The sequence below is a fragment of the Lepidochelys kempii genome, chromosome 13 (assembly GCF_965140285.1).
Source record: "Lepidochelys kempii isolate rLepKem1 chromosome 13, rLepKem1.hap1, whole genome shotgun sequence".
Lineage (NCBI taxonomy): Eukaryota > Metazoa > Chordata > Testudines > Cheloniidae > Lepidochelys > Lepidochelys kempii.
In genome coordinates this window covers 36778835-36915685 of record NC_136392.1, presented here as the reverse complement: position 1 = coordinate 36915685, position 136851 = coordinate 36778835, and the positions used below count along the sequence as shown (strand labels likewise).

Genomic DNA, 136851 nt, shown 5'->3' with positions numbered 1-136851 from the left:
GTACATGCTCAACACCCTGGTCCCAGCCCTGGGTTTCCTGGCCCACCTCCGGACATCGATTCTGGAGTTCTTCTGGTCAGGACTGCACTGGGTCTCTGCAAGGGTCTCCATCTACCCCTGGAGGAGGGAGGGCAGGGCCTGAAGTGTCTACGCGCTCAGGTCCATGTCTTCTGCCTCCAGGCCCTGCAGAGGCTCCTTTATGGTGCAGGTAGTCCGGCGTGGAGCATATTGGCGCACACCTTCCTGCGCCGCCTCCGAGGGCTCCGATATGACCGGCAGCTCCTTTATCTCCATCCGAGGAGTCTTCTGCGAGACCTCTCCGGGCTGCCGGTCTTCTACCAGGACCTCCTCCGGGCCTGGAAACTGTTCGCAACGACCAGGTCCGTGGCGGCCTCCGTGGGGGAAGATCTCCTCGCGGAGCCCCTGCTACACAACCCCCAGCTCCGTGTGCAGGCGGCGGAGTCCCCCTCGGTGCATCAGAGGTTGGTCCTGGCAGAAGTCACCAGAGTCGGAGACCTCCTGGACTACAACCGGGGAGATTGGCTGGATCCCCTTACGCTCGCTCAGCACATGGGGCTTTCCTTGCCTCGTACTCCCCAGTGCGTACTTCAGGAGGTGAGGGCCGCTTTGCCTCCCGCTGCTCGGGTTTGCCTCAACCGGGTCCTAAGAGAGGGTGGGCCCTGCCCACCCTCCACCCCAGGCCCTCTGGACCTTTTCATCAGGCCCTTGGCCCATGGACCCAACCGACCCCCGCCCCTTCACCTTGAGCCAGCTGCAAGATCTGCAGCCGGTCCGCTTCCACACCGCTCCAAGAGAACATCTATATATGCTCGTGCTCCACACCCTTCATGTCCTCACCCTCACACCCCGCCCTGTCACAAAGTGGCGGGACCTCCTGTCACCTCTAGAGGGTGAGGAGCCCCGGTGGGCCAGCCTACACTCCACCCTGTTCCTGAGGCCTGCCAGGGATATCAGTTGGCGGCTCCTTCACGGGGCCGTGAGCACGGGCGTGTACTTGGCGCAGTTTACCCCTATCCCAGATACCTGCACTTTTTGCAGCGTGAGGGAAACCCTGGTGCACATTTACTTGGAGTGCGCCAGGCTGCAGCCCCTATTTCAGCTCCTCTTAGACATCTTGTTAAGATTTTGGTTGCCCTTTTCCCCTCACCTTTTTATTTATGCACTCTCTATCCATGGCCCCACAAAGTCAAGGGACCTCCTGGTCAACCTCCTCCTGGCCCTGGCTAAAGTGGCCATCTATAAAACCAGGGTGAGGAGGTTGGCCAATGGAGTCTCCTGTGACTGTGGGGCCTATTTCCAATCCTCTGTCCATTGCCATATCCTGGCAGAGTTCCTCTGGGTGGCGTCCACTGACTCCCTTGATGCCTTCGAGGAGCAGTGGGCGCTGTCAGGGGTTCTCTGCTCGGTGTCCCCATCTGGTTCCCTTTGTTTGGCCCTTTGGCTGCACACCTGTCCCTGTTTCATTAGTTGTCCCCCGTAATTATTTGGTTCCAGGTCCTGTGGACCCCACTCTTAGGCTGGGGGTGGGGGGATCCTTTAGCAGTGGTCAGGATCTGCCTGTCCACTTCCTGGATCCCAATAGGGCTACTCTGCTGTACCCAATGGCCTGGGTCTATCACACTATGTCATAATCCTATCATAATATCACTATGAAGAATATGAGGTGCAGTGTCACACCCATGACTAGCCTTTCAGGTACAACGATGAAGAAGCTAGACAGTGCTGATGGCTCATAATGGACCATGGAAGAGCTGAGCCTTCCTGTGAATGTTTCAGCCAGCCGCTAAGTAATGTCTGCTATGACTCAGCAAGGCATGCAAGGGCATGTGACCAGACCATGATACAGAACTCCATTTTGGTACCTGTATTTTTCCACAAACTGGGCTGGGCACTCAGCTTGCAACAAAGGGTTCCCACCGCATAAGGAGACTACATAAGGTGGGAAGTGACATCATGATTTGTCTTCACTCCTCCACAACTCAACACCTGAAAGAGTCTCTGAAAGACAAAGGACTTGGAAGAGGGGAGGGGAACCCTGTCTGCACAGTAATTGCAGTCTGTGCCTTAAGAATCTGCAAGCCGGCTTGTGTCATCAGTCAGGATGAGAGGATTTGAATGATCAATTTATCTATCTAGTATGTTAGGCTTGGTTTACAATTTTGTTTATTTGCTAAGTAATCTGCTTTGATCTGTTTGCTATCCCTTATAATCCCTTCAAATCGATTTTTCTGTAGAGAATATTTTTTTATATATATTTTCTTAACCAGTGTGTTTTGAGTGAAGTGTCTGGGAAAATCTCTGCTTGGTTAACACAGGCTTGTTGTGCATCTTTCCCACGTCAAGGGGAAAGCAAGCTATATTAGTGAGCTTGCATTCTACAGATCACTGTGCAGTGCAAGATGGTATAAGATTGGGTTTATACTCCAGCAAGGGTGCAAGGCTGGGGAGCTGAGAAATCGGCTGGTGTCTTCTTTCTGTCTTTGAGTGGCTTAGCTAGAGCACTCAGGTAGCTCAGCTGGGTATGTGGCACCGCCTGCTGTCATGGTGGATGATCATAGAATCATGCAACAGACCTCAGGAGGTCACCTAGTCCAACCCCCTGCTCAAAGTAGGACCAACCCCAACTACAGGACCTGGAGAGGCTGGCTGAATATCCAGCGGAGAAGTGTGAATGAGGCCTGCCCAGCTGGGGGGTTAGGAAGCACAGCAGTTCCCAGATCGCACCCCAGAGGTGACAACCTGTCACACCCCCATCTATGATAGCATCATTTACCACAGACCCCTTGATGAATGTGGGAAAATAAAGTGTTTGATTCTCAACGTGCCCTGAGCCAGCCAGTCCCCACACCATGTAGAGATGAAACCTGGTTCTGAGATCACACGGAGGGGGGGAATTATAGAGATATTGATAGAGGCCTGTGTGTATGAGTGTGATGTTACACTCTATATTCTTTATAGAAATATGCTTATGATATGAATATGGAATAACTAAGATATATTTTATGCAAGATGGGTTTTGTGAGATATCATTGGAAAGGTTATGACTTACTGAATGTGATTATCCAATTTGTATGCATATATCATTTGTGTATCTGGAGTTAGGAATTTTGACTATGTTACCATTACAACTGTGTTTTCACCTGGTGAATGCCCACGACACAGTAGGCAAACAGCCTGGATGGGCCACTAAGGAAAACAATAGAACTTTGAAAATGCTAATCTCACTCCTTCTTGAGAAGTTTCCTGGGATGCTGCTTTGACACTGCAGGGGCAGGTGATTAGGTCACCTGGTACTGGACACCATCTTGACTGGCTAGTACTTTTCCACTGAAGGAGGGGGGATCAAACAGGGAAATAAGATTCCTGCCACATGTAAATCCTGTTTAAGTCTGGAGGGTGAGTTAATCAAGGTCATGAGTTCTTCATTGAATCCCTGCCCAGGATGACCGCTGGAAATACCTGGAACTGATCTGGGGAAGAAGGACTGGGACCCAGACTGAGACAGGGGTCTGGCCTGTGAAGAGAAATACCTGGGACTTTAAGATGCAAGCAAAAAGCAGTTTGTGTTCAAGGAACTCTGCAACATGCCTAAAGCAACATTTAGCGTGAGAAATTACTATTTGTAACCAGCTTCTTTAGTGTCTTCAGCGTAATTTGCATGTTTGTTTATTTTGATCAGTAATCTACTTTGATCTGTTTGCTATCCCTTATAATCACTTAAAATCTGTCCTTTGTAGTTAATAAACTTGTTTTTATTTTCTATAAACCAGTTTGTGCCATTCATATCTGGGGAGGGGGGGCAAAAAGCTGTGCATATCTCCCTCCACTTTGAGGGGGGGTGATTTTTATGAGCTTGTGTTGTACAGATCACTCTATACAGTGCAAGAGAATACAATTTTGGGTTTACACCCCAAAGGAGGTGTGAACGTTAATGCTGGGCAAATCCCTGAGCTGAATCGTCCCACTCAGAGCTGATTTCAGTCTCTGTGTCTACAGCTGGGTATGGCCCTACCTGTGTGTGTGTTAGAGAAGGTTTGAGGGCCTGGCACAGCAAGGATAGAGTGAGTAAGCCCAGGCTGGTGGAAAGGGTGGGCTCAGTAGGACCCCAATATATCAGGTGTCATCCCAGATGTGAGGGGGAGCAACACGCCACAATGGGGATAGGTGGACGGAGGTGTGGAGCGAGACAGATATGGATATGGATGCATAGGTAGATGGGGATTGGGATAGATAGATGGATGGGGAAGGGGAAAGACAGCTGGAAGGGACAGATAGATAGATGCGGATGGATAGATATATGGATGGGGATGGATAGGTGTAGATAGACAGATTAGATTAGATGAGATAGAGATGGATGTCTGGTGATGGGGATAGATAGATGGATGAGGATTGGCAGTACTGGGTTTACTATGGTGCCACTGATGCCATGGGGCCGGGCCCAGGCTCCAAAGGGGCCCCGGCCCGCTCTGCTTGGGCTGCAGCTCAAGGACCCGCCAGCCCTTCTCCGCCCCCCACCTCTGTCCTGCCCCCAATGGCAGCCAAGCTCCGCCCTCCTCGGCCTCTTCTCTGCCTCCTCCCCAAGCGTGCCACATTCCCGCTCCTCTCCCTCCCTCCCAGCACTTACCCCACCGCCTAACAACTGTTTGCTGGCACTCCAGGAGGGAGGGGAAGGAGCGGGGTTGCAACGCACTCAGGAGAGGAGACGGAGAAGAGGCAGGGGCAGTGGGTGGAATCGGGACAGGAAGGAAGAAAAGGCGGGGTCCTCACACTCCCCCTACACATACCCTCCCCCCCGCCATGAGCTGCTCAGGGAAGGGGCTAGTCTGCGGAGCTGGGAGCATCCTCACTACCCCAGCCCACACCCCCAGCCCTCTGCCCTGACTCCTGCACCCCCACACATCCCCAGCCCCCTGACACCCCATGCCCTGACTCCTGCACCCCCCACCCCCAGCACCAAACGGGTGCTCCTGCACACCCCCCACACACACACACATTCCCACCTGCACCCCTTGCACCAAACAGGAGCTGCTCCAGGTAAGAGCTCCACATCCCAACCTCCTACCCCAACCCTGAGCCCCCTCCTGCATCCTAACTCCTGGCCAGACCCTGAACCCTAACTGCCTCCCAGACCCTGAACCCCCAGACCTGACTCCTGCACCCCCACACACATCCCCTCCTGCACACCTCGCAACAAATGGGAGCTGCTCCAGGTAAGTGCTCCATCCCCCAACCTCCTGCCCCAGCCCTGAGCCCCCTCCCGCACCTGAGCCCCCTCCCAGACCCTGCACCCCCAGCCCTGAGCCCCCTCCAGCACCCTAGCTCCCTCCCAGACCCTGCACCCCCAGCTCTGAGCCCCCTCCCGCACCCTAAGTCCTGGCCAGACCCCACACCCCAACTTTTTTACATTTTTTTATAAAGTGCTCTAATCCAAAGCGATTTACACTCATTAGCAAACAGTGCAAATAATATTCGGAAAGATCATTAAGTGGTCCGCCGAGCCCCCCAGCGATTTTCAAGTGGTCTGTGGAAAAAGAAGTTAGACGACAACAACAATCAAGGTCCCTCACTTTATTGTCATTTACTTGCTATTCCTTAGAGGAGGAGGATGAAGAAAACAAGAATGAGAAATGGGGGTTGGGGGGAGAGAAGAACGAATGATCTTTTTCTTGACTGGGTCCCACGGAGGGGCCCCAAAAATGAAGCTGAGCACAGGGCCCAACTAACTCTAAATCTGCAACTGGGGCTGACCCCTCCCGTACAGCTCCCCATGCCACAGCCAGGGGCTGACCTCCACCTCCCCGAGCTCCGCATGCCACTGCCAGGGGCTGGGGCTGGCCCCTAACCCCTCCAAGCTCCATTCTACCTGGGGCTGGGGCTGACCCCCCAAGCCCTGCTGCCTGACATCTCACGTCGCCACTCCCACCCCCCACACACACATTCCTCCATGCCCCACTAGGGTGGTGCACTGGACATTTTTGGTAAACTGGGCATATGTTCATTTGCTCTCCCAACTGATCGGCGGGGGTGAGGGGAACCTCAGGGTCACCCACACGCTCATCTAAATGCAGGGCTCAGGCCTCTCAGTTTCCAACCACAGCCAACTACACGGGCTGGGGGGAAGGACAAGCCGTGCGTCAGCCGGGGATCCTGCACAGCTAGCTGAATGCTACCTAGTGGGTCCCTGCATAGCTGGATGGATGATGCACAGCTGGAAAAGATGCTGGAGGACACATGTCTAGCAGGATCCAGGGCTGCTCTGGGTGCTGGCTCACAGCTGCGCACATCTGGGGCTCTTACTTACCTGGGCCCATCATTGCTCAGCTCCCTGCGCGTGTCTCTGTGCTGGGGGCTGTGGGTGACAATGAGAGATCTCAGTGGTGGGTAGGAACGTGGCCCTTTGAGCCTTCTCAGGGTGGCCCAGCCGCGAACAGGGTGGGGGTGGGCAGAGCAGACCTGAGCTCCGATCACAGCGACCGCAGTGGGAGGGTTTCTGAGAAGCCCCCTAGTGAGTCTGTGACCAAGTCAACAGGATGTGGCACCTGTGTGATGATGTACAGCTGGGAGCTATGACTGTGCAGCACCAGAGAGGAAATCACACAGCACAGATAGGGACAGAACCCAGGAGTCCTGGCTCCCAGCCCCCCCCCCACTCCTTTAACCACTGGACACCACTCCCCTCCCAGAACCAGGGATAGAACCTAGGAGTCCTGGCTCCCAGTGCCCTGTGACCCACAGGCCCATTGGTGCCAATCAGCAAAGTGTTCGCTGTACTTCATAAGCCACTCCTGTCTCAGACCTGACAAACTCACTACACCTCAGATCCTGCTTCCTGGTATTTAGCCCAGAAGGGTAGTGTGTGAGGACTCTTCTGAAAGCTGGTAACTTATCAGGCTTCATGCTCACTGCAAGCCGTGTGTACGGGTACTAGTTCAGGGATAATGTCTCTCTCCTGATACCTACGGCTAATGGGCTTCGAGTGACCATCCAGGGAATCTCGTGGCCTGGGGACAGCCCCTTCACACTGGAGGGAGCTGGCAGCCCTCCCTGGCTAGCTGGTGATGGACTACACGGTGTGATGCTGGCAGGCCCAGGCAACTGTGTGGGGAGGGATAGCTCAGTGGTTTGAGCATTGGCCTGCTAAACCCAGGGTTGTGAGTTCAATCCTTGACAGGGTCATTTGGGATCTGGGGCAAAAATTAGGGATTGGTCCTGCTTTGAGCAGGGGGTTGGACTAGATGACCTCCTGAGATCTCTTCTAACCCTGATATTCTATGATACTAAGAACTAACAAACTCGTAGCTGGAGAACAGATGGTTCACCTGTGTGTTAGTTTCACTCAAAAGAGGGAGGAGTCTTACAAGGATGTATTTAGTGTTTAGAGTCTATGAAATGCTTGTACCTTGTTGCCTGCATCAATCTTGCGTGCAATATCTGTGTTCTAGGCTATAAGGAAACAAGAATGTTTTGCTTGAAAACATTGAAAGTGTTTGCTCTGAACTTGGGAACCCCACCCCCCTTTCTGGCATCCACCCAGAAGGACTATCAAAATCAGATGGCCGTCCCAGACCATTACAATACAAAAAATTGGTTAATATCCCTCTGGCCGCTGGGAAATGTGACATGCAAGGAAGTGCTGTGGGCTTGGAAGCTGAATGACGTAAATAAAAGGAAGCCATAAGGCAACTTTCTGTCTTTTGGGCTGTTTGATGTCTGAGTGGGCTACAGACCCCAAACTGGCACCAGAGCTCCCCAGGGGTTGCCCTGAGAGACACTTTGAACTGACAGACCACTACAGCTCTGGCACTCTGCGGATTTAGATGGTAACTCATTGGGCTTACTCTGAACTCTGGGGTACAGATGTGGGGGCCCACATGAAAGATCCCCTAATCTTATTTCTACCAGCTTAGGTCAAAAACTTCCCCACGCACAAATCCTTTTCTTGTCCTTGGATGGTACTGCTGCCACCACCAAGTGATTTAGACAAAGATTCAGGGAAAGGACCACTTGGAGTTCCTATTTCCCAAAAATATCCCCCCAAGTCCCTTCACCCCCTTTCCTGGGGAGGCTTGAGAATAATATACTAACCAATTACCTTTAATAAAAAGACAGACCAGACCCTTTATTTTTAGGACACTAAAATCAATCAGGTTCTTAAAAGAAGAACTTTATTATAAAGAAAAAAGTAAAAGAAGCACCTCTGTAAAATCAGGATGGAAGGTAATTTTACAGGGTGATAAAAAGATTAAAAACTCAGAGGATTCCCCTCTAGGCTCAACTTCAAAGTTACAAAAACAGGAATAAACCTCCCTCTTAGCATAGGGAAAATTCATAAGCTAAAAGAAAAGATTATCAAACGCATTTCCTTGCTTACTTACAATTTTTGTAATCTTAGATGCTCATTTCAGCTATGTTTATAGGAGATGTTTTTTCCTGCCCTGGTCTCTCTCTGTCTGAGAGAGAGAACAAACAAAGAGAGCACAAACAAAACCTCTCCCCTCCCATCACAGATCTGAAAGTATCTTCTTTCCTTATTGGTCCTTTTGGTCAGGTACCAACCAGGTTATTTGAGCTTCTTAACCCCTTATAGGTAAAATGATTCTGTACTTCTGCCTGTACCTCTGGCTAGGAGGGATTTTAAGATACTGCATACCTAAAGGTTGTTACCCTTCCCTTTATATTTATGACAGGTGTGTATACGTTTGCCTGCTTTAACCTGGAAATAACTGTTATTCCTTTTTCCTAGTTCATAAACCTTTATATAATCCATTAAGAACATAAGAATGGCCATACTGGGTCAGATGTGTGGTCCATCCAGCCCAGTATCCTGTCTTCAGACAGTGGCCAGTGCCAGGTGCCCCAAGCGGGACTGGACAAATCATCAAGTGATCCATCCCCTGTCACCCATTCCCAGCTTCTGGCAAACAGAGGCCGGGGACACCATCCCTGCCCATCCTGGCTAACAGCCATTGATGGACCAATCCTCCAGGAACTTATCTAGTTCTTTTTTTTTGAATCCTGTTATAGTCTTGGCCTTTAAACATCCTCTGGCAAGGAGTTCCACAGGTTGACTGTGCGTTGTGTGAAGAAATACTTCCTTTTGTTTGTTTTAAACCTGCTGCCTATTCATTTCATTTGGTGGCCCCTAATTCTTGTGTTATGAGCAGGAGTAAATAACACGTCCTGATTCACTGTCTCCACACCCATCATGATTTCACAAACCTCTGTCCTGTCCCCCCTTAGCTGTCTCTTTTCCAAGCTGAAAAGTCCCAGTCTTATTAATCTCTCCTCATACGGAAGCTGTTCCATCCCCCTCATCATCTTTTTTTTTTTGCCCTTCTCTGAACCTTTTCCAATTCCAATAGATCTTTTTTGAGATGGGGCAACCACATCTGCACGCAGGATTCCAGATGTGAGCACACCATGGATTACAGGATTGGCTGTAGGCGTTGTCTTTGGTGTAAGATCTAGGTACCAATTGATCCGGAGTACGGCTATGTCTCCACTCCCACTTTTGTCAGTATAATTTATGCCGCTCAGGGGTGTGAAAAAAACCACCCCCCAGAGCGACATGAGTTACACCGACAGAAGCGCCAGTGTGGACAGCGCTATGTCGACAGGAGAGCTTCTCCTGAAAACATAGATACCACTGCTCGTTGGGGGTGGTTTAATTATGCCGACAGGAGAGCTCTCTCCCATTGGCATCAAGCGGCTACATGAGTCTACATGTCTACATCGGTACAGCTGTGTCGCTGTAAACTCGCTAGTGTAGACATGGCCTAAGTGACTGGCGTGACGCTGTATAGAATCTGGGGGACACTTGAGGATATTATGAATATTAATATTGTAAAATTGCAATGAGTTGTGCCAGATAGGCCATGTAAGGTATCTGCAAAAATGTTATAATTGCCAGATATAATAATCTCATCTATGAGTTTGTATCACCTTTGTATTATGAGTTATAGAGATGTAGGTATGTCTGTATTTCAAACTTGTGCTATGACACCCCCAGGCAATGTAGCATCAGCACTGCCTAGCCTGCTGGATGGCCCATTAAGGACCATCAGCTACACAACTGACCCATTGAGAGAAGGCAGATAGGCCTTGTGACTCAGCAAGGCCTGCAGGGACATGCCCATGGATAGAACTCTAAGGCTTCCCGCATGGCAAAAGGCTATTAAAGGCATCTGCGTCTTCTCTTTTTTGTCTTCAGTCCCGCTTCTTACCTCTGGAGGAACTTTGCTACAAACTGAAGCTCTGAACAAAGGACTGAATGACCCATCCCAGCTGTGGATGTGTTCCAGATAGACTTTCAAGCCAGCAAACTCACCAATACTGCTAGGAACCTGATATATGGGCTTTGAAGTCTCTATATGTTTCTGACTGTTTTACCATTTAACATGTCTTTTCTTGTTCTTTTTTTTTTCTTTATAATAAATCCTTAGTTTTAGATACGAAAGGATTGGCTGGCAGTGTGGTATTTTGGGTAAGATGCAAACCTATACTAACCTGATGACGTGACTGGTCCTTTGGGGTCGTATTTTTGTATATGTGAGCCTCTTCATTGTCTCCTGTATCCAGGGGATGAAGATGGAGACACTTGTGTACACCCCAGGGGGGATCCCATCCTCGGATCCCCAAGAGACGGTGCCCTGGGCTGTTTCCCACACATCGGGGGCCCCAGAGTCGCTCTGTGAAATGGAATAAACCACAGATGGGGAACAGCCCAGTGAGTCGTTTCTTGCTGATGGGCAGTCATGGGCAGTGATACCGCACAAACCCCTTTCCCCCGCCCGCCCCGGCAGCTGGCTTCAGTGTCAGCCCCTGATGTCCCCCCAAGTCTCCGATTGGCCCTCCCACAGCCCAGCTGGTTTCAATGCCCCACCCACTCCCCTGTCCTGCGGCTCTCTGCCTCCCCCTGAGAAAAGACAAGTTATTTTCCCATTCATTTGTACAGCACTGGGTGCAGCAGGGCCTGATCTCTTCCTTGCATTGATCTAAGAAAGCAGACGCCCCACCCGGAACAAGGTTTGCCCCAACCCCCAACAATAACATTGGACCATCTCCTCCCCAGGTGCTTTCAAATGAATGGGGATGGGGAGACCACATCTCCCAGGCACCCCTGACAGTCTCAGCCTGAAGACAATCAACTCCCCCCATCCCATAGTTAGCCAATGCGAACCCCTGAGCACAGCACTGGGAGATCAAGGGAAGAAGAGATCCCCTGGGGTTTAGTTGACAGGCACCTGTCACCATCAATGATGGGCAAAGATCATGCTTTAGAAGGCTACAGGGCACCAGCTATGCAACATCTGGAGCCCAGCACAACTAGCCCTCATGTTTCCAATATTTGGTGCCTCAGTTGCTGGAAGCCATTTCCCTCTAGGGAGGGCAGGCTTCGATCTGGCCCAAGGTCAGGGGGCTGGCTGGTTCAGGGATGGGGAGCTGGGACATGGGTCTTTCCTCTCAAGGTCACCCCGGACCTCCTGTCACAGTCCCTTTTTGCCCTTCCCCAGATCTTCTTAAATGGTCTGTGGCTAACACTGATCAGTATCAGTGCCGGGTGAGACAACACGCCCCGATCCCCTGTAATAGCCTGTACCTTTATGTTCAACCCTTTACAGGATTGTGATAAATTTCATACAAAATATGCCTTGTGAGGTATCGTTTGAAAAGTCTCTCATCACATGTTCCTGCAATCTTACAGGGTGAATTGGCTTCAAGTCAGGATCCTTTCCCCAGTCCAATGCTACTTCCTTTATACTTTCGGTGTTGTGAGAGCCGTGGGTAGAGAGAAAGAAAGAGATCGTTTGGGGTGTCTGCTCCACCTTCTTGTAGCTCTTTCTCTTCTTTGAGAATTATCTCCAGCTGAAGTTTACGAGACATAAAGTCTGTATGGAAAGGAACCCCAAGCTGTTTCATTGTCTAGATGTAGATTTGTTTGCCAACACCCTCTTTCCTGCCCAAGAATGGCCACTTAACCAGGTGATGGTCCGTTTGATTTTGTTGACACCTGGCTGAGGCATCACCTAGCCTTTTGTCTCTGGAGAACTGGTTTGTGGCTGCTCCCCAGATTTGGAGTATGTCGTAGTAAAACCATACAGTAGAATCTTATAACTTTATATGCCACATATATTTTACCCAGACAATAATGATTTTTTGAATGATACCAGACAAGGCATACTTTGTACAAAAGTTATCACAGTCCCGTAAGAGGGGTGAACCTTGGGGTACAGAGTGTCACAGGCCCCTAGATACCACCCACTGAGTCCCCATCCCTAAGACTTCCCCATTTATCCCAAAGCCCCAGGGGCCCCTGATTTCATCTGTACTCATCAGCTTGAGCCCCGTGGGGCAGGAGAAAGGCCATGGGGAGCAGGAGCAAGATCTGTAGCTGCATGTTCAGAGTCAGTGCAGGGAGCGGTGGCAGGAAACCTCAGGGTCACCCACACACTCATCCAAATGCAGAGCTCAAGAGTCTCAGTCTCCAACCACAGCCTGTGTGGTTGGCTGTGGGGAAGGACAGAGCGTGCAACAGCCCAGCAGCTGGGGATCCTGGAAACTGCATGGCTGGGTTGCTGGAGAGCTGGATGTATGTTGCCCAACTGGAGCACTGCCCAGCTCGATGGATGCTGCCTAGCTGGGGAGGCTACAAAGCTGGCTCCCTGGACTTCTGCATGGAAAAGACCCTGCTGGGGATATGTCTAGGAGGATCCAGGACTACTCTGGATGGAGGCTCACATCAGTGCTTCTTCATAGAATATCAGGGTTGGAAGGGACCTCAGGAGGTCATCTAGTCCAACCCCCTGCTCAAAGCAGAACCAATCCCCAATTTTTGCCCCAGATCCCTAAATGACCCTGTCAAGGATTTAACTCACAACCCTGGGTTTAGCAGGCCAATGCTCAAACCACTGAGCTATCCCTCCCCCCTCTTGGCACATCTGGGACTCTTTCTCATCTGCCCCATCCTCACTCAGCTCTCTGCCCATGTCTCTGTGCTGGGAGCCTGGGGTGAAACTGATTGATCTCAGTGGTGGGGAACATGGCCCTTTGATCTTTCTCATGGTGGCCCAGCCATGAGCAAGGTGGGGCTGCACAGACCAGCCATCGGCCTCGATCATAGCAACAATGGCAAGAGGGCTTCTTGATGGGCATTTCTACACTACAATCTTAAGTTAACATTCAAAAACCAAAAATTGTTAGGTCCATTTGCAGCCACAGTAGTTATTCCTGTGGCTGATGTCAGCACTACCTTCCAGAGCCTGGGATAGAACCCAAGGGTCCTGGTTCCCAGGCCCCCCCACCGCTCCTACCTAGATACTCCATTCATCTCCGAGTTGGGGAGAGAAACCAGGAGTCCTGTCTCTCAGCCCCCTGTGACCCAGAGGCCCCATTTGGTGCCAACCAATGAAGTGTTCACTGTCCTTCACAAGCCACTCAGGTCTCACACCCGACAAACTCACTACACCTAAGACATCATTTCCCTGGGGCTAACCCACATCATAGCAAGGATCTTTGAAAGTATAAAAGAGGGGAAGTGACGTCATCACTTGGCCTCTCTCCCCCTGCCCTCCCATCTCAACACCTAGAATCATGTCAGGAAGACAAAGGCTTTGAGCAGGGGAAATTTGGTCCCAGGCTGGAAAAGAGTCCAGTTTGTGTATTGATGATCTGTAACCTGCTTGTACCATCTGTCAGAGTGAGAAAAGCTGTTTGATTCAAATCCTGCTTAGTCTAAAAGTTTAGGATATAGAAGGCATATTTACCTATTTATTTCTTCTCTAACCTTTATGTCTCCCACTTATAATCACTTCAAATCGACCTTTCTGTAGTTAATCAGTCTGCCTTGTATTTTACTTAAAACAGGGTGTTTTGATAGAGGTGCTTGGGAAATCTCAGCTTAGTTTACAAAGGATAGTGTGTGTCCTCTCCACATCGAGGGAGAGGCAAACTGGGCAACGAGCTTACACTGGCCAGGCTTCTGACCAGTGCAAGATGGTACAGTTCTGGGGTGCAAGGCTGGGGAGCTGGGATGAATTAGCCAGAGCCTCCATATTGATGGTTCATGAGTGGCTGAGAGAGTATTCATGTCACTCAGTTGGGTATGTCCTGGTCTGTGGATGGCTGTGTAAGTGCAGGGCCTGCCAGAGCCTTGTAGTTTGACATCAGGATCACAGTGTCAGAGGCAGCCCAGGCTGTTGTGTTTGGAGGGGTCAGAGGTCCCGCAGGCCAGGTTGCACCCCAGAGACCCCATCACAGCGGTGCATTGAGCAGGGTGAAATGCACAGCTTGTTGTCCTGAGTGAGATTTGTACTTCATACACTGGTGTGGAGATTTTTAAGTGAGACTTTAAGTGTGCATGTCGAGAAAAGTCAAAGAGAAGGTTACTGGTTTATTATTTTCTGTTTACTTATTTTGGGGAAAGGAAATAGGGACAGGAAAAGCAGAAAGATGGGCAAAAGTGATGCAGTTGCAAAGTTGGAGCTGTACAGACTGCAGGTGGCAGAAAAAGAGAAAGAACATCCCCAAATCTTGGAGCTAAGGGAACTGGAAATAGGGGCTCAGAAGCAAGCTGAGGAGTTTGGACATCAGCAAGCCCTAGAGCTAAAAACCCAGGAAGCTGAGGAAAGAGAGAGCAAAGGCACCAACTGGCTCTGGCAGACCACTTTTCAGAGTAGCAGCCGTGTTAGTCTGTATTCGCAAAAAGAAAAGGAGGACTTGTGGCACCTTAGAGACTAACCAATTTATTTGAGCATAAGCTTTCGTGAACTACAGCTCACTTTATCAGATGCATTCAGTGGAAAGTACAGTGGGGAGATCTATATAGACAGAGAACATGAAACAATGGGTGTCACCATACACACTGTAAGGAGAGTGATCACTTAAGGTGAGCTATTACCAGCAGGAGAGCAGTGCGGGGGGCAGGAAGGGGGGAAACCTTTTGTAGTGATAATCAAGGTGGGCCATTTCCAGCAGTTGACAAGAACGTCTGAGGAACAGTGGAGGGTGGAGGGGGGGAATAAACATGGGGAAATAGTTTTACTTTGTGTAATGACCCATCCACTCCCAGTCTCTATTCAAGCCTAAATTAATTGTATCCAGTTTGCAAATTAATTCCAATTCAGCAGTCTCTCCTTGGAGTCTGTTTTTGAAGTTTTTTTGTTGAAGAATTGCCACTTTTAGGTCTGTAATCGAGTGACCAAAGAGATTGAAGTGTTCTCCGACTGGTTTTTGAATGTTATAATTCTTGACGTCTGATGCCCCTCTGCCATGTACATTGGTCAAACTGGACAGTCTCTTACGTAACAGAATAAATGGACACAAATCAGACTTACATGCTGGAGGCTGGGTGTGAGCAGACCGGGAGTGGTGGGTCTCAGAGTGAAGCAGTGTGAATGACACCCTAGGTTGCAGAACTGAGGGAACACACTGTCCAACAGTCCAGATTGTAGCCTGGGGAATGTCACAGTCCCATCCCCCACAGCAGTGGGGTCCTCCCTGGCCTGAGCTCTGGGGTTGTCTCCCGTGGGATAGCAGGCCCAGGAGGTACCAGCTTTTCCCGCAGGCAGTCGGAGTCTGTCCCAGCCGCTCCGGCCGCTCTGCCCTGGTCCGTTATTAACCCCTCTGGGCTCAAAGCCTGTCCCGCACAGCCAGGGCTCCACACGCCGAGCGGTGCCAGCATCGACTCAATCCCTGTCACAGGAGCAGGTTGAGGCTGGGGGTCAGGCTGGCCGTTGGTGTCAACTCCCCTGCCATAGGCACCCTCCAGGTTGTTTATTCTCCTCCCCCACTGAATTGCCACCTGCTCCATCCTCTCCCCTGCTTGCCTCTTGGGGATCTTATCTGTGGGGTCCATCTCCCCGTTGTGCTCCCGCTGAGCTAGGCTGGGGGCCTCTGGCCACGAAGCAGCATGTTGGCAAGAGGAATTGCCAGAGGGCAGCTCTGCTCTAGGGCGAGGAAGAAACGGAGCAGACCCTGCACAACGAAGGGCTCAATGCCAACCCAGGGCACTAGGAAACTGGGGGTGACGTCTGGTGCAGAAGGGAGTTGGGTGAAGGGTAGACTAGGCCTGGGGGGAATCGTGGGAAGGCATTGGAGAAGCACCAGCCCTGAGTGATCCAGCCTGTGTTTTCTCTCCAAAGTGGGTGAGTTAGAGCCTGAGATCAAGCAAAACCTGGGTCCTAGCTGACAACCCCAGTCAGGACACTTGGCCCTGGTCCAAAGCACCTCCAGGGGTTTGTGTGTGGACTGTAGCCACTTAGGGCTCAGCCTGGGTGAGCTCTGCAGTGAAGACAGACCTGATCTATCGATCTATCCATCCCCACACACCGCGTCTATCTATCTATCTATCTATCCATCCCCATACACCGCGTCTATCTATCTATCCATCCCCATACACCGCGTCTATCTATCTATCCATCCCCACACACCGCGTCTATCTATCTATCTATCTATCCATCCCCACACACCGCGTCTATCTATCTATCCATCCCCATACACCGCGTCTATCTATCTATCCATCCCCACACACCGCGTCTATCTATCTATCTATCTATCTATCCATCCCCATACACCCCCCTATCTATCTATCTATCCAACCTCTCTCTCTCTCTCTCTCCTATTTGTCTTCTGATTTAGCAAGGTGCATAATCAGGTGTCTGACTTTAAGCACTTGTATATTCTGATTGGATGCAAAGGGGCTACTCACATGGGCTGCAATGTCGGAATGTGCTCAGTGCCTGGCTGAATTGGGGCCCTTCTCCCCACGCGTCCCCTTTAACTGTAGTTTCACAGCCCACAGCCCCCACTCCCAAACCCGCACTCAGAGGCAGCCCACCTCTCACGGTCAGTGAAACACTCAGGAGTCCAGACACCAACAGCAGCTGCTGCAAAAAGCCATTTAGTGTATCACAAGGTGTACCTGTGACCCACAGGGCAGGGAACGTTGCACATTTTCCTCAGCGCTTTACAGAGACTATCCAGGGTCCAAGCAGAACGGAACGTGGTATGTGGTCTCCCTGGGGGTGGAAGCTCCAGTCTGGCCCCAGGGTGGGGGACTGGCTGGCTCAGAGGGGTGGGGAATGGGACCCGGGGCCTTTCCCCATTACAGGGCGCCGTCTCTGATCTGGCCACAAGGACTATGTTGATCATAAATCAATGAATAGCTCGGCCCAGACTAAGAGGGAAGTCTGATCACATGTTTGCAGGAGCAGGTTGGGTAGCAGAAGGCTGTGGCTGGCCAGGGGCTCTGTGTTGCTAGATTCCTCTCATGGTGTCAGTGATCCAGGGCATGAAGTGGGAAATCCGTGTGTACACAGCAGGAGGCGCGATGCTGTTCCTGATGCACTTGGAGACGATGCCCTCAGCCCGTCCATGGCACACGAGCGGGCCTCCAGAATCGCCCTGCCCCAGAATAAACAGGGAGATGAGTTTTAAAGCACTGATCAGGACTCCAGGACATCACTGTTTGGGCCATTAAAGCCGGAGCATCTTCAAAAAAGAAATGAATTAGCACTGAGAAGCCCAAGATGGGGGATTCATAGAATCTAAGACCAGAAGCACCATTGTGATTATCTAGTCTGACCTCCTGTGTGATGCTGTATAAAAATAAAGATGATTAGTTACAATAATTCAGTCACTATGGTTACAAAATTGCAATCAATCTTGTACAAAGCATGTCTTGTAAAGTATCCTTGTAAAGGTTATAATCTGTTAAGTGTGATTATCCTGTTTAAATCCATGTATCATCGTTGTATCTGAAGTTATGAATATTGGCTAGGTCTATCTCAAATATGTTTTGCTCTTGGGTGACCCCCACCAGGCAGATTTACATCAGGACTAGCCAGCCATGTGTTGATGGCCCATTAAGGATATCAAGGGACCTCTTCAGAGGACTCCTGAAAGAGCATATGGGTAATGGAGGCCCAGTGACCCAGCAAGGCATGGAAGGACATGGGATAAGGACTCGTGATATAAGACTCCATCTTTTGCCAGTAACTTTCCATGCACTTGTGCTGAAAGTATAAAAGTGGAGATGGTGACATCACTTCTTTGTCTTCATCCCTGCTTCACTTCTCTGGACTGTGATTTCTAACAAGGAAGATTTGAACAATGGACTGAATGACCCCACAACCTGTCTGGGTGACCCACAGAAACTTTTTGCAAGCTAGCCAATTTATCATCACTACTATGAACCTGATCTACAGACTCTGAAAATCACTTGTAATGTATATGATTCTTTTAACCATTTAATAACAGTCTTGTCTCTTTTATTTCTATAATAAAACCTTTAGTTTTTAGTTACTAAAGGTTTGGCTACAAGCATGATTTTGAGGTAGGAGCGGAACTATAGCTTGACCTGGTGAAGTGGCTGATCCTCTGGGATTAGAAGATCCCTATATATGATGAATCTGGTTTTCTGTAACCTCTCAGCATAAAGACCAGTTGCCTGGGTGGTAAGCCAAGGGCTGGACACGTGTTTTGGCTTCTTGTTAATCAGTGTGGTGAGAGAGAAGCTCACTTTTGTTACTGGCCTGGTGAAATTGAATTATAGAATAAGCCATCAGTTTTGGGTTGTGTCTGCCCTGGTTTTTGTACCAGACTGTCCTGAATTTGGCACTCTCAGCTGTGACCCACACTAGGCTGGCATGACACAGGCCATTGGATGGTCCTGAATTAATTCCTGGTTAAACTAGAGCAGATCATTTAAAAAAACATCCAGGCTTGATGTTAAAATTGCCAGTGATGGAGACTTTATCATCATAGCCGACGCCAGCTGGTGGGACCCAACAGCTCTGCAGTGCTAGCTGGGGCAGCTCATGCCTTTCGCTCTGGATGTCCCTGGATCAATCCCAGATGTGTCACTCAAGATGTGTTGTGTAAACGGGGAGTAGGTGGTGGGGATTGATCTGAAGCCTCCGAAGTGGCCGGGGCTGAGGATGGGACACGGGAGGTGATAGAGAGGGTTCTCCCTTTCAGGAGCTTGCTCACACGGCCAGGGTCTGAGTGATCAACGCGTTCTGGGCTGGGAAGGAATCTTTCCCCCAGGTCAGAGTGCTGGGGACCTTGCAGGGCGCAGGGGGGTTCACCTTCCTCTGGGGCATGGGTCACCCATTGCAACAATCTGGGCACATCTCTCCTAATCCATTTCCTGCCACTGTGGGGCCTCGGGCATTGGTGGCCCCTCAGTCCCTCCTGTTCTCTGCCTGTCGCCACCACAGGTTTGTCTCCAGTGGGCAGTGCTTAATTTGTGCCCGGGCTGAGCCCCAGCATCGCCAGACTTGACCGTCCATATCCCTGGCGCCTCTGGGCCTTCTGCATCAGGTACGAATGTAAAAAATTGCTTGAGTCCTGGCACCTAATTGCTTAAGTCCTGACACCTCTTTGATTACAAGTTAAGCCCTGCCTGTGGGCCGTGATGCCTTGGTCACATTTTGGCTGTTGGTTTTAGTGTGCGGATGCTGGGCAGGGTTGGTGGCCTGCGATCTGCAGATTTTCAGACTGGATGATCTGGTCTGGTCTGGCCTCAACTCTGCCATGCCATGACTCCGAGGAGGGGCTCGTCTAGGATTTGAAAGATTGAAAGAGCCAGCTTGGGGCTGTCACTGACTGTAGTGCTCAGGAATTGGGTGATGTTCCTGTCAACAGCGTGGGAGCCCTCCAGTGGGGCTCACACTGTCCTATGTCTCCTACATTACCGGAACCCGAGCAGAGCAGCCGTGGGCTGGGAGCCAGGTCTCATGGGTTGTGTGTTGTTAATGAATGTCATTATTTGGACCCTGCCACCCTGTGTCATTCTTTCCACATTCCCATGGCGTGTGAATCAGGCAGGGAGGGGCCGAGGGATACCCCTGGCCAATGCGTGACAATAAGGAGGTGAAGGTGTCAGTGTACGACCTGGGTGGAAGGCTCTGCAGTAGGATAGGCATGTTACAAGGGTCTAGTCATTTAGGGCTAGACAATCAATAGGGCTGAGTTCCCACTGCACTTGCCAGGCCCCTGTGAGCCCTGGCTGACCCCACAATGCGGCTGAGGAAGGACAACCAGCAGCAGGAGCCCAAGCCAATCAGCCACTTACCAGATAAATTGACTTCTGGTCATCAGGGTCCCCTGCGCACAGCATGCTGGAGGGGTAATAGTAACGGTACCGCTTGTAACAGGTCTCATCGCTTATCACCAACAGGTTCACTTCCTGAAGGGTGTTGGGTGTATCAGTCAGGCTAGTCCTCCCCCAGCCAGCCACGCTGCACATGGTCCCCGGCCTCACTCTGCGATGAGCAGAAGTCAAATCAATCAGTCCCACCTCTTCAGTCAGACGCGCCTTGTGTTGCAGCTGTTGGGGCAAAGAGGGGAGGGGAATGAAACAGCCCATGAAGTGCAGTCAGAGTGTCTGTGTGTGTGTGTCAGATGGAGACAACTCAGAAACTCAAGACTCAAGGGGCAGGGGGATGGGATGGGCGTGGAACCTGCAGCAGTAGGAGGTCCTTGGGGGCAGGGGGATGAGAGGGGGAAGCTACCTGCAGCAGTGTGTGGTCACTGGGGGTGGGGTGATGGGAGGGGGACTATGTTCCCTGTAAGTTGCACGCCTGCACGGCCATGCAGGAGGCCACCAAGGGCCACACAGGTGTGTACATTGCACTCACGGGTGTGGGGTGAGGTGGGGGTGGTGATGGGGGAGCTTGGGGCATGCGGGGCCGCAGCAATTCCCCCAGCACCAGGGCTGCGGTGCGGCAGGGAGAGACGCCTCTCCGCCCTGCCCACTTGGGGGGTGAGGGCTCTGAGGTGGGGCCAGGGATGAGAGGTTTGGGGTGCAGGCTGCCCCAGGGCTGCCACAGGGAGAGAGGACTCCCGCAGCCCTGGAGCTGCTGCAGCTGGGAGAGATGCTCTCCCCCAGCCCAGGTGCTTCTTCAGGGAGAGAGGGCTGGGGGGAATCCTCTCTCTCCGCTGCAGCCCTGGGGCAGCCTGCACCCCAAACCCCTCATCCCTGGCCCCACCTCAGAGCCCTCATCCCCCAAGCCTCAACCCACTGCCCCAGCCCTGAGCCCCCTCCCACACTCCGAACCCCTCGGCCCCACGCCCACCACACATTCCCTCCATATTGGTGCACATAACAATATTTATTCTGCACATGGATGGTAATAATTAGTGAGAACGTTGGATGGGGCCAGTATCGGCAGCAGTGTGAGGTCACTGGGGTGGGGTGATGGGATGGGGCCAGTATCGGCAGCAGTGTGAGGTCACTGGGGGCGGGGTGATGGGATGGGGACGGTACCGGCAGCAGTGTGAGCTCACTGGGGTGGGGTGATGGGATGGGGGCCGGTATCGGCAGCAGTGTGAGGTCACTGGGGTGGGGTGATGGGATGGGGCCGGTACCTGCAGCAGTGTGAGGTCACTGGGGTGGGGTGATGGGATGGGGGCCGTACCTGCAGCAGTGTGAGGTCACTGGGGCGGGGTGATGGGATGGGGACGGTACCTGCAGCAGTGTGAGGTCACTGGGGGCGGGGTGATGGGATGGGGCCAGTACCTGCAGCAGTGTGAGGTCACTGGGGTGGGGTGATGGGATGGGGACGGTACCTGCAGCAGTGTGAGGTCACTGGGGTGGGGTGATGGGATGGGGGCCGTACCTGCAGCAGTGTGAGGTCACTGGGGGCGGGGTGATGGGATGGGGCCAGTACCTGCAGCAGTGTGAGGTCACTGGGGTGGGGTGATGGGATGGGGCCAGTATCGGCAGCAGTGTGAGGTCACTGGGGGCGGGGTGATGGGATGGGGCCAGTATCGGCAGCAGTGTGAGGTCACTGGGGTGGGGTGATGGGATGGGGGCCGTACCTGAAGCAGTGTGAGGTCACTGGGGCGGGGTGATGGGATGGGGGCCGTACCTGCAGCAGTGTGAGGTCACTGGGGTGGGGTGATGGGATGGGGGCCGTACCTGCAGCAGTGTGAGGTCACTGGGGTGGGGTGATGGGATGGGGACGGTAACTGCAGCAGTGTGAGGTCACTGGGGCGGGGGGATGGGATGGGGACGGTACCTGCAGCAGTGTGAGGTCACTGGGGGCGGGGTGATGGGATGGGGCCAGTACCTGCAGCAGTGTGAGGTCACAGGGGTGGGGTGATGGGATGGGGACGGTACCTGCAGCAGTGTGAGGTCACTGGGGTGGGGTGATGGGATGGGGGCCGTATCTGCAGCAGTGTGAGGTCACTGGGGGTGGGGTGATGGGATGGGGACGGTACCTGCAGCAGTGTGAGGTCACTGGGGTGGGGTGATGGGATGGGGGCCGTATCTGCAGCAGTGTGAGGTCACTGGGGCGGGGTGATGGGATGGGGGCCGTACCTGCAGCAGTGTGAGGTCACTGGGGGCGGGGTGATGGGATGGGGCCAGTACCTGCAGCAGTGTGAGGTCACTGGGGTGGGGTGATGGGATGGGGCCAGTATCGGCAGCAGTGTGAGGTCACTGGGGGCGGGGTGATGGGATGGGGCCAGTATCGGCAGCAGTGTGAGGTCACTGGGGTGGGGTGATGGGAAGGGGGCCGTACCTGCAGCAGTGTGAGGTCACTGGGGCGGGGTGATGGGATGGGGGCCGTACCTGCAGCAGTGTGAGGTCACTGGGGTGGGGTGATGGGATGGGGACGGTACCTGCAGCAGTGTGAGGTCACTGGGGCGGGGTGATGGGATGGGGACGGTACCTGCAGCAGTGTGAGGTCACTGGGGGCGGGGTGATGGGATGGGGCCAGTACCTGCAGCAGTGTGAGGTCACTGGGGTGGGGTGATGGGATGGGGACGGTACCTGCAGCAGTGTGAGGTCACTGGGGTGGGGTGATGGGATGGGGGCCGTACCTGCAGCAGTGTGAGGTCACTGGGGGCGGGGTGATGGGATGGGGCCACTACCTGCAGCAGTGTGAGGTCACTGGGGTGGGGTGATGGGATGGGGCCAGTATCGGCAGCAGTGTGAGGTCACTGGGGGCGGGGTGATGGGATGGGGCCAGTATCGGCAGCAGTGTGAGGTCACTGGGGTGGGGTGATGGGATGGGGGCCGTACCTGCAGCAGTGTGAGGTCACTGGGGCGGGGTGATGGGATGGGGGCCGTACCTGCAGCAGTGTGAGGTCACTGGGGTGGGGTGATGGGATGGGGGCCGTACCTGCAGCAGTGTGAGGTCACTGGGGTGGGGTGATGGGATGGGGGCCGTACCTGCAGCAGTGTGAGATCACTGGGGTGGGGTGATGGGATGGGGACAGTACCTGCAGCAGTGTGAGGTCACTGGGGCGGGGGGATGGGATGGGGACGGTACCTGCAGCAGTGTGAGGTCACTGGGGGCGGGGTGATGGGATGGGGCCAGTACCTGCAGCAGTGTGAGGTCACTGGGGTGGGGTGATGGGATGGGGACGGTACCTGCAGCAGTGTGAGGTCACTGGGGTGGGGTGATGGGATGGGGGCCGTACCTGCAGCAGTGTGAGGTCACTGGGGGCGGGGTGATGGGATGGGGGCCGTACCTGCAGCAGTATGAGGTCACTGGGGGCGGGGTGATGGGATGGGGCCAGTACCTGCAGCAGTGTGAGGTCACTGGGGTGGGGTGATGGGATGGGGCCAGTATCGGCAGCAGTGTGAGGTCACTGGGGGCGGGGTGATGGGATGGGGCCAGTATCGGCAGCAGTGTGAGGTCACTGGGGTGGGGTGATGGGATGGGGGCCGTACCTGCAGCAGTGTGAGGTCACTGGGGCGGGGTGATGGGATGGGGGCCGTACCTGAAGCAGTGTGAGCTCACTGGGGTGGGGTGATGGGATGGGGGCCGGTATCGGCAGCAGTGTGAGGTCACTGGGGTGGGGTGATGGGATGGGGCCGGTACCTGCAGCAGTGTGAGGTCACTGGGGTGGGGTGATGGGATGGGGGCCGTACCTGCAGCAGTGTGAGGTCACTGGGGCGGGGTGATGGGATGGGGACGGTACCTGCAGCAGTGTGAGGTCACTGGGGGCGGGGTGATGGGATGGGGCCAGTACCTGCAGCAGTGTGAGGTCACTGGGGTGGGGTGATGGGATGGGGACGGTACCTGCAGCAGTGTGAGGTCACTGGGGTGGGGTGATGGGATGGGGGCCGTACCTGCAGCAGTGTGAGGTCACTGGGGGCGGGGTGATGGGATGGGGCCAGTACCTGCAGCAGTGTGAGGTCACTGGGGTGGGGTGATGGGATGGGGCCAGTATCGGCAGCAGTGTGAGGTCACTGGGGGCGGGGTGATGGGATGGGGCCAGTATCGGCAGCAGTGTGAGGTCACTGGGGTGGGGTGATGGGATGGGGGCCGTACCTGAAGCAGTGTGAGGTCACTGGGGCGGGGTGATGGGATGGGGGCCGTACCTGCAGCAGTGTGAGGTCACTGGGGTGGGGTGATGGGATGGGGGCCGTACCTGCAGCAGTGTGAGGTCACTGGGGTGGGGTGATGGGATGGGGACGGTAACTGCAGCAGTGTGAGGTCACTGGGGCGGGGGGATGGGATGGGGACGGTACCTGCAGCAGTGTGAGGTCACTGGGGGCGGGGTGATGGGATGGGGCCAGTACCTGCAGCAGTGTGAGGTCACAGGGGTGGGGTGATGGGATGGGGACGGTACCTGCAGCAGTGTGAGGTCACTGGGGTGGGGTGATGGGATGGGGGCCGTATCTGCAGCAGTGTGAGGTCACTGGGGGTGGGGTGATGGGATGGGGACGGTACCTGCAGCAGTGTGAGGTCACTGGGGTGGGGTGATGGGATGGGGGCCGTATCTGCAGCAGTGTGAGGTCACTGGGGCGGGGTGATGGGATGGGGGCCGTACCTGCAGCAGTGTGAGGTCACTGGGGTGGGGTGATGGGATGGGGACGGTACCTGCAGCAGTGTGAGGTCACTGGGGCGGGGTGATGGGATGGGGCCAGTATCGGCAGCAGTGTGAGGTCACTGGGGGCGGGGTGATGGGATGGGGCCAGTATCGGCAGCAGTGTGAGGTCACTGGGGTGGGGTGATGGGAAGGGGGCCGTACCTGCAGCAGTGTGAGGTCACTGGGGCGGGGTGATGGGATGGGGGCCGTACCTGCAGCAGTGTGAGGTCACTGGGGTGGGGTGATGGGATGGGGACGGTACCTGCAGCAGTGTGAGGTCACTGGGGCGGGGTGATGGGATGGGGACGGTACCTGCAGCAGTGTGAGGTCACTGGGGGCGGGGTGATGGGATGGGGCCAGTACCTGCAGCAGTGTGAGGTCACTGGGGTGGGGTGATGGGATGGGGACGGTACCTGCAGCAGTGTGAGGTCACTGGGGTGGGGTGATGGGATGGGGGCCGTACCTGCAGCAGTGTGAGGTCACTGGGGGCGGGGTGATGGGATGGGGCCAGTACCTGCAGCAGTGTGAGGTCACTGGGGTGGGGTGATGGGATGGGGCCAGTATCGGCAGCAGTGTGAGGTCACTGGGGGCGGGGTGATGGGATGGGGCCAGTATCGGCAGCAGTGTGAGGTCACTGGGGTGGGGTGATGGGATGGGGGCCGTACCTGCAGCAGTGTGAGGTCACTGGGGCGGGGTGATGGGATGGGGGCCGTACCTGCAGCAGTGTGAGGTCACTGGGGTGGGGTGATGGGATGGGGGCCGTACCTGCAGCAGTGTGAGGTCACTGGGGTGGGGTGATGGGATGGGGGCCGTACCTGCAGCAGTGTGAGATCACTGGGGTGGGGTGATGGGATGGGGACAGTACCTGCAGCAGTGTGAGGTCACTGGGGCGGGGGGATGGGATGGGGACGGTACCTGCAGCAGTGTGAGGTCACTGGGGGCGGGGTGATGGGATGGGGCCAGTACCTGCAGCAGTGTGAGGTCACTGGGGTGGGGTGATGGGATGGGGACGGTACCTGCAGCAGTGTGAGGTCACTGGGGTGGGGTGATGGGATGGGGGCCGTACCTGCAGCAGTGTGAGGTCACTGGGGGCGGGGTGATGGGATGGGGGCCGTACCTGCAGCAGTATGAGGTCACTGGGGGCGGGGTGATGGGATGGGGCCAGTACCTGCAGCAGTGTGAGGTCACTGGGGTGGGGTGATGGGATGGGGCCAGTATCGGCAGCAGTGTGAGGTCACTGGGGGCGGGGTGATGGGATGGGGCCAGTATCGGCAGCAGTGTGAGGTCACTGGGGTGGGGTGATGGGATGGGGGCCGTACCTGCAGCAGTGTGAGGTCACTGGGGCGGGGTGATGGGATGGGGGCCGTACCTGAAGCAGTGTGAGGTCACTGGGGTGGGGTGATGGGATGGGGGCCGTACCTGCAGCAGTGTGAGGTCACTGGGGTGGGGTGATGGGATGGGGCCAGTATCGGCAGCAGTGTGAGGTCACTGGGGCGGGGTGATGGGATGGGGACGGTACCTGCAGCAGTGTGAGGTCACTGGGGTGGGGTGATGGGATGGGGGCCGTACCTGCAGCAGTGTGAGGTCACTGGGGGCGGGGTGATGGGATGGGGGCCGTACCTGCAGCAGTGTGAGGTCACTGGGGGCGGGGTGATGGGATGGGGCCAGTACCTGCAGCAGTGTGAGGTCACTGGGGTGGGGTGATGGGATGGGGCCAGTATCGGCAGCAGTGTGAGGTCACTGGGGGCGGGGTGATGGGATGGGGCCAGTATCGGCAGCAGTGTGAGGTCACTGGGGTGGGGTGATGGGATGGGGGTCGTACCTGCAGCAGTGTGAGGTCACTGGGGCGGGGTGATGGGATGGGGGCCGTACCTGCAGCAGTGTGAGGTCACTGGGGTGGGGTGATGGGATGGGGGCCGTACCTGCAGCAGTGTGAGGTCACTGGGGTGGGGTGATGGGATGGGGGCCGTACCTGCAGCAGTGTGAGGTCACTGGGGTGGGGTGATGGGATGGGGACGATACCTGCAGCAGTGTGAGGTCACTGGGGTGGGGTGATGGGATGGGGACGGTACCTGCAGCAGTGTGAGGTCACTGGGGTGGGGTGATGGGATGGGGGCCGTACCTGCAGCAGTGTGAGGTCACTGGGGTGGGGTGATGGGATGGGGCCAGTATCGGCAGCAGTGTGAGGTCACTGGGGGCGGGGTGATGGGATGGGGCCAGTACCTGCAGCAGTGTGAGGTCACTGGGGTGGGGTGATGGGATGGGGACGGTACCTGCAGCAGTGTGAGGTCACTGGGGCGGGGTGATGGGATGGGGACGGTACCTGCAGCAGTGTGAGGTCACTGGGGGCGGGGTGATGGGATGGGGCCAGTACCTGCAGCAGTGTGAGGTCACTGGGGTGGGGTGATGGGATGGGGACGGTACCTGCAGCAGTGTGAGGTCACTGGGGTGGGATGATGGGATGGGGGCCGTACCTGCAGCAGTGTGAGGTCACTGGGGGCGGGGTGATGGGATGGGGCCAGTACCTGCAGCAGTGTGAGGTCACTGGGGTGGGGTGATGGGATGGGGCCAGTATCGGCAGCAGTGTGAGGTCACTGGGGGCGGGGTGATGGGATGGGGCCAGTATCGGCAGCAGTGTGAGGTCACTGGGGTGGGGTGATGGGATGGGGGCCGTACCTGCAGCAGTGTGAGGTAACTGGGGCGGGGTGATGGGATGGGGGCCGTACCTGCAGCAGTGTGAGGTCACTGGGGTGGGGTGATGGGATGGGGGCCGTACCTGCAGCAGTGTGAGGTCACTGGGGTGGGGTGATGGGATGGGGGCCGTACCTGCAGCAGTGTGAGATCACTGGGGTGGGGTGATGGGATGGGGACGGTACCTGCAGCAGTGTGAGGTCACTGGGGCGGGGGGATGGGATGGGGACGGTACCTGCAGCAGTGTGAGGTCACTGGGGGCGGGGTGATGGGATGGGGCCAGTACCTGCAGCAGTGTGAGGTCACTGGGGTGGGGTGATGGGATGGGGACGGTACCTGCAGCAGTGTGAGGTCACTGGGGTGGGGTGATGGGATGGGGGCCGTATCTGCAGCAGTGTGAGGTCACTGGGGGCGGGGTGATGGGATGGGGGCCGTACCTGCAGCAGTGTGAGGTCACTGGGGGCGGGGTGATGGGATGGGGCCAGTACCTGCAGCACTGTGAGGTCACTGGGGTGGGGTGATGGGATGGGGCCAGTATCGGCAGCAGTGTGAGGTCACTGGGGGCGGGGTGATGGGATGGGGCCAGTATCGGCAGCAGTGTGAGGTCACTGGGGTGGGGTGATGGGATGGGGGCCGTACCTGCAGCAGTGTGAGGTCACTGGGGCGGGGTGATGGGATGGGGGCCGTACCTGCAGCAGTGTGAGGTCACTGGGGTGGGGTGATGGGATGGGGACGGTACCTGCAGCAGTGTGAGGTCACTGGGGCGGGGTGATGGGATGGGGACGGTACCTGCAGCAGTGTGAGGTCACTGGGGGCGGGGTGATGGGATGGGGCCAGTACCTGCAGCAGTGTGAGGTCACTGGGGTGGGGTGATGGGATGGGGACGGTACCTGCAGCAGTGTGAGGTCACTGGGGTGGGGTGATGGGATGGGGGCCGTACCTGCAGCAGTGTGAGGTCACTGGGGGCGGGGTGATGGGATGGGGCCAGTACCTGCAGCAGTGTGAGGTCACTGGGGTGGGGTGATGGGATGGGGCGAGTATCGGCAGCAGTGTGAGGTCACTGGGGGCGGGGTGATGGGATGGGGCCAGTATCGGCAGCAGTGTGAGGTCACTGGGGTGGGGTGATGGGATGGGGGCCGTACCTGCAGCAGTGTGAGGTCACTGGGGTGGGGTGATGGGATGGGGGCCGTACCTGCAGCAGTGTGAGATCACTGGGGTGGGGTGATGGGATGGGGACAGTACCTGCAGCAGTGTGAGGTCACTGGGGGCGGGGTGATGGGATGGGGCCAGTACCTGCAGCAGTGTGAGGTCACTGGGGTGGGGTGATGGGATGGGGACGGTACCTGCAGCAGTGTGAGGTCACTGGGGTGGGGTGATGGGATGGGGGCCGTACCTGCAGCAGTGTGAGGTCACTGGGGGCGGGGTGATGGGATGGGGGCCGTACCTGCAGCAGTGTGAGGTCACTGGGGGCGGGGTGATGGGATGGGGCCAGTACCTGCAGCAGTGTGAGGTCACTGGGGTGGGGTGATGGGATGGGGCCAGTATCGGCAGCAGTGTGAGGTCACTGGGGGCGGGGTGATGGGATGGGGCCAGTATCGGCAGCAGTGTGAGGTCACTGGGGCGGGGTGATGGGATGGGGGCCGTACCTGCAGCAGTGTGAGGTCACTGGGGTGGGGTGATGGGATGGGGGCCGTACCTGCAGCAGTGTGAGGTCACTGGGGTGGGGTGATGGGATGGGGCCAGTATCGGCAGCAGTGTGAGGTCACTGGGGCGGGGTGATGGGATGGGGACGGTACCTGCAGCAGTGTGAGGTCACTGGGGTGGGGTGATGGGATGGGGGCCGTACCTGCAGCAGTGTGAGGTCACTGGGGGCGGGGTGATGGGATGGGGGCCGTACCTGCAGCAGTGTGAGGTCACTGGGGGCGGGGTGATGGGATGGGGCCAGTACCTGCAGCAGTGTGAGGTCACTGGGGTGGGGTGATGGGATGGGGCCAGTATCGGCAGCAGTGTGAGGTCACTGGGGGCGGGGTGATGGGATGGGGCCAGTATCGGCAGCAGTGTGAGGTCACTGGGGCGGGGTGATGGGATGGGGGCCGTACCTGCAGCAGTGTAAGGTCACTGGGGCGGGGTGATGGGATGGGGGCCGTACCTGCAGCAGTGTGAGGTCACTGGGGTGGGGTGATGGGATGGGGGCCGTACCTGCAGCAGTGTGAGGTCACTGTGGTGGGGTGATGGGATGGGGGCCGTACCTGCAGCAGTGTGAGGTCACTGGGGTGGGGTGATGGGATGGGGACGGTACCTGCACCAGTGTGAGGTCACTGGGGTGGGGTGATGGGATGGGGCCGGTATCGGCAGCAGTGTGAGGTCACTGGGGTGGGGTGATGGGATGGGGACGGTACCTGCAGCAGTGTGAGGTCACTGGGGTGGGGTGATGGGATGGGGGCCGTACCTGCAGCAGTGTGAGGTCACTGGGGTGGGGTGATGGGATGGGGCCAGTATCGGCAGCAGTGTGAGGTCACTGGGGTGGGGTGATGGGATGGGGACGGTACCTGCAGCAGTGTGAGGTCACTGGGGGCGGGGTGATGGGATGGGGCCAGTACCTGCAGCAGTGTGAGGTCACTGGGGTGGGGTGATGGGATGGGGACGGTACCTGCAGCAGTGTGAGGTCACAGGGGTGGGGTGATGGGATGGGGGCCGTACCTGCAGCAGTGTGAGGTCACTGGGGGCGGGGTGATGGGATGGGGCCAGTACCTGCAGCAGTGTGAGGTCACTGGGGTGGGGTGATGGGATGGGGCCAGTATCGGCAGCAGTGTGAGGTCACTGGGGGCGGGGTGATGGGATGGGGCCAGTATCGGCAGCAGTGTGAGGTCACTGGGGTGGGGTGATGGGATGGGGGCCGTACCTGCAGCAGTGTGAGGTCACTGGGGCGGGGTGATGGGATGGGGGCCGTACCTGCAGCAGTGTGAGGTCACTGGGGTGGGGTGATGGGATGGGGGCCGTACCTGCAGCAGTGTGAGGTCACTGGGGTGGGGTGATGGGATGGGGGCCGTACCGGCAGCAGTGTGAGGTCACTGGGGCGGGGGGATGGGATGGGGACGGTACCTGCAGCAGTGTGAGATCACTGGGGTGGGGTGATGGGATGGGGACGGTACCTGCAGCAGTGTGAGGTCACTGGGGCGGGGGGATGGGATGGGGACGGTACCTGCAGCAGTGTGAGGTCACTGGGGGCGGGGTGATGGGATGGGGCCAGTACCTGCAGCAGTGTGAGGTCACTGGGGTGGGGTGATGGGATGGGGACGGTACCTGCAGCAGTGTGAGGTCACTGGGGTGGGGTGATGGGATGGGGGCCGTACCTGCAGCAGTGTGAGGTCACTGGGGGCGGGGTGATGGGATGGGGGCCGTACCTGCAGCAGTGTGAGGTCACTGGGGGCGGGGTGATGGGATGGGGCCAGTACCTGCAGCAGTGTGAGGTCACTGGGGTGGGGTGATGGGATGGGGCCAGTATCGGCAGCAGTGTGAGGTCACTGGGGGCGGGGTGATGGGATGGGGCCAGTATCGGCAGCAGTGTGAGGTCACTGGGGCGGGGTGATGGGATGGGGGCCGTACCTGCAGCAGTGTGAGGTCACTGGGGTGGGGTGATGGGATGGGGGCCGTACCTGCAGCAGTGTGAGGTCACTGGGGTGGGGTGATGGGATGGGGCCAGTATCGGCAGCAGTGTGAGGTCACTGGGGCGGGGTGATGGGATGGGGACGGTACCTGCAGCAGTGTGAGGTCACTGGGGTGGGGTGATGGGATGGGGGCCGTACCTGCAGCAGTGTGAGGTCACTGGGGGCGGGGTGATGTGATGGGGGCCGTACCTGCAGCAGTGTGAGGTCACTGGGGGCGGGGTGATGGGATGGGGCCAGTACCTGCAGCAGTGTGAGGTCACTGGGGTGGGGTGATGGGATGGGGCCAGTATCGGCAGCAGTGTGAGGTCACTGGGGGCGGGGTGATGGGATGGGGCCAGTATCGGCAGCAGTGTGAGGTCACTGGGGCGGGGTGATGGGATGGGGGCCGTACCTGCAGCAGTGTAAGGTCACTGGGGCGGGGTGATGGGATGGGGGCCGTACCTGCAGCAGTGTGAGGTCACTGGGGTGGGGTGATGGGATGGGGGCCGTACCTGCAGCAGTGTGAGGTCACTGGGGTGGGGTGATGGGATGGGGGCCGTACCTGCAGCAGTGTGAGGTCACTGGGGTGGGGTGATGGGATGGGGACGGTACCTGCACCAGTGTGAGGTCACTGGGGTGGGGTGATGGGATGGGGCCGGTATCGGCAGCAGTGTGAGGTCACTGGGGTGGGGTGATGGGATGGGGACGGTACCTGCAGCAGTGTGAGGTCACTGGGGTGGGGTGATGGGATGGGGGCCGTACCTGCAGCAGTGTGAGGTCACTGGGGTGGGGTGATGGGATGGGGCCAGTATCGGCAGCAGTGTGAGGTCAGTGGGGTGGGGTGATGGGATGGGGACGGTACCTGCAGCAGTGTGAGGTCACTGGGGGCGGGGTGATGGGATGGGGCCAGTACCTGCAGCAGTGTGAGGTCACTGGGGTGGGGTTATGGGATGGGGACGGTACCTGCAGCAGTGTGAGGTCACAGGGGTGGGGTGATGGGATGGGGGCCGTACCTGCAGCAGTGTGAGGTCACTGGGGGCGGGGTGATGGGATGGGGCCAGTACCTGCAGCAGTGTGAGGTCACTGGGGTGGGGTGATGGGATGGGGCCAGTATCGGCAGCAGTGTGAGGTCACTGGGGGCGGGGTGATGGGATGGGGGCCGTACCTGCAGCAGTGTGAGGTCACTGGGGTGGGGTGATGGGATGGGGCCAGTATCGGCAGCAGTGTGAGGTCACTGGGGGCGGGGTGATGGGATGGGGGCCGTACCTGCAGCAGTGTGAGGTCACTGGGGGCGGGGTGATGGGATGGGGCCAGTACCTGCAGCAGTGTGAGGTCACTGGGGTGGGGTGATGGGATGGGGCCAGTATCGGCAGCAGTGTGAGGTCACTGGGGTGGGGTGATGGGATGGGGGCCGTACCTGCAGCAGTGTGAGGTCACTGGGGCGGGGTGATGGGATGGGGGCCGTACCTGCAGCAGTGTGAGGTCACTGGGGTGGGGTGATGGGATGGGGGCCGTACCTGCAGCAGTGTGAGGTCACTGGGGTGGGGTGATGGGATGGGGGCCGTACCGGCAGCAGTGTGAGGTCACTGGGGCGGGGGGATGGGATGGGGACGGTACCTGCAGCAGTGTGAGATCACTGGGGTGGGGTGATGGGATGGGGACGGTACCTGCAGCAGTGTGAGGTCACTGGGGCGGGGGGATGGGATGGGGACGGTACCTGCAGCAGTGTGAGGTCACTGGGGGCGGGGTGATGGGATGGGGCCAGTACCTGCAGCAGTGTGAGGTCACTGGGGTGGGGTGATGGGATGGGGACGGTACCTGCAGCAGTGTGAGGTCACTGGGGTGGGGTGATGGGATGGGGGCCGTATCTGCAGCAGTGTGAGGTCACTGGGGGCGGGGTGATGGGATGGGGGCCGTACCTGCAGCAGTGTGAGGTCACTGGGGGCGGGGTGATGGGATGGGGCCAGTACCTGCAGCAGTGTGAGGTCACTGGGGTGGGGTGATGGGATGGGGCCAGTATCGGCAGCAGTGTGAGGTCACTGGGGGCGGGGTGATGGGATGGGGCCAGTATCGGCAGCAGTGTGAGGTCACTGGGGTGGGGTGATGGGATGGGGGCCGTACCTGCAGCAGTGTGAGGTCACTGGGGCGGGGTGATGGGATGGGGGCCGTACCTGCAGCAGTGTGAGGTCACTGGGGTGGGGTGATCGGATGGGGACGGTACCTGCAGCAGTGTGAGGTCACTGGGGCGGGGTGATGGGATGGGGGCCGTACCTGCAGCAGTGTGAGATCACTGGGGTGGGGTGATGGGATGGGGACGGTACCTGCAGCAGTGTGAGGTCACTGGGGTGGGGTGATGGGATGGGGGCCGTACCTGCAGCAGTGTGAGGTCACTGGGGGCGGGGTGATGCGATGGGGCCAGTACCTGCAGCAGTGTGAGGTCACTGGGGTGGGGTGATGGGATGGGGCCAGTATCGGCAGCAGTGTGAGGTCACTGGGGTGGGGTGATGGGATGGGGGCCGTACCTGCAGCAGTGTGAGGTCACTGGGGCGGGGTGATGGGATGGGGGCCGTACCTGCAGCAGTGTGAGGTCACTGGGGTGGGGTGATGGGATGGGGGCCGTACCTGCAGCAGTGTGAGGTCACTGGGGTGGGGTGATGGGATGGGGGCCGTACCTGCAGCAGTGTGAGATCACTGGGGTGGGGTGATGAGATGGGGACAGTACCTGCAGCAGTGTGAGGTCACTGGGGCGGGGGGATGGGATGGGGACGGTACCTGCAGCAGTGTGAGGTCACTGGGGGCGGGGTGATGGGATGGGGCCAGTACCTGCAGCAGTGTGAGGTCACTGGGGTGGGGTGATGGGATGGGGACGGTACCTGCAGCAGTGTGAGGTCACTGGGGTGGGGTGATGGGATGGGGGCCGTACCTGCAGCAGTGTGAGGTCACTGGGGGCGGGGTGATGGGATGGGGGCCGTACCTGCAGCAGTGTGAGGTCACTGGGGGCGGGGTGATGGGATGGGGCCAGTACCTGCAGCAGTGTGAGGTCACTGGGGCGGGGTGATGGGATGGGGCCAGTATCGGCAGCAGTGTGAGGTCACTGGGGGCGGGGTGATGGGATGGGGCCAGTATCGGCAGCAGTGTGAGGTCACTGGGGCGGGGTGATGGGATGGGGGCCGTACCTGCAGCAGTGTGAGGTCACTGGGGTGGGGTGATGGGATGGGGGCCGTACCTGCAGCAGTGTGAGGTCACTGGGGGCGGGGTGATGGGATGGGGCCAGTATCGGCAGCAGTGTGAGGTCACTGGGGGCGGGGTGATGGGATGGGGCCAGTACCTGCAGCAGTGTGAGGTCACTGGGGTGGGGTGATGGGATGGGGCCAGTATCGGCAGCAGTGTGAGGTCACTGGGGGCGGGGTGATGGGATGGGGCCAGTATCGGCAGCAGTGTGAGGTCACTGGGGCGGGGTGATGGGATGGGGGCCGTACCTGCAGCAGTGTGAGGTCACTGGGGCGGGGTGATGGGATGGGGGCCGTACCTGCAGCAGTGTGAGGTCACTGGGGTGGGGTGATGGGATGGGGGCCGTACCTGCAGCAGTGTGAGGTCACTGGGGTGGGGTGATGGGATGGGGGCCGTACCTGCAGCAGTGTGAGGTCACTGGGGGCGGGGTGATGGGATGGGGACGGTACCTGCAGCAGTGTGAGGTCACTGGGGCGGGGTGATGGGATGGGGACGGTACCTGCAGCAGTGTGTGGTCACTGGGGCGGGGTGATGGGATGGGGACAGTATCGGCACCAGTGTGAGGTCACTGGGGTGGGGTGATGGGATGGGGCCAGTATCGGCAGCAGTGTGAGGTCACTGGGAGCGGGGTGATGGGATGGGGCCAGTACCTGCAGCAGTGTGAGGTCACTGGGGTGGGGTGATGGGATGGGGACGGTACCTGCAGCAGTGTGAGGTCACTGGGGGCGGGGTGATGGGATGGGGACGGTACCTGCAGCAGTGTGAGGTCACTGGGGTGGGGTGATGGGATGGGGGCCGTACCTGCAGCAGTGTGAGGTCACTGGGGGCGGGGTGATGGGATGGGGGCCGTACCTGCAGCAGTGTGAGGTCACTGGGGGCGGGGTGATGGGATGGGGCCAGTACCTGCAGCAGTGTGAGGTCACTGGGGTGGGGTGATGGGATGGGGCCAGTATCGGCAGCAGTGTGAGGTCACTGGGGGCGGGGTGATGGGATGGGGCCAGTATCGGCAGCAGTGTGAGGTCACTGGGGTGGGGTGATGGGATGGGGGCCGTACCTGCAGCAGTGTGAGGTCACTGGGGCGGGGTGATGGGATGGGGGCCGTACCTGCAGCAGTGTGAGGTCACTGGGGTGGGGTGATGGGATGGGGGCCGTACCTGCAGCAGTGTGAGGTCACTGGGGTGGGGTGATGGGATGGGGGCCGTACCTGCAGCAGTGTGAGGTCACTGGGGTGGGGTGATGGGATGGGGACGGTACCTGCAGCAGTGTAAGGTCACTGGGGTGGGGTGATGGGATGGGGCCGGTATCGGCAGCAGTGTGAGGTCACTGGGGTGGGGTGATGGGATGGGGACGGTACCTGCAGCAGTGTGAGGTCACTGGGGTGGGGTGATGGGATGGGGGCCGTACCTGCAGCAGTGTGAGGTCACTGGGGTGGGGTGATGGGATGGGGCCAGTATCGGCAGCAGTGTGAGGTCACTGGGGGCGGGGTGATGGGATGGGGCCAGTACCTGCAGCAGTGTGAGGTCACTGGGGTGGGGTGATGGCATGGGGACGGTACCTGCAGCAGTGTGAGGTCACTGGGGTGGGGTGATGGGATGGGGACGGTACCTGCAGCAGTGTGAGGTCACTGGGGGCGGGGTGATGGGATGGGGACGGTACCTGCAGCAGTGTGAGGTCACTGGGGTGGGGTGATGGGATGGGGGCCGTACCTGCAGCAGTGTGAGGTCACTGGGGCGGGGTGATGGGATGGGGACGGTACCTGCAGCAGTGTGAGGTCACTGGGGTGGGGTGATGGGATGGGGGCCGTACCTGCAGCAGTGTGAGGTCACTGGGGCGGGGTGATGGGATGGGGACGGTACCTGCAGCAGTGTGAGGTCACTGGGGGCGGGGTGATGGGATGGGGACGGTACCTGCAGCAGTGTGAGGTCACTGGGGTGGGGTGATGGGATGGGGGCCGTACCTGCAGCAGTGTGAGGTCACTGGGGCGGGGTGATGGGATGGGGACGGTACCTGCAGCAGTGTGAGGTCACTGGGGTGGGGTGATGGGATGGGGGCCGTACCTGCAGCAGTGTGAGGTCACTGGGGTGGGGTGATGGGATGGGGGCCGTACCTGCAGCAGTGTGAGGTCACTGTGGTGGGGTGATGGGATGGGGGCCGTACCTGCAGCAGTGTGAGGTCACTGGGGCGGGGTGATGGGATGGGGCCAGTATCGGCAGCAGTGTGAGGTCACTGGGGCGGGGTGATGGGATGGGGACGGTACCTGCAGCAGTGTGAGGTCACAGGGGGCGGGGTGATCGGATGGGGACGGTACCTGCAGCAGTGTGAGGTCACTGGGGTGGGGTGATGGGATGGGGACGGTACCGGCAGCAGTGTGAGGTCACTGGGGCGGGGTGATGGGATGGGGGCCGTACCTGCAGCAGTGTGAGGTCACTGGGGGCGGGGTGATGGGATGGGGCCAGTACCTGCAGCAGTGTGAGGTCACTGGGGTGGGGTGATGGGATGGGGCCAGTATCGGCAGCAGTGTGAGGTCACTGGGGGCGGGGTGATGGGATGGGGCCAGTATCGGCAGCAGTGTGAGGTCACTGGGGCGGGGTGATGGGATGGGGGCCGTACCTGCAGCAGTGTGAGGTCACTGGGGCGGGGTGATGGGATGGGGGCCGTACCTGCAGCAGTGTGAGGTCACTGGGGTGGGGTGATGGGATGGGGGCCGTAACTGCAGCAGTGTGAGGTCACTGGGGTGGGGTGATGGGATGGGGGCCGTACCTGCAGCAGTGTGAGGTCACTGGGGGCGGGGTGATGGGATGGGGACGGTACCTGCAGCAGTGTGAGGTCACTGGGGCGGGGTGATGGGATGGGGACGGTACCTGCAGCAGTGTGTGGTCACTGGGGCGGGGTGATGGGATGGGGCCAGTATCGGCACCAGTGTGAGGTCACTGGGGTGGGGTGATGGGATGGGGCCAGTATCGGCAGCAGTGTGAGGTCACTGGGAGCGGGGTGATGGGATGGGGCCAGTACCTGCAGCAGTGTGAGGTCACTGGGGTGGGGTGATGGGATGGGGACGGTACCTGCAGCAGTGTGAGGTCACTGGGGGCGGGGTGATGGGATGGGGACGGTACCTGCAGCAGTGTGAGGTCACTGGGGTGGGGTGATGGGATGGGGGCCGTACCTGCAGCAGTGTGAGGTCACTGGGGGCGGGGTGATGGGATGGGGGCCGTACCTGCAGCAGTGTGAGGTCACTGGGGGCGGGGTGATGGGATGGGGCCAGTACCTGCAGCAGTGTGAGGTCACTGGGGTGGGGTGATGGGATGGGGCCAGTATCGGCAGCAGTGTGAGGTCACTGGGGGCGGGGTGATGGGATGGGGCCAGTATCGGCAGCAGTGTGAGGTCACTGGGGTGGGGTGATGGGATGGGGGCCGTACCTGCAGCAGTGTGAGGTCACTGGGGCGGGGTGATGGGATGGGGGCCGTACCTGCAGCAGTGTGAGGTCACTGGGGTGGGGTGATGGGATGGGGGCCGTACCTGCAGCAGTGTGAGGTCACTGGGGTGGGGTGATGGGATGGGGGCCGTACCTGCAGCAGTGTGAGGTCACTGGGGTGGGGTGATGGGATGGGGACGGTACCTGCAGCAGTGTAAGGTCACTGGGGTGGGGTGATGGGATGGGGCCGGTATCGGCAGCAGTGTGAGGTCACTGGGGTGGGGTGATGGGATGGGGACGGTACCTGCAGCAGTGTGAGGTCACTGGGGTGGGGTGATGGGATGGGGGCCGTACCTGCAGCAGTGTGAGGTCACTGGGGTGGGGTGATGGGATGGGGCCAGTATCGGCAGCAGTGTGAGGTCACTGGGGGCGGGGTGATGGGATGGGGCCAGTACCTGCAGCAGTGTGAGGTCACTGGGGTGGGGTGATGGCATGGGGACGGTACCTGCAGCAGTGTGAGGTCACTGGGGTGGGGTGATGGGATGGGGACGGTACCTGCAGCAGTGTGAGGTCACTGGGGGCGGGGTGATGGGATGGGGACGGTACCTGCAGCAGTGTGAGGTCACTGGGGTGGGGTGATGGGATGGGGGCCGTACCTGCAGCAGTGTGAGGTCACTGGGGCGGGGTGATGGGATGGGGACGGTACCTGCAGCAGTGTGAGGTCACTGGGGTGGGGTGATGGGATGGGGGCCGTACCTGCAGCAGTGTGAGGTCACTGGGGCGGGGTGATGGGATGGGGACGGTACCTGCAGCAGTGTGAGGTCACTGGGGGCGGGGTGATGGGATGGGGACGGTACCTGCAGCAGTGTGAGGTCACTGGGGTGGGGTGATGGGATGGGGGCCGTACCTGCAGCAGTGTGAGGTCACTGGGGCGGGGTGATGGGATGGGGACGGTACCTGCAGCAGTGTGAGGTCACTGGGGTGGGGTGATGGGATGGGGGCCGTACCTGCAGCAGTGTGAGGTCACTGGGGTGGGGTGATGGGATGGGGGCCGTACCTGCAGCAGTGTGAGGTCACTGTGGTGGGGTGATGGGATGGGGGCCGTACCTGCAGCAGTGTGAGGTCACTGGGGCGGGGTGATGGGATGGGGCCAGTATCGGCAGCAGTGTGAGGTCACTGGGGGCGGGGTGATGGGATGGGGCCAGTATCGGCAGCAGTGTGAGGTCACTGGGGTGGGGTGATGGGATGGGGGCCGTACCTGCAGCAGTGTGAGGTCACTGGGGCGGGGTGATGGGATGGGGGCCGTACCTGCAGCAGTGTGAGGTCACTGGGGTGGGGTGATGGGATGGGGGCCGTACCTGCAGCAGTGTGAGGTCACTGGGGTGGGGTGATGGGATGGGGGCCGTACCTGCAGCAGTGTGAGGTCACTGGGGTGGGGTGATGGGATGGGGACGGTACCTGCAGCAGTGTAAGGTCACTGGGGTGGGGTGATGGGATGGGGCCGGTATCGGCAGCAGTGTGAGGTCACTGGGGTGGGGTGATGGGATGGGGACGGTACCTGCAGCAGTGTGAGGTCACTGGGGTGGGGTGATGGGATGGGGGCCGTACCTGCAGCAGTGTGAGGTCACTGGGGTGGGGTGATGGGATGGGGCCAGTATCGGCAGCAGTGTGAGGTCACTGGGGGCGGGGTGATGGGATGGGGCCAGTACCTGCAGCAGTGTGAGGTCACTGGGGTGGGGTGATGGCATGGGGACGGTACCTGCAGCAGTGTGAGGTCACTGGGGTGGGGTGATGGGATGGGGACGGTACCTGCAGCAGTGTGAGGTCACTGGGGGCGGGGTGATGGGATGGGGACGGTACCTGCAGCAGTGTGAGGTCACTGGGGTGGGGTGATGGGATGGGGGCCGTACCTGCAGCAGTGTGAGGTCACTGGGGCGGGGTGATGGGATGGGGACGGTACCTGCAGCAGTGTGAGGTCACTGGGGTGGGGTGATGGGATGGGGGCCGTACCTGCAGCAGTGTGAGGTCACTGGGGCGGGGTGATGGGATGGGGACGGTACCTGCAGCAGTGTGAGGTCACTGGGGGCGGGGTGATGGGATGGGGACGGTACCTGCAGCAGTGTGAGGTCACTGGGGTGGGGTGATGGGATGGGGGCCGTACCTGCAGCAGTGTGAGGTCACTGGGGCGGGGTGATGGGATGGGGACGGTACCTGCAGCAGTGTGAGGTCACTGGGGTGGGGTGATGGGATGGGGGCCGTACCTGCAGCAGTGTGAGGTCACTGGGGTGGGGTGATGGGATGGGGGCCGTACCTGCAGCAGTGTGAGGTCACTGTGGTGGGGTGATGGGATGGGGGCCGTACCTGCAGCAGTGTGAGGTCACTGGGGCGGGGTGATGGGATGGGGCCAGTATCGGCAGCAGTGTGAGGTCACTGGGGCGGGGTGATGGGATGGGGACGGTACCTGCAGCAGTGTGAGGTCACAGGGGGCGGGGTGATCGGATGGGGACGGTACCTGCAGCAGTGTGAGGTCACTGGGGTGGGGTGATGGGATGGGGACGGTACCGGCAGCAGTGTGAGGTCACTGGGGCGGGGTGATGGGATGGGGGCCGTACCTGCAGCAGTGTGAGGTCACTGGGGGCGGGGTGATGGGATGGGGCCAGTACCTGCAGCAGTGTGAGGTCACTGGGGTGGGGTGATGGGATGGGGCCAGTATCGGCAGCAGTGTGAGGTCACTGGGGGCGGGGTGATGGGATGGGGCCAGTATCGGCAGCAGTGTGAGGTCACTGGGGCGGGGTGATGGGATGGGGGCCGTACCTGCAGCAGTGTGAGGTCACTGGGGCGGGGTGATGGGATGGGGGCCGTACCTGCAGCAGTGTGAGGTCACTGGGGTGGGGTGATGGGATGGGGGCCGTAACTGCAGCAGTGTGAGGTCACTGGGGTGGGGTGATGGGATGGGGGCCGTACCTGCAGCAGTGTGAGGTCACTGGGGGCGGGGTGATGGGATGGGGACGGTACCTGCAGCAGTGTGAGGTCACTGGGGCGGGGTGATGGGATGGGGACGGTACCTGCAGCAGTGTGTGGTCACTGGGGCGGGGTGATGGGATGGGGCCAGTATCGGCACCAGTGTGAGGTCACTGGGGTGGGGTGATGGGATGGGGCCAGTATCGGCAGCAGTGTGAGGTCACTGGGAGCGGGGTGATGGGATGGGGCCAGTACCTGCAGCAGTGTGAGGTCACTGGGGTGGGGTGATGGGATGGGGACGGTACCTGCAGCAGTGTGAGGTCACTGGGGGCGGGGTGATGGGATGGGGACGGTACCTGCAGCAGTGTGAGGTCACTGGGGTGGGGTGATGGGATGGGGGCCGTACCTGCAGCAGTGTGAGGTCACTGGGGGCGGGGTGATGGGATGGGGGCCGTACCTGCAGCAGTGTGAGGTCACTGGGGGCGGGGTGATGGGATGGGGCCAGTACCTGCAGCAGTGTGAGGTCACTGGGGTGGGGTGATGGGATGGGGCCAGTATCGGCAGCAGTGTGAGGTCACTGGGGGCGGGGTGATGGGATGGGGCCAGTATCGGCAGCAGTGTGAGGTCACTGGGGTGGGGTGATGGGATGGGGGCCGTACCTGCAGCAGTGTGAGGTCACTGGGGCGGGGTGATGGGATGGGGGCCGTACCTGCAGCAGTGTGAGGTCACTGGGGTGGGGTGATGGGATGGGGGCCGTACCTGCAGCAGTGTGAGGTCACTGGGGTGGGGTGATGGGATGGGGGCCGTACCTGCAGCAGTGTGAGGTCACTGGGGTGGGGTGATGGGATGGGGACGGTACCTGCAGCAGTGTAAGGTCACTGGGGTGGGGTGATGGGATGGGGCCGGTATCGGCAGCAGTGTGAGGTCACTGGGGTGGGGTGATGGGATGGGGACGGTACCTGCAGCAGTGTGAGGTCACTGGGGTGGGGTGATGGGATGGGGGCCGTACCTGCAGCAGTGTGAGGTCACTGGGGTGGGGTGATGGGATGGGGCCAGTATCGGCAGCAGTGTGAGGTCACTGGGGGCGGGGTGATGGGATGGGGCCAGTACCTGCAGCAGTGTGAGGTCACTGGGGTGGGGTGATGGCATGGGGACGGTACCTGCAGCAGTGTGAGGTCACTGGGGTGGGGTGATGGGATGGGGACGGTACCTGCAGCAGTGTGAGGTCACTGGGGGCGGGGTGATGGGATGGGGACGGTACCTGCAGCAGTGTGAGGTCACTGGGGTGGGGTGATGGGATGGGGGCCGTACCTGCAGCAGTGTGAGGTCACTGGGGCGGGGTGATGGGATGGGGACGGTACCTGCAGCAGTGTGAGGTCACTGGGGTGGGGTGATGGGATGGGGGCCGTACCTGCAGCAGTGTGAGGTCACTGGGGCGGGGTGATGGGATGGGGACGGTACCTGCAGCAGTGTGAGGTCACTGGGGGCGGGGTGATGGGATGGGGACGGTACCTGCAGCAGTGTGAGGTCACTGGGGTGGGGTGATGGGATGGGGGCCGTACCTGCAGCAGTGTGAGGTCACTGGGGCGGGGTGATGGGATGGGGACGGTACCTGCAGCAGTGTGAGGTCACTGGGGTGGGGTGATGGGATGGGGGCCGTACCTGCAGCAGTGTGAGGTCACTGGGGTGGGGTGATGGGATGGGGGCCGTACCTGCAGCAGTGTGAGGTCACTGTGGTGGGGTGATGGGATGGGGGCCGTACCTGCAGCAGTGTGAGGTCACTGGGGCGGGGTGATGGGATGGGGCCAGTATCGGCAGCAGTGTGAGGTCACTGGGGCGGGGTGATGGGATGGGGACGGTACCTGCAGCAGTGTGAGGTCACAGGGGGCGGGGTGATGGGATGGGGACGGTACCTGCAGCAGTGTGAGGTCACTGGGGTGGGGTGATGGGATGGGGACGGTACCGGCAGCAGTGTGAGGTCACTGGGGCGGGGTGATGGGATGGGGGCCGTACCTGCAGCAGTGTGAGGTCACTGGGGTGGGGTGATGGGATGGGGGCCGTACCTGCAGCAGTGTGAGGTCACTGGGGTGGGGTGATGGGATGGGGGCCGTACCGGCAGCAGTGTGAGGTCACTGGGGCGGGGTGATGGGATGGGGACGGTACCGGCAGCAGTGTGAGGTCACTGGGGCGGGGTGATGGGATGGGGGCCGTACCGGCAGCAGTGTGAGGTCACTGGGGCGGGGTGATGGGATGGGGGCCGTACCTGCAGCAGTGTGAGGTCACTGGGGCGGGGTGATGGGATGGGGACGGTACCGGCAGCAGTGTGAGGTCACTGGGGCGGGGTGATGGGATGGGGACGGTACCGGCAGCAGTGTGAGGTCACTGGGGCGGGGTGATGGGATGGGGGCCGTACCGGCAGCAGTGTGAGGTCACTGGGGCGGGGTGATGGGATGGGGACGGTACCGGCAGCAGTGTGAGGTCACTGGGGCGGGGTGATGGGATGGGGGCCGTACCGGCAGCAGTGTGAGGTCACTGGGGCGGGGTGATGGGATGGGGGCCGTACCTGCAGCAGTGTGAGGTCACTGGGGTGGGGTGATGGGATGGGGGCCGTACCTGCAGCAGTGTGAGGTCACTGGGGTGGGGTGATGGGATGGGGGCCGTACCTGCAGCAGTGTGAGGTCACTGGGGGTGGGGTGATGGGATGGGGACGGTACCGGCAGCAGTGTGAGGTCACTGGGGTGGGGTGATGGGATGGGGGCCGTACCGGCAGCAGTGTGAGGTCACTGGGGTGGGGTGATGGGATGGGGGCCGTACCTGCAGCAGTGTGAGGTCACTGGGGTGGGGTGATGGGATGGGGGCCGTACCTGCAGCAGTGTGAGGTCACTGGGGTGGGGTGATGGGATGGGGGCGGTACCGGCAGCAGTGTGAGGTCACTGGGGCGGGGTGATGGGATGGGGACGGTACCGGCAGCAGTGTGAGGTCACTGGGGCGGGGTGATGGGATGGGGGCCGTACCTGCAGCAGTGTGAGGTCACTGGGGGCGGGGTGATGGGATGGGGGCCGTACCTGCAGCAGTGTGAGGTCACTGGGGGCGGGGTGATGGGATGGGGCCAGTATCGGCAGCAGTGTGAGGTCACTGGGGCGGGGTGATGGGATGGGGACGGTACCGGCAGCAGTGTGAGGTCACTGGGGGCGGGGTGATGGGATGGGGACGGTACCGGCAGCAGTGTGAGGTCACTGGGGGCGGGGTGATGGGATGGGGACGGTACCTGCAGCAGTGTGAGGTCACTGGGGGCGGGGTGATGGGATGGGGACGGTATCGGCAGCAGTGTGAGGTCACTGGGGGCGGGGTGATGGGATGGGGACGGTACCGGCAGCAGTGTGAGGTCACTGGGGCGGGGTGATGGGATGGGGGCCGTACCGGCAGCAGTGTGAGGTCACTGGGGCGGGGTGATGGGATGGGGGCCGTACCTGCAGCAGTGTGAGGTCACTGGGGCGGGGTGATGGGATGGGGACGGTACCTGCAGCAGTGTGAGGTCACTGGGGCGGGGTGATGGGATGGGGACGGTACCGGCAGCAGTGTGAGGTCACTGGGGCGGGGTGATGGGATGGGGGCCGTACCGGCAGCAGTGTGAGGTCACTGGGGCGGGGTGATGGGATGGGGGCCGTACCTGCAGCAGTGTGAGGTCACTGGGGGCGGGGTGATGGGATGGGGACGGTACCGGCAGCAGTGTGAGGTCACTGGGGCGGGGTGATGGGATGGGGGCCGTACCGGCAGCAGTGTGAGGTCACTGGGGCGGGGTGATGGGATGGGGACGGTACCGGCAGCAGTGTGAGGTCACTGGGGTGGGGTGATGGGATGGGGGCCGTACCGGCAGCAGTGTGAGATCACTGGGGTGGGGTGATGGGATGGGGGCCGTACCTGCAGCAGTGTGAGGTCACTGGGGGCGGGGTGATGGGATGGGGGCCGTACCTGCAGCAGTGTGAGGTCACTGGGGGCGGGGTGATGGGATGGGGACGGTATCGGCAGCAGTGTGAGGTCACTGGGGCGGGGTGATGGGATGGGGGCCGTACCGGCAGCAGTGTGAGGTCACTGGGGCGGGGTGATGGGATGGGGACGGTACCGGCAGCAGTGTGAGGTCACTCGGGTGGGGTGATGGGATGGGGCCGGTATCGGCAGCAGTGTGAGGTCACTGGGGCGGGGTGATGGGATGGGGACGGTACCTGCAGCAGTGTGAGGTCACTGGGGCGGGGTGATGGGATGGGGGCCGTACCTGCAGCAGTGTGAGGTCACTGGGGTGGGGTGATGGGATGGGGCCGGTATCGGCAGCAGTGTGAGGTCACTGGGGCGGGGTGATGGGATGGGGACGGTACCGGCAGCAGTGTGAGGTCACTGGGGCGGGGTGATGGGATGGGGCCGGTATCGGCAGCAGTGTGAGGTCACTGGGGCGGGGTGATGGGATGGGGGCCGGTATCAGCAGCAGTGTGAGGTCACTGGGGCGGGGTGATGGGATGGGGACGGTACCGGCAGCAGTGTGAGGTCACTGGGGCGGGGTGATGGGATGGGGGCCGTACCGGCAGCAGTGTGAGGTCACTGGGGCGGGGTGATGGGATGGGGACGGTACCGGCAGCAGTGTGAGGTCACTGGGGTGGGGTGATGGGATGGGGCCGGTATCGGCAGCAGTGTGAGGTCACTGGGGCGGGGTGATGGGATGGGGACGGTACCTGCAGCAGTGTGAGGTCACCAGGGGTGGGGTGATGGGATGGGGACGGTACCTGCAGCAGTGTGAGGTCACTGGGGGCGGGGTGATGGGATGGGGACGGTATCGGCAGCAGTGTGAGGTCACTGGGGCGGGGTGATGGGATGGGGGCCGTACCGGCAGCAGTGTGAGGTCACTGGGGCGGGGTGATGGGATGGGGACGGTACCGGCAGCAGTGTGAGGTCACTGGGGCGGGGTGATGGGATGGGGACGGTACCTGCAGCAGTGTGAGGTCACTGGGGCGGGGTGATGGGATGGGGGCCGTACCGGCAGCAGTGTGAGGTCACTGGGGCGGGGTGATGGGATGGGGGCCGTACCTGCAGCAGTGTGAGGTCACTGGGGTGGGGTGATGGGATGGGGGCCGTACCTGCAGCAGCATGATGTCATTGCTAATGGTGTCTCTGTTGTATCGCGGGTGCAGGATCTGGCGCCTCACAGGTATTTTCTGTTGGCTCCGTTCCCGTTGTCTAATGTTATGGGCTCCCAGTGTGGCAGTGATCTCGCTGTAAAACCCAGGAGCAATCCATGGGGCGTTAAGGGCAGGAGCGTATGTCAGGGGCAGACGGGCACATGAGGGCTGACTCATGAACAGTGACATGGAGGGGACGGGGCAGCCTGGGGCTGTCAGGCTGAGGTCCTGGGCTCAGCTTCTGCCAGCAAAAATGTACACACCACTGTACACATTGCCAGCTCTGATCCGGCTCCGTTGCTGGGGATTGGCCGGTTTGGAGGCGCGTGTGTGCAGGGGGACTGGAGCAAGGGGCGTTTCCCTTCTAGTGGGCACTGGTTGCAGCATAAACACTTGCCCAGTGGCATTGGGGTCCCAGCCTCTGCCTCCACCAGTCCCTTGTGCTGTTCCCTTGAGCTGCTTCACTCCTTATTGTTCTCCCCGCCCCTGGGTCTCAGCTCCCATCCAGCATGATCCACACAGGGGTCTATGCCCAGCTCCCCCTAGCTCAGAGCCCTGCAGAGCTGTCCTGGGGCTGTGAGCCCCTCCCTGCCCTGATCTGGGCAATGGGCCAGACCCCAGTTGGTGTCAATGGCCAGAGCCCCATTGATTTACCCAGCACTGGAGCTGGACCATGGTTTGCCGAGGCCCCGAGAAACACACTGACGCCTCCTGAGCAGATCAGACCCCTGGGCTCTGCTGTGCCAGCCTGTCCTACTAACTGCTCCTTCCCTGCAACCTACTATGGTGCAGAGCTCCCAGCTCCCCCATCACCTGCTAGCGCCCGACCTGCCCCGACATCCCCAGCAGAGAGTTGCTTACTCTCCCTTGCAGTGAGCGGCCGTCAGCACGAAGTTTGTCTTCACCAGGAACCCTCCGCAGCGATAGCTCTTGTCTCCGCGTCGTATTTCCAGATTGGCCATGTAGGGCCTGGAGTGGGGCTGGGCTTCCTGTCCCCCAATGATCTCACCTGTGGAGGGGAGACCAGGTTCATACAAAGAATCCCATCGTCTCCTTGGGCTGGGCTGGGACTGAGCTCCCCATCCCAAAGGGGAATCCCCACAGCCTCAACCCACCCCCTATGATGATCTCCCTGGGGGATCCCTGTGCCTGGGACTCTGCCCCTCAGCTCTCCCCCAGACTGGACAGCCCATGGGACTGGGAGGTAAATCGAAAGATCTGTCCTCGCTGGGTGGAGAATCAGTGCCAAATGCACAGGGAGTGGGTCAGTAATTGCACTGCCTTGAGTTAATGGCATTCAGGGCCAAGGTCACCCCAAATTAGGCCAGGCAAGCCCCAAAAGGGCACTGACAATCTTACTGGCTAAATTTCCTTCAGTCAGGTTCCATCCCCCAGTCTAATGCTGCTCCCTTTGCACTTCCAGTGTTGTCAATGCTGTGGGTAAAGAGACAGGGAGAGATCGTTTTGGGCATCTGCTCACCCTTCTTATAGCTGTTTCTTCTCTACAAGAACCATCACCAGCTGAGGTTCATGATACAGAAAGTGTGTGAACAGGAACCCCAAGCTGTTTCTTTGTCACAATGTAATTTTTTCGCCCATGTCCTCTTTCCTGCTCAAGAATGGCCACTTAATCAGGTGATAGTCCAATTGATTACATTGACACCTGGCTGAGGCATTCGCTAGTCTTTTGTCTCTGGCGAACTGGTCTGTGGCTGCTTCCCAGACTTGGAACATATCTTAGTAAAACCATACAGTAGAATATTATAACTTTAGCTGCCACACATATTTTACCAGGACAGTAATGATCAGCAAAGTATGAATTTTAGACGATACCTCACAAGGCATGCTTTGTATAAAATTTATCATAGTCCTGTAAAAGAGGTGAACATATGGGTATAGATTGTCACAGGCCCCTAGATAGCACCCACTGAATCCAATCCCTGAGACCCCCCATTCACCCCAAAATCCCAGGGGCCCCTGATCCCAGCCTTACTCACCAGCCCAAGCCCCGGGGGGCAGGAGAAAGGCCATGGGGAGCAGGAGCAAGATCTGTACCTTCATATTTGGAGTCAGTGCAGGGACAGTGCATCTGCCTCAGGCCTGGGGGCTTTATAGACTCAGCAGGGGGGAGATCTTGGGGGCAGGAAACCTCAGGGTCGTCCACACACTCATCTAAATGCAGGGCTCAGGCATCTCAGTTTCTAACCACAGCCATCCACGTGGGGTGAGGGGAAGTACATGCCCTGTGTCAGCCAGGAAGCCTGCACAGCTGGATGGATGCTGCCTGTCTGGGTCTTTCCACAGCTCAATGGATGATGGACCACTGAATGGAGAGGATCCCGGGGGACACAAGGGAGCTGACAGGAGCAGGCCTTGAACCTGGTTCCTAAATCGCCTAGGCTCCCTGCATTGATGCTCATGGGATGGGCACTGCCTGAGCGGAGCGATGGCTGGGGAAGGCTCAGCCTGGGGGGGGCTGCAGCCCTTCTGCAAAGCAGGTCCTATGTCTGGGCCTCTCCAAAGGACCAAAGCGGTGCAGATCCGGCCAGTGCAGCGATTCCTGGAGCGGCTGAGGGCTGCAGCCTCTTCATTGTCTCCTGTATCCAGGGGATGAAGATGGAGACACTTGTGTACACCCCAGGGGGGATCCCATCCTCGGATCCCCAAGAGACAGTGCCCTGGGCTGTTTCCCACACATCGGGGGCCCCAGAGTCGCTCTGTGAAATGGAATAAACCACAGATGGGGAACAGCCCAGGGAGTCGTTTCTTGCTGATGGGCAGCTCATGGGCAGTGATACCGCACAACCCCCTTCCCCCCCCCCCCGCCCCGGCAGCTGGCTTCAGTGTCAGCCCCTGATGTCCCCCCAGTCTCCGATTGGCCCTCCCACAGCCCAGCTGGTTTCAATGCCCCACCCACTCCCCTGTCCTGCGGCTCTCTGCCTCCCCCTGAGAAAAGACAAGTTATTTTCCCATTCATTTGTACAGCACTGGGTGCAGCAGGGCCTGATCTCCGATAGCCACTCATAGGCCTGACTGCAACCCCAACAGCCTCATTAATAATAATGATTTATCAAGGATGCTTGAAGCCAGGAGCACATTTACCTTTGCACAGTTTTTGTTTGTCTTCGGATCCCCCCCGCCACATCATCGTGGAGGCGTCATAGTATTGATATGTGTCATTACGTTTCCTCAGACACTTGGCATCCTTCATCACCACCGCATCTACCCCCTGGAGCATGGCCGGGGTCAATTCACTCTCTGTGCTCTTGCTGCCCCAGCCAGCGACGCTGCACTAAGTCCCTGGCTTTACAAGCTCTTTGGCCCGGGGCAGGGCGATGGTACCCACCCCTATACTGAGCTTCACTGTCTTGGCCAGCTGAGAGACAAGATCAACATGAAGGACACAGAGACACAAGGACACAGAGACACACCCCTAACCCCAGCAAAACACATAACTATGGGGTCTGTGGGGGGCAGGGTGATGGGATGGGGACGGTACCTGCGGCAGTGTGAGGTCACTGGGGGCGGGGTGATGGCATGGAGGCAGTAAAGACAGTAGTGTGGGGTCACGGGGGGGTGGGGGGATGAGATGGGGCGGTCCCTGCAGCAGCATGATGTCATTGTTTAGGGTGGTCTTGTTGTATTTTGGGTGCGGGATCTTTCCACACACAGGGATCTTTTGTCGTTTTATGTCCAATACTTGTTTTATGTTATGGGCTCTTCGGGACACAGTGATCTTGCTGTAAAAGCCAAGCGCAATGCATGAGTTGTAGGGGCAGGAGCATACGTGAGGTGAGGGATGAGCACATGTGGGTCTGACTCATGGACAGTGATATCGGAGACAGGGCAGACTGGGGCTCTCAGGCCAAGATCTCGGACTCTGCTTCTGTGGTGAAAAACTTACTCCGGTGGGCACAGGGCCTTTCCCCAGTGGCACTGGGGTCTCATCAGGTGTCTCCACCAGCACAAGGGCTGAGCTTCTTCACTCCTTGTTGTGCTCCTACCGGGCCCTTGGGTCTCAGCTCCCCTCTGGCCCAGTGACCCTTTCCCAGCTAGATCCACACAGGGGGTCTATGCCCTGCTCCCCCGAGCCCAGAGCCCTGCAGAGCTGCCTGGGGCTGTGAGCCCCTCCCTGCCCCAGTCTGGGCAATGGGCCAGACTCCAGCTGGTGTCACTGGCCGTAGTTCCATTGATTTACCCAGCATTGGATCTGGACCATGGTTTGCAGAGGCCCCTACCATAGGCACCAACTTCTCCTGGCGCTGGTGGGTGCTCGAACCCCCACAGCCCTCTGCCCTGCTCCCATTCCAACCCCTTCCCCAAAGTCCTCGCCCCAACTCCACCCCTCCCGGCCCCTATTGGACTCCTTCCTCAAATCCCCACCACGGCCCCGCCTCTTCCCTGTCTCCTCCCCTGAGCACACTGCGTTCCTGCTCCTCCCCCTCCCTCCCACAGCTTGTTATGCCGCGAAACAGCTGTTTGGCAGTGGCAAGCGCTGGGAGGCGAAGCGGGAATGCATTGAACTCAGGGGAGGAGGCAGAGGCAGAGGTGAGGTGAGTTGGGACGGAGGGGGGCAGGGCAGGGAGCTTGGCTGCTGGTGGGTGCAGAGAACCCACCAATTTTTCCCCAGGGGTGCTCCAGCCCTGAAGCGCCCACAGAGTCGGTGCCTATGGCCCCTACAGACAAGCTGACGCCGCCTGAGCAGACCAGACTGCTGGGCTCTGCTCTCCCAGACTTACCTACTAACTGTTCCTTCCCTGCAACCTACGATGGCATCAGAGCTCCCGGCTCCCCCATTACCTGCTAACCCTGACCTGCCCCGACATCCCCTGCTCAGAGGCGCTTACTCTCCATTGCAGTGAGCAGCTGTCAGCACAAAGTTCTCTGACACCAGGAACCCTCCGCAGCTGTAATGCTTGTTTCCGCGTTGTATATCCAGCCAGGCCATGAAGGGTCTGGAGTGGGGCTGGGCTTCCTGGCCTCCGATGATCTCACCTCGGGGGAAACCAGACTGACACAAAGAGTCCCCATTGTCTCCTTGGGCTGGGCTGGGACTGAGCTCCCCATCCTGAAGGGGAGTCCCCCAACCTCATCCCACCCCCTGTGATGCTCTCCCTGGGGGATCCCTGTTCCTGGAACACTGTCCCCTCCTCAGCTCTCCCCCAGACTGCGGATGTGGTTCACCCTGCCCCCTCCCTACTACAGGTGTAAAAAACACCCCTGGGCTTCTCTGCACTAAGATACCCAGACCCACAAATTTCAAGGCCTGGAGGGACCATGGTGACCTCCCAGCCTGACCTCCTTGGGCACCCCAAAGTCAGAACCCACCCAGCGACTCCTGCCTCCACCACAGCCCCAAGTCCCCTGGCTCCCTGGTCAAAGTTTGCACCTTAACACATCGCTGTTATTTGCTTTAGGGTGGCACCTAGACTGAGATCAGGGCTCCCCATTGTGCTGAGCATTGCTCAGACCCCAAATCCCTGCCCTCAAAGACAGGTTTCAGAGTAACAGCCGTGTTAGTCTGTATTCGCAAAAAGAAAAGGAGGACTTGTGGCACCTTAGAGACTAACCAATTTATTTGAGCATGAGCTTTCGTGAGCTACAGCTCACTTCATCGGATGCATTCAGTGAGCTGTAGCTCACGAAAGCTTATGCTCAAATAAATTGGTTAGTCTCTAAGGTGCCACAAGTATTCCTTTTCTTTTTGCCCTCAAAGAGTGTCCAGTTCAAACAAACACAGGCAGAATCATTCTCACGGTACAGACGGGGAAACTGAAGCACAGTGAGATTGTTCCTACCCCTGTTTAAGGGGATTGGGTGCTCAGTATCCATCCGTCCTCCATGAAATTCCCAGCCCTGGGGACTGGCCCATGAAATCCACAGGGAGCCTGGGCTGAGCTAGGCACTTGCTGGTGACACTGGGCACTACTCTAGGTAACTCGGGAGGGTGGAAGACCACGAGTGTCAATGAAGCCCCCTTGCTCCAGACAAACTGAAGCCCCTCTGCTCCTTGGACTTTCTGTGACCCTGCACAACTCTGAGGAAGCTAGCACACAAACAGGCAGGTTTGCACACGGCTCGCTAGCCAAGGCCAGCTTCGGCCTGGGAAACATCTAGATAAGGCAGAAATGTTTAGCAAAAACTAGTAACAAATAGACCCAAATAAGGCAAGGCTCGGGCAATGCTACTGAGGAAAAACACAACTGGCTGCTTTAGCTGATTGGCTATGGTATTGTACAGGGCAACAGGTAATTGGTTGTATAAGCTTGTGTAGTGAAATAGGAAAAGGTATAAATTGTATACTGTAATCTGCATTTGGGGCTGCAGGATTTGAGACAGTTCAGTCTCCCTGCAGCCTATCTGAAGCTTCAGATAAATCTCTCTGCTTCTCCACCCTGTTGTGGTCATTGGCGCGACGCATACCAGGCAACGAACCCAGCTGTTGCTTGCCTCGGGCACTCTGTGCCGGCAACAAACTGGTCCCAGATTTCTTGGGTCCCAGCCCTGAGCCTTAGCCCCACAGCCGGCCTCCCTGTCTGAGGCATGGATTGGCAGAGGGGTCCCACAGGAGCTGGTGGGGGCTGGGACACCCAACCCCTCAGGGTGCTCTGAGAGCCCCAGCCTCACTCACTCCCTGTCAGTGGAGGTGCCGTCCCCCTGGGGGATTCACATACACAGAGAAGGGAGCATTAGTGGTCCAGCCATCCTCCATCTCACCTTCCCCAGGGGCCAGTCCTGAATTCTCCAGCCAACCCCCACGAAGGTCTTGGATTCCATTTGGTGGCCCCTACTGTAGCTACCTGCAGGATCCAGATAGCGGGTGGGTCCAGCACTGGCAGGATGAGGAGATGGGTCTAGAACAGTGGTGGGCAAACTTTTTGGCCTGAGGGCCACATCGGGGTGCGAAACGGTATGGAGGGCCGGGTAGGGAAGGCTGTGCCCCCCAGACAGCCTGGCCCTGCCCCCTATCCTCCCCCTCCCACTTCCCGCCCCCTGACTGCCCCCCTCAGAACTCCCAACCCATCCAACACCCCCTGCTCCTTGCCCCCGGACCGCCTCCTCCCAGGACCCCACACCTGAAACGGCCCCCCCGGGATCCCACCCCCTATTCAACCCCCCCAACTCCCTGTCCCCTGACTGACCCCCAGCCCCATCCACCCCCGCCCCCCTGACAGGCCCCCCAGGACTCCCACGCCCTATCCAACCCCCCCTGTTCCCCGACCCCTGACTGCCCCAGAACCTCCCCCCCATCCAACCGCCCTCTGCTCCCTGACTGCCCCCCGGGACCTCCACCCCAACTGCTCCCTGTCCCCTGACTGCCCCCCGGGACCCCCTACCCAACCCCCCCACTGCCACGCGCACGTGTGCACCACCACCGCTCCCTTACCATGCCGTTCAAAGTGGCGGGAGCTCGCAGCCCTGCTGCCCACGCGGCGGCGTAACTGCGGGGGAGGGGAGACAGCGGGGGAAGGGCCGGGGACTAGCTTCCCTGGCCAGGAGCTCAGGGGCCGGGCCGGAGGGTTCCGCGGGCCGGATGTGGCCTGCAGGCCATAGTCTGCCCACCTCTGGTCTAGAACCTAGTGCTGTTGTTCTAGAATGGATGGGCATGGGTGTGCATCAATCTAGAACTGAACTGTTGTATCCTTGCGGGCAGCAGTTTTAGGAAGAGATCACTTGAGACACAGAGAGCTGTAAACCTGAAAAGCAGCCATTTATTGCCACATACTGAGCTGACCATCCAGTCAAAACTGGCTGGGCTATCCCTAATAATCTGACGCAGGTGCCATAGCAACAACAAGATTCTGTTACCATGACAATCAAATACACAACATAAACTACTTGTATATGTAGATGAGGATCGATCTAGACTGGAATTGTTTGATCAAGACTGTTGGGGACACTGGGGCATGGCCACTAGGTAACTCGAGGGGATGGAAGACCACGAGTGTCGATGAAGCCCCCTCGCACTAGGCCCAGGTGTCCTTGGCCCCCCTCCTGGCTGGAGGCACTCGCAGCAGCTCTGCGTACTAGGCCCAAGTGTCCTTGGCCCCCCCCCCCCGCCTGGAGGCACACACAGCAGCTCTGCGTGCTAGGCCCAGGTGTCCTTGGCCCCCCCTCCTGGCTGGAGGCACACACAGCAGCTCTGCGTACTAGGCCCAGGTGTCCTTGGCCCCCCCTCCTGGCTGGAGGCACACACAGCAGCTCTGCGTACTAGGCCCAAGTGTCCTTGGCCCCCCCTCCTGGAGGCACTCGCAGCAGCTCTGCGTACTAGGCCCAAGTGTCCTTGGCCCCCCCGCCTGGAGGCACTCGCAGCAGCTCTGCGTACTAGGCCCAAGTGTCCTTGGCCCCCCCGCCTGGAGGCACTCGCAGCAGCTCTGCGTACTAGGCCCAAGTGTCCTTGGCCCCCCCGCCTGGAGGCACTCGCAGCAGCTCTGCGTACTAGGCCCAAGTGTCCTTGGCCCCCCCGCCTGGAGGCACTCGCAGCAGCTCTGCGTACTAGGCCCAAGTGTCCTTGGCCCCCCCGCCTGGAGGCACTCGCAGCAGCTCTGCGTACTAGGCCCAAGTGTCCTTGGCCCCCCCGCCTGGAGGCACTCGCAGCAGCTCTGCGTACTAGGCCCAAGTGTCCTTGGCCCCCCCTCCTGGAGGCACTCGCAGCAGCTCTGCGTGCTAGGCCCAAGTGTCCTTGGCCCCCCCGCCTGGAGGCACTCGCAGCAGCTCTGCGTACTAGGCCCAAGTGTCCTTGGCCCCCCCGCCTGGAGGCACTCGCAGCAGCTCTGCGTACTAGGCCCAAGTGTCCTTGGCCCCCCCGCCTGGAGGCACTCGCAGCAGCTCTGCGTACTAGGCCCAGGTGTCCTTGGCCCCCCCTCCTGGCTGGAGGCACACACAGCAGCTCTGCGTGCTAGGCCCAAGTGTCCTTGGCCCCCCCGCCTGGAGGCACTCGCAGCAGTTATGCTGAGAATCTGCAACAATATGTTGCAGAGTCAGACTGCCTGAAACTAAGCAAGGCCAAACAGGGGAGATATGGAAGAACAATGCTGAATAAAGCAGCTTTATGTATAGTTTAACAAATGATACAGAGAACAAGGGCACTAGCTGGTAACTGGATTGGCTGGCTCTATGGATACTTAGGGCAGCTTGCTATTGAATAAGTATGCTAAAAAAAGGATGTATAAAAGCCTGTGTAACTTCCTGCTCTGTGTGCAGGATTTGAGATTCTAATCTCCCTGTACCTTTTTGAAGTTTCAAATAAACTTTTCTACTTCTCCACTCCGTTGTGATTATTGAGTGAAGCATACCAGGTAACGAACCCCTGCTGTTGTTTTGCCTCTCGGCACTGGGGCTGGCAACAGGATGAATCCTGAATGGACCGAAATGGATCCAGCAACATATTTGTGCATCTGCTTTGCTCAAGCAGGGACCTCAAATACTTCGGGAATGGCTCTAGATAGGCAATGGTGGGTCTGTATGGGGATGAGTGGATCCCATCCCTCATCTGTCAGACATGCCAAGTCCATGAGCAGCATCCCAAGGAAAGTGGTGGAATTGCTGAGCTGGGACTCCATCAGCAGAGATGCTTAGGGAGAGCGATATAACTGATACCAATCAATATGGTTCCATGGACAGCAGGCCTTGTTAAATGAAGATGATGTCGTTCTTGGACAACATTACAAGGCTGGTTGATAGAGGCTACCATGCTAAGGGAAGAGAAAGATTTGGACTCCTGGAAGACATTTGCCAAAGTGCCGCATGACTTTCTCCTTGAGACACGGTAACATCAACATGTTTTAATCCAGGTGAAATGGGTTAGAAACTGGTTTGCTGACTGCGTGCAAAATGCAATGTTGAATGGGGAATTAAAGGGGGTTTCCAGGGGATCCCACCAGGACCTGTTCTTGGCCCTGGGCTCTAAATCAGTTCATGCTTTTATTTCTGGCAGGTGCCCCAGTTCAATCCCTGGTGTATCAGCGAAGAAAACAGCCATCGCAGTCCAGCTCCTATAGCCACATTGCCAGCACTTCTTTTACTCTCTGCTTCGCCAACTCACCACTTCTCGCCCCTCCTGTCTCTCGCACGTGGAGAACAGCTGTCCCACCTAGCAAAGCCCCAGCCCCAGCCTTTGCTAGTGCACCCAGGGATGTCAATGGACCCACGTGGTTTGGCATCTACTCCAGCTTTTCCACATGCCTGTGTGTTGGATGCAATGGCTGTGGGTTCCCCACATGGCTAAAATGACTTCCTTGCATTGATCTAAGAAAGCAGACGCCCCGCCCGGAACAAGGTTTGCCCCAACCCCCAACAATAACATTGGACCATCTCCTCCCCAGGCGCTGGACCCCTGCTTTCAAATGAATGGGGATGGGGAGACCACATCTCCCAGGCACCCCTGACAGTCTCAGCCTGAAGACAATCAACTCCCCCCATCCCATAGTTAGCCAATGCGAACCCCTGAGCACAGCACTGGGAGATCAAGGGAAGAAGAGATCCCCTGGGGTTTAGTTGACAGGCACCTGTCACCATCAATGATGGGCAAAGATCATGCTTTAGAAGGCTACAGGGCACCAGCTATGCAACATCTGGAGCCCAGCACAACTAGCCCTCATGTTTCCAATATTTGGTGCCTCAGTTGCTGGAAGCCATTTCCCTCTAGGGAGGGCAGGCTTCGATCTGGCCCAAGGTCAGAGGGCTGGCTGGTTCAGGGATGGGGAGCTGGGACATGGGTCTTTCCTCTCAAGGTCACCCCGGACCTCCTGTCACAGTCCCTTTTTGCCCTTCCCCAGATCTTCTTAAATGGTCTGTGGCTAACACTGATCAGTATCAGTGCCGGGTGAGACAACACGCCCCGATCCCCTGTAATAGCCTGTACCTTTATGTTCAACCCTTTACAGGATTGTGATAAATTTCATACAAAATATGCCTTGTGAGGTATCGTTTGAAAAGTCTCTCATCACATGTTCCTGCAATCTTACAGGGTGAATTGGCTTCAAGTCAGGATCCTTTCCCCAGTCCAATGCTACTTCCTTTATACTTTCGGTGTTGTGAGAGCCGTGGGTAGAGAGAAAGAAAGAGATCGTTTGGGGTGTCTGCTCCACCTTCTTGTAGCTCTTTCTCTTCTTTGAGAATTATCTCCAGCTGAAGTTTACGAGACATAAAGTCTGTATGGAAAGGAACCCCAAGCTGTTTCATTGTCTAGATGTAGATTTGTTTGCCAACACCCTCTTTCCTGCCCAAGAATGGCCACTTAACCAGGTGATGGTCCGTTTGATTTTGTTGACACCTGGCTGAGGCATCACCTAGCCTTTTGTCTCTGGGAGAACTGGTTTGTGGCTGCTCCCCAGATTTGGAGTATGTCGTAGTAAAACCATACAGTAGAATCTTATAACTTTATATGCCACATATATTTTACCCAGACAATAATGATTTTTTGAATGATACCAGACAAGGCATACTTTGTACAAAAGTTATCACAGTCCCGTAAGAGGGGTGAACCTTGGGGTACAGAGTGTCACAGGCCCCTAGATACCACCCACTGAGTCCCCATCCCTAAGACTTCCCCATTTATCCCAAAGCCCCAGGGGCCCCTGATTTCATCTGTACTCATCAGCTTGAGCCCCGTGGGGCAGGAGAAAGGCCATGGGGAGCAGGAGCAAGATCTGTAGCTGCATGTTCAGAGTCAGTGCAGGGAGCGGTGGCAGGAAACCTCAGGGTCACCCACACACTCATCCAAATGCAGAGCTCAAGAGTCTCAGTCTCCAACCACAGCCTGTGTGGTTGGCTGTGGGGAAGGACAGAGCGTGCAACAGCCCAGCAGCTGGGGATCCTGGAAACTGCATGGCTGAGTTGCTGGAGAGCTGGATGTATGTTGCCCAACTGGAGCACTGCCCAGCTCGATGGATGCTGCCTAGCTGGGGAGGCTACAAAGCTGGCTCCCTGGACTTCTGCATGGAAAAGACCCTGCTGGGGATATGTCTAGGAGGATCCAGGACTACTCTGGATGGAGGCTCACATCAGTGCTTCTTCATAGAATATCAGGGTTGGAAGGGACCTCAGGAGGTCATCTAGTCCAACCCCCTGCTCAAAGCAGAACCAATCCCCAATTTTTGCCCCAGATCCCTAAATGACCCTGTCAAGGATTGAACTCACAACCCTGGGTTTAGCAGGCCAATGCTCAAACCACTGAGCTATCCCTCCCCCCTCTTGGCACATCTGGGACTCTTTCTCATCTGCCCCATCCTCACTCAGCTCTCTGCCCATGTCTCTGTGCTGGGAGCCTGGGGTGAAACTGATTGATCTCAGTGGTGGGGAACATGGCCCTTTGATCTTTCTCATGGTGGCCCAGCCATGAGCAAGGTGGGGCTGCACAGACCAGCCATCGGCCTCGATCATAGCAACAATGGCAAGAGGGCTTCTTGATGGGCATTTCTACACTACAATCTTAAGTTAACATTCAAAAACCAAAAATTGTTAGGTCCATTTGCAGCCACAGTAGTTATTCCTGTGGCTGATGTCAGCACTACCTTCCAGAGCCTGGGATAGAACCCAAGGGTCCTGGTTCCCAGGCCCCCCCACCGCTCCTACCTAGATACTCCATTCATCTCCGAGTTGGGGAGAGAAACCAGGAGTCCTGTCTCTCAGCCCCCTGTGACCCAGAGGCCCCATTTGGTGCCAACCAATGAAGTGTTCACTGTCCTTCACAAGCCACTCAGGTCTCACACCCGACAAACTCACTACACCTAAGACATCATTTCTCTGGGGCTAACCCACATCATAGCAAGGATCTTTGAAAGTATAAAAGAGGGGAAGTGACGTCATCACTTGGCCTCTCTCCCCCTGCCCTCCCATCTCAACACCTAGAATCATGTCAGGAAGACAAAGGCTTTGAGCAGGGGAAATTTGGTCCCAGGCTGGAAAAGAGTCCAGTTTGTGTATTGATGATCTGTAACCTGCTTGTACCATCTGTCAGAGTGAGAAAAGCTGTTTGATTCAAATCCTGCTTAGTCTAAAAGTTTAGGATATAGAAGGCATATTTACCTATTTATTTCTTCTCTAACCTTTATGTCTCCCACTTATAATCACTTCAAATCGACCTTTCTGTAGTTAATCAGTCTGCCTTGTATTTTACTTAAAACAGGGTGTTTTGATAGAGGTGCTTGGGAAATCTCAGCTTAGTTTACAAAGGATAGTGTGTGTCCTCTCCACATCGAGGGAGAGGCAAACTGGGCAACGAGCTTACACTGGCCAGGCTTCTGACCAGTGCAAGATGGTACAGTTCTGGGGTGCAAGGCTGGGGAGCTGGGATGAATTAGCCAGAGCCTCCATATTGATGGTTCATGAGTGGCTGAGAGAGTATTCATGTCACTCAGTTGGGTATGTCCTGGTCTGTGGATGGCTGTGTAAGTGCAGGGCCTGCCAGAGCCTTGTAGTTTGACATCAGGATCACAGTGTCAGAGGCAGCCCAGGCTGTTGTGTTTGGAGGGGTCAGAGGTCCCGCAGGCCAGGTTGCACCCCAGAGACCCCATCACAGCGGTGCATTGAGCAGGGTGAAATGCACAGCTTGTTGTCCTGAGTGAGATTTGTACTTCATACACTGGTGTGGAGATTTTTAAGTGAGACTTTAAGTGTGCATGCCGAGAAAAGTCAAAGAGAAGGTTACTGGTTTATTATTTTCTGTTTACTTATTTTGGGGAAAGGAAATAGGGACAGGAAAAGCAGAAAGATGGGCAAAAGTGATGCAGTTGCAAAGTTGGAGCTGTACAGACTGCAGGTGGCAGAAAAAGAGAAAGAACATCCCCAAATCTTGGAGCTAAGGGAACTGGAAATAGGGGCTCAGAAGCAAGCTGAGGAGTTTGGACATCAGCAAGCCCTAGAGCTAAAAACCCAGGAAGCTGAGGAAAGAGAGAGCAAAGGCACCAACTGGCTCTGGCAGACCACTTTTCAGAGTAGCAGCCGTGTTAGTCTGTATTTGCAAAAAGAAAAGGAGGACTTGTGGCACCTTAGAGACTAACCAATTTATTTGAGCATAAGCTTTCGTGAACTACAGCTCACTTTATCGGATGCATTCAGTGGAAAGTACAGTGGGGAGATCTATATAGACAGAGAACATGAAACAATGGGTGTCACCATACACACTGTAAGGAGAGTGATCACTTAAGGTGAGCTATTACCAGCAGGAGAGCAGTGCGGGGGGCAGGAAGGGGGGAAACCTTTTGTAGTGATAATCAAGGTGGGCCATTTCCAGCAGTTGACAAGAACGTCTGAGGAACAGTGGAGGGGGGGAATAAACATGGGGAAATAGTTTTACTTTGTGTAATGACCCATCCACTCCCAGTCTCTATTCAAGCCTAAGTTAATTGTATCCAGTTTGCAAATTAATTCCAATTCAGCAGTCTCTCCTTGGAGTCTGTTTTTGAAGTTTTTTTGTTGAAGAATTGCCACTTTTAGGTCTGTAATCGAGTGACCAAAGAGATTGAAGTGTTCTCCGACTGGTTTTTGAATGTTATAATTCTTGACGTCTGATGCCCCTCTGCCATGTACATTGGTCAAACTGGACAGTCTCTTACGTAACAGAATAAATGGACACAAATCAGACTTACATGCTGGAGGCTGGGTGTGAGCAGACCGGGAGTGGTGGGTCTCAGAGTGAAGCAGTGTGAATGACACCCTAGGTTGCAGAACTGAGGGAACACACTGTCCAACAGTCCAGATTGTAGCCTGGGGAATGTCACAGTCCCATCCCCCACAGCAGTGGGGTCCTCCCTGGCCTGAGCTCTGGGGTTGTCTCCCGTGGGATAGCAGGCCCAGGAGGTACCAGCTTTTCCCGCAGGCAGTCGGAGTCTGTCCCAGCCGCTCCGGCCGCTTTGCCCTGGTCCGTTATTAACCCCTCTGGGCTCAAAGCCTGTCCCGCACAGCCAGGGCTCCACACGCCGAGCGGTGCCAGCATCGACTCAATCCCTGTCACAGGAGCAGGTTGAGGCTGGGGGTCAGGCTGGCCGTTGGTGTCAACTCCCCTGCCATAGGCACCCTCCAGGTTGTTTATTCTCCTCCCCCACTGAATTGCCACCTGCTCCATCCTCTCCCCTGCTTGCCTCTTGGGGATCTTATCTGTGGGGTCCATCTCCCCGTTGTGCTCCCGCTGAGCTAGGCTGGGGGCCTCTGGCCACGAAGCAGCATGTTGGCAAGAGGAATTGCCAGAGGGCAGCTCTGCTCTAGGGCGAGGAAGAAACGGAGCAGACCCTGCACAACGAAGGGCTCAATGCCAACCCAGGGCACTAGGAAACTGGGGGTGACGTCTGGTGCAGAAGGGAGTTGGGTGAAGGGTAGACTAGGCCTGGGGGGAATCGTGGGAAGGCATTGGAGAAGCACCAGCCCTGAGTGATCCAGCCTGTGTTTTCTCTCCAAAGTGGGTGAGTTAGAGCCTGAGATCAAGCAAAACCTGGGTCCTAGCTGACAACCCCAGTCAGGACACTTGGCCCTGGTCCAAAGCACCTCCAGGGGTTTGTGTGTGGACTGTAGCCACTTAGGGCTCAGCCTGGGTGAGCTCTGCAGTGAAGACAGACCTGATCTATCGATCTATCCATCCCCACACACCGCGTCTATCTATCTATCTATCTATCTATCCATCCCCACACACCGCGTCTATCTATCTATCCATCCCCATACACCGCGTCTATCTATCTATCCATCCCCACACACCGCGTCTATCTATCTATCTATCTATCCATCCCCACACACCGCGTCTATCTATCTATCCATCCCCATACACCGCGTCTATCTATCTATCCATCCCCACACACCGCGTCTATCTATCTATCTATCTATCCATCCCCATACACCCCCCTATCTATCTATCTATCCAACCTCTCTCTCTCTCTCCTATTTGTCTTCTGATTTAGCAAGGTGCATAATCAGGTGTCTGACTTTAAGCACTTGTATATTCTGATTGGATGCAAAGGGGCTACTCACATGGGCTGCAATGTCGGAATGTGCTCAGTGCCTGGCTGAATTGGGGCCCTTCTCCCCACGCGTCCCCTTTAACTGTAGTTTCACAGCCCACAGCCCCCACTCCCAAACCCGCACTCAGAGGCAGCCCACCTCTCACGGTCAGTGAAACACTCAGGAGTCCAGACACCAACAGCAGCTGCTGCAAAAAGCCATTTAGTGTATCACAAGGTGTACCTGTGGCCCACAGGGCAGGGAACGTTGCACATTTTCCTCAGCGCTTTACAGAGACTATCCAGGGTCCAAGCAGAACGGAACGTGGTATGTGGTCTCCCTGGGGGTGGAAGCTCCAGTCTGGCCCCAGGGTGGGGGACTGGCTGGCTCAGAGGGGTGGGGAATGGGACCCGGGGCCTTTCCCCATTACAGGGCGCCGTCTCTGATCTGGCCACAAGGACTGTGTTGATCATAAATCAATGAATAGCTCGGCCCAGACTAAGAGGGAAGTCTGATCACATGTTTGCAGGAGCAGGTTGGGTAGCAGAAGGCTGTGGCTGGCCAGGGGCTCTGTGTTGCTAGATTCCTCTCATGGTGTCAGTGATCCAGGGCATGAAGTGGGAAATCCGTGTGTACACAGCAGGAGGCGCGATGCTGTTCCTGATGCACTTGGAGACGATGCCCTCAGCCCGTCCACGGCACACGAGCGGGCCTCCAGAATCGCCCTGCCCCAGAATAAACAGGGAGATGAGTTTTAAAGCACTGATCAGGACTCCAGGACATCACTGTTTGGGCCATTAAAGCCGGAGCATCTTCAAAAAAGAAATGAATTAGCACTGAGAAGCCCAAGATGGGGGATTCATAGAATCTAAGACCAGAAGCACCATTGTGATTATCTAGTCTGACCTCCTGTGTGATGCTGTATAAAAATAAAGATGATTAGTTACAATAATTCAGTCACTATGGTTACAAAATTGCAATCAATCTTGTACAAAGCATGTCTTGTAAAGTATCCTTCTAAAGGTTATAATCTGTTAAGTGTGATTATCCTGTTTAAATCCATGTATCATCGTTGTATCTGAAGTTATGAATATTGGCTAGGTCTATCTCAAATATGTTTTGCTCTTGGGTGACCCCCACCAGGCAGATTTACGTCAGGACTAGCCAGCCATGTGTTGATGGCCCATTAAGGATATCAAGGGACCTCTTCAGAGGACTCCTGAAAGAGCATATGGGTAATGGAGGCCCAGTGACCCAGCAAGGCATGGAAGGACATGGGATAAGGACTCGTGATATAAGACTCCATCTTTTGCCAGTAACTTTCCATGCACTTGGGCTGAAAGTATAAAAGTGGAGATGGTGACATCACTTCTTTGTCTTCATCCCTGCTTCACTTCTCTGGACTGTGATTTCTAACAAGGAAGATTTGAACAATGGACTGAATGACCCCACAACCTGTCTGGGTGACCCACAGAAACTTTTTGCAAGCTAGCCAATTTATCATCACTACTATGAACCTGATCTACAGACTCTGAAAATCACTTGTAATGTATATGATTCTTTTAACCATTTAATAACAGTCTTGTCTCTTTTATTTCTATAATAAAACCTTTAGTTTTTAGTTACTAAAGGTTTGGCTACAAGCATGATTTTGAGGTAGGAGCGGAACTATAGCTTGACCTGGTGAAGTGGCTGATCCTCTGGGATTAGAAGATCCCTATATATGATGAATCTGGTTTTCTGTAACCTCTCAGCATAAAGACCAGTTGCCTGGGTGGTAAGCCAAGGGCTGGACACGTGTTTTGGCTTCTTGTTAATCAGTGTGGTGAGAGAGAAGCTCACTTTTGTTACTGGCCTGGTGAAATTGAATTATAGAATAAGCCATCAGTTTTGGGTTGTGTCTGCCCTGGTTTTTGTACCAGACTGTCCTGAATTTGGCACTCTCAGCTGTGACCCACACTAGGCTGGCATGACACAGGCCATTGGATGGTCCTGAATTAATTCCTGGTTAAACTAGAGCAGATCATTTAAAAAACCATCCAGGCTTGATGTTAAAATTGCCAGTGATGGAGACTTTATCATCATAGCCGACGCCAGCTGGTGGGACCCAACAGCTCTGCAGTGCTAGCTGGGGCAGCTCATGCCTTTCGCTCTGGATGTCCCTGGATCAATCCCAGATGTGTCACTCAAGATGTGTTGTGTAAACGGGGAGTAGGTGGTGGGGATTGATCTGAAGCCTCCGAAGTGGCCGGGGCTGAGGATGGGACACGGGAGGTGATAGAGAGGGTTCTCCCTTTCAGGAGCTTGCTCACACGGCCAGGGTCTGAGTGATCAACGCGTTCTGGGCTGGGAAGGAATCTTTCCCCCAGGTCAGAGTGCTGGGGACCTTGCAGGGCGCAGGGGGGTTCACCTTCCTCTGGGGCATGGGTCACCCATTGCAACAATCTGGGCACATCTCTCCTAATCCATTTCCTGCCACTGTGGGGCCTCGGGCATTGGTGGCCCCTCAGTCCCTCCTGTTCTCTGCCTGTCGCCACCACAGGTTTGTCTCCAGTGGGCAGTGCTTAATTTGTGCCCGGGCTGAGCCCCAGCATCGCCAGACTTGACCGTCCATATCCCTGGCGCCTCTGGGCCTTCTGCATCAGGTACGAATGTAAAAAATTGCTTGAGTCCTGGCACCTAATTGCTTAAGTCCTGACACCTCTATGATTACAAGTTAAGCCCTGCCCGTGGGCCGTGATGCCTTGGTCACATTTTGGCTGTTGGTTTTAGTGTGCGGATGCTGGGCAGGGTTGGTGGCCTGCGATCTGCAGATTTTCAGACTGGATGATCTGGTCTGGTCTGGCCTCAACTCTGCCATGCCATGACTCCGAGGAGGGGCTCGTCTAGGATTTGAAAGATTGAAAGAGCCAGCTTGGGGCTGTCACTGACTGTAGTGCTCAGGAATTGGGTGATGTTCCTGTCAACAGCGTGGGAGCCCTCCAGTGGGGCTCACACTGTCCTATGTCTCCTACATTACCGGAACCCGAGCAGAGCAGCCGTGGGCTGGGAGCCAGGTCTCATGGGTTGTGTGTTGTTAATGAATGTCATTATTTGGACCCTGCCACCCTGTGTCATTCTTTCCACATTCCCATGGCGTGTGAATCAGGCAGGGAGGGGCCGAGGGATACCCCTGGCCAATGCGTGACAATAAGGAGGTGAAGGTGTCAGTGTACGACCTGGGTGGAAGGCTCTGCAGTAGGATAGGCATGTTACAAGGGTCTAGTCATTTAGGGCTAGACAATCAATAGGGCTGAGTTCCCACTGCACTTGCCAGGCCCCTGTGAGCCCTGGCTGACCCCACAATGCGGCTGAGGAAGGACAACCAGCAGCAGCAGCCCAAGCCAATCAGCCACTTACCAGATAAATTGACTTCTGGTCATCAGGGTCCCCTGCGCACAGCATGCTGGAGGGGTAATAGTAACGGTACCGCTTGTAACAGGTCTCATCGCTTATCACCAACAGGTTCACTTCCTGAAGGGTGTTGGGTGTATCAGTCAGGCTAGTCCTCCCCCAGCCAGCCACGCTGCACATGGTCCCCGGCCTCACTCTGCGATGAGCAGAAGTCAAATCAATCAGTCCCACCTCTTCAGTCAGACGCGCCTTGTGTTGCAGCTGTTGGGGCAAAGAGGGGAGGGGAATGAAACAGCCCATGAAGTGCAGTCAGAGTGTCTGTGTGTGTGTGTCAGATGGAGACAACTCAGAAACTCAAGACTCAAGGGGCAGGGGGATGGGATGGGCGTGGAACCTGCAGCAGTAGGAGGTCCTTGGGGGCAGGGGGATGAGAGGGGGAAGCTACCTGCAGCAGTGTGTGGTCACTGGGGGCGGGGTGATGGGAGGGGGACTATGTTCCCTGTAAGTTGCACGCCTGCACGGCCATGCAGGAGGCCACCAAGGGCCACACAGGTGTGTACATTGCACTCACGGGTGTGGGGTGAGGTGGGGGTGGTGATGGGGGAGCTTGGGGCATGCGGGGCCGCAGCAATTCCCCCAGCACCAGGGCTGCGGTGCGGCAGGGAGAGACGCCTCTCCGCCCTGCCCACTTGGGGGGTGAGGGCTCTGAGGTGGGGCCAGGGATGAGAGGTTTGGGGTGCAGGCTGCCCCAGGGCTGCCACAGGGAGAGAGGACTCCCGCAGCCCTGGAGCTGCTGCAGCTGGGAGAGATGCTCTCCCCCAGCCCAGGTGCTTCTTCAGGGAGAGAGGGCTGGGGGGAGTCCTCTCTCTCCGCTGCAGCCCTGGGGCAGCCTGCACCCCAAACCCCTCATCCCTGGCCCCACCTCAGAGCCCTCATCCCCCAAGCCTCAACCCACTGCCCCAGCCCTGAGCCCCCTCCCACACTCCGAACCCCTCGGCCCCACGCCCACCACACATTCCCTCCATATTGGTGCACATAACAATATTTATTCTGCACATGGATGGTAATAATTAGTGAGAACGTTGGATGGGGCCAGTATCGGCAGCAGTGTGAGGTCACTGGGGCGGGGTGATGGGATGGGGATGGTACCTGCAGCAGTGTGAGGTCACTGGGGTGGGGTGATGGGATGGGGCCAGTATCGGCAGCAGTGTGAGGTCACTGGGGGCGGGGTGATGGGATGGGGACGGTACCGGCAGCAGTGTGAGGTCACTGGGGTGGGGTGATGGGATGGGGGCCAGTATCGGCAGCAGTGTGAGGTCACTGGGGTGGGGTGATGGGATGGGGCCGGTATCGGCAGCAGTGTGAGGTCACTGGGGTGGGGTGATGGGATGGGGACGGTACCTGCAGCAGTGTGAGGTCACTGGGGTGGGGTGATGGGATGGGGCCAGTATCGGCAGCAGTGTGAGGTCACTGGGGTGGGGTGATGGGATGGGGCCGGTATCGGCAGCAGTGTGAGGTCACTGGGGTGGGGTGATGGGATGGGGACGGTACCTGCAGCAGTGTGAGGTCACTGGGGTGGGGTGATGGGATGGGGACGGTATCGGCAGCAGTGTGAGGTCACTGGGGCGGGGTGATGGGATGGGGGCCGTACCTGCAGCAGTGTGAGGTCACTGGGGTGGGGTGATGGGATGGGGACGGTACCGGCAGCAGTGTGAGGTCACTGGGGGCGGGGTGATGGGATGGGGGCCGTACCTGCAGCAGTGTGAGGTCACTGGGGCGGGGTGATGGGATGGGGGCCGTACCTGCAGCAGTGTGAGGTCACTGGGGCGGGGTGATGGGATGGGGACGGTACCGGCAGCAGTGTGAGGTCACTGGGGTGGGGTGATGGGATGGGGCCAGTATCGGCAGCAGTGTGAGGTCACTGGGGCGGGGTGATGGGATGGGGGCCAGTATCGGCAGCAGTGTGAGGTCACTGGGGCGGGGTGATGGGATGGGGACGGTACCTGCAGCAGTGTGAGGTCACTGGGGCGGGGTGATGGGATGGGGCCAGTATCGGCAGCAGTGTGAGGTCACTGGGGCGGGGTGATGGGATGGGGGCCGTACCTGCAGCAGTGTGAGGTCACTGGGGGCGGGGTGATGGGATGGGGGCCGTACCTGCAGCAGTGTGAGGTCACTGGGGGCGGGGTGATGGGATGGGGCCAGTATCGGCAGCAGTGTGAGGTCACTGGGGCGGGGTGATGGGATGGGGACGGTACCGGCAGCAGTGTGAGGTCACTGGGGGCGGGGTGATGGGATGGGGACGGTACCGGCAGCAGTGTGAGGTCACTGGGGGCGGGGTGATGGGATGGGGACGGTACCTGCAGCAGTGTGAGGTCACTGGGGGCGGGGTGATGGGATGGGGACGGTACCGGCAGCAGTGTGAGGTCACTGGGGGCGGGGTGATGGGATGGGGACGGTACCGGCAGCAGTGTGAGGACACTGGGGCGGGGTGATGGGATGGGGGCCGTACCTGCAGCAGTGTGAGGTCACTGGGGCGGGGTGATGGGATGGGGGCCGTACCTGCAGCAGTGTGAGGTCACTGGGGCGGGGTGATGGGATGGGGACGGTACCTGCAGCAGTGTGAGGTCACTGGGGCGGGGTGATGGGATGGGGGCCGTACCTGCAGCAGTGTGAGGTCACTGGGGCGGGGTGATGGGATGGGGGCCGTACCGGCAGCAGTGTGAGGTCACTGGGGTGGGGTGATGGGATGGGGACGGTACCTGCAGCAGTGTGAGGTCACTGGGGTGGGGTGATGGGATGGGGACGGTACCGGCAGCAGTGTGAGGTCACTGGGGCGGGGTGATGGGATGGGGGCCGTACCAGCAGCAGTGTGAGGTCACTGGGGCGGGGTGATGGGATGGGGGCCGTACCTGCAGCAGTGTGAGGTCACTGGGGCGGGGTGATGGGATGGGGACGGTATCGGCAGCAGTGTGAGGTCACTGGGGTGGGGTGATGGGATGGGGACGGTACCGGCAGCAGTGTGAGGTCACTGGGGTGGGGTGATGGGATGGGGACGGTATCGGCAGCAGTGTGAGGTCATTGGGGTGGGGTGATGGGATGGGGCCAGTACCTGCAGCAGTGTGAGGTCACTGGGGTGGGGTGATGGGATGGGGACGGTACCGGCAGCAGTGTGAGGTCACTGGGGCGGGGTGATGGGATGGGGCCAGTATCGGCAGCAGTGTGAGGTCACTGGGGCGGGGTGATGGGATGGGGACGGTACCGGCAGCAGTGTGAGGTCACTGGGGCGGGGTGATGGGATGGGGACGGTACCGGCAGCAGTGTGAGGTCACTGGGGGCGGGGTGATGGGATGGGGACGGTACCGGCAGCAGTGTGAGGTCACTGGGGCGGGGTGATGGGATGGGGACGGTACCTGCAGCAGTGTGAGGTCACTGGGGTGGGGTGATGGGATGGGGGCCGTACCTGCAGCAGTGTGAGGTCACTGGGGCGGGGTGATGGGATGGGGGCCGTACCTGCAGCAGTGTGAGGTCACTGGGGCGGGGTGATGGGATGGGGACGGTACCTGCAGCAGTGTGAGGTCACTGGGGTGGGGTGATGGGATGGGGCCGTACCTGCAGCAGTGTGAGGTCACTGGGGCGGGGTGATGGGATGGGGGCCGTACCGGCAGCAGTGTGAGGTCACTGGGGCGGGGTGATGGGATGGGGACGGTACCGGCAGCAGTGTGAGGTCACTGGGGTGGGGTGATGGGATGGGGGCCGTACCTGCAGCAGCATGATGTCATTGCTAATGGTGTCTCTGTTGTATCGTGGGTGCAGGATCTGGCGCCTCACAGGTATTTTCTGTTGGCTCCGTTCCCGTTGTCTAATGTTATGGGCTCCCAGTGTGGCAGTGATCTCGCTGTAAAACCCAGGAGCAATCCATGGGGCGTTAAGGGCAGGAGCGTATGTCAGGGGCAGACGGGCACATGAGGGCTGACTCATGAACAGTGACATGGAGGGGACGGGGCAGCCTGGGGCTGTCAGGCTGAGGTCCTGGGCTCAGCTTCTGCCAGCAAAAATGTACACACCACTGTACACATTGCCAGCTCTGATCCGGCTCCGTTGCTGGGGATTGGCCGGTTTGGAGGCGCGTGTGTGCAGGGGGACTGGAGCAAGGGGCGTTTCCCTTCTAGTGGGCACTGGTTGCAGCATAAACACTTGCCCAGTGGCATTGGGGTCCCAGCCTCTGCCTCCACCAGTCCCTTGTGCTGTTCCCTTGAGCTGCTTCACTCCTTATTGTTCTCCCCGCCCCTGGGTCTCAGCTCCCATCCAGCATGATCCACACAGGGGTCTATGCCCAGCTCCCCCTAGCTCAGAGCCCTGCAGAGCTGTCCTGGGGCTGTGAGCCCCTCCCTGCCCTGATCTGGGCAATGGGCCAGACCCCAGTTGGTGTCAATGGCCATAGCCCCATTGATTTACCCAGCACTGGAGCTGGACCATGGTTTGCCGAGGCCCCGAGAAACACACTGACGCCTCCTGAGCAGATCAGACCCCTGGGCTCTGCTGTGCCAGCCTGTCCTACTAACTGCTCCTTCCCTGCAACCTACTATGGTGCAGAGCTCCCAGCTCCCCCATCACCTGCTAGCGCCCGACCTGCCCCGACATCCCCAGCAGAGAGTTGCTTACTCTCCCTTGCAGTGAGCGGCCGTCAGCACGAAGTTTGTCTTCACCAGGAACCCTCCGCAGCGATAGCTCTTGTCTCCGCGTCGTATTTCCAGATTGGCCATGTAGGGCCTGGAGTGGGGCTGGGCTTCCTGTCCCCCAATGATCTCACCTGTGGAGGGGAGACCAGGTTCATACAAAGAACCCCATCGTCTCCTTGGGCCGGGCTGGGACTGAGCTTCCCATCCTGAAGAGGAATCCCCACAGCCTCAACCCACCCCCTATGATGCTCTCCCTGGGGGATCCCTGTGCCTGGGACTCTGCCCCTCAGCTCTCCCCTAGACTGGACACCCCATGGGACTGGGAGGTAAATCGAAAGATCTGTCCTCGCTGGGTGGAGAATCAGTGCCAAATGCACAGGGAGTGGGTCAGTAATTGCACTGCCTTGAGTTAATGGCATTCAGGGCCAAGGTCACCCCAAATTAGGCCAGGCAAGCCCCAAAAGGGCACTGACAATCTTACTGGCTAAATTTCCTTCAGTCAGGTTCCATCCCCCAGTCTAATGCTGCTCCCTTTGCACTTCCAGTGTTGTCAATGCCGTGGGTAAAGAGACAGGGAGAGATCGTTTTGGGCATCTCCTCACCCTTCTTATAGCTGTTTCTCCTCTACAAGAACCATCACCAGCTGAGGTTCATGATACAGAAAGTGTGTGAACAGGAACCCCAAGCTGTTTCTTTGTCACAATGTAATTTTTTCGCCCATGTCCTCTTTCCTGCTCAAGAATGGCCACTTAATCAGGTGATAGTCCAATTGATTACATTGACACCTGGCTGAGGCATTTGCTAGTCTTTTGTCTCTGGCGAACTGGTCTGTGGCTGCTCCCCAGACTTGGAACATATCTTAGTAAAACCATACAGTAGAATATTATAACTTTAGCTGCCACACATATTTTACCAGGACAGTAATGATCAGCAAAGTATGAATTTTAGACGATACCTCACAAGGCATGCTTTGTATAAAATTTATCATAGTCCTGTTGTAAAAGAGGTGAACATATGGGTATAGATTGTCACAGGCCCCTAGATAGCACCCACTGAACCCAATCCCTGAGACCCCCCATTTCACCCCAAAATCCCAGGGGCCCCTGATCCCAGCCGTACTCACCAGCCCAAGCCCCGGGGGGCAGGAGAAAGGCCATGGGAAGCAGGAGCAAGATCTGTACCTTCATATTTGGAGTCAGTGCAGGGACAGGTTTCAGGTTGCATCCGATGAAGTGAGCTGTAGCTCACAAAAGCTTATGCTCAAATAAATTGGTTAGTCTCTAAGGTGCCACAAGTACTCCTTTTCTTAGTGCAGGGACAGTGCATCTGCCTCAGGCCTGGGGGCTTTATAGACTCAGCAGGGGGGAGATCTTGGGGGCAGAAAACCTGAGGGTCACCCACACACTCATCTAAATGTAGGGCTCAGGCATCTCAGTTTCTAACCACAGCCAACCACGTGGGGTGAGGGGAAGTACACGCCCTGTGTCAGCCAGGAAGCCTGCATAGCTGGATGGATGCTGCCTGTCTGGGTCTCTCCACAGCTCAATGGATGATGGACCACTGAATGGAGAGGACCCCGGTGGACATACGTCTAGAAGGATCCAGGGGTTTTCTGGTTGCCAGCTCACAGCCGTGCACATCTGTTGGCTCTTACTCACCTGGGCCCATCATTGCTCAGTTCCCTGCCCATGTCTCTGTGGTGCAGTCAGTGGGTGACAGAGACAGATCTCAGTGGTGGGTAGGAACGTGGCCCTTTGATCTTTCTCAGGGTGGCCCAGCCGAGAACAGGGTGGGGCTGGGCAGAGCAGCCGTGAGCTCCGATCACAGCGACTGCGGCAGGAGGGTTCCTGAGAAGCCCCCTGGTGAGACTTTGACCAAGTGAATGGGATGTGGCAGCCTGTGTGATGATGTACAGCTGGGAGCTATGACTGTGCAGCACCAGAGGGGAAATGACACAGCACAGATAGGGATAGAACCCAGGAGTCCTGGCTCCCAGCCCCCTCTGCTCTAACCCACTCCCCTCCCAGACCCCACTCCCCTCCCAGAACCAGGGATAGAACCTAGGAGTCCTGGCTCCCAGCTCCCCTTGCTGTAACCACTAGACCCCACTCCCCTCCCAGAGCCCTAAGATAGAGGCAGTAATCACTGCAGATTAGAAACCATGTCGCAGGTTTAAAAGGCCCCATGTCCAGTTCCCCACCCCACTAAGCCAGCCAGTCCCCAACTGTGGGGCTGGATCAGAGCCGGCACCTCCAAAAGGGGAAAGGCCCCACATCCAATTTCCCATCCCTTGATCCAGCCAGTCCCCCTCCCATTGGTGTCAACCAACGACGTGTTCATTGTCCTTCACAAGCCAGTCCTGTCTCAGACCTGACAAACTCACTACACCTCACACACCTATTCCCTGGTGTTTAGCCCTGAAGGGTAGTGTGTCAGGACTCTACTGAAAGCTGGTAGCTTGTCAAGCTTCATGCTCGCTGTGAGTCGTGCGTACAGGTACTAATTCAGGGATAGTGTTTCTATCCTGACACCTATGGCTCATGGGCTTGGAGTGACCATCCAGGAAATCTCATGGTTGGGGGATAGCTCGTTCACACAGGAGATAGCTGGCAGATCTCCCTGGTTAGCTGGTGATGGACTACACGGTGTGATGCTGGCAGGCCCAGGCAGCTGGCATTAACTAAGAACTAACAAACTCGTAGCTGGAGACCAGACGGTTCACCTGTGTGTTAATTTCACTCAAAAGAGGGAGGAGTCTTACAAGAACATATTCAGTGTTTACAGTCTATGAAATGCTTGTACCTTGCTGCCTTCATCAATCTCACGTGCAATGTCTGTGTTCCAGGCTATAAGGAAACATGAACGTTTTGCTTTATAACATTGAAAGTGTTTGCTCTGAACTTGGGAACCCAGGCATGGAAATCCTCTGCCCCCCCTTCCGGCATCCATCCAGACAGACCATCAAAATGAGATGGGCCGTCCCAGACCATTACAATACAAAAAATTAGTTAATAGCCCTCTGGCCGCTGGGAAATGTGATGTGCAAGGAAGTGCTGTGGGCTTGGAAGCTGAATGACGTAAATAAAAGGAAGCCTCAAGGCAATTTTCTGTCTTTTGGGCTGTTTGACATCTGAGTGGGCTACAGACCCCAAACTGGCACCAGAGCTCCCCAGGGGTTGCCCTGAGAGAGTGACAGACCACTACAGCTCTGGCACTCTGCGGATTTAGATGGTAACTCATTGGGGTGTTTATGTTTGCCTGCTTTAACCTGGAAATAACTCTGTTATTTCTTTTTCCTAGTACATAAACCTTATATAATTCATTAAGAACATGAGAACGGCCAGATTGGGTCAGACCAAAAGTCCATCTTCCGACAGTGGCCAAGGCCAGGTGCCCCAGAGGGAATGAACAGAACAGGGAATCATCAAGTGATCCATCCCCTGTCACCCATTCCCAGCTTCTGGCAAGCAGAGACTAGGGCCATCATCCCTGCCCATCCTGGCTAATAGCTATTGATGGACCTATCCTCCATGAATTTATCTAGTTCTTTTCTGAACCCTGTTATAGTCTTGGACTTCACAACATCCTCTGGCAAAGAGTTCCACAGGTTGACTGTGCGTTGTGTGAAGAAATACTTCCTTTTGTTTGTTTTAAACATGCTGCCTACTAATTTCATTTGGTGACCCCTAGTTCTTGTGTTATGAGAAGGATTAAATAACACTTCCTTATTTACTTTCTCCACACCAGTCATGATTTTATAGAGCATTATTAAATCCATCTTCTCCAACCCATCCTAATCCAAGTCTCCAATACTGCAACCAGTAGAGGTAAGCCAGGCAAGGCGGATCAGTTTCTCTTTTGTTTTATGTGAATTTTCCCTGTGTTAAGAGGGAGGTTTATTCCTGTTTTCTGTAACTTTAAGGTTTTGCCCAGAGGGGGATCCTCTGTGTTTTGAATCTGAATACCCTGTAAAGTATTTTCCCTCCTGATTTTACAGGGATAATTTTTACCTTTCTTTTTTTTTTATAAAACCCTTTTTTTAAGAACCTGACTGATTTTTCCACTGTTCCAAGATCCAGGGATTTGGGTCTTTGATGATTTTGTAACCAATTGGTTAGGATATTATTCTCAAGCCTCCCCTGGAAAGGAGGTGTGTAGGGCTTGGGGGGATATTTTGTGGGAAAACGTTTCCAAGTGGTCTCTTTCCCTGTTCTTTGTTTAAAATGCTTGGTGGTGGCAGCATACTGTTCAAGGACAAGGCAAAGGTCGTACCTTGGCGAAGTTTTGAACCTAAGCTGGTAAGAATAAGCTTAGGGGGTCTTTCATGTGCGTCCACACATCTGTACCCTAGAGTTCAGAGAGGGGAAGGAACCCTGATAGGAGTATTGAGAAAATGTCATCAAAGAAGATTCAGTGGGAGTTTTTCAGATCTGGATGAAATTCTTTGTAGGAGTTTAAATTGTAACTCCCCCCATGCCCCCAAAAAGAAAGGAATAAAACTTCCATGACATTTTTTCCCCTTGATTTTCGGTCAAGTCGAGCAGTTTGTAGAACGGATCAGAAATTTCCCATCTTTTTGACCAAAGAGTACACTTCCAAGTGGGGAGGGAAGGGTTTTGCAAACGTTTGAGGCAATCACCAAAAAAATGAAATGAAAAAATCTTTAACCACCAGAACAAACCTCCAGGTGTTGATACTTTCAAACACAGATCGGCAGACTTTCTAGAAAATACTTTACAGAATCACAGAGAGGCAAGGCGGGTGAGGTGGGATCTTTTATTGGACCAGCCTGTCTCATCCACCTTGTCTCTCTAGTATCCTGGGACCTCGCGATTCGTTTCTAAAGCTAAAACCTACAATGTCTGACAGGGCCTGTTTACGGTTTTAAAATAATGTGCACCAGGAAACACCAAGAAGACACTATTTATTGATTGGCTTTACCATGAGCCCATCACCATAGTGGCTGGGCTCGAGACACACCTCCAAGGAGATAAATCCATACAGCTAAGTGAGGATTGTAATGCTCCTTTTATAGCTGGGAAACTGAGGCAGAGAGCAAAGAAGGTGCTTGCCTAAGGTTAATCCTGCAGCTTTCTCATTGTTTTCTTGATCCAGGGGATGTACGCTGAGACCCTGGTGAACACCCTGGGGGGGGACCCATCAACTTTGCCAAAAGAGACGATGCCCTGGGCCGTCCCGTCACAGACCAGGGGGCCCCCGGAGTCGCCCTGTGAAATAAACGCCAGGTGTTGAAGCTGGTTTCAGCTGCCCTTCCCATGGGTGCATGCCCCTTGGTACAGCTCACGGTCTCAGCGTCGCCCCGTGCTGGGCCAAACTGGGAGGATGCGGGCAGGGCAGGTGGGATATTTACCTTAAAGGACGATTTATTGAATTCCTTGGGGTCGCCCACGCAGAGCATGGAGTTGGGGATGAAATGGGAGTAGCGCATACACCTGTTTGCCTCCAGCACCATCAAGTTGACCTCCTGCAGCGTGCTTGGCAGGGAAACCCCCCTGGCCCGGGTATTCCCCCAGCCCGCTACGTTGCAGATGTCTCTTGGCATCACCTCTTCACCATCCTCGGGCAGGGGGACGAGCTGCACGGCCGCCGTCAGCTTCGCTTTGCTCTTCAGCTGCAAGGAGAGCGGGCAAGGGAAAGGGTGGCAGCAAGGCCTAGCGGATAAAGCACTGGGCTGGGACTCAGGAGACCTGAGGTCTGCTTCTGGCTCTTCCAATGCTCTTGGGCAAATCACAGCCTCACTCTGTGCCTCAGTTTCCCCGCCAACCATTTATCTATTTATAGTGTGAGCTCTTTGAGGCAGAGCTGTGGTTCACTGTATCTGTGCAGCGCCCGGCACAGTGGGGGCCCTGATCTCGGTCGGGGTCTGTGCAGCGCCCGGCACAATGGGGCCCTGAATTTGATTGAAATGCCACCATAATACAAATAACTTCTGAAACCACATTTTTTGAAGGATTTTGGTTTTGGGACTGTGTGTATGTGAGAAAGACGCCGCTCCCTTCTGCAGGAGGGGACGAGATCCCTGCCCAGTATATGTCTGGAGAGGAGAATGATCAATTTACAGGGGGAAAAACAATTTTTCATACCATTCAGAATTTTTCATATTTTTTTAAAAAATCAGATGCAAAATGAAAATTTTCAGTTAAAAAACCCCATTTTGAAGTTCAGAGATTCTTTCCCCACTTTCAGTCGCTTTGACCTTTTTTCTTGCAGTGAAAAGCAAAACAAGAAACAAAAAAAAGGAACCAAGTGTGGGAATGTGTTGCGGGGGAGACCCCACGTTTCCCACATTTGCCTAGCATAGAGGAGGAAAGAAAACATGTCTATTATTTTTTAATTCTTCCTAATTTTTTGCCAGTGGGGAAAAATAAATAAGGAAGAGAAAACAAATTTCTCTGTCACTCCCTCGCACTTTTTCATCTTTTATCTCTAACTGAGTATTGGAGTCAGGGGAATAAAAACTGGTGAAAAGTGGAAAATTCCTCCACTGTTTCAAAACATCATTTAAAAAAAACAACAGAAAAAAACCCCACATTTCTTCAGCAATTTTCTCATTTTGCTATATTTTTTTACAGGCACGGTTAGGCAAAAGCTACGTTTCTTCAGGAAGGTTCCAGTTTGGGGCAAACCCCCCATTTTTGACCAAAAAACAAACAAAAGAAGTCATGTTGAGTCAAGATTTGAATACTCTGAATATGGGGTCATTATTATTATGCTTTATTAGGTGTATTATGGTAGCACATAGGGCCCCAGTTATGACCCATAACCCCACTGTGCAAGGTGCTGTACATTATTTATTAGAACAGGGAGTCCAGTGGCACCTTAAAGACTAACAGATTTATTTGGGCATGAGCTTTCAGACGCAAGAAGTGGGTTTTTTACCCAAGAACGCTTATGCCCAAATAAATCTGTTAGTCTTTAAGGTGTCACCGGACTCCCTGTTGTTTTTGTGGGTACAGACTGACACGGCTAACCCCAGTCACGACCCATGACCACATTGTGCCAAGCACTGCGCAAACACAGATTGAAGCGACAGTCCATGCCTCAAAGAGCTGACTCTATAAGCCAAGAGCCACCAGGAGGAGACAGACAGACTAACAGGGATGTAACAGGAGAAAATCAGTCATTGGTACCTTGAGTAACATGAGGTCGTTCTCCTGTGTCTTGTTGTTGTATTTCGGGTGGGGAATTTTCCGTCGGACAGCCAGGCGTTGCTGGCTCCGCTCCCGCTTGGTCACATCATGAGCTCCCAGATACACCATGATTTTTCTGGGAATGCAGAGAGTCATGGCTGGGAATGGGGTAGGCTTGGGCGGTCCTAGATCCCACTGGCCTCCCCCACCCAAAACTCATCCATGCTGCCCCAACCTTCTGGGGTGTTAAAATAGGAACCAGAGGCAGAGATTTTCAAAGCCACTGAAAGCAGCTGCAGTGAAACAGTTATGTACAGAGAGAGGAATTGTTGTCAGTAGGGTTCAGAATTAATGTCTCCATGGAGCTGAATGAGGGTGGAGCTATTATTGTCAAGTCATGCATGAGGAGTTACCCTATGGCAGTGTGGTCTATTGGGTAGAGTGCAGGAGGGGGACTCAGGAGACCTGGGTTCTATTCACAGGCTTGCTGGATGACCTTGGACAAATCACTGCCCCTCTTTGTGCCTCAGTTTCCCCATCTGTAGAATGGGGATTTGTACATTCCAAGGCCACAAGGCACCACTGTGATCATCTAGTCCGATCTCCTTCTCTTGGTTAAGATAAACAGATTGAGCTCCTTGAGTCTCTCACTCTAAGGCAGGTTTTCCAATCCTTTAACCATTCTTGTGGCTCTTTTCTGACCTCTTTCCCAATTGTCAACATCTTTCCTGAATTGTGGGGTGCCAGAACTGGACACAGGATCCCAGCAGCGGTCGCACCGGGGCCAAATCCGGGGTAGAATAACTCCTCTACTCCTACTTGAAATTCCCCTTTTTTATATATCCCCAGGATAATGATTCCAACCCCTTTTGTCAAGTGCTTTGAGATCTCCAGATGAGAAGAGCTAGATATTATAATTAACCTCACATCGGCTGAGATTTGCAAAGCTGTCAAGGGCTTTTAGACCCCCACATTTAATTTTAATGGGAATTGGCCATGCACGTCCATTAGGCACCTTTGAAAATCTCATCTCATCTCTTCGAAAAGCAAAATTCATTCAATCGGTGTTCTGCAAATCAGGAAACAGCAGGATCAAGCAAACTGTGCCATTTATAAAAAGACTTAACCATCTAGCCCCAGCAGCTGCAAAGATATCCTTAAGTCCCCCACTTTATTAACACTTCCTGGTCCTCTCTAGGACTGGGAGGACAAAGAACTCTGTGACTGAGATTTGGGGATTTGGACCCTTCTGGTTTGGTGTAATGGGAATGGGTTTTTCAGTTCCCCTAGGTGACTTTAAAACGCTAGCCCATGAGCTTGATTTACGCCCACAGAGACTGCCTGGAATGATAGCCCTGCCTCTGTTCATCTTGGCCAGGCCGTTAACTCTGAACCCTACTGGTGACAAATTAAATATCAGCATTTAATTCCACTTTAGTGGACACCCAGGCAATGTAAACATTCCCACCTACCCCCATGGGCAGTAAGCCACAGCTGACCCCTCTTTGGGGATTCCCCAGGAGGCAACAACTTTGAAACTGAGAGTCAAGAAGCAGGCACTTACCCGAGGTCACAGTGCGCAGCTGTCAGCACAAAGTCCTTTTGAATCAGGAATCCTCCACACCTTTTGTGCCCATGCTTCGTGCTGATGTTGAGGAAGGCCATGTAAGGTTTGGAGTGGGACCGGGCTTCCTTTCCACCAGTGATCCATCCTGGTGGAGATATCCCCACACCAGGATATGATTAATGTCAGCCTCTGGGCAGGTTAGCTTGACTCACAAACAACATGTGGACACGTGTCCATGTGGACACGGGCCCTGCATCTCCCCCTGTGGCTATGCAACTTTATCAATGGCACCAACTTTGCCCCAGCCTTCTTCAACCCATAGCATCCCAGCTGGGTCCTAGGGTGAGCACAACGCCCAAGGAAGAAGTGTCTGACTCTGGGGAGGACCCAGGATGTGCAAACAGCCACAACAGCACTGAACACAACAGCACTGAATGGAGGGTCCTGATTCCCTCCGTACTCACCAGCCAGAGCCCCGGGGGGCAGGAAAAAAGCCGTGGGGAGCAGGAGCAGAAGCTGCATTATCAGAGCCATCCGGGGAAGGGGACAGCGCATCTGCCTCAGCCCTTGGTGATTTATAGACCCAGCAGGAAACCTGCAGGTCACATATACGTGCTCATCTGAATGGCAGGTTCAGACTCTGTTCAACCACAGCCGACCACACAGGCTGAGGGGAAGGACAGGCTGTGTGTCAGCCCAGCAGCTGGGTCCCTGCACAACTGGATGGATGATGGACAGAGAAGACCCTGGTGGAGGGATGTGTGCAGCAGAATCCAGGGTTGTTCCGGGTGAGGGCTCACAGCTGGGCACATCTGGGGCTCTTACTCATCTGGCCTCATCCTCGCTCAGTTCCCTGCCCATGTCTTTGTGCTGGGGGCTGTGTGTGATAGCGACTGATCTGGGTGGCGGGTGGGAACGTGGTCCTTTGATCTTTCTCACAGTGGCCCAACTGTGAACAGGATGGGGCTGGGCAGACCAATCATGAGCCCTGATCACAGCGACCGCGGCAGGAGGGTTTCTGAGAAGCCCCCACGGTGAGTCTGTGACCACGCGAAGGGAATGTGGCAACCTCTGTGACACCGTATAGCTGGGAGCTATGACTGTGCAGCACCAGAGGGGAAATGACACAGCAGAGCCTGGGATCAAACCCAGATGTCCTGGCTCCCAGACCCCTCCCCGTTCTAACCACTAGACCCTACTCCCCTCCCAGAGCCAGGAGAGAACCCAGGTGTCCTGGCCCCGAGATCCTCCCGCTGTCGGGAGGGGATGCCTGGTGTTATGTGGAGCTGGATCAGGAGGCACAGGTGCCCCCATCCCCTGATCCCTTCCCTTTGCCTCCCCTTGTGTGTGGGATCATGGTGCTGTCTCTGCTCTGGAGGATCCATATGGTCGTGGGTGGGAGGGTTATAAACACCCCATAGACCACCTCATGCCCCCGTCCCACATGTACAGAGACCGATAACCTGCCCAGACCCCCAGATGTCTTCTAACAACCCTGTGTTAGTGGCCATCACACCCTCGACCCCCTTAATCCCCTCAGCATCCTTCCCTCCTCTGTGACACCCCCCGCATGCCCCTTGAACTGCTGCCACCCTCCGCTTCAATCCCCACAAACTCCCACCGAATGCCCTGGAAATCCTCCCTACTCCCCTTTAATTCCCTAACCTCCCATTTCATTCTCTGAGTATTCCCCTTTAACCCCCCAACCTCCCCTTTAATTCCCCCCGGTATTCCCCTTTAATTCCCCCAACCTCCCCTTTAATCCCCCCGTATTCCCTTTTAACTCCCCCAACCTCCCCTTTAATTCCCCGGTACTCCCTTTTAACTCCCCCAACCTCCCTTTAATTCCCCCGGGTACTCCAATTTAACTCCCCCAACCTCCCCTTTAATCCCCCCCCGTACTCCCTTTTAACACCCTAACCTCCCCTTTAATTCCCCCAATATTCCCTTTTAACTCCCCCAACCTCCCCTTTAATTCCCCGGCATTCCCTTTAAGGCCCGCGGGGTGGGGGCGGAGCGGTTCCGGGTTCCCCAGACTCACTCTGGCGAGACCGCCCCGCCCCGCCCCGTGGGGGGGAGGAGGAGCAGCGGCCCCTGTCCCAGCAACAGGAAGTGACGTAAGAAACCGAGGCGGAAATCGCTTCTTGTAATCGGGAATTAGCTGTTTCCAAGGGGGCGCCGGGCCGGGTGAGAGCGTCGGGGGGGGGGCAGGACGCCTGGGTTCCCTGCTGGGGGCCGGGACCGGGACGCCTGGGTTCCCTGCTGGGGGCCGGGACCGGGACGCCTGGGTTCCCTGCTCGGGGCGGGGCCCGGGACGCCTGGGTTCCCTGCTCGGGGCGGGGGCCGGGACCGGGCCCGGGACGCCTGGGTTCCCTGCTCGGGGCGGGGGCCGGGACCGGGACGCCTGGGTTCCCTGCTCGGGGCGGGAGCCGGGACCGGGACGCCTGGGTTCCCTGCTCGGGGCGGGGGCCGGGACCGGGACGCCTGGGTTCCCTGCTCGGGGCGGGAGCCGGGACCGGGACGCCTGGGTTCCCTGCTCGGGGCGGGGGCCGGGACCGGGACGCCTGGGTTCCCTGCTGGGGGCCGGGACCGGGACGCCTGGGTTCCCTGCTCGGGGCGGGGCCCGGGACGCCTGGGTTCCCTGCTCGGGGCGGGGGCCGGGACCGGGCCCGGGACGCCTGGGTTCCCTGCTCGGGGCGGGAGCCGGGACCGGGACGCCTGGGTTCCCTGCTCGGGGCGGGGGCCGGGACCGGGACGCCTGGGTTCCCTGCTCGGGGCGGGGGCCGGGACCGGGACGCCTGGGTTCCCTGCTCGGGGCGGGGGCCGGGACCGGGACGCCTGGGTTCCCTGCTCGGGGCGGGGGCCGGGGCCGGGGCCGGGACGCCTGGGTTCCCTGCTCGGGGCGGGGGCCGGGGCCGGGGCCGGGACGCCTGGGTTCCCTGCTCGGGGCGGGGGCCGGGGCCGGGACGCCTGGGTTCCCTGCTCGGGGCGGGGGCCGGGACGCCTGGGTTCCCTGCGGCTCGGTCTCTGACTCTGCCCCGGCTGCAGGCGGAGATGGGGACCCCCTTGGTGGCCAGTCGGGGCCGGCGCTTCAAGTGGGCCATCGAGCTGGGCGGCCCGGGCAGCGGGGGCAGGTGAGGGGCCGGAGCCGGCCGGGGGTTTGTTGCGGGGCTGGCGGCCAGGGAGCCCCCGGAGGGCTGGACAGCGGGTATGGGGCCAGGCGGCTGGCAGCGGATTCTGCCCTCGGAGAGGGGGTGCGAGGTAGAGGGTCTGTGCCCAGGACCCCCAGATCAGGCTCCAGGAGCCTGAAACACCCTTGGGGGTCCAGAGGCTGGGATCCCCTCACAGCCTGCAGGGTGGCTTGCTAGGAAAGGGGACCCTGCCCTCCCAGTTTATTAGGGGCTGTTCCCAACCTGCCCTGCTCCAGAGATGGCTGCATCTCAGTGCCAAGCGAGCTGCACCCCTCCGGTGTTATGTGCGGCTGTTCCCCAGCTGCCCCACCCCAGAGCTGGCTGCATTCCCCTAGGTGCACAAAGCTCCCGACTCCTCCTCTCTCCCCAGGGGCCGCAGCGACCGGGGCAGTGGCCAAGGTGAATCCCTCTATCCCGTGGGCTACTCAGACAAGCAGGTCCCTGACACCAGCGTCCAGGAGACCGACCGTATCCTGGTGGAGAAGGTACTGTGGGGGTGGAGAACAAGGGCCTGGGGGGATGGGAACCCCCAGGACACCTGGGTTCTGGCTGCAAGTGTGGGGTGCAAGGGGGTTGGACACCTCAGTTCTCTCCAACGAGGTGGGGTGGGGGGCTCAGAGCAGGATGCTGGTTGGGGCAGGTGGGGAAAGGCCCCTCTGACATCTGTTCTTCCCCCCCCCCGCCAGCGGTGCTGGGATGTGGCGCTGGGGCCGCTGAAGCAGATCCCCATGAACCTCTTCATCATGTACATGGCTGGGAACACCATCTCCATCTTCCCCACCATGATGGTCTGTATGATGGCCTGGCGCCCTCTGCAGGCCCTCATGGCCATCTCTGCCAGTGAGTATCCCCTCTCTCCTCCCCCTCCCTGCCCCCCATGGCTCACACTGCTCCCAGCGCCCCCTCCTGCCCATCCCCACTAGTGAGTATCCCCCATCTCCTCCCAACACTCCCACCTGGCCATCTCTGCCAGTGAGTGTCCCTCCCCACTGCTCCCACCACCTGCCTTCCTCTGTCCCCATGGCTATTTGCACCAGTGAGTATCAACCCTCCCGCACTCCAGGCCCATCAGTGACTCCCTGCAGTCCCAGCTCTTCTCCCCTAACCCTGCCCTGCTCCAGATTCCTGCCCGGCTGGTGGCTGGAGCCTCCCTGCAACCGTGGCTCCTGCCCCCCAAGTCTGATTGTCCTCTTCCTGCCCCCCCACCCAGCCTTCAAGCTTCTGGAGAGCTCTAGCCAGAAGTTCCTGCAGGGGCTGGTGTATCTGATCGGGAACCTGCTGGGGCTGGCGCTGGCTGTCTACAAGTGCCAGTCCATGGGGCTGCTGCCCACCCATGCCTCTGACTGGCTGGCCTTCATCGAGCCCCCTGAGGTGAGGGGGAAGGCTAGGGTGGGGGGAGGGCTCAGCTCCTGGGGGCAGCATAGAGGTTTTTGGGCAGAGGGTGGGGCCTGCTGGAAGGGCTGTGCTGACCTCCTCTCCCCTCTCTTTGCAGCGGATGGAGTACACAGGTGGGGGGCTGCTGCTATGACCCACAACTCTCGTAGCCCCTGGAGTGATGGCAGCCCCACCACCCCCTGCTTAGCACCCCCCCAAGGGGGAGGCTGCTAATGAACCTGCTGTGTGGGCTGGGAGGCAGGGTGCACCCTACAAGAACAAGCTGGATCTTCCCTCCCCTAGGCACGCCCAGCCCTTGTGCTCCCTCTCTGGCCTTTAGAGAGACACTTAACGTATAAAATTTTATTCTTTACACAGTTCTGGTACAGAGCAAAAAAAATCCCTCCTGACCCCCAACACTGTAAACTGGGGCTTGATCCCCAATAAATTAAAAGCCCCCCACCCCCCAAGGATCAAGTAGTGGCTGCCAGGCCCTGTCTTCCACTTGAAGCCGCAAAGGGAGAGGAGATTGGATTTGCCTGGTTCAAGGCTGCCCTGGGGACTCCAGAAACCACTTGTCCAGCCTGCCATGATTAGTGCTGAGAGACAACAACATCTGGGGTGGGTGGTGGGGACACCCCCCCTCCCCCAGCAACCCCAGGGCTATGGGGCAGAAGTGAATGTGAAATAAAAACTTAAGCCACATGTGTGATGAATTGGTGGTTTCTCCTAGTTCTCAGCCCCCCTCTGGCCCCATGCAACAGGCACCCTGTACTTTAGGCCAAGGAAGTTGGATCAGTGACTGGCACCGGCCTGCCGCCAGCAGGCACCATTATAGCAACCATGCTGCTTGTACACAAAGGGGTGGGAGAGGGTAGGAAGCCCCCAACCCTTCCACAGCAGCTTAAAAGGGAAAGGAAGCAAATCAGCTTTGGCACTGTGTGGTGATGGGCACCATGGGAAATCTCTCCCATCCCTACTTTGTGAGGGTTGCCCCATTGTGACTCTGCCCTGTTGGGTCTAATACCCCAGTCCCTTTGGTGCATCCCCCTTTCTTGCCCTGTAGGGGTAGAGAGGGGGGGTAACTGTGCTCCATGGAGGTATGCCCCCACTGAATTTTGGCATGCCCCGGAGGGCAGCAGTGGAATGAAGTGGCAGGGGCCAGTGGGGGGGGGGTGCTCTAGGAGTAGATGGTGATGACCTCGCTGCCACCCCCCCGCACCAGCAGCACCCGCTCCAGCCCCTCGGTCAGCACCTCCAGGAACTCCATATCTGAGGGGCGGGTCAAGGAGCCAACACCAGTCAGACAGACAGACACTACCCCCCCCTGACTCCCCATGCCAAGGATACAGTTCTCATCGCCCGCAGGGTTGCGGGGTGGACCCGGCATGTTGAGCAGGACCAGCTTGGCCTCATGGGACTTGTTGACGATCACCTCGTTGAGTTTGACAGCCGTGTGCATGCGCCGCACATTAGACTGGTCCCTGCAGGGGGCGGGAGGGTTAGGGGCAACTACTGGGGGGGAACCCTGCGCAGGGAGAGCTTGGGGAGGGTGAGACAGTGCAGGGTGGCTCCCTGGGGGGTCCTGATGCTTTCCTCCTCCTTCCCTGACATGGCATTTCTAGCCTCATGTTAGGGCATCTCCTCCACCACCACCTCCAAGGATGGGGGGGTGAGGGTGGTCCCTGGGGGCTGATAGGAAGCAGGAGGGGCTTACGGCTTCATGTTGAGCAGGTCCTGCATGCCTTCAAGAGTCCGGGCCTTCTGCCCGCGGGCCGCCATGTACTTATCCTTGGTCCAGGTCATCTGGACCTTCTCTTGGTAGGTCTCTGTCTCCTCGTCCTCATCAGAGCCAATGCTGGTCAGGCGCAGCATGGAGTTGCGGTCCTTCACCAGCTGGGCCTGCGGGAAGACCAGGGGGTGAGTGAGGGAGTACCCCATGGGGGAGGGGAGCAGCCCACTCCCACCCCTGTCCCCACTTACCTCCCGGTCCCGCTCAGTCTTGGAGAGCCGCATGTGGCGCAGCATCTGGGAGCGCTGTTCCATCATCAAGGTCCGCTCATAGGTGTAGGCCGAGATGTCGCTGTCGTGCTGCATGGGGCACGTATGGGGTGGGGTGAGCTGAGACCAGAGGTGCAACCTGTCCCACGTCCCTCCCAGAGCTGGCACAGAACCCAAGAGTCCTGGCTCCCTCCCGCTCCAAGCCCTGGACAAAGCTGTCCCACATGAAGAGGTGGGGCCTATATCGGGGGCTCCCGAGAGAGACTACTCTTCAGCTGCTGCTCTCCCCCGCAGCCGCCCCCTCGAGTTTCTCACCATCTCCACCACCTCCACCTCTGCCTCTATGCGCAGGTGGTACAGGAAGGTGGCCAGGTCCTTCTTCATCTGGATGCTGTTGTCCTCCAGCTGGGCCACCGTGAAGATGCGGATGTTGCATTTACGCCACACCTGGGGGTACAGGGTTGTGGGGGAAACCAATCACTGGAACGGTCAGCATCTGCAGCCCAGCTCCCCAGTCCTGCCGCCCCAATCCCCCCTCCCCACACCAAGCCCCCACCCCACCCCCAGCACCTTGTGCTGCTTGAGCAGGAAGGGCAGCAGCATGAGCATGCCCCCATCGTGGACGATCCACCACACATCAATGTTGCCCTCAGCGAAGGGCTCCGCATTGCCTGGGTAGAAGGCCACATTCTTCGCCACCAGCAGGGCCAGGCGTGCAGCTGTGGTGACCCGGACGGTGCCTACGGGGACAAGAGTGGGTGGAGGTCAGAGGGCACCAGTGGGGAGCGGGGGGGATTCCCCCAAGCCCATGCCCCCACATACTGATGAAGGTCTTCCAGGCGCGGGCGTCCTCACTCTGGCGCCAGGCATTGGGCCAGCCCATCACCACCGTGTTGTGCTTCATGCCGCCCAGGCCGCAGGACTGGATGAGGTGGGAGATGCCCTCCCGCACCTTGGCTGCCACCACCAGCTGGCAGAAGCCCTTCACGCGTTCTGCCTCCATCAGGTGTTTGATGGTCTGCAAGACACACAGGGGAGCTGCTAGGGGGCACTGTGCTGCTGGGGGCAGGAGCCTCTGCAAGGGAAGCCACAGCACTCGTGGGGGTTTGGCGGGGGGCAAAGAGCAGGGTCCGGGGCGCTCAGCAGAGGATGCTGTGCCACACAGAGCAGGGGCCAGGGGGCTTCTGTGGGGGGTACTGTCCTGGGGCTCAGCAAGGGACACCGTGCTGCTGGCATGGGGGAGACTCTCAGCAGGGGGCACTGTGCCACACGGAGCAGGGTGGTGGGGGGCTTGCCAAGGGGTGTCATGCAGTGGCGTGTGACTCAGCAAGGGGCACCGGGAGGGGGCACAGGGCGGCCAGTGGGGAATGGAGGAACTGTGTCTCACAGAGCAGGGCCGGGTGGCTTGGCAGGGGGCACCATGGTGCTGGAGGAGGGCAGGGAAGAGCGCCTGGCAGGGGGTGCTCTCCCCCCCTTCCCTGACCTGCTCAGCCGCCAGCGCCTCGGCGTAGTTCTCCAGGAAGTTGCCCACCATGACGGAGCCCACGATGGTCAGGCCCTTGCCCGCCTTGAGCTGCGAGGCGAAGGTCAGCAGGCGGGGGTGCTTCACGTGCAGGTCCTCGTCCAGCTTCAGCAGCACCAGCAGCTGGGGCCTGCGGGGAGTGAGGGGTCACATGGGGGCCAGAAGGGGCTCACCCCATGGAGCAGCAGGTCATGGGGGGGCTCTCCTACCTCCAGTTTTTGGTGTGGGGGGGCCCCTCCTCCAGGCGCAGCAGGGCGAAGCGGGCGGCGCTCAGTGACAGGCCCCGGATGCCATCGCCCCACTCCTTCTCGGCTCTGTGGGGGGAGACACATGGTGCTCAGCCGAAAGCTGTCCACCCCACACCGAGGAGGTGGGGTCACGTGAGTAAGCTGGGGAAACTGAGGCAGGGGACGGGACCTGGCCAAGTTCAGACTGGACAGAACCCAAGCGTCCTGGCTCCCAGCACACCCTTGTCCAACCACCAGACCCCACTCCCGTCCCAGAGCTAGGACAGAACCCAGGCATCCTGGCTTCCAGCTTCAACCCAGGAGATAGGGCTTCCTGTACAGAACCACAGCACTACATCCCAGAAGGGTGACCACTGGGGGAAGGGGGTGTCTCCCATTACCACAGCTGCCCACAGGCCCCTGGCTGGAGGCCCCCAGAGAAGGCGAGGGCTGCCTGCCCCATGGAGCCCAAGCCCCACTCTGCTCCCTAGCAGGCAGGAGATGGGGAAGCCGAGGCAGAGGGGATGGGGAACTCCCCAAGGTCAGGGAGGAAATGGGTGAACCCAGGAGTTCCAGGGGTGGCCCATCCAGCCCAAGGGGTGCCAGGCCCTGCCCAGTCCGCAGGCGACATGTACCCCTGGTACTCGATGTATTTGTAGATCATGCCGGCGATCACCATGGCAACGATGGCATAATACCAGGAGGACACAAACATAAGCGCCAGGCAAATGCTCATGCCCACGAATGAGAGCGCCCTGCAGGGAGAGAGAAAGAGAGAGAACCCAGGAGTCCAGACCCACATTCCAACCCACCAGTCGCCTCCCAGAGCTGGGATAGAACCCCAGCATCCTGGCTCCCAGCCCCTCCTACTCTAACAACTCGACCCCACTCTCCTCCCAGTGCTGGGACAGAACCCAGGCCCCTGGGCTCCCTTACCAGTGGTAGTAGCGAAAGCGGGGTCTCCAGTTGGGGGTGCGCAGCAGGGTCTGCAAGGCGCAGGCCAGATTGACAAAGAGGTAACACATCAAGAAGAACCTACGGACCGGGACAGACAAGAGAGACAGTCAGGGGGGTGGTGCCTCGGGGGCTCCCCATAGGGTGTGCAGGCTGACAGGCCACCACGGGATTCCCCACTCTGGGATGCAGATGCCAAATCCCAGCTGGGGGGGGGGGGGATCTGCCCCCTCCACAGAGTCCTGCCCATCCCCACATGACTCGGCGGGGACCTTACATAGACAGGATGGGGGCCACCAGGTCCAGCGAGGCAATGAGGATGCCAAGCTCGGCAATACCAGCTGTCAGGAGCAGAGCCCACGTCGGCTCCCCGTTGGCTTTGCTATGGCCGAAAACCTAGGGCGACAGAACACAGGAAACCCACTTCAGAAAGGCAAGAATGCAGCCAGCTCTAGGGTGGGGAAGCTGGGGGCAGCTACACATAACACTACACAGGGGTGGCTCGCCCAGCGCTAAGATGCAGCCAGCTCTGGGGTGGGGCAGCTGGGTAACAGCCATATAGCAACCCCGCAACGGGGATGGCTTGCCCAGCTCCGAGATGCAGCCAGTTCTGGGGCGGAGCAGCTGTGGGACAGCTGCACAGGGATAGCTCACCCGGCGCTGAGATGCAGCCAGCTCAGGGGCAGGGCAGCTGGGTGACAGCTACACATAACACTACACAGGGATGGCTCGCCCACTGCTAAGATGCAGTCAGCTCTGGTGCGGGGCAGCTGGGTACTGTGGGAGGGAGAGGGAAGCGGAGCACGCTCTTACCCGCAGGAAGGGGATGATGTTGTCCTTGGCGATGGCCTGCAGCAGCCGGGGGGCACCAGTGAGGCTCTGCAGCCCAGCCCCGCAAGTGGAGAAGAAGGAGCCGATGACGATGACCCAGGGTGAGGGCCACGAGAGCGTCCCAACCACCAGGTTCCTGTGCACAGCGTCGCCAAACCTGCCGCCCGGAGAGGGACTGTCAGCTGGGGGAGAGCCTCAGGAAGAGGGGCTACAGACAGGAGGACCGCATGGACGGGGGCCCCAATGAGAAGAGGGGCAATGGGGACTCAGTGGAGGGGCATTATGGGCTGGGGGGGACCCAGCGGAGCGGAGCTATAGGGACCCAGCAGAAGGGTGCTATAGGCTGGGGGAGACCCATTGGAGAGGCACTAGGGGGACCCAGTGGATGCAGGGACCCAATGGAGGGGTGTCATGGGCTGGGGGGGACCCAGTGTACCAGGAGACCTAAGTGGACAACGACCCAGTGGAGGGGAACCCCAGAGAAAGCACTATGGGCAGGGGGACCCACACCCCCTGAGGAGAAAGCGTTATGGAGAGGTCGGGCAGCCCCAGTAGCAGGTGATGGCAGGGACATGACAGGGCAGACACCCCTCCAATACTCACTTGTCTCGCAGCACCACCCCTTCGATACAGGCCCCAAACAGAACCACGTTGCTGAGATCTATAGCAGTGTGGAGTCAAGGTGGCCGTGGCCCCAGGGTCACAGCAGGGTGGTCAGGGATCCCCCCACCCCCACACAGCCTCGCCCCGGCGTGGGGGCCCTTTTCCACAGGCCTTGTGTGGGCTCTGGCATGCTCTGACCCTGAGCGAGGCACGTCCCTCCCCTGCCCTTGCCCTGTCCGTGCCATCCCCCGCCACCATGCCAGCCCCCGCAGGATACAGACGAAGGAGGTGGTGAGGATGGCCAGGATGGTGCCAATGGGGATGGATTTCTGAGCATCTTTCAGGTCTCCGGAGCGGTTCGAGCCAGCCATGATCCCTGCAAAGATCGGCACAGGAGAAACAGCTGCCAGGTGAGCACCCTGCACCGCTGTCCTGGACGCCAGGGTCCTATTCTCTAGCAGTGGGAGCCTGCAGGGCCCCCTAGGGGTGATTGCCCCATGCTGCCACCCCGGACGCCAGAGTCCTATTCCCAAGAGGTGGGAACCTGCAGGGCCCCTTGAGGGTGATTGCCCTGTGCTGCTGTCTTGGATGCCACGGTCCCCCATAGCAGCAGTGCTTACCAGTGACAGACGGGAAGAAGATGCCCACGAGCAGGGTAAACGAGGTGGTGATGTCGGCCAACACATACTCCTGGCTCATGGCCCCCAGTACATCGACGGAGTGGGCTGAAGGCTTCTCGATGATCTCCCCCTTCTGCAGATAGCTGCTCCACAGGTTCTCTGCAGGGAGGGAGAAGCGGCTAGTCAGCAGGGCTGGGGCCACGGGGTGAAGCCACAGGGGATTGTACTGTCCCGTCCCAGAGCCACTAGGGTCTCGAGTCAGCACCCGACGTCTGTCTGTACAACCCAGGAATTCTAGCCGGTACCATGAAAACTGCCCGCTCATCCTTTGGCTGGGGCTCTGGAAGCGCGCTGCCATCGCGGATGCCTGGGTCCCAATCTCCTGAGCTGCAGTGCCTGTGTTTAAGCTACTGGACTGTCTTGGGGGCCCGTGCTGGTCCGAGGGCCTCAGAAAGAGGGCTGAGGGGCTCCGTAGCTGACAGAGCTCGTGCCCAGAGGGCAGCGGGCTGCAGCTGTGGCAGGATCCCCTGACCACCGGCTGGTGGGCGGATCCGCCCAGCTGCGCTAGGCCCTCACCAGTGATGATGCCGCTGGCCAGGCCTGGGATGCCCTGGATGGAGGTGACGTTGTTGTGAGCAAAGTATTCATCGCAGGTGGCATTCAGCTGCTTGCTGGAGTTGCAGAAGAGGCCCCAGAGCTGGGTGGGCACCGTCAAGTTGCCCAGTTCCTGGGTCTTGGCGCAGAAGTCGATCTGCTGGCCAGAGAGGGTGCGGTTTCCCAGCATGCAGACCCTGCGCCGGGCGGGAAGGCAGATAGATACAGTGCCCCAGAACGTAGAGTCCCCTGCTGCGATCAGCCCTGAGCAACCCCCCAGGAGCGCAGAGCCCCCCACAGCGCCCCTAGCTGAGATCAGCCCTGAGCAAGTCCCACCCCCGAGGAGTGCCAATCCACCCCGCACCCTCTGCCAGCCCCTTGACACCTACGGGAAGCGGGGCGGGGCGAAGGAGGATTTGATGGCCCCGGCGTAGATGGCTAGGATGGAGACGATGACACAAGCAAGGAAGAGCGAGGCGAACTTGTTAACGTAGCGCACGCCGACGAAGACCACCAGCACCATGAGGATGAGGAAGGCTGAGCCATAGACCCGCATGTTGTTCAGCATGGCTGCCGACTCCTTCAGCACATCAGTGCTGCGGAAAATGGCTGCCTCGGGGGCAATGTACATCTGTGTGGGGTGCAGAGAGAGAGGTCACCTCCAGGAGGCGCCGGCTCCAAGCCACCCTAGGGTGGGGGGCCGGCTGGTTCACATGGGTGGGGAATGGGACAGGTCACACACACACACACACCCCCCGACCCCAGGCCTCCAGGGGGAAGCATTCTCACCAGGAAGATCTCGATGGCTCCCAGAATGTACATGGCGGCGGCGAAGGTGGTGCCCAGATAGAAGCAGAGCCCCACAGCACCCCCGAACTCGGGGCCCAGCGCCCGGGAGATCATGAAGTAGGAGCCCCCAGCTGGAGAGAGAGGACAGAGGCAGTCAGGGAGTGGCTAGGGAGACTGGCGTGTGTCCCGAGGGCTCCCCATCCACAGGCGCCAGGGCAGGAGATGTCCTGAGATGGGGGTCAGGAAGGAAACAACCACCACAGGGAAAAACTGAGGCCTAGCTGATGGGCCCAGGGCTGAGGGGATAGGGAGGCCGGCCAATCCGGGAGAGAAGACTGGCCTGACCCACTCACCCGGCACGACTCCATTGGTGGCAATGGCACTCATGGAGATGGCAGTTAGCAGCGTCTGCGGAGAAGGTAAAAGGACAGCAGGGGGTGGTGTTAGAGGAACACGCTGAACTGGGAGCAGACATCAGGTTCACACGGTCTGCACTGAACGCGGCTGCCGCTGGGGTGGGATGAGGCAGCTGGAGAGGCCCGGTGAGCAGGGAGCAAGGGCTTGGAACTGGAAGTGGTGGAGAATGACATTGGCAACGATGGATGCAGGGGAGGCCTGGAGAGGCAGAACTGTATCGACTGCGGCCAGATTTGGGTAGGACACCAGGATTCGCGATCCTTAGAGAGCTCACTGCACTCTTCTGGCCGGGATGCTCCCTGCAGCACAGCGCCCGATAGTGCCACCCTAGGGTCAGCACTGCCCGCGAGGGCAGAGCACCAACGCCCCTTAGTGCCCCACTGGGGGCAGACACTCACGCAGCAGCAGCAGATGAGGACAATGGCGAAGGCCTGCAGCACGCCGGCCGTGCCCACCACCCAGGTGAGGCGCAGGAAGAGGATGACCCCAAAGATGTTCTGCAGGCAGGGCAGATAGACGCCCATGAAGGTGCCCATCTGGGGTGTCTGCAAAGAGAGAGACTGTGATTAGGGCAAGGAGTGCTAGGAGGCAGGACTCCTGCGCTGGGAGAGGATAGACTAAGAGGACTGGAATCCTGCCAGTGCCCTTCAATCCCGCCCTGCAGCCCCCTGCTAGCCCATCTCTGGGCTCCCCACAGTGCCCCTCAACCCTGCCAGTGCCCCTCCATCCCACCCTTCAGCCCCATGCCATCCCAACCCTGGGATCCAGCCTGGTCCCAGCTCGGCCAATGGCCCTCAATCCCGCCCAGCGGCCCTCAATCCTGCCCAGCGGCCCTCAATCCTGCCCAGCGGCCCCTCACCTTTGTGGGCTTTTTCTTGCCCTCTGCAATGTTCTCAGCCTCCTCATGCTCCCGTGCCCCCTGCGTCAGGTTGGTGTAGTTCGCCATGCGGTTAAGCAGGGAGGACACCTTGGGCCGGGTATCCATTTCCTCCTGCAGGATGAGAGGGGGTGAAATGGGGAGTTGTCCTCGTGCAACCAACACTGCCTGAGTCTGCAGAGAGCCTGAGCCCGTCACTGGGATGCAGCCCGAGTCCATTGCTCCAAGAGGTGTAAACTGCTTACGTGCATCTCAAAGGGGTGTGAACTTGAAGCCCCGTCACCCCCATCCCAGCAGCAGAGAACCAGCCGGAGGAAGAGCACAGCGGATTCTGGCTGCTGGATTAGTTCTGGGGGAAGGGGCAAACCCCCAGGCCCTGTTACCCCATCGGGGGGCAGGGCTGCATCATAGCTCCTGGATGGACATGAACCAGGTTTCAGCCTCCCAGCACTGGCCACCGGGGGGGCAGCAACTGACCACCCCCCCCTTCCCCACTCTGCCCTGGAGTGAGCCTGTCTTCTCCGTCCTGCCTACGGGGGGCAGATTCCACCGGGGGTACCTCGAAGAGCGCCAGGTTCTTGTCGAAGTACTCATCCCCATCCTCATAGCTGGTGTTGTTGAGATAGATGTCTTTCTTGCGCACCGGGTCTGAGGAAAGACAAGGGGGAAAGGGAGAACCCAGTGTGAGGTGCCGTGAGCTGGGGGGTCTCAGCCCGGTACCAGCTTACCAGGGTTCTCTGAGAGCCCAGCCCTTCACTGCTCCCTCCTGGCAGGGGGACTGCAGCACCAATTTACAGACACTCAAACCTCTACAATTCCTCTGGAATGGAAGGAGACTGAGGCACAGCATCAAGTCCTGGCTCCCAATCCCACCCTGCTGCAACCCACTAGGCCCTACTCCCCTCCCAGAGCTGGGGGGGGGGGGGGGATAGAACCCAGGAGTCCTGGTGCCCAGCCCCTCCCTGCTCTAACTTGAGGTCTCACCCTCTCTCTGCCCCTTGGCGACAGGTGAGTCAACAGTCAGGCTGCTGCCTGCTCAGAGAAAGATTCCTAGCGGGGCTGGGCAGAACCACCACCTGTTCTTTTATTGCCCTGCCCAGCCCGGCCCGGCCCCCAGGCCGTGGAATCACAGGTAGATGCCTGCACAGTACGAACCTGCAGCCGCCTCCGCACGTTCAGCCGGGAGGCAGCGGCACTGGAATAACCACTCTCTACTACCTGGGGGGGGGCAGGGGGCACGAGAGCTCCCCAGGCCCACAATTCGGGCCGGGCCTCTGCGGCGCTTGGCAGAACCCTGCCCAGGGTTCGCTTGCCTGGCATGGCTCGTGCTGCGAGAGCACCCACGCCACCGCCCTGCTGCACAGCGCCCCCCAGTGCCGCACTGGGGACCTGGGGCAGCACAGACTGCCAGGGGAGAGCCCCCACCCCACTCCCTAAAGCATCGTGCCCCTAGCACCACTCTGGGGCAGCGTAAGGTCACCCTCCCACGGGCATTGCTGGTGGTGCAGCTGCCGGCGGCAGGGCCTCAGTGTTTGCTTTGTACACAGCACAGGGAAAGTCACGCTACCAGCCAACCGCTGATGCGGGACAAAGTCAGCGGGAGAACGAGGCACTAACAAGCGAGCTCCACAGCACCCGATCCACGGGCTGGGGGCTCCCCGGCAGGAAAAGCCAAGGTAGACTACGTCAGCATGGCATTAGGGGACACTGTGCTGCAGAGAGAAGGGGCTCAGCAGGGGGCGCTCTCCCCTCCCAATCAGTGCAGGCCCCTGGGGGCGCTGTGCTGCAGGGAGCAGGGTGGGTGCTTCATAGGGGCACTCTCCCCAACACCCCAGTGGATTAAGTAGAACTGAGGAGTCCTGTCGCCCAGTTCCAACAGGCCAGACCACCTCTCGGACTGTGAAATAGGGCTGAGAAGGACCATGGACAAAGTGACACCTCAGTTTTGGGCCTGATGCTCAGGCTGCAGGTGCCTGCAATGATCCAAGGAAGAGCAGATGGGTAAGGGGTAAGAGGGGAATTAGTAGCGAGGGGTATGTAAATTACCCTCTCCCTAGGGCAGTCTGATGGAGGGGTGAAACACACATGCACACACAGAGCCGGGCTTCGGTGGGGGGCAGCAGGGACAGACACACAAAGCAGGGCTCATCCCCTCCTGCAAGAGGCGGTAGGCACAAATGGATGGACACACACACACAGGCTCGTTCAGGAGAAAGAGACACGCACGACTCCTTAGCAATACCGTACCTAAGAGCTGACACTGTTCCCCTGTGATGGAGGTTTGACTCACGTCTGAAAATCAAACAGAAGATGGGAAAAAATGAATCACAAAAGAAAAAAAAAAAAGGAATGAAAAACAAACAAACAAACAAAAGACTCTGATCAAATATATTTCCTCCTGCTGATACATGTTAGCAAAGAAAGGGAAATGAGCAAAGATTCTGGGGGTTTTAGAGCATGATTTCAAAACCAAAAAGGAGCTGCAATAATATAAAAAGAAACCAGCGCAATTATATAGCAGAGTTCAGGCAGGTGGGGATGGGGCCTTTCCCCTCTAAGAGACACCAGCTCTAACCTGACCCAAGTGCGGGTGACTGGCTGGCTCACAGGGGTCAGGAATGGGAGATGGGGGTCTTTTCCCTCTAGTGGGCACCGATTCTAGGGTGCTCTACACAGCAGGGTGGCAGGGTAGGAAACTTGTCAATCTCCCACCCAGACACACACACGGCAGGCTGGACTCCAATCTACCAAGATTGGACTCCACTCCTCAGATCTTTCCCTGTCACCTAAACCCTCAAGCAGCAGAGAGCAACGTGACTGAGGAAGGCGGGCGACTGGCTGAGGTGATGGTTGGCCTGGGACAGGCTATGAATCAAGCCTTTGTTGAGCCCAAGGATTCACCACAGCCCACTTGCTGCGGGAGGGAAAGAAAGAGACAAAGAAGGGAAAGACAGAAAGAGTCCAGCCCCACAGCTCCTCCCGGCTGTGTCTGTCCCCTGACCCTGCTGTTCAGCGGATGAGGCAGCATCTGGTGCCAGACTGGGGCTTTGTCCCTGCTCGCTGGGTCAGGGAACGGCCCAGGATAATTGGGGATTACATGGAAGCAGCTGGGATCCTGCCCTTTCCAGCTGCCCGGAGAACAGATCTGTCCCAGCGCTGGCCCCGCTCCAATTCACACACTGCCCCAGAGGTGGTCCTGTTTTGGGAGCAGGGAAAGAGAAAAGCAAGGAGCTGAACCACCTGTGGGGTGGAAAAGGGTCCCTTAAGGGGTCAGTGCCTTAGGACACCATACAGGACTCCTGAGTTCTATCCCTACTTACAGACTCTTGATCCTGTGGCCAGTGCTTGAGCTGCATTACATTCCCACTCCACAGAGCTGGGTAGATTTTCTGTCACTGACCCTCTATCCCATATTTATACTTTCTGCTGAGAAAAGAACCCAGGAGTCTGGACTCCCAGCCCCTCCTGCTTAACCACTAGAGCAGGAACAGAAGCCAGGAGTCCTGGCTCTCAGCACGCCATCTGAGTCGCTGTAGCTGTGCAGCCCAGAGCTGGGAGTACCTTCATAGGCCATCTCCTCTCCATCTCGCAGACAGGCAGCATGAGTCCTGACAAGCAGAGGGCGGACTGGCAGGAAGCCAGGGGCTAGGCTTGGGATATAATCCCTGACACTGCCTAGGCTGCAGCCTGCCCTCCATGCTGGAGCTAAATTGAATTAGCTGTGCTGCTGTGTGACATGAGGCCTCCTCCCACTCAATCACTGGGCAGGGCAGGGGTGGTGAGTGGTTACGTACTTAGGAACATGAGGCCTTTCCCCTCCAGGGGGCGCCTGCCCTGATCCAGCCCTGGCTGGACATTCCCCCCCCTCCCTAATCCCAGAGACTGGGATAGAACCCAGGAGTCCTGGCACCCAGCCCTCTCCAGCCCCTCCTGCTTCAACCACTAGACACCACAGTGAGAGCTCAGGAGTCCTGACTAGGGAGCTGGACTAACACGGGGGCTTTGTATGAAGTGGGTAGTATAGTAACCCCCCCTCCCCACTGTTCTTTCCAGCTGCAGCTGACAACAGTCATGTTGGCCATGTGCAATGCCCAATTGAGATCCGGGCACAGTGGGTGGAAGATACCGCGGGGAGCATTTACCAGGCTACACAGAGCCTGGTCTAGCCAGGAGGGGGCAGGGAAAAGAAAGAAAGAAAGAATGAAGTCAGACAGGAAGAAAGAATGAAAAAGTCAGAGAAATGGAAGGAAATTCCCTGCCGGGGAAAGAGCCAAACCAGCACCGCCCGGCTCCTCTGTGCAAGCCCAGAGCAGGGGCAGATGCCGCAAGAGTTTCCCCCAACATTCACCCTCTCCCAGGAGCGCACCCTCTAGGTCAACAGGGGAGGCCAATCTCTGAGGCTTGTGCCAAAGGAGAATGCAAACCCAGTGCTCCAGCCACTGAGCGTTACTGACTACTGATTAGGAACCACAGGGGGTATGGCAGAAAGGAAAGGGTTAAGCACAGGGGTGGAGGGCATGCGGGGGCTAGGGTCACCATCTAATGAGGTTCTCAGTCAATCCGCAGGGAGGGATATAAAAACACTACACTGGGATCACTGAGATGCAGCCACCTCTGGGGCGGGGCAGCTGGGTAACAGCTACATAGCAACGCTGCACAGGGATTGCTTGCCCAGAGCCAAGATACGGCCACCTCTGGTGTGCGGATTGACAGCTGCATAACAATCACACAGCGAGACTGCACACAAATGGCTAGCCTGGGACTGAGAGATGGCCATCTCTGGGGTGGGAGCAATTGGGTAACAGCCACACAGCGCTGTCATGTAGGTTTGGGACAGGCAGCGAAGGAGGGTGCCATGTGGCTTGACCAGGGCAGAATCACCAGAGCTTGAATTCTGCCAGGACACTGGGGTTTGCTCCCTCTCTCTTGGTGGCAAGAGCTGTTTAGAGTCTGAGCAAACACATAACCCCCCTTTACTTACCCCCATCACTCCCGCTATGACAGGAGCCCCTAGTGCCCATCCCCAGCTGCATCCCCCATCCCTGAGGGGACAGTCACCCCACAGATCCCTTCCCAAAAACTGCCTGTCCAGACCCACACTGGACCCAAATGCACACCAACCCTGTACAGCGTAACAGCACAGGGCATTCCCACAGCCCCTTCTCTGTCAGGGTCTCCGGGCCTGATCCAAATCCATGGAAAGGTTCCACTGAGATTGGAGGGCTCAGGATCAGACCCTGCAGCACATTCCACAGGTCCCCCACATCCACAGTCAGCAGAGAAAGTGAGGCCCAGAGCAGGGGCAGAACCAGCACAGAAAGCACACAGCTACAAAGAGGAAGAACCCAGGGGTCCTGGTTCCCAGGCCCCCTGCCCGGCTCTAACCACTGGAGCGCACTTCCTTCACTAATCAGTAGCGAAGCTGTGGTTGGTGTTTACCTGAAAATCATGCAAGGGATTGGGAAGAGCCCAGGGGAGGCTGCTACGATGGTTGAGGAAGGCAGGCTGGAGAGAGTGCTTGGATCGGGGAGGGAGGCACGGACGACAATCTGGAGGCAGGGGCCAATAAAGAGACACTGCCCCCCATACACACACCCCCAAGATAGAGGGGGCAGCCAGGTAGGGGAGGAGCAGCCAAGAGACAGATGCAGGTAAAGCAGATTAATGCGGCGTGTTTAGATGACGGCTCACCTGACACCATGATCTCTCTGGGCATCCAGATGCCAGCCCTGTTGGCTCCTTCCTGGGCCCCTTCTTCCACCCCACCCTCCTCCTCATCGTCCACCTTGGTAACAGTGAAGTGAGGCATTTTCTGAACTAACTTTTCCCCCAGCGCGGGCAAGGAACGGGACTGGAAGTGACGGGATCAGGTGACTGGCAGGCCCCAGGGGAAGAGGCGGGATGGTGTGGGGGGACACGCCCTCCCCTGCTGTGTGTGTCTTACTGGCACTAAGAGGATTAACTGCTCCACCATACAACTGCTTTCACTCTCCTGCTGAACTGTAGCAGGCAACATGGGAGAGGCAGGGGCCTGCACGGGCCCAGCAGTGCGATGCAGCCAGCTCTGGGTAACAGCCCCACAGCTACTGTCTGGGATGGAGAAGTCTGTAGCCGCCTGAGCTGTAGCATGGCTTTCAGAGAGGGAGGATGGAATCAGATCAGGACTCCTGGGTTCTATCCCCAGCTCTGGGAGAGGAGTGGAATCTAGTGGGTTAGAGCAGGGGTGCTGGGAGGCAGGACTCCTGGGTTCTATCCTAGTTCTGGGAGGGGAGAGGAGGGGAGTGGGTCTAGTGGATTACAGCAAGAGAGGTGGAGCTGGGCAAACTCCAGAGCATGGTAGTCTTTTCCCTACATACTCCGTCCTCTCTATTTATACCATAATGGAGCAGAGATTAGGGAAAAGGTCTTAATCAGTTTAGGAAATGCCTAAATGGGGAACTCCAGGCCAGAGTGAATCACACAAATGCTGGGTTGGACCCACACCACTTCCCACTCCAGAATGGGGTTAGCCACACCTCCCCCTGCCCTGGAATAACCCCTTGAGAAAGCAGAGGAGAGCCCTGGCACAGCGGCCCCTTCAGTTCTCTGTTGAGGCTTCCCACCCCCTGCATTGGCTCAGATGAATTAGTTACCTTTGCAAACTGCTCTGAGCTGATCAGTGGAAAGCGATTAGGAACAGAGCAATGTAGGGCTTGTCTACACTACAAAATTAAGTTGATTTAAATTAAGTGGACGTACAGCTACCACAGTATTTAAAACGGTTGTTCACATCCACACTTGCTCCTTCTGTTGGCAGTGCACGTCCTCACCAGGGGCGCATCCACCGACTGAAAAGGGACATTGCTGGACACTGACAGCTGGAGCCTGGCAACCTCAACTGTAGGCATGGGGCTCACAGTTGCCCCACCCCCAGCTGTCAGGCGGATGCCGGGCTCACAGCAGGGCCACTCCCCCACCCCAGCCTTGACAGCCCCAACTGTGGAGCCCACAAGGGGCTCAGTTTTACAGCAGGGAGCCTACAGCTGTGAAATTGACAGTCTTATCAGTTTCATGGCAGCTATTATTTCAAATTTTGGCTTGGGCTCTGGAAGTCAGCCTGTGGGGAGCTCACAGCTGGAGTCCCCTCCCCCCTGAGCTGACAGAGAGAGATGGAAAGGAAATGTGAAATAATAAAACCAACCGTGAAACTGACAAGAATGTCAATTTCCCAGCTGGCAGGCTCCCTGCTGTGAAACAGACAGGTACAGACTCACAGCTGGGGCTGTCAGCCGCTGGGCAGGGGTGGGGAGCCTCCCACTGCAAGCCCCACTGCTGGGGCTGATAGCTGGAGCCCCCATGCTGTGACCCAGTGAGAGACTGGGGGAGGGGGGCCAGGATCATGCTCTCCTTCCCCACCCCTCCAATACCTCACGGGAGGCAGCAGGGCTGGAGGGTGCTAACAGCTGTCAGCCCAGTTTGGGGCTGACAGCCAACGTAAGTAACACAGTGTCTACAGAGACACTGCATCACCCTTACTACATCGACATAAGCCCTACGCCTCTTGGGGAAGTAGAGTCATGACGTTGGTGTAGCAAGCCTACTTATTTTGGCAGAAGCACCACTGTAGCGTAGACTCAGACATAATTAAGTCGATGTAAACTGCCTTACGTCCACCTAACTCTGTAGTGTAGACCTGGCCTCAATTCCCTTATTAGGGGCAATTTGCTTTCCCCTGTCAGGCATCTTTCAACTTTATTTCTGCCGCCATCAAAAGGCCAAACCACACTTTACACCATCGTATACATTCAAGTGGAATAGCCGGGGGGCTGCAGGTTGGGATTGAGGAGCACCAGCAAAACTACTGGGTTGGGGGAAGACAAGGGCTGGGGCAGCAGGTGCTGTGCGTTGGGATTGAGGGGCACCAGCAGAGGCAGGGGAGCCCAGGGATAGGATAGCAGTGGGTTGTGGATCAGGATTGAGGGGCACCAGCAGAGCTGTGCGGGAGGGAGAGGACAGCAGCCAGGGCTGGGATAGTTGGGGGCTGGGTGTAATTTTGCTAACTACCTCCAGTCCTGACCCAGAGCCCCACCTCCTGTTACAGTTGTGCCCTTTCAGTTCCTCCACTCTCTGCCCCAGCTGCACACGCCCACACAGTGGTGTGATGCCCCAGAGCAGAGGGGGGCTGAGGTCGGATCACACACTATGGGGCAGAACTGGAGTCACCCCCCAGGGTTTCTCTTCAGCTGCCACAGAATCAGGACTGGTTCCAGGCCTCCGCTCCCCCTGCAGTCAACCCAGAGTCACACCTGACTGCAGTGGAGACCTGACTCCATTTTGTTCACAGCACAGAAAGGACACACATCCATCTAGCTTGGACAGAGGAATCAATGGATAGGGAGGGCCAGAGAGCAGCTGTGAGCATCTGGAGCGGGGGTGAGGGGAAGGGAGATCAGGACCTAGCCCCTAGCACTGAGGGGAGCCCAGGGCACCACTCCACTCTCACCTTCACGGGCTGCGAGCTCTCTCAGCCCTATGACTGTTTGAGGAACAGAGAACAGGCATAGGCGGAAGCTGCAAAGGGCCATTTGTCATGGGATGATGGGAAGGAGGGGGCTGCGTGAGACAGGGACCGCGGGTGAAACAAACAAGTGGGGAGACAGCGCAGCATGGAGGGCAGCAGGCACTCATGTTAGTGGGTCAAGTAGGCCCCCATGCAGGAGTGTGCGTTGAACATCAGCAGAGCACTACACGCATGCGTGGGCGGGTAAGATCACATAAGCTCTATGCACCTGTCTCTGTGTATGCATGAGCTGCTGCTGAAAACAAGTCAACCCCATACATGCGTGTGTGCTTGTACATCTGTGTCTTTGTGCTTGTACTGAAAAAATCAAGGAAGTTGTGTGTGTCTGTCCGTGTTCTCACTCGTCCCAGCCTTCTCCCCAGTTCCCATCCGCTCTCCCTGTGTCCAAGGACAAAGGATGTCCAGAAAGGCACAGCCAGCCTCTCCCGGGAGATAAACAGCTGAGGTGCTGGGGACATTAAGTCCCCGAGACACTAGCTGTCTTGCTCAATCTGTCCTCCTGCTGCAGGCCTGTCACACACATGCATTTCTGCTCTATAGTTCCTGCAGGGCCTGTTTTGCTGCCTCACTGGGCTTCGGGCCTCTGATGGCAACAAAAGGACCCCCTTCGAGGAACACAGCGGCCTTGATGTCTTGTGAAACATCTGTGACCTTACCAGGGTATTGTCCCACAAGTGATCCCACAGAGGGAACAGGGAGCACAGGATCATCCCGGGTGCTCCAGTGGAGAAGGCTCATAGGTATGGGAGTATGAGCCGGACAATACCCATAAACCAGCTCTCCCTTCCTGAGTCCAGGCTGATCAGCTTTGCCCTGGACCATGGCCATCCATGAGCCCCTTATGACAAGCGGGAGATGAACAGACCTGGTGCCAGGGCGGACTCACAATTGCACACTCATGTTCACTGCAGGAGCTGGGAACGAACCCACAGCGTCCCAGCAAATCCTAGCTCTAAAGAGTCACCTCTGCCTCCTTTAAATCTCTCCTTGCAATTTTAACCCAATCCAAAGTCCTCCTTCACTTCCTGTCCTAAACTCTTGGGGCTGTTAAAGCAGCAGCCATGCTCCACACCAGAGGCAGCTGCATCTCAGCACTGTGCATCATTATTATGCACTGTTACGCAGCTGCTTCACCCCAGAAGTCAACGCATTTCAGTGCTGGGTGAGCAATCCCTGCGCCCACATCCTATGAGACGAACACGGCAATTATGTGCACGTACAGCAGACCACAGCATTATCAGGCCTGTAACATAACCCACGCTGGGAGGCCCCGAGAGGAGCCGTGACTCTGAATCAGTGGTGACCAAAGCCCCACTGCCACAATGTAGGACTCATCTCTCATCTGAGTCTGCATGAAAAAGGGAATCAACACAAAATTAAAGGGAAGTTCAATTCTCCCGAGTCATTTCCCCTGAGCCTTGCTCAGCATTTCCCATGCAGGAAAAAGGCTGAAGAAAAAAGGGTACTGGCTGAGCCAGGGATACCAATCGAGTCAATGCACTATAACCCTCTGAAAACACCACCCCGTCCAGCCACACCTACATTAAAGCTGGAAACCAAGACACCTCGCCCCCAAAATGGAAGCTGGAAGTGTGTTCCAGTTTGTTGTGAGCAAATGGGAAGATCAAAGCATTTAGGAGGCACCTAATAGGCAGCAACAGAGAACTGGCAAGACAACTGCACCTGGTGATACACTAGCCACCATAAACTGGCCCACCCCACTGCAGCCATGAATTATGGTGGAGTCACCCATAACTGATCCCCCTCCATCTCCAAACAACCCTTGAGTCATCCCTCTTTAGTGCAGCTGAAAGAGGTCTCCTTCCATCTCCAGCACACCCAGCAGTTGCGGTGTGCATCTCCATCGCAACCACAAGTTGGCCAACAGATGGGTGTATTGTAAGTTGAGTATGCCATCTCCAATGCACCCATAGTGTCTTCCTCCACTTCCAATGCACCCGTAACTTGCAGTGGACTCATCCAACATCCCCTGGAGATGTCCCGCTCTAGCGCCAATGCACAAAAACTGTCTACCTCCATTGCATTCATGTCTCTCACCACTCTCCCACAAGATGTCCAACTCCAATGCACCCAGGTCTCCTTCCACCCTCCCACATCAGCCCAAACCAGCCACATGAACCTTGTTGACTTCCCAGCCTCTCATGTTCATGCACATGATCGGCCATGTACCACCTACCTTCCGCCATGTCATGGGGGTTGGACGTCCTGTCGCTAGCCAGCTCGCCCGCCACAGTGGCCACCGAGGTGGTGGCCCCTGAGAAGTCACTCATGCCCTCGCTGCGGCTTGTCTCAGGGACACTCTCCCGGGAGCTGAAGCGGACCCGGGAGCTGGAGCGGGAGCTGAGGTCTGGACTAGTGTCAGAGAGCCCTGGGATGTCGTCGATTTTCGTAGGGGTCACCATGAACCGGACGGAAGCCATTTTGGCAGGAGACCGTTGGCGTTGGTGCATGCGTGCGTGGAGAAATCTAATAACTTCCTGGAAGCTTTAAATTCTAATCGTCCAGAAACAATAACAAATAAAAGTAAAACGATAATTTAGGAGGGTAACGAAATGAGTGGGGTAACAGCAGGCTCCACCACCGAGTGGATTCATGTCTAGCATGGATCCTCAGCGGTCTGGTGCAATGTGGTGCCCAGACACCCAATGGTTATCAAGTGAGTTTTCCACAGGTGTGGCTAAAGGTGGAGCACGGGAGCTGACCCATGGTTTACCATGCAAATATTTCACAGCTGTCTAGTTTAGTCAATGATTTTTTTGTCAGAGGCCCTAGCCTGAGGCTTTGGCATGCAGACAATCCTTGGAGAAGTGCACTGCAAGGACAGTATGTGCAAGGAGAACGTCTCAAGTCCTGGAACAAGCAGTTGTTTGCAAATATCCTGCAGGGAAGGTGGTTCAAGCAAGGGGTCTGTTGGTTATGGAAATGAGACAGTGCAAGGAGGCAAAAGAATTTTACTAAGTCCTAGTGCAACGATGGAGGCAGAAGAGACCAAGGGATCCAGGTACGGCGAGAAGAATTACCCACTGGTTTCTAGCGTAATGTGCAAGGAAAGCAAGTATCCCAAAAAGTCCTGCTGCAAATATCTCACGTGATCCTGGTGTAACATGAAGGTGTAAGAGCTCAAGGGTCCTGGTGCAGGATGGCAGCTATTCTACACGGTTCCGGTACAAGGAGGTAGAGTATCCTTATGCAAGGAGATGATTATTACACAGAGTCCTGGTGCAAGGACATATGAAACTATTTCTTGAGGTCCTGGTAGGGTTATGGTGCATGAATATTCCTGCTGCAAAAACGTGCAACTTTTCAACAGGGTCCTGGGGTGAGAAGACAACTATTAAATGTCAGACTAGTGCAAGGACAGACAGTAGCGCAAGGGAATATGCCTATTCCAGAGGATCCTAGGGCAAGGGCCCACAAACTCTCTACAGGATCCTGATGAAACTCACATGAAGGCGTGAAGTCATGCAAGGGTGAGAAAATCCCACATGAGAACATGCGAAGCCCCCATATAGTCCATATACAGGGGATACAATTATGCAAGGGCATACATATCACCAATGTGTCAATGAGGCAAGGGCATGCAAACCCACTGCAGGACAGGGATGATGGTGCAAGACCGCCAGTGTGTTGGGGCAGCAATGGATATACAAAATCCTAGTGAGTGGGGCGTCCGTGCTCGATCCCCAAAGAGGAGGAATGATGGTGCAAGAAACGTGTAAGACCCTTATGAATAAATCACTGGTGTAAGGGCATGCATGAGTTGTGAGGAAAACAATGGTGCAAGGGGTGTGGGTCTCTCAAGTCACTACTGGAAGGGTTGCGAGACGCCCATAAGTGGAACCAATGGTGCAGAAGGCAGGCAAGCCCCTGTGAATTGGTGCCAGGGTGTGCACAAGTCCCATGGGGGAGACTAGTGGTGCAAGGTCACACGAGACCCCTATGAACAGGTCCATAGTGCAGGGGTGTGCAAAATCCCTGTGAGGGAGCAACGGTGCAAGGGATGCACAAGCCGCATGTGGGGGAACCGGTGGTGCAAGGGGTATGCAAGAGCCCCCTGTGCAGATCATTGGCGCACCGGCTGCACAAGAGCCCTGTGAGGGGGGAGATGGTGCGAGTGGCCTACAAGCCACATATGGGGAAGTGATCGTGCAAGGGGTGTGTAAAAGCTCCACACACAGGTCATCGGTATGAGGAGCATGCAAGAGCCCTGTGAGGGAGCAATGGGTGCACAAACCACATATGGGGAACTGATGGTGCAAGGGATGTGTGAGAGCCCCATGTTGGTGCAATGGGGGGAAGGGCGAGCAAGAGTCTGTGACCAGGTCGGTGGCGCAAGGGGGGTGCGATAGTATGGGGGGCTCACATTGCGCGTGCGCAGCAGCCCCCCGCCCCGCAGCGCCCCCTCCTCGCCCGAAAGCGTGGGAAAAGCCCCGGGTAGCTGTTAGGGACCGTTAGCCGTTTACCTCAGGCGCGCGCTGGCCTCTGGTCCTCAACGTTCCACAGGCTCCCCGCGTGCCGGGGCTGCGGCTCCTGCTGCCGCTCGCGCTGTCAGCTGCCGGCTTCAGTAGAGGAGGGGGTGGTCCGCAGGAAGCGCGCTTCCCCCCGCCCTTTCTCGGCACATGCGCAGAACCAGAGAGCTAGGGCTTTTCCTGTGCTTCTGTCTAGTTCTTTACGGGCGGGGGAGGAGAGGGGTCAGAGGTCATAACTGGAGGGGGGAAATACCACAGCGCGGGGGCCGCAGTTTAATTAAGCGAGGGGGCGAGCTAGGGGCAATGGCACATGTGGAAGGGGAAAATGTGGGGGAGGGGCATTAGGGGTCAGGATGAATGGGGGCAAGTGTGGGGGGCATTTTGGGGCATGGGGAGGGGCAAATTCGGGGGTTGGGCATTAGAAGGGCAAATGTGGGGGGAAGGGGCATTAGGGGCTGGGGCAAATTAGAGGGGGCATTTGAGGGATAAGAAAAGGCAAATGCAGGAGGAGCGGGGTCTTTGGGGGTGAGGGCAGTGGGAGAGGTGGGGTAACTGTGGGGAAGGGGCTATCTGGGAGACAGAGGAGGGGAAGGGCAAACCAAGGGGCTTTGGGGAGCTGACAGTCTCTGGTGAGAGAAGGGGGGAGCAGGGTGTGGGGAAGGGAAGGCAGTTGGGGGTCACCCCAACTTCCTGCCTCCAGCCTGACAGGGTTTTGATATCCCCCCACCCCCAGAGCAAGGTGGGAGTGGTGCCCCCAGCTCCCTTCCCCATAGCAAAGCCCCCATCCTCCTGGTCTCTCCAGGGATCAGGCTGTTGTAGATGCGAGCTGTCCTGTGAGGGGCCCCAGGCTGAGCCCCTTCCCACTCGTGCCAGGGATGGATGCCACCCTCACTCCTCTCCTGGCAGGAGCTGGACTGGCACAGCCCGCAGAGCCAGCACCAGGGTTACTGACATGCCACCTCCACTGCTGGCACTCGCCGAGGGGCCTGAGGCATCGAACCCACCGCCAACAGCTCCAGCTGGCCATCAGAGCTTGTCCTGGGGCCCCGTGAAAGGCACTGCAGGGAGCACAGCTCCCGCCAGCCCTGATCCCACCCACCACACGCAGCTCTGCAGTGTCCCACTCCTGACCCGCAGATCCCTGGGATTTTCCCCCTCAGCTCTGCTGGTGCCACTCCCTCCCAACCTGCAGCCCTTCACTATCCTAGCCCTGGGCTTTCCTCCACAGCTCTGCAGCCTTCCAGTGCCAAGCGTGGCGTTGGGACCAAGGTGCCACCGTCTGCCAAGCCCTGGTCCCTTGCCACTGCCTGTGAAGTGAGCAAAGCTGGCCCAGGGCCAGAGGGAGCAGACAGAGCATGTAGGACGTGTCCAGTTGGGTTCCCTGCACTGGGGAGAGGAGCGGGGTCTCCTGGCCAGCTCAGGGGACTGGGAGCCAGGACTCCTGGGTTCCCTCCACATTCTCGCAGCGGATCAAGCAGGGCTTTCCGTGCTCGCTTCTACCGCATCCTGTGCCCTGCCATACATTAATCTGCCCTGTGTCCCCAGCACCCCAGGGCTTGTTTTCATACCCTCCTACTGTCCGATTGGTGCTCCACCCAAAATGCCCATCTCCATTTATGCCAGGCAGATGCTGCCCCCTGCAGGACACCAGGGGCCATCATTCCCCAAGAGGTGTTGGGGATGAGATGAATTTACTCCTCTCTCCACGATTTAAGTAAGATGAGCTGGAGAGTCTATCCAAATCGCCCCTCAGCCTCCCCTCCCAGCAGGCCTGTAGCGTTCCCCACAGATCCCCCCGTTAGTGGTCCCACAGTCCAGCCACCTCTCCCCAAATCAGCCCCATTACCCTGCCAGTCCCTCTCCCGTTTCAAATTTGCTCGCACGCACTGCCAGTCTCTATAATCTTTGAGGCCGAGATCAGAGATTCCTACCGAGGATGATTGTCTAGTACAGTGGTTCTCAACCAGGGGTACACGTACACCTGGGAGTACAGAGGTCTTCCGGGAGTACATAAACTCATTTAGATATTTGCCTCATTTTACAGAAGGCTACATAAAAAGCACTAGCAAAGTCAGGACAAACTAAAATGTCATACAATGACTTGTTCTTACTGCTCTACATACTATACACTGAAATGTAAGTACAATATTTATATTCTGATTGATTTATTTTATAATGATATGGTAAAAATGAGGAAGTCAGCAATTAGTAATAGTGTGCTAAGTCACTCTTGTATTCTTGTATTTTTATGTATGCTTGTATAAGTAAGTGAGGTGTAACTTGGGGGTAAGCAAGACAAATCAGACTCCTGAAAGGGCTACAGAAGTCTCGAAAGCTTGAGAACCATTGGTCTAATCCTACCGGTGACACGGGCCAAATTAATTCCTGCTTTACCTGGAGCAAATCTGCTGTGAAAAACAACCCTGTCTCCCTCTAAAGTTCTAAAGTTCGCCAGAGATGGAAAATCAGCCCCCTCTCCCCTACACCTTCTCCTGAAGGGGATCTCTGCCTGCTAAATAAGGCAGAGATCCCCTAGCATGAAACTGACTGGCCCAGCATCACCACTAAGCAGGTTTATTAGGAATTATTTTGGGGGTGTTCCCCTGCCTGTGTTACCCTGGAGGCCAGACTAGATGATCTCTTCTGGCCTTGAAATCTAGGGGTCTATGATCAAAACCTGACAGATATGGGATCAATACAATTTATTTGCACCCCAGAGGAACGGCATATCCAGTTGGAGCTCGATATGGGCAATCTAACCCAGGTTCTCACAGGGGGGCAGAGCACAGGGTCTGTGGGAGCCAGGGGCTGGATTCGGGGAACGGCTTGACCCCATCTCGGCTCAGCTGCAGCTCCAGCAGGCTGGGCGCTTGGCTCACAAGATGGCCTGCGGCTGCTGGGTCATCAGGACGCCGAAGCGTTTCTTGATGGTGATGCGGTGGCGGGAGTACTTGTCATCTGGCGAGAAGCGGGCAGGGTGTGCGGAGCAGGTCAGCTGGCCAGAGGGGTCCACTTTCTGCCAGGGACGGGACAGAGGAAGGACAAGACATGTTAGAACAACCCGGGCCTGACCCACAGCCACCCTGCTATCCCAGCCCTGTGCTCCTGCGCCCCTCGCTCCCGACCTGCAGCCTCCTGCTAGCCCAGCCCTGCCGGTGCCCCTCACTCCCGACCTGCAGCCCCCTGCTCCCCCCCCCCGCTCTGCCGGTGTCCCTCACTCCCGATCCGCAGCCCCCTGCCCCCCCCGCTCTGCCGGTGCCCCTCACTCCCGACCCGCAGCCCCCTGCCCCCCCGCTCTGCCAGTGCCCCTCACTCCCGATCCGCAGCCCCTTGCCCCCCCGCTCTGCCAGTGCCCCTCACTCCCGACCTGCAGCCCCCTGCTCCCCCCCCCGCTCTGCCGGTGTCCCTCACTCCCGATCCGCAGCCTCCTGCCCCCCCCGCTCTGCCGGTGCCCCTCACTCCCGACCTGCAGCCCCCTGCCCCCCCGCTCTGCCGGTGTCCCTCACTCCCGATCCGCAGCCTCCTGCCCCCCCCGCTCTGCCAGTGCCCCTCACTCCCGATCCGCAGCCCCCTGCCCCCCCGCTCTGCCGGTGCCCCTCACTCCCGACCCGCAGCCCCCTGCCCCCCCGCTCTGCCAGTGCCCCTCACTCCCGATCCGCAGCCCCCTACTAGCCCAGCCCTGGGCTTCCTCAGCTGCTGCATGCCGAGCCCTGGAGCCAGGCAGCAGGTAGGCTGGGGCAGGGCCGGGAGTGCGAGCACTAGGGAAGGCTCGGAAGGTTCCGGATTGGACGGGAGTCGCCCAGCTCTGCAATCCGGATTGCACCCGGGAAGGAGGAGGGGACTCACCTTGAGGGTGTAGACCCTGTCCCCCTGCGCGTTGAGATAATACTGCAGGAACATGCTGCACAGCCGGACCGCCCCGCAACGCACGTGCTGCTAACCCCGGGACCCTGCGCCGGAAGGAGGCCAGCCCCAGCGCACGCTGGGAACGGTAGTGCGCTCTAGCCCCAATGCGCTCTGGGAGAGGGACCGCCCACTGCCCGCAGTGCACTCTGGGAGTTGTAGTGCAGTCTGCCCCAATGCCCTAAGAGAGCGGCAGGGTGTCTACCCTCAGAGTTGTAGTGTGTTTCAGCGCCAATGAACTCTGGGAGCCATTCTCTTTCTGCCCCCAAAACCTTTAGAGAGTTGTAGTTGTTTGGCTAACCCGGTGCATTATGGGAGTTGTAGTTTCTTAGCCCTCTGGCACGCCCATGCCCTGCACCCCAGTGCATTTTGGGATATGTCCTTTCTGGGCTTCTAACCTCTCTGCTCCCAATATAGCTCTTCCATCCCCATGACCTAAACTGGGGTGGGCAAACTTTTTGGCGCAAGGGCCACATCGGAGAATAGAAATTATATGGTGGGCCATAAGTGCTCACAAAATTGGGGTTGGGGTGCAGGCTCTGGGTTGGGGCTGGGGATGAGGAGTTTGGAGTGTAGGAAGGTGCTCTGGGCTGGGACTAAGGGGTTTGGAGGGCGGGGGGGGGGGATCAGGCCTGGGCACGGGTGCAGGAAGGAGTGCAGGTTCTGGCTGGGGGTGTGGGTTCTGGGATGGGGCTAGGGATGAGTGGTTTGGGGTGTACTGTGCTGGGATCAAGGGGTTTGGAGAGCAGGAGGGGGAACAGGGGTGGGACATGGGGAGAGGCTCAGAGTGGCCGTTACCTCAAGCAGCTCCCGGAAACAGTGGCATGTCCCTTCTCCGGCTTCTACATGGAGGCATAGCCAGGCAGCTCTGCACGCTGCCCCCTCCGCAAGCACCGCCACTGCAGCTCCCTTTGGAGCACTTGGAACCAGAGCCGGACACATGCCCTGGCTTCCGGGAGTCGCTCGGTGCAGCCCCCAACCCTTCACCTCAGCTGGAGCGCAGAGCAGCCTTGATCCTGCTCCCTGGCTGGAGTGGGGCTGAGCCGCGTGGTGCAGCCCCTGACCCAGGACCCTGGCTTAAAATGGGTCACAGGCCACAGTTTGCCCCCCCCGACCTAAACCGTTTGCCCCCTCTTAGCTCCCCAGACAAACTCTGCAGCTGCCCCACTGCACCCTGTGAATTGGAGTTTCTCAGCTCCCCAGTGCACCCTGGGACATGTATTCTCTTAGCTCCCACTGATCCATGGGAGTTGTAGTCTAACATCCAGTGCATTCTGGGAATTGTAGTATTTCCCGCATCCCAATGCACTGTGAGAGTTGTCATCCCCTAATCCTTTTAATTAGCCTTATACTGTAAATAGGGAATAGTCATTGAGCAGGTGTGTGAATGATTAAAGGATTAGAAACCATGCCTTAGAATGAGAGACTCAGTGAGCTCAAGCTATGTAGCTAAACAAAGAGAAGGTAAAGGGGTGACTCGATTACATTATATAGGTACCTATAAGGGGAACAAATATTTAATGATGAGCTCAAAGGTCTAACAGGATCCAATGGCTGGAAGTTGGAGCTAGACAAATTCAGACTGGAAAGAAGGTGTAAACAGTGAAAGTAATTAGCACTGGAATGACTGACCAAGGGTCATGGTGGAATCTCCATCGCTGGCGACTTTTAACTCAAGATGGGATGTTTTTCTAAAAGATCCGCTCTAGGAATTATTTGGGGGACATTCTCTGGCAAGTGCAATACAAGGGGTATTCAGAAAGTTTTAGCCTGACAAAGAAAAAAAAACCCATTTGCGTTCGGCTGTTTATTTATTTTTATTATAATTCCCCTTGATGCCAATGCATGGGCCCCTCTTGGAGAAGTTCTTGCTGTGCATGGCCAGAAATGCCTGCACTGCTGCGACCGCCTCATTATCACAGTTGAAACTCTACCCATGAAGGTCCTTCTTCAATCTGGGGAACAGCTGGACATCTAAGGGAGCCAGATCTGCCGCAGAGGCTGGATGGGAAGCAGTTGAAAGCCACATTAGCTAGCTGTGGCCACTGGGACATGTAAGGTGACACATTGTCTTGAAGAAGCAAAAAGCTCCAGATTATCCCTGGAAACATCAGGTCGTGCTCTCATGTTCGGGGCACCTGCCTTGCTGACCCCTTTCTTGTGCCCGAGTCTTCAGTCAACTGTGCACCTGATTGTTGATCTTCTGTCCTTCTAGTGTAGTGGCATCTCTGAGACATCCTGACTCTGGCTTACCCTCTGTGCTGATCCGCTCTTGCTTAAATTCAGCAGCTCTACTGTTTACGGTGGCACCATCTCCCAGCATTCTGCCCCCCCCCCCCCCCATCCTCATGGATGTCCTATGCATTCAAGACGTTCTTATGCAAGTACTTGCTCTATACCAAATTTTCAGTCTTTTCAATTTTTCAGATCTTTAGTGACTGACTCCCTACATGTTCTGCACAGGTGAAAAACTGTCTTCTGGTAAAGAGATGCATCGAAGTGTCAGCACCTTGGTCTGTGAAATCTGTTGGACCACAGCACACAGGCGCCGACTCTGTGGGTGCTCCGGGGCTGGAGAGCACCCACCAACAGCCAAGCTCCCGTTCCCGCCCCCCCTCACCTCCGCCTCCTCCTCCTCCCCTGAGCACGCTGGTCCTCGCTTCTCCTTTCTGCACTTGCTGCTGCAAAACAGCTGTTCTGCAGCGTAACAGGCTCTGGGAGGGAGGGGGGAGGAGCAGGAACGTGGCGTGCTCAGGGGAAGAGGCGGAGCCGGAGCAGGGACTTTGGGGAAGGGGTTGGAATGGGGGTGGGGCAGGGGTGGAGTCGGGGCAGGGGCAGGGCCAGGGCAAAGGGGGATTGAGCACTCACCGGCGCCAGCAGAAGTCCGCGCCCTCTGCCCCACCATGTCCTTAAATAGGTCAGGCTGGACCTTTTCTGAGTGACCCTAATACAGATCATCACAATGGTTCCTTCTGGTCTGGACATGAGTATGTCCATGCAGCTCCTTTCCTTAGTATCGGGGGGCCACACTGAAAGCCTGGCAGCTGGGTACATTTTTTGGAGGGTGTCCTGCTTGCTCTAATGTTCACCTCAAAGCCATAGGAGCAAACCAGGGAACGATGAGTTGGGATTGGGGGGCACCGGGACAGCTGGGGGATGGGGAGTCCAGGGCTGGAATAGAGGGGGCTGTGGGTCGGAATTGGGGGTACCAGGTGAACTGGGGGGCTGGGAGCCCAGGTCTGGTAGGAGGGGCCTGTGGGTCAGGATTGAGGAGCACAGGCAGAGCTGGGGAAGGGGAACCTCAGGATCATGTTCTGAATGCCCCCCCCGGTTGGAACCCCCAATGTCTCGGGGTTCCGGATTTGTTTTGATTTGACCTGGCAGCTGGGGGTGGGTGGGCGGCAGCCCCGGGGCCAGATTGGGGTTTGAGTTTCCCAGCAACCCTTGCTCTCTGGTGGGTGCTGCCGACACCCTCTGCAGAGAACGGCCTCCCCTTTCCTTACCCCCTCATGCTCCCCAACCCTCTCACCCCTCCTTGCCATGACCTCCCAACCCCGCCACGGCCCCCCGCTGCCCCCTCTCCTGCTGCCCACCTTCCCTGGTGCCGCCCTGCTCCTGACCTCGCCCGACGTCCCCGGGGGCAAGCTCATTGTCAAGCTGAAGCCGGAGGGGGCCCAGGAGCTGTCCCGGGCACAGACCATCATCCTGACGGGGACGCCGACGGGCTGGGCCCCCCCGCGCCGGGATGGGGCTCCCCTCCGGCTCCACCTGGCCACTGGGATCAGGACCGTCCTGCTGAGCAAGGCCGGGGAGGAACCAGGGCCCAGGGAAACACCTCCAGCACCCTTGGTCCGGGTGCCCCCCACCAGCGACCCCTCCGCCTCCTGCACCTCCAAGGGTGTCTACGAGAACTATCGGCGCTGGCAGCGCTACAAAGCCCTGGCCAGGCGGCACTTCCCAGGCACGCCCGATGCCGAGGCGCTGGCCTGCTTCTTCATGTGAGAGCCTGGAGAGACTCGGGCTGGGACAGCAGGGGGCTGCAGGTCGGGAGCGAGGGGCACCGGCAGAGCTGGAGCGGTAGGGCTGGCCTAGCAGGGGCTGCAGGTCCGGAGTGAGGGGCACCAGCAGAGCTGGGGCTGGGGGGGAGCCCAGGGCTGGGCTAGCAGGGGGCTGCGGGTCGGGAATGTGGACCTCCCTCCGGTGCTGATCTGGGCTCCCCCACAGCCCTGTCCTGCGGTCGCTGACCCGCCTGCGGCCCGAGCTGGCTCTGGAGGAGGGGGTGCCACGTGCTGTGCAGGAATGGGAGCGCAGCAGCAACTTCGAGCGCATGATCTTCTACGAGATGGCCGAGAAGTGAGTGTTCCCCCTGGGGCTGGCCCTGGGGATCCCGCCCCCCCGAGTACTGCGCTGGAGATCCTGGGGATGTCGCCCCCACTCCGAGCCCGACCCTCCTCCTCTTCCTCAGGTTCATGGAGTTTGAGGCTGAAGAGGAGCTGCAGATCCAGAAAATGAAGCTCCTGAACAGCTCCCAATTCCAGCCCCCACCCACCGATCCTCCCAAGCTTCCCAGCCCGCCAGCCCCCGATGCTGGCCAGCAGCAAGGTACCTCCCAGAATACCCGAGGGTGGAGGGAACCCCCCCTTCACAGGTGACAGGAGATAGTCACTGACTGACTGACTGCAGGGCTCCCCCCACACACCCAGGTTTTGTTTTTATTTTTATTTTTTGCACAAGCCTTTCACTTTGGCATGGTTTTTGCACACACCCAGCACCTTTGGCTTTTGCACGTACCTAGAATGTCTAGAATGTAGAATGTGCAGGTTTTTGCATGTACCTAGCGACTTGGCCTAGGTTTTCTGGTGTGTACCCAGCACTCTTGCATAATTTTTGCACATGCCTAGCATTTGTGCATGTTAATTTGCATGCACTAGAATCTTTGCATGTTTTCGCACATACCTATAACCTTTGCGCCTCTTACAGTACCTAGAACGTTTGCACTTTTCATATCTACCTAGCTTTGCAGGTTTTGAATGTACGCAGCACGTTTGCCCAGTTTTTGCACATACCTAGAACCTTTGCACATGCCTAGAACCTTTGCACATTTTTTGCACATACCCAGCACTTTTCCGTTGGTTTTTTTTTTTTTTTTTTTTGCGTGGACCCTAGAATCTTTGCATGTTTTTTTTTTTGTTCACATCTAACACTTTTGCACAGTTCTTGCACATACTTAAAACATTTGCACACATCCAGCACTTTCGCACAGACCGAGAACCTTTGTACATTTTTTCCCTACTAGCCTGGTGCCATTGCATGTTCCTTTTGGCTGGGTGGAGGTCACGGAGGACATTACATCCCTGCACCAGGGGGCGCTGGGTGGGCGGTCCACGGTGGCGCTGGGTGGGGGCGTCCCTGGGGATACAGGGTGCTCGGTCACTGGGTGGGGTTCCTGAGGAGACAGTGCTCTGAGTGGACATCCCCATAGTCTCTGCCCGGCGCTCTCCCTTTCCCTGGCAGTGTACATCCCCAAGAAGGCGGCATCCAAGGGGCGCCAGCCCCGCCGCCGTCAGCGCCGCCCACCCGGCCTGCCGGCCCCAGGGGAGCCGCGGGAGATCCCACCTGAGGCCGTGCGGCAGTACGCTGAGATCATGGAGGGGCTGCGGCCCAGCTGGGAGGAGGAGGCCGGTGGGCGCGGTGAGCCACAGAGCCAGGCACAGGGGGCGCTCCCAGACCCCGCGCTACTGCAGTACGTCGAGCAGCTCTGTGAGGACGAGAGCTTTGTCTGCAAGGTGAGTGTCTCCCCTAGGGGGCACCACATCCCACTCGCAGGGCCCTCAGCTCCCAGCATTCAGGGGGCACAGACTGGGACGGAGATGGGACCCACGTGTCCGGGATGGCACGGCAGGGCTGCATAGCTCCCAGCCCATGGGTAGAGAGCAGGATAGGGATGGGACCCAGGCGTTCAAGATGGTAGTGCCAGGTGCTCACCCTCAAGGTTCCCCATATTCCCCAGCCCACATGGGGAAAGACCAGGACAGGAGATGGGACCCAGGTGTCCAGGTCAGCAGTGTAAGGTGCTCATCCCAAGGGGGACCCATAGCTCCCACCCCGCAGGAGGCGAGACTAGGACAGGAGATGGGACCCAGGCATCCCAGTTGGCAGCACCACACCAGGGCTTCGCTCTCACCCCGCTTCCCCTGCCCATTGGCTCGGCAGGTAGAAGCCGTGATCCACCCCCAATTCCTGGCCCAGCTGCTCTCTCCAGAGAAGAGACGTGACCCCCTGGATCTCAGCGAGGAGCTGGAGCAAGAGCTGGGACTCACCCCAAGCCAGGTACCACACCACACGGCCACTGAGGGGGAGCCAGACCCAAGGGAGAGCAGTTGTCTCCCTGCCCCCTTTACACAGAATACCCCGCCCCCTGCCGGTGACCGCTTTTTCTCTCTCCCCACAGTTGGTTGAGAAACGTCTCCTAGCCCTTTCGGAGGATGAGCTCAGCCCCCCGGCGTGCCCCGCCCAACATTCGGACTCCACCCCCTCCCAGTCCGAAGAGGAGGATGAAGGCAGCAGCCAAAAGGGACCAGCCAGCCGTCGGCAGGCCATAAGCGGAGCCTCAACCCCCAGGGGCAGCGGGGCCAAGGGCAGGGCTCTGGGGACAGAGCCACCAGAGGTGCCCAACCCCGCACCTGTACGGACATCCCAGCCATGCCAATGGCAGCCAGGAGATGTGGCACCAGAGGACGTGGCAGCTCCAAGATGTCTGTCCCCTCGCAAATGTGGCGGTGAAGGGAGACTATTAGTCTCACTGAGGAGTCGAGTTGAGAGGGTGTCCCAGCAGCCTCAGGGGCAGGGCCAGGATGGAAGCCGAATGGAAGAGTCAGCAGTCCCCCTGGGCACAATACAACCTGGCAGCCAGGCCTGGGGCGTGAGGTCACAAGGGGACAATTTGGTAGGATTGGCAAACCTTGCATCAACTCCCAGCGGGTACAGAAAACAAGATGGTGGCCAAGAAGGGAAGGTCAAAAGTCAATCTGAAGCCAGTGCTGATGGGGAAGAACTAAGAGATGCGCCAATGGGAACAAAGTGTAATTGTCAAGGAGATAACCTGGTGGAAGCAGGAGCTCGAGAGTCAACTCTCAATGGACATAGGCAACAAGATTGCTGTCAAGGAGAGATGGTCAAAGGCCAACCCCAGGTTGGATGGCAACCATTGGGGGACATCCCAAGTGCCACAGGCCAAGCCAATACCATGAGGTCACACAGGGAAAAGCTGGTGAAACAAAGAGCTCTAGAGTCAACTCTCAATGGACATGGAAAACAAGATGGTGGCCTAGAAGAGAAGGTCAGAGGTCAAAACAAGAAGGAGGCTGATTGGAGTGAAGCCACCCTGAGAGAGCGTGACCTCCAGCCTGGGAGCATGAAGTTGAGTGGGAACAACCTGAAAGGAGAAGAAAGCCCAGCATCAACTCCCACTGGGTCTGGAGAACAAGATGGCAGTCAAGCAGGTCAACCAACCAAAGTGGAGTCTAGGGTGGGTGGCGGCCACCCTACAGTGTTACTACTCAGCAGGTCCAATGGGCAGCCCTTAGGCCTCTTTGCTGACCCTCTGGGTGCTGATGGGCGAGGGGAGGGTAAATTGCCACCAGTGTCCAACATTCACGGCCAGCGTCCTGACCCATCTCTGCTTGGCCTGAGTGGCCTGAAGGGACCTACTGAGGCCCGGGTGGCTTCAGACCCTGAGTCCAGTCACCGAGCAGAGCTAGAATGGAGATTCGCAATAGAGATGGGGTCAAGACAGCCTCACCTCCAAGATGGTGGCAACAGTGAAGGCACTGGAGTCAGAACCATGGCCGGACCTGGAGATCCAGGACAATGTGAGGCAGGAGCTACCAGGAGCTGTGGCAATGGGACCAGTTCAAGGGATGATGGAAAGGAGGCTGGAGAGGCCAGTTCAGCCATGGGCGATGGCCCTTCCAAGATGGCCAGCTCAGAATTTCCCCCGGGGAGCATGGAGGATGCTGGGAAACATCATGATGATGATGGAGATGATGAAGAGCTGTCCATTTTTTCCTCTCTGTTGGCATCGAAACTCCATCTCTCCAGTCCCAAGAGACCTGTTGGCTCTGCCCCTGCCCCGAGGGACCGAGTGGGGTCCCACGGCAGAGTCCTCTCCCCAACTTGGGAGCCAGTGAGATGGGATCCCATGAGGAGACGCTCCACACGGCTGTGCCCAGATGGGGTGCTCGACGGGTCACATGCCATGGACACAGGCGTTCGGCGCAGCCATAAGAGGAGGAGCGACAATATGGCCGCCAGGAGGAGCAAGCGCCTGCGCAGCCAATGAGAGAGGGCGGCCATGATGAGGATTGACTACAATTGGCTGAAAAGCTCCAGCTAGGGATATTTGTGGATGCCTTAAATTCCTTCTTCAGCCAATTGCTGGGCCCTCTCTCCCCCAAGCCCCACCCTTTTGAATGTTGAGGATGAAACAAAGAGCACTCTGGCAGATCCCCCTGTCCCGTGGAACGTTGAGGATGAAATGGAGAGTCCTCACTGGCTAGAAAACCGCCCCATCCCTTGGCATGCTGAGGAGCCAACTCCTCCCAACTCTCAAAGTCCCGCCTCCTGGAGCGTAGAAGGTGAAGCAGAGGACACTGATTTGCTTCCTGTTGAATGGACCCACCATTAGGAAACACAGTGCCGGGGGCAGAGCAACCTTGTCATTTACTGAGTTGATTAAAGGGATTTGGATCAATATTTTTGGCCCCATCATGATGTCATGAATCCGGCTCCATCTCTGGCAACCCTGAGACTGGGGTCCTGCTGAGGGGGCTACCCAGGGCTGTGTCCCTTTCCCGCCCCCCCCCCGAGCCAGCCAGCCCCCTGCCCTGGGGCTGGATCGGGGTAATTACCTTAGATTTGGAAATTCTTCGGTATTGTTCCAAGGGGCCCCCTTGAAACCACCATTGAAGTTTCACGATGTGGCATGAAGATGACCTTGAAACCACTGTATTAAATGTGAAGGCCCAGCCACAAGGCCCTCCGACACCCTCTTTTCCAAGGAACGCAGATCAAAACTGCCTTTGCTTTAAAAGTTAGTGTGTGTGTATATATATATATAATATTTTCATAGAGATATAGATATTTGATATATAAAATAGCATTTGTTTGCATTTTACAAAACAGAAGAAAAAACCCAGCCCATCCGCTTCACTCCAAAAAATAAAATAAATTCCAAAATAATGAAAATAAAATAACCTCCCCTCCCCCCAAAATTGGCTGTTTCCTCCCCATTTCCTGAAGCCCTGAGTTGCTGGGTGTGTCCCGGGTAGCAAGTGTGCTGGGGAAGGGGTGTCACTGTATGGTGAGGGTGGGGCGTGATTCAGTCTGCCTTACTCTTGGCGGGGGAGAGGCCGTTGGCATGGGGGGCGTGGGCTCGGCGGGCGGACACCGGGAGGCACAGGTAGGTGCTGAACAGCGGAGCATAGTCGGGGTGACACAGGGCGAAATCCTGGAACTGACCTGGCAGGGAGAGAATGAAGGAGAGGGAGAAATAGCCACTGGGCTGGCTCGGCCACCCATCTGTCCATCTGTCCGTCCGTCTATCTGCCCCCTTCCCCATCCATCAGTCTGTTCATCCACCTTTCTGTCTGTCTGCCCTCTCTTCCATCCGTCTGTCTGACCGTCCATCCATCTGTCTGCCCTCTCGTCTGTCTCTCCGTCCATCTATCTGCCCTCTTGTCTGTCTGTCCATCTTTCTGCCCTATCCTCTTGTCTGTTTGTCTGTCTGCCTTGCATGTTTAGCCTCCCTCTCTTTCTCTCTCTTCTTCCCCCCATGTCAGTTTCTCTGTCTACCCATCTGTCTGTCTGTCTTCTGGGTCCCCCCAGCTGTCTGTCTGCCGGTCCACCCCCATCTGTCTGTCTGCCAGGCCCCCATCTATCCGGGGGTGCTCACCGATGCTCAGCCCGTGGTGGGGCTCAGCCCCGCCCAGTGCAGTGTAGAGCTTGGCTCCGTCGGCCCAGGGCGTCCCCAGCAGCAGGCGCAGGATGGCACAGAAACCCTCCCGGGACAGGCGTGGGGGCCCCTGCCCGGCCCCCCTTTCGCAGAATAGCTGTGGGGAGGGGGAGAGATGGTGTGAGCGGGAGAAAGACCGCACACAATCCCCATGTCCCCAGTCCCCCAATACTCCCCCCACAGCTCCCATATCCCCCCGCCCATGACTCCCAGATATACGCCACCCAGAGCCCCATATCCCCCACAGCCCCTTCATCCTCTCCACATCCCCCAGATACCCTCACCCACAGCCCCCATATCTCCCTTCAGCCCTTAGATCCCCCCGCACTCCCAGATACCCTCCATATCCCCCACACATACTCCCCCATTGCACATCCTCCAACCCCAGCCTCCCCCGCCCCACCCTCTATATCCCCACACATACCCTCCCAGACCCCTCCCCCACATACTCCCAACCCAACCCCCCATAGCCTCATCCCTGCCCGATTCCTGCCAAAGCCCCTCCCCCACTCCCTGCCCCCAACCTCGAAGGCCAGGAGCGTGAGGTCCTCGGGGCTGCGTCCCCCCTCCAGCGCCTGCAGGGCCAGCCGCACCGCCCGGGCATCCACGGCACCCCCCGGGTCCTTGTGGACAGACACACAGATGGGGATTACTTCTGGACACAGAGCCCCCCACAAGCCCTTCCTCTGCCCAGGGTGCACTCCTATGCACCCCGGGGCAATCCCCCTCCCTACCCCTCCCCCACCCCTGGGGCAATTCCCCTCCCTGACCCCAGGGGCAATTTCCCACCCCCTGGGGCAATTCTCCACCTCTGCGGCAATCACCCTCCCCTCTCCCACCCTGGGGCAATTCCCCACACTCTGGGGCAATCCCCTTCTCCCCTACCACACCTAGGGCAATTCCTCACCCCCTCCGGCAATTCTCCCCCTCTCCCCCAACTCCAGGATCAGTTCTCCTTCCTGACCCTGGGGCAATTCTCCAACCCCTGAGGCAATTCACCTCCCCTCCTCCAACCCTGGGGCAATTCCCCTCCCCCAACCGCCCCCTGAGCAATCCCAGTCCCCCACCTCTGGAGCAATTCCTCTCCCCTCTCCACCCAGGGGCAATTTCCCCCAGTCCCTGGGCAATCCCCTTCCATTCCCCGCTCCTGGGGAGCTCTCCTCCTCAGCCCTCTCCTGCTCCCTTCCTGCCCCCCGGTACCTGCTGGAAGTAGGCACAGAGCCCCTCAGGCGCCTCAGGGTGGGGCAGCCCCAGCCAGCGGGCAAGTTCCTGGCACCCCAGAGTCCCTGCTCCACCGTCAGGCAGGTTGCCCCCCGTGATCCACCTGCAGGGGGATCCCGATGGGGGGGGAAGAGGGGTCAGAGACACGGGGCAGCACAGCCCCACCCCCAACATAGCATTGTCCTTCTGTCTGTCCCTCCCCACTGCCCATCCATCCTCCCCCGCCTCTATTGCCACCCCTCCCCTCTTCTCCCAACCTCCCCACACCTCCTCCTCCCTCCCTCCCTCTGTCTCCCGGCCCCACACCTGGCCCTCCGCAGTGCCCTGTCCAGCTCCCAGAGCCGGGGCTCCAGCGCCACTCGCAGGTGCCCGACCGCCCGCACTGGCAGGGTCCCCACCAACTCGCACTCGGTGGCCGGGATGCCCAGCGCCCTGCGGGGAGACAAGGGTCAGACCGAGGGGTCCCCCCCACACCGAGCCCCCCATTGTGTCCCCCCGAGTGCCCCTAACCCCACTGTACCCACTACAGTGCCCCAACCCCCATACCCCAAACAACCCATGTACTTCCCTCCAACCCCTCATACATACCCCTTGCATACCCCTCAGAGCACTGACCCCGCATAACCTCCCGAAAAACTTTCCATGTGGCCATGCTGACCCCATAACCCCCCTGCCAACCCCTCCAAGGACCCCCATGCCAACTCATCTGCATACTCCTAAATGGCCCAACCCCCATATTCCCTGCTTCAACCCCATCTGAGTACCCTGATAACCCACCATCCCCTACATTGTAGCCATGCCAATCCCCTGAGGCCCCAAACACCAACCCCCCCATGCCCTCCCATGCTCCCCTCACCTGCCTCCAGGGATCCTGTGACAATTGCTGCCCACGGCCCCCTCACACCAACTCTCTGGTACCATGTGCCCCTCCCATGAACGCCACACCCCACATAACCCAGACACCCTAGGCCCACCCCCCGGTGCCTCACGCCAACCTCCCCACCACCGCCTTATCCCAATATCCCTTGCCAAACCCCATGGGGGCCCCCCATCCTACCCCCCTGCAGTGACCCCCAAGGGGAGCCCAGTCAGCCCCCCAACAGGGCCACTCACCGGGCCATGGCTCTCTGCACATTGCTGGCATAAAGGGTGGGGTTGATGCTCTCCTCAGCGCTGGGCTGATAGACGGGGAGGAACTGCAAAAGACGAGGGGGTTAGGGGGCAGCAGGGAGTGTGTGGGGAGCTCAGCTGTGGGGCATTGGCCCTACTGCCCTGGAACGGCACTAGGGGGTGCTGTGCAATCTCACCTCCACTTCCACGGTGGTGCAGAGTTGTGATGCCGTCAACCAGATGACTTTGAGCCTGGCGAGGGTGAGAGAGACATGACACCCCAAGTTAGTAGTCCAAGAGTACAGCAGGGAGACAGACAGACAGACACACAGCAGGGCTCATTCCTTCCAGCAAGGGGCAAGAGACAGATAGACCCCCTCCCCCATGCATAACTCACACTCCGGGGCCTTGCCACGCCCAGGTTGTCGAGTCCTGCCAAGAGAAGAACAGAGGCGTTGGTTGTGCGGCCCGACCACACCATCCACCCAGCCCATTGTCCCTGCCAGACACTCACCAGGCTGTTGGGGTACCGGACAAGGATGGGCTGGATAGGAACCCCGGCAATGAAGGCACCTGGGAGAGAGAGAGACAACCTGTTTACACCAAGGCTTTCACTCTGGATTTACACGGAGATGCAGAGAGAGGTGTAGGGTGTTACAGTGTCACCTGTGAGGGGGGGACCAGTCTCACCTGTGGCCATACACACACGCAAGGAGTTATGTCAGGCACACAGAGAGGTTAACAGCCTTTCCACTGAGACTCACCCTGTGGGTTATTGTCATTTGCTCTGGGTTTACACTTGGGTAACTCTAAGTTTACACAGTGTTTACTCGGATGGCTACTCCACATTTACACTGATTCTAGCTTTACAGTGGATTTTTGCAGCGTTTACTTGGAGGGTTACTCTAGATTGACACTGAGGTTACTCTCTGCTTCTTCTAGCTTCACACATTGGGGGTTAGCCAGCATTTACACTAAGGCTGCTCTACATTTACATTGAGGTTCACATTTCAGTTTACATAGATTGGTTCTCTAGAATTGCCCTGAGACTGGCCACATTTACACTGATGATTGTTCTGGGTTTACTCTGTGCTTCAAACAGAGCAGCTACTCTCAATCCACACAGTGAGTTATTCCAGGTTTACACCAGGTTTACTCTATGTTTCAAACAGAGCAGCTGCTCTCAATAAACACAGCATCTTACTCCAGATTTACTCTGTGCTTCAAACAGAGCTGCTGCTCTTGATTCACACAGCATGTTACTCAAAGTTTACTCCAGGTTTACTCTGTGCTTCAAACAGAGCATCTGCTCTCAATACACACAGCGTGTTACTCCAGGTTTACTCCAGGTTTAAGTCTGTGCTTCAAATGGCATCGCTACTCTCAATCCATGCTGTAGATTACTCCAGGTTTACCCTTACCATATACAGGGGATTACACTGTGTTCCACAACGACGTTTCCTCCCACCACACCCAGTGCAACTGCGCTGCTCACACTGGAGTTTCCTGCAGCTCCAACTGCCAATCTCACCCCCCCCAGGCCCAACCCCGCAGGGAGGAGTCTCTGGGCTCGAGAGTCATTACACCCAGGCCCTGCTTGGCCAGCGGGAAGGAGGTCCCAGGGTGGGGGTCGCCCTACTCCCCCACACCCTTGTGTGAGCCAGGCTGTGCTGCCATGCCTCATACCTGGCTTAAACTTCAGTAAGGCTTTCTTGTTAGAGCAAGTCCCCTCGGGGAAGAAGAGCACCTGGGGGAGAGTAAAGGGGAGAGTGTCAGATACCCGGGAGGGGAAGCGGGGGGTGATCCAGGGGAAGGGATGGGAATTGCGGGGGGGGACCAGTCTCACCTGTGGCCATTTTCCCTGGGATGTGGCCCGTCTCTTCACCTCCTCTACCACCTTCTTGCGAGAGGCTGGGTCATGGCGGGACACCAAGATGGCTTGGTTGAACCGGAGCAAGGCTGAGGGTGGCAGAGAAATGGGTGAGGGGGCCAGGCCATTGGGAAGGGGACAGACCCACCACCACCACCTGCTGCCACCCAACCCCAATGGAGCCACCACAGGTCCTCACCCTGGGGCCGCCTCTTCCCCCTCCCCTCACTCCCCATCCCCTCTCCTCCCTCCTCTCCTCTGCCCTGCTGCCATCCACGAGCCCCTCTTTTACCCACTCCCCATCGCCTCCTTTCACAACCCCTCCCCCTCCTGCCCCAAACCCATGGTGCCGTCCCCATTAGGGGAGACACCCACCAAAATGGGGAGGATGAGATATCGCTGGACCCAGCTCTGTACCCCACTGTTACCTATCAGCTCTGTGTTCTTGGGGAACCAGGGCGCAGTACCCAGCCTGTCTGACCCCCCGCCAGCCTCTGCTTGAACCAAAATCGATCAGAAGAAAGATAAAAAGCAATGAAAAGGCAGTGAGAGACACACCTAAACCCCTGGAATAAGGGTAACAGGATTAAGGAAACTCCCCTAGCCTCATTTGCATTGAAGATGGGACAGGGAGGCATCTCAATTAGCATACAGAATGGAGAATAGAGAATCCAAGGCAAGAACCGCATGGAACTCTGGGACCAGAAAACCAGGGAAGCACACTGCATGATGGGGGATCTCTGCTCCAGATGTTAATGAACCCACACCTGTACATACCCAGCTAGGTAGTTATCAGACCAATTCTAGTAATCAATCCTTCATTAGTATCCAAAATAGTGAAGCTCCCTAATTGCATTGTGAGCTCCCTCCAAGGAACACCGCCCAAAGCCAGGAATGATCAGTTCCCATTGTCTAGCCTGAACAAAACAACTTTGGTAGAATCATAGAATCATAGAATATCAGGGTTGGAAGGGACCTCAGGAGGTCATCTAGTCCAACCCCCTGCTCAAAGCAGGACCAACACCAACAAAATCATCCCAGCCAGAGCTTTGTCAAGCCTGACCTTAAAAACTTCTAAGAAAGGAGATTCTACCACCTCCCTAGGTAACGCATTCCAGTGTTTCACCACCCTCCTAGTGAAAAAGTTTTTCCTAATATCCAACCTAAACCTCCCTCACTGCAACTTGAGACCATTACTCCTTGTTCTGTCATCAGCTACCACTGAGAACAGTCTAGAGCCATTCTCTTTGGAACCCCCTTTCAGGTAGTTGAAAGCAGCTATCAAATCCCCCCTCATTCTTCTCTTCCGTAGACTAAACATCCCCAGTTCCCTCAGCCTCTCCTCATAGGTCATGTGTTCCAGTCCCCTAATCATTTTTGTTGCCCTCTGCTGGACTCTTTCCAATTTTTCCACATCCTTCTTGTAGTGTGGGGATCAAAACTGGACACAATACTCCAGATGAGGCCTCACCAATGTCAAATAGAGGGGAACGATCACGTCCCTCGATCTGCTGGCAATGCCCCTACTTATACACCCCAAAATACCATTGGCCTTCTTGGCAACAAGGGCACACTGTTGACTCATATCCAGCTTCTCGTCCACTGTAACCCCTAGGTCCTTTTCTGCGGAACTGCTGCCGAGCCATTCGGTCCCTAGTCTGTAGCGGTGCATGGGATTCTTCTGTCCTAAGTGCAGGACTCTGCACTTGTCCTTGTTGAACCTCATCAGATTTCTTTTGGCCCAATCCTCTAATTTGGCTAGGGCCCTCTGGATCCTAGCCCTACCCTCCAGCATATCTACCTCTCCTCCCAGTTTAGTGTCATCTGCAAACTTGCTGAGGGTGCAATCCACACCATCCTCCAGATCATTTATGAAGATATTGAACAAAACCGGCCCCAGGACCGACCCTTGGGGCACTCCACTTGATACCGGCTGCCAACTAGACATGGAGCCATTGATCCCGACAATCTAGCCAGCTTTCTATCCACCTTATAGTCCATTCACCCAACCCATACTTCTTTAACTTGCTGGCAAGAATATTGTGGGAGACCGTGTCAATAGCTTTGCTAAAGTCAAGGAACAACACGTCCACCGCTTTCCCCTCATCCACAGAGCCAGTTATCTCGTCATAGAAGGCAATTAGATTAGTCAGGCATGACTTGCTCTTGGTGAATCCATGCTGACTGTTCCTGATCACTTTCCTCTCCTCTAAGTGCTTCAGAATTGATTCCTTGAGGACGTGCTCCATGATTTTTCCAGGGACTGAGGTGAGGCTGACTGGCCTGTAGTTCCCAGGATCCTCCTTTTTCCCTTTTTTAAAGATGGGCACTACATTAGCCTTTTTCCAGTCGTCCGGGACTTCCCCCGATCGCCATGAGTTTTCAAAGATAATGGCCAATGGCTCTGTAATCACATCCGCCAACTCCTTTAGCACTCTCGGATGCAGCGCATCCGGCCCCATGGACTAGTGCTCGTCCAGCTTTTCTAAATAGTCCCGAACCACTTCTTTCTCCACAGAGGGCTGGTCACATCCTCCCCATGCTGTGCTGCCCAGTGCAGCAGTCTGGGAGCTGACCTTGTTCATGAAGACAGAGGCAAAAAAAGCATTGAGTACATTAGCTTCTTCCACATCCTCTGTCACTAAGTTGCCTCCCTCATTCAGTAAGGGGCCCACACTTTCCTTGACTTTTTTCTTGTTGCTAACATCCCTGAAGAAACCCTTCTTGTTACTCTTAACATCTCTTGCTAGCTGCAACTCCAGGTGTGATTTGGCCTTCCTGATTTCACTCCTGCATGCCTGAGCAATATTTTATACTCTTCCCTGGTCATTTGTCCAGTCTTCCACTTCTTGTAAGCTTCTTTTTTTTTTTATACTCCCTTGTGCCATCAGTTTACACATAAATCTAGTGTCTCCCTTGAACCATTGTTGTTTCTCTACAAAACCCCCTACCCATGCTCAAGTAAGTGTTCTGATGCCTGGATCCAAACTCTGTAGCAGTTCCACTGGGACTTCATCGTCTCCTGACTGATCTCCTGGGGGCTCTGCCTGTCTCCAGCCCTCCGGACCCTCAGCTACCACCAACACCTGGGACCCCCAATCGATTCCAACTTCATGGAGTGGTGAGAACCCAGCTCTCTCTCTCTCTCTCTCTAGGTATAGCCTTCTGACCCTGCCTTGTGTGACCAGTTATAGTTTTCTAAACATGACTTTTAGAATCAAAATTAAGTTAGATTTAATATTATAACTGTTTTGTTTGTTTGGCTCCCCTATGGTTAATAACTTCCATGGTTAAACTGGTTGCTTCTCTCTCTCTCTCTCATGGGTGTTTTTTGGTTTCCCCATTCGCTCTGCTGCAACGCGCCTCATTCCTAAGCTAAAAGATCCCTGACGTGCCCAAAACGCCGGGGGGGTTTGCTCATCAAGTGGGTTACAACCAGAACAATTGTAATGTGAAAGTGGGGATAGAAACGTGCTGACCCTGGGATGTATGAGGGTGGCAGCTTGGAAGTGCTGCTCGACCCAGCCTGCTAGGTCCAGGGACATATAAGGGGTCGGCTTGGGAGTGCTGATTAACCTGGTCCTCTCAGAAATGCTCTGTTAATGTGTGTGTGTGTGTTTGTCTGATTCTGGGACTGGAAGAACCCAGCCCTGGGGAACCTCGGTCCTGCAGGATGGCTCCATTGGGAGGGAACTTGCAGCAGGGAGAAGTAGAGCTCTGTATGAGAACACAAGTGACACAAGCAGTACATTGATAGAAGTAGAGAACCCCCCTCCCCCCAACCAGAAGAGTAACCCTAATAAATGAGCATACCCCAAACTAACAGGCAACGCTGGTAACACCCACTTCCTGCCCCATCCCCCTGTAGCTGGAGCCCCATGGACCCTGCTCCCCATTCCCACCCATGACTGGGATGCTCCTTCTGGAAGGGTCCCATGGGGGGAACCATCCAATGGGGAGACCATCCAATGGAAGGGCCCATATCCCCACCCCACTCTAGCATGGGCCCTTCCATCCAATGACCCCAAGGTCCCTCAATGGCATCATCCAACGGGGAGACCATGCAATGAAAGGGCCCGCCTCCCCACCGTGCTCCATGGGGACCGTGCAAAGGAAGGGCCCATCTCCCCTCCCCACCCCAGGGTTCTCGTCCATCCAATGACCCCAACAGGCATCATCCAATGGACCCTTCCATCCGATGACCCTAACGTCGCCCATTGGCATCATCTAATGGGCAGACCATGCAAGGGAATGGCCCATCTTCGCAGCCCCTCACCTCCAATGACAGGCACATGGAGGTTCTCCGTGCGGGAGACCACCATGGGAATGTCACACGGCAGCAGAATGATGGGGTCGAAGAAGGTGGAGTGGGGGGCGGCCACCAGGATCGGGGCCTCCAAGCGTGATGCCCGCTGCCCCCGCACCCGGATCTGCATGAAGCCGAGGAGGAAGAACATCAAGCGGCTCAGGAGGTAGACGGAGCTGTAGGAGATGGAGCTGAAACGGGAGAGATGGAAATGGTGGATGTGGGGGAAGCACAGGGCTGGGCTAGCAGGGGGCTGTGGGTCAGGATTGAGGGACACCAGCAGTGTGTGGTGGGGGTTAGGGGGCGGGTGGTCTCTTACCTCCTCCAGTCCATGAGCGGCTCTTTCAGCTCTTCCTCGGACCTGTGCAGCACCTGGAGCAGCGCGAAAGGCCAGATGAGGAAGAGGACAATGAAGGCCAAGGCCACGCGGAGTGGGGCCAGCACCGTTCCCAGTAGGTAGAACTGCAAACCAATGGGAGAAACATCAACCCCCCAACACTGACTGCCCGGGCGCCTCTGGGCAGTGCGGGTGACAGGATCCCCTCAGGTCAGCATTGTAGGGCTTATCTCCACCAGCAGGAGGCAGCAGGGTCCCGCACTCACACACATACACACAGAGTTCACCCAGCCTGGCAGGTTTTCTGGGCCTGGCCTCATTGAAAGGAGCCAAGCCCAAGGACTCCCCACAACACACCACACAGAGCACTGTCTCCTTAGTGTGTACTGTCCTGGGGCTCACGCCCACAGGGCAGAGAAGGGGAGCCCCAGGGAGGAGTTACAGGCCCAGGATGGCAGCCAAGGGGCAGCTGTCAGCAGGGGATTGGGCAGGGGTTGTGATCATGTAGCAGGGAGTTCCAAAGGCCTGAGTACATGTAACACAGTCACAGTGATTTTGAGCCATGCTATGTTAGCTTGGGTTACACATGCCTGTTGCTCTGTGTGTGTGCGTGCGTGCACTGTGTAAGTCTTGTGTGTGTATTGCGTTATTTTCTGTTTGTGTGTGCAAGTACTTTGTACACTGCAAATGTTTTGTGTCTTGTGAATGTTTTGTGTTATTTTCTGTTTGTTTAGTTGTTGTGTGTGCACGTTGTGTGTTTGTGTATGTTTTGTGTGTCATGTTATTTTCTGTTTGTTTCATTTTTTATGTACAGTGAATGTTTTTGGTTTATTGGGTTATTTTCGGTTTCTGTGTTTAATTGTTTTGTGTACTGTGGATTTGTGTGTATTGTGTTATTTTTTGTTTGCATTTTTAGTTGTTTTGTGTATTATGGATGTTGTGGGTGCACTGTGGATGTTTTATGTTATTTTCTGTTTTCTTGTTTAGTTGTTATTGTCATGTGTTTATTGTGTATGTTTTGTGTGTACTGTGCTATTTCCTGTTTGTGTGTTTAGCTGTTTTGTGTACTGTGGATGTTTGTGTGTTTGAATATTTTGTGTCATTTTCTGTTTGTTAGTACACAAACAGCTTATGTGTGTGTTGTGTATGGTGTGATTTACTATTTGTGTGTTTGTTTATTTTCTGTACTTGTTTGCATGTGTGTTTTCCTTCACTGGGTACATAGGGATGCTGTTGATTCCATTTGATCTGGGGCTTTTTTGGGTTTCTTTTGGCTTTTTTGCACGGTTTGTGTTTTGTGGTCCGTTTTCTGAAAACGATTTGACATCCGGGGCCAGATTCATCAATCTCCTTCTGTCTGTTTGCATCATTATTAATACATATGCTAATTATACTAATCACAGCTCCACACAGTCCCCTACGCAGCCAGGTGCAACCCCAGTTAATGATTAATAAATAATAATACAAGATGCTTACGTCAGTACTTTGCTAATTCAAGGCCTGTACTAATCATCATCATAAATATTATTAAAGTAGAAATTCTCGGCTATCACTGGATCAACCTCCAATTCACACAAAACTTTATTAGCATTAATAATAAAACAATTGATGTTGTCAATATAACCTACTCTGGGATACTTGCTGTGTATTTTACGTTGCTATAACTTTTCATTTCCTATATTTTAATAGTCAGAACTGCCTCAAATTGCACACCTTAAATGATGGCACAGAGGGAAACTGAGGCACCAAAGGATACATTTTTAAGGGCTCTGAAATCTCGTCCTTGTTCCGAACTTTATATACTTTGAATACACCTTTGCAGCACTGAGATTTCATAAACAATAATAGTCCATTTTTCATAGAGAAACATCAAAATTTGATCTAGACAACCCTAGCAGTTGCTGAATTAAATGATTAACAATAATAATTACAACGGGAAGAATTAGGGATTTGGGCATCTCTTTGGGAAAAGTAATTTGGTTCAATTAGACCGAAAATGGCCATTCTTTTTGTTGGGGGTCAAACGACCCATTTTGTTTATATTCTGACCATGGTTAAACACTTTTGGCTCTTTTCTAAAATAACAATAAAATAAAAACAAGAAACTAAAATGAAAGGACATTTCAAAGCGAGACCCAGAAAATCAAAACATTGTGTTTCCAAAACGTCAGCATGAACCCAACTTGATTTATATTTGTTCAGTTTGTTTGTTGCTATAAGAAACAATTTGGTCAAATCGACATGAATCCACTCAATATTTCAGTGTTATTTTTCACTGAAAAAGGGTTCAGCTGAAAACCCAGCTCTAATAATAGTTAATAAACTCAGCATCTTTGTGGCCAGTCCCACCTGACACAACATGAACTAATAATGTTAGTAATAAAGATAAATATTGTGAGTTCAGTTTCATCAGAATAGGAAATGGCTAAGGTACTTTGACTCCAAATGGAAATATTTTTTTTACGGATAATTGTTCTTAATACACAAACTTCAGGATGTGACCCATTCGATCCCTGAAGATGCATAACTAATTAGCACCAAGAATAATTAGTATGATTAACTTTAAGGTCGAGTCTCCGCCCTTGATCTAAGCCAATACAAAATGAAATACAATTCATAATCAGGATATTGATTAGTAACAAGTTTGTCTGTCTGCAAAACTAACAAATTAATACGCTAATACCTAATAATAATAATAATAATATTCAAAGTTAAACAGTTATTAATACTAGAGGGTTCTCAGAATAGGAGGCAGTCTATGCCAGCTAATGGCAAATGGAAATTATATTAATATTGAGGCCAATAATTATGATTAGAGACACTCCAGGACTTGCGGTATTCAAACTCAATGGATGCAAAAGTAAATGCTGAATTCTGCCTGCACCTATACACGAGCTCGACGTTACTAGCAGCCACAAAGGTGAGCCCGAGGCCAAGTGTTTGCAGTGAAAATAAACACTTGTAATAGTAATGATAAATTGTCATATTCCAGAAAGTGGGCACCCCACGCTCGTCAACAGGGTGAGGCATCCTAGCATAAAGTTGGGAGATGGGTTAGGGAGAGGTTAATAACTCTGGGGCAATTTCATCCGGTCAACTCCTGCAGATACCACACGAATGAATAACACTCAGTAACGCTCCAACCCTCCCTCTCTGTCATTAATAGCAGCCCAGTGAGACACGCCAGGCCAGCTGAAGCCCAATTGCAGTAATACAAATATTAAGGTTAATAATGACTAATGCAGAAACCCGAGTCATTGGATAAGAACCATTGACTCTGAGCTCTTTGGGGCAGAGATCGCCCACAACCAGGGCTATTAGGCGCTACCTAATGCACCTAATAAATAATTAACAGAACCTGGCGTCCTGGGCCACAATTGGGGTTCCTACGTAATACACCTAATAAACAATGTACAGAGCCTGATGCAACAGGGTCCTGGTCCATGACTGGGTCTGATAGTGCTACCGTAATACACCTAATAAATAATAATTCATGTCACCCCAAGAGACGCAAACCAAATGAATAATTATCCATCTTTAGTGTCAATGTCAGATGACTCAAAATTAAACAGCAATATGAATTAGAGAAATAATGATTATTAACAGGGATTTTACACAGTGGGATCCTAGATGACCCCAAATGGAAATAATTGGCGTATTAAGGCTAATTCATCATTAATAGGGGATCTCTAGATTTGACTTAGCCCCCCTTGGTTCGAAATCAAGGATTAGCCCTCAATATTATCTGAGCAGAGTTTTGCTACCCATGTCTGCTAAAAATGGACTAACAGTATGAATATTAACCCTATTTATTAATAAGAGGAATTTCCCAGCTAATGGCAAGTGAAAATAATCTGTTTATTAGGGCTTAGAATAGGGAAACTCTATAATTTCTTAATAATGGAAACTCTAGGATTTGACTTGATCCCAATGGCTGCAAATTAAAAGAATGGATACAGTTAATGATTGTATTCATCGCTACGATTAATAGAGATTTTTGATTGTCAGTTGCAGCTAGCACCCTGGGAATCCTGAAAAGACTGAAACGGTTTGCTTCAAAGCTGTCAAAATGAATACATTTGATTTATTTATGTCTGAAATATTTTTTTCTGGAATAATATTGATATGTTGCTCATAATAATCTACGGTTATTGCTAATAGGGATTCTTTGGAATGGCAGATGGCTGCTCCCAGCAAATATAATCCAAGCTCCCATAGCACCTAACCCCCTTAGGCCCCATAGCAACACTCCCAGACAGAAATATTAAGTCTACTAATTAGGAATACAGCATCCCTGGCATGTGCTCCTCCGCATCCCCCCCAAGGGACCCCCCTAATAACCCTGGAGCAGAGGGCCTGTTAGAGCAGAGCAAGCCCTCTCCCGCAGGGGAAGGCAGGGGGTACAACAAGGGGGGCTGTGAGGGGGGACAGAGAGGATATGGGAAGTTGGAAGGTGGAAATGGAGAGGCTGAGAATGGAGAAAGATTGATAAATGCAGGGGGTGTATAAAGAACAGGAGGACTTGTGGCACCTTAGAGACAAACCAATTTATTTGAGCATGAGCTTTCGTGAGCTACAGCTCACTTCATGGGATGCATAGGGGGTGTACCGTGAGAGAGAGAGAGACAGAGAGATGGGGCCATGCGGATGGATGGATTAATGTGAAATAACACAATAATAGTGACAGTAAAATAACGAGGTAAACCAGACACAGCTGCTTAGCTGGTCCAGACCGGCCCCTGGACCCGGGTGCAGCAAGGGCCCATTCACACACACACACCCCCCCCGCGGGGATCTGGCCCTCAGTGCACTGGCTGGAGACAGGAGGCCCCTAAGCCAGAGATGCCAAACCCTCCAGCAGAACTGACGCCTACAGATACTAAAGCCATGTGAGGGGCCACTGTACAGCCTGTGGGAAAATCCTGCCAGCCCTGGGGCTGTGTGTGTTGGGGTGGGGGGGCCGGGCTGCGATCCCAGGGGGCTGCGGGTCGGGAGTGAGGGGCACCGGGCAGGGCTGGGGCGTTGCCTCGGGAAGAGCCTCTAGAGAAACAGGATGTAAATAAACCAGAGGAAAACGAAACAGAAAGGGAAATGGAAGCAGATGCCCGGCTCCTCCCGCCCGGCAGCGGGACCGCCGCGCCCCCGTACCCGGGCCCCCCAGATCTGGGGCGGTCCCGGCCCCCCTGCGCTGGGCCCGGCTCCCCGCAGCGCAGCCTGCGCTAAAAACCAGCCAGGGAGGCTGCCGCATCCGCACCCCCGAGCCCACGAGACACTGCCGCCCCCCCAGACACTGGGATGCCCCCAGTACACCTCCATCCCCTCCCATCCCCCCAGACACTGGGAGCCCCCCAGTACACCTCCATCCCCTCCCATCCCCCCAGACACTGGGAGCCCCCCAGTACACCTCCATCCCCTCCCATCCCCCCAGACACTGGGAGCCCCCCAGTACACCTCCATCCCCTCAGACACTGGGATGCCCCCAGTACACCTCCATCCCCTCCCATCCCCCCAGACACTGGGAGCCCCCCAGTACACCTCCATCCCCTCCCATCCCCCCAGACACTGGGAGCCCCCCAGTACACCTCCATCCCCTCCCATCCCCCCAGACACTGGGAGCCCCCCAGTACACCTCCATCCCCTCCCATCCCCCCAGACACTGGGAGCCCCCCAGTACACCTCCATCCCCTCCCATCCCCCCAGACACTGGGAGCCCCCCAGTACACCTCCATCCCCTCAGACACTGGGAGCCCCCCAGTACACCTCCATCCCCTCCCATCCCCCCAGACACTGGGAGCCCCCCAGTACACCTCCATCCCCTCAGACACTGGGAGCCCCCCAGTACACCTCCATCCCCTCCCATCCCCCCAGACACTGGGAGCCCCCCAGTACACCTCCATCCCCTCAGACACTGGGAGCCCCCCAATACACCTCCATCCCCTCCCATCCCCTCAGACACTGGGATGCCCCCAATACACCTCCATCCCCTCCCATCCCCCCACGGAGACTGGGAGCCCCCATCCCCCGCCCCTAACACAGACATCTCCCAAACACCCCCCAGCCCCACCCCCCTGCCCCTAACCTTGGCTCTCTGCGCCCCCGTCAGCCGCAGCTCGTGGACGAAGGGGTTGGGGGCGCCCCCCCCGTCCCGGCCCCCGCTGCCCCCCTCCATCGCTGCCCCCACCCCGCCCCCTCCGGGCTGGGAGCTGTGGCTGCCGCCGGAGCCAGGGCCTAAGTGATGGGAGGGACGGACAGACGGACAAGGGGGGGGGCGGGACCAGGGCGTGGTGTCCCGGGCTCAAGGGGCTGGGCTACGGGCTGGTTTAGGCAGCATCTCACTCCTGTACCGCTCCATCCACCCCCCTGTCTGTCCCTCCATCCCCCTGTCTGTCCCTCCATCCACCCCTGCCTTTGCCCCTCCAGCCCCCCGTCTGTCCATCCATCCCTGTGTCTGTCCCTCCAGCCCCACGTCTGTCTATCCATCCCCTTCTGTCCCTCCAGCCCCCTGTCTGTCCCTCCAGCAATGCATCTGCCTGTCTGTCCATCCATCCCTGTGTGTGGCCCTTCTGTCCAGCTAGCTCTTTGTCTGCCTGTCTGTCCGTCCATCCATCCCTGCCTCTGCCCCTCCAGCCCCACCCCAGTCCATCCATCCCCATGTGTCTGTCCATCGCTGTGTCTGTCCCTCCAGCCCCATGTCTGTCCATCAATGCCCATCTGTCCCTCCAGCCCTGTGTCTGCCTGTCTGTCCATCCATCCCTGTGTGTGTCCCTGTGTCTGTCCATCCAGCCCCCTGTCTGCCTGTCTGTCCATCCATCCCTGTGTCTGTCCCTGAGTCTGTCCCTCCAGCCCATCATCTGTCCCTCCAGCCCCACCCCCGTCTGCCTATCTATCATCTGTCCCTCTGTGTGTCCCTTCATCTGTCCCTCCAGGCCCCCCATTTGTCTGCTTGTCTGTCCTTCATCCGCCCCTGCCCCCCCCCTGTCTGTCCGTCCCTGTGTCTGTCCATCCAGTCCCCTGTCTGTCTGTCCATCCGGAGCAAGGCGCAAAACCCGGAGTCTGTCTCTATCTCTCCCCTCCTCCCACACTTGTTCTTCCCCTCCCTGCCTCTCTCCTTCTCCTGCCTTCAGTCCCCCCAACCCAGACTTGAGGGTGCCCCTCACTCCCGACCTGCAGCCCCCTGCTAGCCCAGCCCTGCCCCCACCTTCCACAGCTCTGCCGATGCCCCTCCCAGAGCTGGGGATAGAACCCAGGAGACCTTGACCCCCACCCCTGCTCTAACCACTAGCCCCCCACTCTCCTTCCAGAGCCAGAGATGGGACCCAGGAGTCCTGAGTGGGGTTTAGTGAAGGGGGCTAAGGGTCAGGACTCTGGGGTTCTCCCTTGGGCCCTGAGACTGGAGTGTGGTCTAGTGGTCAGATCACAGTGCCCCCCTCCCCGCCTGCCCCAGCTTCCCCAGTGGCAGCCAGTGCTGCTTGGAGAGCATCTGTTGCCCCAGGGGCCTGTGGTGTCACAAACTGTGTCTTGATCCCAGCCTGGTTTATCCGGTTGATCTGGTCTGCCCAGAATAAACACCCCCCACCCTGCCACTGGGTCTCTCCATGTAGTCCCAACCTTCCAGCCAGCCCTAAAGAGAGAGCGCCCCTCTGGGAGTGGGTAGATTTTCTCCCCTATTACAGGTGGGGAAACTGAGGCACAGAGAGGGCTGGACCAGGGTCACACGGTGAGTCAGGGTCAGAGTTAAGAGTAGAACCCAGGAGTCCTGGCTCCCAGCCCACCCTGCACTAACCCCTAGACCCCACCCCCTCCAGGAAGCAGGTTTAGATGGTTACAATTCCAGCATGCCCGCCACTAGCTGATTGACCCCAGCTGGCTGTCTGCTGGTGTCCCTGGCTGTCCTCTTCACACCCCCAGCACTCCCCGCCCCATGTGCCCAGGCAAGTGGTATCTGAGTGGAGGCCCCGTGCTGGTCCTTGGTTCCTGGCTGGGCAGGATGCTGGAGCCAGGCACACTCTGCTCTGTCTTTATCTTGGCCTGATTAGATTTAGCTGCGAGCTGTGCTGGGAACAGGTGCATGGCACTGAGGCTAGGGGAGGGTTACACGCGAGCGGGGTGGGGGAATTATTACGTAGCTGTGGCCAGCCTGGGGTGAAAACCAGATCTTGGAAAGCCCTGGGAATGTGCATCCCGCACAGGGCCCAGGCTGGAGTCATTCAGTATCCTCTGTAGGACCCAGGACCTGGCTCCCCAGCCCCCCTGCTCTAACCCTCCAGACTCCACGCCTCTCCCAGAGCTGGGATAGAACCCAGGAGTCCAGGCTCCCAGCCCCCTCCCCCCCTGCTCTGACCACTAGACCCTATGCTGCTCCC

At 57.0% G+C, this 136851-nt stretch overlaps 8 protein-coding genes and 1 pseudogene across 17 annotated transcripts; 2 read left to right on the top strand and 7 right to left on the bottom strand.

Moving 5' to 3' along the window:
* Window positions 1-16957: 16957 nt before the first annotated feature.
* Window positions 16958-48020, bottom strand: LOC144929185 (mast cell protease 1A-like). The gene is made up of 5 exons (XM_078848190.1): window positions 48015-48020; window positions 46821-47029; window positions 45918-46053; window positions 20096-20350; window positions 16958-17421 (listed from the first exon to the last, which is right to left on the bottom strand). Exons 1-5 carry the CDS (start codon window positions 48018-48020, stop codon window positions 17275-17277), a joined length of 753 nt encoding a protein of 250 aa, XP_078704316.1. The 3' UTR covers window positions 16958-17274.
* A 1009-nt stretch (window positions 48021-49029) lies between these two features.
* Window positions 49030-53697, bottom strand: LOC144929184 (mast cell protease 1A-like; annotated as a pseudogene).
* An 8436-nt stretch (window positions 53698-62133) lies between these two features.
* LOC140896635 (mast cell protease 1A) lies at window positions 62134-71561 on the bottom strand. Its single transcript, XM_073308558.2, has 5 exons — window positions 71085-71561; window positions 69945-70092; window positions 69042-69177; window positions 65289-65543; window positions 62134-62614 (listed from the first exon to the last, which is right to left on the bottom strand). The coding sequence occupies exons 1-5, from the start codon at window positions 71146-71148 to the stop codon at window positions 62468-62470; spliced, it is 750 nt and encodes a 249-aa protein (XP_073164659.1). The 5' UTR covers window positions 71149-71561; the 3' UTR covers window positions 62134-62467.
* Window positions 71562-74707: 3146 nt separating this feature from the next.
* On the bottom strand, window positions 74708-80194 carry LOC140897067 (mast cell protease 1A). 2 transcript variants are annotated; one of them, XM_073309343.1, is made up of 5 exons: window positions 79144-80194; window positions 78677-78824; window positions 77113-77248; window positions 75333-75593; window positions 74711-75189 (listed from the first exon to the last, which is right to left on the bottom strand). In XM_073309343.1, exons 1-5 carry the CDS (start codon window positions 79232-79234, stop codon window positions 75040-75042), a joined length of 786 nt encoding a protein of 261 aa, XP_073165444.1. In that variant the 5' UTR covers window positions 79235-80194; the 3' UTR covers window positions 74711-75039. The 2 variants fall into 2 exon arrangements, with proteins under 2 accessions (XP_073165442.1, XP_073165444.1); XM_073309341.1 differs by having other exon boundaries at window positions 74708-75593.
* Window positions 80195-80758: 564 nt separating this feature from the next.
* On the top strand, window positions 80759-83951 carry EMC4 (ER membrane protein complex subunit 4). 4 transcript variants are annotated; one of them, XM_073308553.2, is made up of 6 exons: window positions 80760-80866; window positions 81728-81813; window positions 82241-82355; window positions 82557-82710; window positions 83081-83241; window positions 83363-83951. In XM_073308553.2, exons 2-6 carry the CDS (start codon window positions 81734-81736, stop codon window positions 83396-83398), a joined length of 546 nt encoding a protein of 181 aa, XP_073164654.1. In that variant the 5' UTR covers window positions 80760-80866; window positions 81728-81733; the 3' UTR covers window positions 83399-83951. The 4 variants fall into 4 exon arrangements, with proteins under 4 accessions (XP_073164656.1, XP_073164654.1, XP_073164657.1 ...); XM_073308555.1 differs by lacking the exon at window positions 83081-83241 and having other exon boundaries at window positions 80759-80866; XM_073308556.2 differs by lacking the exon at window positions 81728-81813 and having other exon boundaries at window positions 80782-80866.
* Window positions 83593-105884, bottom strand: SLC12A6 (solute carrier family 12 member 6). 4 transcript variants are annotated; one of them, XM_073308549.2, is made up of 26 exons: window positions 105724-105883; window positions 103437-104574; window positions 94927-94971; window positions 93239-93327; window positions 92662-92793; window positions 92201-92347; window positions 91739-91793; window positions 91386-91516; window positions 90986-91227; window positions 90579-90793; window positions 90003-90161; window positions 89660-89758; window positions 89383-89440; window positions 88762-88936; window positions 88226-88344; window positions 87931-88029; window positions 87630-87749; window positions 86977-87081; window positions 86729-86897; window positions 86068-86263; window positions 85816-85985; window positions 85561-85692; window positions 85228-85335; window positions 84962-85146; window positions 84595-84728; window positions 83593-84516 (listed from the first exon to the last, which is right to left on the bottom strand). In XM_073308549.2, exons 2-26 carry the CDS (start codon window positions 103708-103710, stop codon window positions 84425-84427), a joined length of 3450 nt encoding a protein of 1149 aa, XP_073164650.1. In that variant the 5' UTR covers window positions 103711-104574; window positions 105724-105883; the 3' UTR covers window positions 83593-84424. The 4 variants fall into 4 exon arrangements, with proteins under 4 accessions (XP_073164650.1, XP_073164648.1, XP_073164649.1 ...); XM_073308547.2 differs by having other exon boundaries at window positions 84962-85335; window positions 105724-105884; XM_073308548.2 differs by lacking the exon at window positions 94927-94971 and having other exon boundaries at window positions 84962-85335; window positions 105724-105884.
* A 2532-nt stretch (window positions 105885-108416) lies between these two features.
* NOP10 (NOP10 ribonucleoprotein) lies at window positions 108417-109718 on the bottom strand. Its single transcript, XM_073308545.2, has 2 exons — window positions 109576-109718; window positions 108417-108745 (listed from the first exon to the last, which is right to left on the bottom strand). The coding sequence occupies exons 1-2, from the start codon at window positions 109627-109629 to the stop codon at window positions 108605-108607; spliced, it is 195 nt and encodes a 64-aa protein (XP_073164646.1). The 5' UTR covers window positions 109630-109718; the 3' UTR covers window positions 108417-108604.
* Window positions 109719-113172: 3454 nt separating this feature from the next.
* On the top strand, window positions 113173-118366 carry NUTM1 (NUT midline carcinoma family member 1). The gene is made up of 6 exons (XM_073308806.2): window positions 113173-113630; window positions 113857-113985; window positions 114098-114234; window positions 115147-115418; window positions 115846-115962; window positions 116084-118366. Exons 1-6 carry the CDS (start codon window positions 113173-113175, stop codon window positions 117971-117973), a joined length of 3003 nt encoding a protein of 1000 aa, XP_073164907.2. The 3' UTR covers window positions 117974-118366.
* Window positions 118367-118773: 407 nt separating this feature from the next.
* LPCAT4 (lysophosphatidylcholine acyltransferase 4) lies at window positions 118774-134669 on the bottom strand. Of its 3 annotated transcripts, XM_073308542.2 has the most exons (15): window positions 134568-134669; window positions 128471-128613; window positions 128122-128342; window positions 124274-124339; window positions 123822-123934; window positions 123662-123722; window positions 122490-122548; window positions 122373-122407; window positions 122173-122227; window positions 121979-122061; window positions 121172-121297; window positions 120845-120968; window positions 120169-120267; window positions 119585-119741; window positions 118774-119151 (listed from the first exon to the last, which is right to left on the bottom strand). In XM_073308542.2, exons 1-15 carry the CDS (start codon window positions 134655-134657, stop codon window positions 119012-119014), a joined length of 1572 nt encoding a protein of 523 aa, XP_073164643.2. In that variant the 5' UTR covers window positions 134658-134669; the 3' UTR covers window positions 118774-119011. The 3 variants fall into 3 exon arrangements, with proteins under 3 accessions (XP_073164643.2, XP_073164645.2, XP_073164644.2); XM_073308544.2 differs by lacking the exon at window positions 121172-121297; XM_073308543.2 differs by lacking the exon at window positions 124274-124339.
* Window positions 134670-136851: the final 2182 nt, after the last annotated feature.

What these genes read in the sequence shown, in the direction of transcription:
- NUTM1 (XM_073308806.2), top strand. Translation starts at nt 113,173, where the DNA reads ATGACCTCCCAACCCCGCCACGGCCCCCCGCTGCCCCCTCTCCTGCTG. An exon ending in TTCTACGAGATGGCCGAGAA is followed by an intron (nt 113,986 to 114,097) that starts GTGAGTGTTCCC and finishes CCTCTTCCTCAG; the next exon opens with GTTCATGGAGTTTGAGGCTG. An exon ending in CGATGCTGGCCAGCAGCAAG is followed by an intron (nt 114,235 to 115,146) that starts GTACCTCCCAGA and finishes TTTCCCTGGCAG; the next exon opens with TGTACATCCCCAAGAAGGCG.
- NOP10 (XM_073308545.2), bottom strand. Translation starts at nt 109,629, where the DNA reads ATGTTCCTGCAGTATTATCTCAACGCGCAGGGGGACAGGGTCTACACC. An exon ending in ACAGGGTCTACACCCTCAAG is followed by an intron (nt 108,746 to 109,575) that starts GTGAGTCCCCTC and finishes CGTCCCTGGCAG; the next exon opens with AAAGTGGACCCCTCTGGCCA.
- SLC12A6 (XM_073308547.2), bottom strand. Translation starts at nt 103,710, where the DNA reads ATGCACCAACGCCAACGGTCTCCTGCCAAAATGGCTTCCGTCCGGTTC. An exon ending in GAGCCATCGAGATCTTCCTG is followed by an intron (nt 91,228 to 91,385) that starts GTGAGAATGCTT and finishes CACCCCACACAG; the next exon opens with ATGTACATTGCCCCCGAGGC. An exon ending in AGGCGCTGGCGGCTGAGCAG is followed by an intron (nt 86,264 to 86,728) that starts GTCAGGGAAGGG and finishes TGTGTCTTGCAG; the next exon opens with ACCATCAAACACCTGATGGA.
- LOC144929185 (XM_078848190.1), bottom strand. An exon ending in GCCGCTCACTGCAAGGGAGA is followed by an intron (nt 46,054 to 46,820) that starts GTAAGCAACTCT and finishes TGGGTTTTACAG; the next exon opens with CGAGATCACTGCCACACTGG. An exon ending in ATGACATCATGCTGCTGCAG is followed by an intron (nt 20,351 to 45,917) that starts GTACGGCCCCCA and finishes TTGCCCCAACAG; the next exon opens with CTGCAACACAAGGCGCGTCT.
- LPCAT4 (XM_073308542.2), bottom strand. Translation starts at nt 134,657, where the DNA reads ATGGAGGGGGGCAGCGGGGGCCGGGACGGGGGGGGCGCCCCCAACCCC. An exon ending in CGGGGGCGCAGAGAGCCAAG is followed by an intron (nt 128,614 to 134,567) that starts GTTAGGGGCAGG and finishes ATTGGTTTGCAG; the next exon opens with TTCTACCTACTGGGAACGGT. An exon ending in GCACCACCGTGGAAGTGGAG is followed by an intron (nt 122,062 to 122,172) that starts GTGAGATTGCAC and finishes CGTCTTTTGCAG; the next exon opens with TTCCTCCCCGTCTATCAGCC.
- LOC140896635 (XM_073308558.2), bottom strand. Translation starts at nt 71,148, where the DNA reads ATGAAGGTACAGATCTTGCTCCTGCTTCCCATGGCCTTTCTCCTGCCC. An exon ending in ATGACATCATGCTGCTGCAG is followed by an intron (nt 65,544 to 69,041) that starts GTACGGCCCCCA and finishes TTGCCCCAACAG; the next exon opens with CTGCAACACAAGGCGCGTCT. An exon ending in ACCAGAAGTCAATTTATCTG is followed by an intron (nt 62,615 to 65,288) that starts GTAAGTGGCTGA and finishes ATTCTGGGGCAG; the next exon opens with GGCGATTCTGGAGGCCCGCT.
- EMC4 (XM_073308553.2), top strand. Translation starts at nt 81,734, where the DNA reads ATGGGGACCCCCTTGGTGGCCAGTCGGGGCCGGCGCTTCAAGTGGGCC. An exon ending in GGCCCGGGCAGCGGGGGCAG is followed by an intron (nt 81,814 to 82,240) that starts GTGAGGGGCCGG and finishes CTCTCTCCCCAG; the next exon opens with GGGCCGCAGCGACCGGGGCA. An exon ending in CCTTCATCGAGCCCCCTGAG is followed by an intron (nt 83,242 to 83,362) that starts GTGAGGGGGAAG and finishes CTCTCTTTGCAG; the next exon opens with CGGATGGAGTACACAGGTGG.
- LOC140897067 (XM_073309341.1), bottom strand. Translation starts at nt 79,234, where the DNA reads ATGCGCTGTCCCCTTCCCCGGATGGCTCTGATAATGCAGCTTCTGCTC. An exon ending in GCCCCCCGGGGCTCTGGCTG is followed by an intron (nt 78,825 to 79,143) that starts GTGAGTACGGAG and finishes TATCTCCACCAG; the next exon opens with GATGGATCACTGGTGGAAAG. An exon ending in GCTGCGCACTGTGACCTCGG is followed by an intron (nt 77,249 to 78,676) that starts GTAAGTGCCTGC and finishes CTGCATTCCCAG; the next exon opens with AAAAATCATGGTGTATCTGG.